The sequence below is a fragment of the Camarhynchus parvulus genome, chromosome 26 (assembly GCF_901933205.1).
Source record: "Camarhynchus parvulus chromosome 26, STF_HiC, whole genome shotgun sequence".
Classification (NCBI taxonomy): domain Eukaryota; kingdom Metazoa; phylum Chordata; class Aves; order Passeriformes; family Thraupidae; genus Camarhynchus; species Camarhynchus parvulus.
Window position 1 is genome coordinate 6540123 of NC_044596.1, and position 139416 is coordinate 6679538.

The 139416-nt window shown below is 49.9% G+C and overlaps 7 protein-coding genes across 10 annotated transcripts; 4 read left to right on the forward strand and 3 right to left on the reverse strand.

Moving 5' to 3' along the window:
* The first annotated feature begins 9033 nt into the window (after nucleotides 1–9033).
* WNT2B (Wnt family member 2B) lies at nucleotides 9034–24251 on the forward strand. The gene is made up of 5 exons (XM_030965652.1): nucleotides 9034–9331; nucleotides 19642–19862; nucleotides 21371–21648; nucleotides 22010–22274; nucleotides 23225–24251. The coding sequence occupies exons 1-5, from the start codon at nucleotides 9168–9170 to the stop codon at nucleotides 23452–23454; spliced, it is 1158 nt and encodes a 385-aa protein (XP_030821512.1). The 5' UTR covers nucleotides 9034–9167; the 3' UTR covers nucleotides 23455–24251.
* A 3944-nt stretch (nucleotides 24252–28195) lies between these two features.
* ST7L (suppression of tumorigenicity 7 like) lies at nucleotides 28196–52476 on the reverse strand. Of its 3 annotated transcripts, none has more exons than XM_030965600.1 (16): nucleotides 51794–52476; nucleotides 50420–50502; nucleotides 49325–49484; nucleotides 48782–48836; nucleotides 48142–48257; nucleotides 46199–46277; nucleotides 45592–45746; nucleotides 45372–45469; nucleotides 44844–44958; nucleotides 43027–43099; nucleotides 42233–42335; nucleotides 38991–39141; nucleotides 38759–38851; nucleotides 36034–36173; nucleotides 31591–31660; nucleotides 28196–31357 (listed from the first exon to the last, which is right to left on the reverse strand). In XM_030965600.1, exons 1-15 carry the CDS (start codon nucleotides 52176–52178, stop codon nucleotides 31607–31609), a joined length of 1860 nt encoding a protein of 619 aa, XP_030821460.1. In that variant the 5' UTR covers nucleotides 52179–52476; the 3' UTR covers nucleotides 28196–31357; nucleotides 31591–31606. The 3 variants fall into 3 exon arrangements, with proteins under 3 accessions (XP_030821460.1, XP_030821462.1, XP_030821461.1); XM_030965602.1 differs by having other exon boundaries at nucleotides 49325–49433; nucleotides 51794–51921; XM_030965601.1 differs by having other exon boundaries at nucleotides 28197–31357; nucleotides 51822–51954.
* On the forward strand, nucleotides 52329–62888 carry CAPZA1 (capping actin protein of muscle Z-line subunit alpha 1). The gene is made up of 10 exons (XM_030965603.1): nucleotides 52329–52619; nucleotides 55834–55897; nucleotides 56153–56204; nucleotides 57011–57074; nucleotides 58416–58622; nucleotides 59010–59089; nucleotides 59516–59594; nucleotides 60075–60146; nucleotides 60732–60794; nucleotides 61387–62888. The coding sequence occupies exons 1-10, from the start codon at nucleotides 52581–52583 to the stop codon at nucleotides 61525–61527; spliced, it is 861 nt and encodes a 286-aa protein (XP_030821463.1). The 5' UTR covers nucleotides 52329–52580; the 3' UTR covers nucleotides 61528–62888.
* Nucleotides 62889–63905: 1017 nt separating this feature from the next.
* On the forward strand, nucleotides 63906–70091 carry MOV10 (Mov10 RISC complex RNA helicase). The gene is made up of 22 exons (XM_030965885.1): nucleotides 63906–64039; nucleotides 64764–64857; nucleotides 64953–65086; nucleotides 65169–65407; nucleotides 65489–65729; nucleotides 65917–66039; nucleotides 66128–66281; nucleotides 66369–66523; nucleotides 66644–66820; nucleotides 66910–67057; nucleotides 67148–67309; nucleotides 67404–67507; nucleotides 67740–67837; nucleotides 67929–68048; nucleotides 68137–68239; nucleotides 68441–68564; nucleotides 68643–68834; nucleotides 68979–69053; nucleotides 69165–69290; nucleotides 69475–69563; nucleotides 69717–69838; nucleotides 69996–70091. Exons 1-21 carry the CDS (start codon nucleotides 63906–63908, stop codon nucleotides 69829–69831), a joined length of 2907 nt encoding a protein of 968 aa, XP_030821745.1. The 3' UTR covers nucleotides 69832–69838; nucleotides 69996–70091.
* A 778-nt stretch (nucleotides 70092–70869) lies between these two features.
* Nucleotides 70870–78973, reverse strand: RHOC (ras homolog family member C). 2 transcript variants are annotated; one of them, XM_030965613.1, is made up of 6 exons: nucleotides 78913–78973; nucleotides 77405–77629; nucleotides 72578–72735; nucleotides 72206–72326; nucleotides 71783–71913; nucleotides 70870–71634 (listed from the first exon to the last, which is right to left on the reverse strand). In XM_030965613.1, the coding sequence occupies exons 3-6, from the start codon at nucleotides 72731–72733 to the stop codon at nucleotides 71461–71463; spliced, it is 582 nt and encodes a 193-aa protein (XP_030821473.1). In that variant the 5' UTR covers nucleotides 72734–72735; nucleotides 77405–77629; nucleotides 78913–78973; the 3' UTR covers nucleotides 70870–71460. The 2 variants fall into 2 exon arrangements, with proteins under 2 accessions (XP_030821473.1, XP_030821472.1); XM_030965612.1 differs by having other exon boundaries at nucleotides 77365–77629.
* A 2724-nt stretch (nucleotides 78974–81697) lies between these two features.
* PPM1J (protein phosphatase, Mg2+/Mn2+ dependent 1J) lies at nucleotides 81698–89869 on the reverse strand. Its single transcript, XM_030965562.1, is given in 15 exon segments — nucleotides 81698–81845; nucleotides 82109–82260; nucleotides 82411–82518; nucleotides 82686–82749; nucleotides 82924–83042; nucleotides 84342–84426; nucleotides 86011–86123; nucleotides 86567–86890; nucleotides 87336–87462; nucleotides 88697–89037; nucleotides 89039–89135; nucleotides 89203–89409; nucleotides 89620–89690; nucleotides 89692–89724; nucleotides 89804–89869. Coding segments are annotated over 15 exon segments (2055 nt in total).
* Nucleotides 89870–94999: 5130 nt separating this feature from the next.
* Nucleotides 95000–108895, forward strand: TAFA3 (TAFA chemokine like family member 3). The gene is made up of 6 exons (XM_030965768.1): nucleotides 95000–95088; nucleotides 99278–99362; nucleotides 99630–99748; nucleotides 105071–105220; nucleotides 106163–106287; nucleotides 107616–108895. The coding sequence occupies exons 3-6, from the start codon at nucleotides 99631–99633 to the stop codon at nucleotides 107625–107627; spliced, it is 405 nt and encodes a 134-aa protein (XP_030821628.1). The 5' UTR covers nucleotides 95000–95088; nucleotides 99278–99362; nucleotide 99630; the 3' UTR covers nucleotides 107628–108895.
* Nucleotides 108896–139416: the final 30521 nt, after the last annotated feature.

Genomic DNA, 139416 nt, shown 5'->3' on the forward strand with positions numbered 1-139416 from the left:
CACATTTATCAGCTTTCCTTCAGGCTTTTAACCCCAGATTCACTGTCTCAGGTTATAGTGGAAAGTGATGAAATGGGCATTCCTGGAGCATCTGCTCAACAGGAGGGTTGTGGCCAAATTTAATCAAATGGCCAAAATGAACCCAGTGCAAGGCTGCTGCACAGCAAAACCTTCAGTTGCCCTGGCATCGTGGGCTTCCCGTGGATGTCCACACCCTCACAGCTGCCAGAAGAACCCACTCATTTTATTACCAGCTCTATCCACATATTCTTATTCGTCAGCACTGGATTTCTTTTATTTTTTCAGTGGAGAAATAGGCAAATCCACGTTATCAAAAAATATTTGCAACTAAAATGGCCTTTTCTGTAGCAGTCTTATTTTAAAGAGCATTCTCAACCCTGCAAGAAGCCAAGGCAGGCAGCAGTGACACCAACCCCACCGGGGTGTGTCCTGCCTGCAAGACCCAGCCACGGCAGGAGGGCAATAGTCCTGGAAATAAGGGGAAATCACACAAATGAAGGGAGGACGTGAGCAAAAATGGCATTTAAATCCTGGCAAATGTATAGATAATGAGTAAATTAACTCCCTGGCTGTGATCTATTGACCAGCAGAGCCCCAGAAGCGGACAAAGGGATCAAAGGCGGAATTCGCCCGCTCTCTGGCCGGGGTGCCGGGCTGCGTGCCCGCCGTGCCCGGGGGCCCGGGCTGCTCAGCAGAGTTCAAAGGAGCCCACACAGCCTCGCACAATTCCCGGGTTTGTGGGGTTTGCTTCCCGGGGGAGCGGAGCGGGGCTGGCAGCGGTGCCCCGGCCGGGGATAATGCCGCTCCCGCTGGCAGGATTAGCCATATAGCAGGACAGCTGAATCAGACGCTCAGCCCTTAACAGGATTACGCTCCCGGGGGCTCCAATGAAAATACAGACACCCGGCCCACGGGCAGCCCCCCTGCCCGCAGCGGCCCCCGCGGTGGGAGCCTCCAGGGCTGGGTAAAGTCGTGACAAAGCGTGGGGCTGAGCTCTCGTGGATCCGCAGCGAACGGGCTCAGCTTTCTGCCAGCCACAGGGGATCTACACAGGGAGCAGCTTTAAACTGAAAGAGCAAGATTTAGATTAGATGCTAGGAAGAAATTATTTGTGCAAAAATGCCCCTGGCACGTGTTTTCCAGAGAAACTGTGGGTGCCCCATCCCTGGAAGTGTCCAGGGTCCAGCTGGACAGGGCTCAGAGCAAGTTGGTCTAGTGGAAGGTGTCCCTGCCCACAGCAGGGCTTGGAAGGAGGTGAGCTTTAAGACCCCTTCCAACAGAAATCATTTGAAGATTTGTATGGTTCGGGCTCCTCGGTGTTCAAGCTGCCCCCGGCTTTGCAGCTGCCCCCAGAGCATCCCAGCGGGCAGGAGCAGGAGGCTCCCGGAATGGCTGGAGCTAATTCAGCATCCTGTGTCACCAGCAGAGCAGCACAGGCTGCCCTCACCCTGACCACAGCAGCCAGACTTGCTGAAACCCCCCTGAGCCACAGCTGAGGTGTCCCCTGGCAGCAGGGACAGCATGAGGCAGCGCTGGTGGAGCTGGGGTCCCACCCCAGTGTCAGCAGGAGTGAGCTGGGAGCACAGGGGCTGATCCTCTGGGATCTGCAGGGCAGATCTCCCACACTCCGCAGGGCACTGGGCAGGGAAGGGGTGTCCATCAGGACAGAGGGGGCAGGAGAGGAGCTGGAGAGTCTTCTCCACTGCCAGGGTTGAGGGCCCTGCTACCATGTGAGGGTCTTTCAATATTCTTCTTTTGGAAGGATCAAACCTTTCATTTCCATGGAAACACAAACCTTTAGGTGTCCAACCTCAGGGTCTTTGCATTCCTCCAGAGAGGCTGGATGCTTCTCAAGTCACACTCCTCACCACCAGGATTAACTGAATAACCAGGTCAAAAGCAGTCCCTGAATTCAGCTCAGCAAGGGGCCGCTCTCATTACATCTCTATTTCCTTGAAAAGTGGATTTGCACCAGACCAGACATTTTTAAGGTATGGGGAAGCACCAAGCTAAAGAGAGATGTACATTTTTCAGATTAACAATGATTTTCACCTGCTCCAGCCTGGAATCACCACAATAGCTCTTGACAGCAGCACACAGGTTATCAGAGCAAAGGCTGAAAGCACAGCTTGCTGCCCTGACTCCTTGTTGGATTTCTGAGAGGCTGGCAGCTGAAAAGCTGATCCAATTTATCCACAGTTCATTATCCAACATAGCATGACATTGGGACACTCACAGACATAATCCAGCTTCCTTCTGCCTTGCAAGATGTATTGACCAAAGGTAAGAAAACAGAGCATTAATAGCTCTCCACTGTGCAGCTGAATCCAGGCAGCAGCAACGAGATTCTTTGGGCTATTTCTATCCAATCTCACACAAGAGTAAATCAGAAGCTTCTACAGACTTTCATTAAATTTCTCCCCATTAATACCAACATAGCAGAGATCAGAATTTATCCTTTTTTATGTTTTTCTGATATTTTAAAAAATGCTAAAACTCTTCAGCTTCCAGCTGAGCTTAAGATAAAAGTTAACCTCTGAACCACAGCAGTATCTTTCATGTAAGGCACAATACAGAGAGGGCTTTTTACAGTAGGTTTCGCTCAGTAATGTGTGTTTCAGACTGTGCTTTCTCCCATCCTCACCTGACTGTGGGAGGCAGGGTACAAGGAACCACACAAGAGATTTCTGAAGGTGGCAAGAGGCACCGAGTGCCCATGGAATGAGACTGGCCAGGAGTGAGTGTGAACCTTGCTCCATTCCTGGAATTCTTCTAAGCCAGTCTGGACAAGGCATGGAGCACCCTGTTCCAGCGAAAGTGTCCCTGCCCATGGCAGGGGTCAGAACATGACGATCTCTGAGGTCCTTTCCAACCCAACCACTCTGAGATTCTGTGATCAGTAAGAGGAGAAAGAGGCCCTGTTCTCTACCCCCTGACCACCTGAACCACACCTGAGAGACCACATTTTATGCCTCCCAGCCCTAGCTGCTGCCCTGGCAAATGCCCCACGGCAGCGTGAGGGCTTTGTAATAACCTGTTATCTGATCTGAGCTCTCTGGCCTTTCCTCTCTGGCAGACAGTCCTTCAAACCCATTCAGGGATGATGAGTCACTGAAGAAGCACTTAAAATCCATCCTGGATGATAAGGTTAGAGCTATGTGTGGTGCATTTCCTGCCCTAGTTTGGAGTTATGCTCGGGCTTTCCACACTTCCTCACTTATTCCACTTTCTTTCTCCTTCCAAATCCCCCACCATGCTAAATTGAAAAACCTCAAGCAGTTCAGTGGAGATTCATCAGCACTCAGTGACCACACTGGGCTCCAACACGGAGCAGGCAGCAAGGTTGGATCAGGTTTGGGGAGGCACAGCGTGACCTCCTCAAAGGGCAGAAAACACCTGTGGAACTTTGACCAGGAGAGCTGCTGCGGTGATGCCACCAGCCCAGGAGCTGCTCCTCGCTGGGCTGAACAAAGCAAATAATCTCAGCCACTGTATGGCTCCTCTAGACCTTTCACCATCCTCGTGCCCCTCATTTGGACAGTCTCTAACAGCTTCATAACTTTCCTGTACTGTGGTGCTCAGATGTGCCCCCAGGACTTGAGGTGAGGCTGCATAAGCTCAGTGGGTCCCCTCTGCCCAGGTGGGTCCCCTCTGCCCAGGTGGGTCCCCTTTGCCCAGGTGGGTCCCCTTTGCCCAGGTGGGTCACCTCCGCGCAGAGAAGGTGACCCCAGTGCCCAGGAGCTGGGGGTGGGCTGATGACAGCAGCATTAAATCCTCATCTCTGCCGGGCACCCATCTGAGCCGTGTCCCTGGCTCACAGTGTTCCCCTCACTATCAGCAGCGTAGGATAAGAAATTTGCCTCACATCAGTGAAATGATTATTCTTAATACTCAGACACTGATCATATTCCTGAGGAAAAGGAAACATAAATCCCTCCCTGCACTGACAGCAGCAGCCCGCATCCCTAGATAGGAGCGAGCTAATTAAACCTGGTCACTCCAGCCAAAGCCCAGCCAGCGTGTTTGTGCAAGCTCTGCAGTCAAAGCATGTGAAGGATTTGGCCCAATTTCTCCATTTTCATTAATCACAGGAAAAATTCTCCACTTAGAAACAATGCTGGAGATATACCTGATAGGGCTTTTTTTCTCCCTTGGCCACTTCCCACTTGGAAACAGGGATGAAGTTCTGCCTTTGCAACATTTTGAAACCTGTTTCTGTTCCAATTCAGAATGACCCACCCCAAAGCTTTCCAGGTTATCTGTAAAATAAAACCTAGAGAAACTGATGGCTTGAAATGCTTCAAACTGATAAACTCAAAATATATTATTTTAACTGTAATTTTGGTTTGCGTTATAAAGCAAAGTGAAAATGTTAAAACCCACAGAAAATGGTTATAAAGCAGAAAATGTTTAAAACCACAGAACAAATAGCCTTTTGAAATGGGAAATGTTGTTTTGAAATTGAAGAAATAGAATGTTTTTGCCCTGGCGACCGCCTTCCCTTTCCTCCAAAGCTTGACAGAGTTTCACAAAACATTTCAAATTTGATGTGCTGTGTTTTGGGGGAACTGAACTGTGTCTGCTGGGAAGGGTAAGGAGAAACTCCAGGAGCAAAGAAAACAGCTGGAATCCAGACAAGGTGCCACGGTGGGATCAGTCCCTCCAGTTGGGCTCCAGGGCTGGTTTAGGTTTGATTTTGGTGCCCTGAGCCCCATTTCAGCTGCTCAGGAGTGTCATGGGGAGGCAGAGGTGTGCAGGGCAAGGCAGAGCTGCTCGGGGATGAGGAGCAGGCAGCCCGTGCTGCTCCACTCCTGTAAAAACCCACCCCAAACCCTTCCCAGGTTATAAATAAAGCAGCCACTGACCTGGGAGATTAATCAGTGGGCTGGTGTCTCTGCGTGATGTCACGGCGTGTTTTCCCACAGGCCTGTGGAGTGTCAGCCCGTCTGATGGGCCGATGGCAGCCGGGCTGGGCAGATTGATGGCCGCGCTCTCCCGCACGCAGGACTCACAGGGGCCTCTGCAGGATGATGGAAACCGGGGCTGCTCGGTGCACCGTGGGTATTTTTAGTGTTATTGCACCATTTCTGGCCCTCGGTGACTGCCATGGCTAGCACAGCTGGATTTGGGGTGATCCATCTGAGCCTGGGTGCTCGGGCACGTGGAGCTGCTCCAGCCTGTCGGTCTGAGGGGCAAGGAGGGGAGGGATGGAGCCAGGTCCGGGCTGATGCCACAGTATGGGATGGATCTCGTCATGGGAAACCAGTTCCCTCCAGTGCACCACACCTGGAAAAGCCTCGGGAAGGCACAAAAGCTCCTGGTTGGAAATCCAGGTCTGACATCAGGGTTTTAATGACACTATTTGACCTTTACTCCTGCTTGCATTTGAACCTACAGCCTGATCCCCTTCCCATGTCTGCCAGGCAGCAGCTGCTCAGCTCCAACCAGTGGGCACACGTGGGAGGGACAGTGTCCCCACAATGTCTGTGCCCAGATGGCAACAGAGGCCAAAGGGTTACCCACACCACATGGCTGCAAGGCCAGGCACTGCATGTCCACACAGCAATTCATCAATGAATCTGAGAAGGAACAGGGCAATTAACACTGGGAGCAGGGGATAGACTAACTAAGCACATGCTGTCACTCTGTTAACAGGGCTGCCTGTGCCTGTTTGTTTGGCTCCTGTTTCTATGGAGGTGGGGGCCATGTCGAAGGGTCAGCTCATTGCTCTGGTTATTTGTATCTACCCAAAATGCTTTCTTACCATCTCAGAGCCCGAGGAGATAGCCAGGGGCTCACTGGGGACTGCTCAGCCTTTGGGAGCTGTGTTTTTTGGGGGGATAAAAGAACACAGCCTTCCTACCACAGCCAGGTGCTGGAGGCACCAGGACCCAACACTCGCCTTTGCTGGACCAGGCGCAGCTCGCAGAGGGCCCTGGGCTCCCACGGCCCTCATGTCCTAGAGCTGTGCCTCAGCAAGGAACCCCTTACCCGCCCCAGAAAGGAGCCCCTACCCTGTCTGCTGACAGCTGGAACTGCTCCTGAGCATCCTCCTCGGCACAATCTGGGGAATGTGGGGGTCCAGGGGCAGCTCTGCCCGCTGCAGATACCCCAGCATGGAGCAGGACTGCCTGTCTCTAGCCCACCTCTTTCCTGGGGCTCCGCTGGTGCCACTGTACTGGGCAGTGACGATGTCCAGCCCTGTGTCCCCTGTACTGTGGCTGCAGAGGAAATGAGCTCGACAGAGGCTGCAGTCCCAGCAGCACACAGCCCCTCACCAGCCCCTTCTCTACAAGTCCAGGAGCTTGGTCAAGCTGCATTATCAACTCCAAAATAAGTTCCCAATAAATGTGTCAATAAGAGGTCTTTGTTCCCTCAGAAAAGGGCTTCCCATGAGGTGAGCCAGCCTGGCGCTGCGGGTTATCCCAGGACAGTGATTTTTCCCCCGGCTGTGATTATGCAAGGCTCGGAGTTATTCCTGGGGCTGCCACGTGAGAGGTGAGCTCCTGGCAGGGAGGCACAGCAGCAACCCCAGCGCCCCCTCCACTGGCACCCAGCACCTGTGCCTGCACAACGACAGCAGGAAGCCAGCCCAGGAGAGACAGCTGGAGAGGCAGGGGCAGGTGACATCCCTGCCTCCATCTCCAGCAAAGATGGAGCGACTTCTGCAGGGAAGGGGGGATCTGGTACCCACCCATGGCTTGCAAACCCTGTCTGATGGTGCCCTGAGCACACTGCAGGCTGGATGCTTCTGATGGAGCAGGGAATGCTACAGACCAGTCTTGCCCATGCATTTACTTACCCTGTTCTCCTCCTTAGGCATAACACTGACCATGGGCTGCTCCTGTGTCCCTCGCCACAGCTCTGTGTGTGACACTGGCCTTGCAGCAGCTGCCCAGCGCTCTGGCATGACCAGTCACCACCTTCAGCACCCAGAGTAAGTCTGTGGAATGACCGACCTGCTAAGAAAATAGAGAGCCCATTCCTTTGAAGTTAATGAATTGTGAAAGCCTTTGAAAGCAGAGCCTTGTTTATTTACTCACCACAGCTCATGTGGATGAAGCACCCAGTCACCCTGAGCACTGCTAATTTGAATGGAAGATCAAACATGAGGCTCTGCCCCGTTGGAGGAGTGAGAGCTGCCCTGGCCTCTTCACTGCCCAGTGCAGGGAGAGCCTCCTACAAACCCAGGGCAGGCCATGGGCTGTCAGGTGCGGTTTGTGGAGAGAAGCATCAAATAAGCCACGAGGCTGACAGAGAAATTCACAATCCTGGGTGCAAAGCTCTGGCACCCAGCCTGAGAATTTCACTTCAGAACCAAAATTCAGCTGCGATCCCTCCTCCCCTCCCAAGGCTGACACTGCTGCCTCTTGCTCTCATCCTGAGTTTCAGCCCCAGCCAGAGGTCTCTTGCTCAGCACCACATCCCAGCCAAGACCTGCACATCCACATGAACATCGTGCTTGTCACCTCCTGCCTTTCCCTCCCCATGAGAGCAGGACACTCAGGCTCCTGTCTTTGTGTAGAAACAACCCAGTAACAGAGAAAAGCCCACAAAACGGCCACAGCAGAGCATCCAGCATTCTGCCCACTGTGATGGATCTTCTAAACAAATTCACAGCCTTCCACAGTCTATAAATATCAGCCTTTTCAGTGCCACCACTCTGGGGATAAGCTGTAATGCAATATTCTGTGTGGGCACTCGGACAAAAGGACAGCATCCCACCAGCAGCAGCGCTTTCTGTCACTGCAGTTTTCTGAAGTATAATTGGATTATAACCATGTGTGAGCTTCTAGCCCCTGTTTCTCTCAGGCTGGGGAAGTCTCTCTGATCTGAACAACAGGAATAGGAAGGAAAGAGCAGAATGAGCTGAGCTGGCTCGTGGGGAGGGGGCAGCTGAGGGCTCTGGCAATGGGGAAAGAACTTTGGTGGATAATGGGGTTTACAATCCCAGTAATTAATCAGGTATATCACTAAAGTGATGACAATGAGAGGTGACCAAAATGCCTGCTCACCTCCATGGTGTGGAAGGACCAGCCAGGGAAGAGGGAACTGCCAGGAAAAGGTTGGTTTTCACCAGCTGTCAGTCACCAGTTTTAGGGTGATAAAGGAAGGAAAGCTGAGAGCCCAGGGCAGCTCATCCACGAGCTCTCCCTGTCCCACAGCCACAGGTGACAGGGGCACGTGGAGAAGGGAGTTCAAAGGGCTGTGTCTGAGCTTGGGCACTGATACCCGATGGTGGCTGTCGCTGTGGCCAGCACCATCCTGGGGAGTGTATCTGTGTCCCTGTCCCCAAACCGCTGCCTGCAGGTTCCCGGGCACCTGTGGGGTCCGCCCCGCCTCCGCCCCATGGCGGGGACCCTCCTGGCCGCCCCGCCAGCTCCCGGCAGGGCGACCTCGGTGCGCTGCCCGCTCCTGCCCGCACCGGGCGGGCGCAGCCGCCGGCGGAGCCCCGCGGGGCCCAGCAGTGACACCTGGTGGGGGCAGCGCGGGCGGAGCCGGCCCCGCATCCCCATCCCGCATCCCGCATCCCGCATCCCCCATCCCGCATCCCGCATCCCCATCCCGCATCCCGCTGAGCCCCTTCCCCGGGCGGGGCCCGACGGGCGGCCGCTTGCGGCGGCTCCCGGCGCATCCCGCGCGGGTGCGGGCGCGGCGGTGGGAGCGGCCCCGGTGCGGGGCTGCGGCGGGGGCAGGAGCCCGGAGGGGCTGTCCGACGTGCCCTCGGGGGAGGCGGGGGTCGGTCCGGCCGGAGCGGCGGCTCCGCGCCTCTGACTCTGCCCAATGAGAGCCCGCAGCACGGCGGGCGCCGGCAATATTTGGCCGCGGCCCCCGCGCTCCCATCCCCAGAGCGCCCTCGCCCTCCGCGCAAGGCCCTCCATGGCCCGGCCCGGCCCCGCCGCCCGCCCCGCGCCGCTCGGGGGGTGCGGGCCCCGCTGAGCGCCCCCAGCCCCGCGGGAGGGACCCCCCGCCCGCCGCCCCCCGCGGCAGCATGAGCCCGGGCGCGGGGACCCAGCCGGGGCTCGCTCAGCAGCGCGGAGCCGGCGGACGCGCCGCGGGGCCGTGACGGGCAGTGCCCCGAGGGGAGCGCGGGCAGGACCCCCTTCCCCGGTCATTTCTCCGTCTGGACCCTGCCCCGGAGAGATATGCTCAGCCCAAACCGCCTGGAAGCGTCTCCTGGGATTGCCGTGGCCCCCGGGCGTGCGGAGTGCGGAGCCTTCCCTCGGACGGCGGGCGCGGTCCCCCGGCTTTGCCTTCCCCTCGTCCTCCTCCTGCTCGCCCTGACGCCCCGCGCCGACTCCTCGTGGTGGTGAGTGAGTCCCCGCCACGGCGCCGCCGCCCCGACGGTCCCCGGGCACCGCGGGCGGGAGCGGGACGGGGATGGAGATGGAGACGGGGATGGAGATAGGGACGAGAACGGGAATGGCCGGGAACGGGGACAGGGCGGGGACGTGGATGGGGAAGGGGACGGGGAAGACCGACTAGGGGACGGGGCAGCGCCGGCGGGAGCGCAGCGAGCCCCGCAGCGCCCGACGTGCGGCCGTGGGAACCGGCGGGACCGGCCGGGCCGTGCGGGCTCCCCGCGGCTCCACCTGCGCGGCTCCGGCCGCGTCCCGGGCTCCCGGAGCGCAGCAGAGCGGCAGGCGGCGGCCGGACCGGAGCCGCCCCGGGGCCGGTAACGAGTCTTTCTCCCGGGCGCCGTCGCCGCAGCCGTCACGGGCACCCCGCGCCCCGAAAATGCCGCCGCTCCTTCCCTGGGGATGGGACTTGCCGCGGGGAGCCCCGGATCTGTCGGGGGCCGAACCCCGTGCCCTGTGCCGCCTCTGACAGCCTTCCCTCCCCGGGCACGGCGAGGAGGAGCAGAGGATGAGCCCCTCGGTACGGTTTGGGCAGGGGAAGCGGCAGCGGCTCGGATCCCCTGATCCACCCTGGCCCCGCCGGAGCTCCCGTCCCCGCGGGCTGCAGTTATTTACTCTGCTCCTGGGAAGCGAAGAAAGTTGATGTCCCCCTTCCTTTAGATAAGATGAGGCTTCGTAAGAGACAGAAATGACGCCATAACAAAAACCTTCTGGAAATTAGTCCCCTCCTGCCCCGGTTCGTGTAACAATGAAAATTCATCTACGCAGAATGACAGTAATTAGGAAAACAAGAATCGAGAAGTTTTCCAAGTGACCCTGTGCTGTTTCAGTAGTTCAGCAATACTGGAGAAAAAAAATAGTTGGCTGCAGTAAAGTTCTCAGTGTCCCCCACCCTATAAAAGTCCTCTCTAATCTTGTGGAAAACAATGTTTTCCATGCCAATCTCATCATCATTAACAGATCACGGTGGATGAGGCAAAACTTAATCAAATTCAACCCATCTGCCACTGAAAGAAAACGGTAGTTTCTGGAAATTCTCAGCTACCGTGGAGCACTCTGTAAGGGGCCGGGAGCACTTAATAGTCATGCAGATAGCACAAGTATTCCCGGTGTTCGAGAGCACGTCTGGGCATGTGGCGGCCCTGGCCGGGCTGGCATCCCTAGGAGAGCGATTCCAGGGTGAGAGGGGCTGGTGGGAAAGCTGTGGGGCTAGGAGGGAGTGGGAGATCAGGGGACAGGCTGCTCGGGCACCTTCTGGTAACCAAGCACAAAAGCAACTTCTTCAAGAGACCAGAAAATCCTTTGGAGGACAAATAGAAAGTAGAAAGAGCAAGGCTGTTCACAGCCATGCCCAGAGGAACTTTCCCGAAGCCTGGTCAGCTGAGGGGAACTGGAATCACTGGGAGAGAGAAAATGAGTCAGTGTTGGGGAGTCTCAGGTTGATACAAGCACTGACCTGGCTTCCAGTGCCAGCTCTGCCCCAACTCAGCAGGGCAGGTGAAGGCAGGATTGCTTTCTGTGGGCAAGGTGAGGCTGCTAAAATGTGAAAAGCTGAGGAGGGAAGGAAGGGACAGTGGAGAAGTTGGATTATTTCCATTATCACAGAGGCTGAGGAGTGGGTGCGTGGGATAACATGGCTGGGAAAAAAGGAGGAAGGAAGCAGTCACAGCATCATTGCCCACGGAAGGGCAGTTCTGGTAACACACGTGGATGCTGCCTGAAGGGTGAAAATTCCTTCTTTAGGAGGAGTGTTAAAACCACCCATTTCCGTGCTGTACCCCGCTGCCCCCCAGCACGGCTCGCCGCGGTCTGCCCTCATTCCAGGCGCGTGTCGCTTCCCAGCAAGCGGGAGGAAAACCAGCCACGTTTAAAGCTCAGTAGCTGTGGCTTGTTTGGAGGAAGCTAGATTTAGCTCCCACAGCAGTTTGTGTTCTCAGCTTGCAGGCTGATCCCGGCTGGCAGCTCGAGGGGAGAGGAGCGCAGGCAGCCCAGGGGAGCTGTGCTGGGAGCTGGGCAGCCCCACAGCCCCAGCCGGGCACCGCGCCTTTGGCCATTGTTACCAAACTGTACTGGTCCCAAGGACCTCAAATACATGACTTTTAAAACAAAAACAATTAGAAATGGAATATTTTAAACTCTTAAATGTTCACAGTTGAGCTTTCTCTTCTGGAAAGCAGAGCATTCCTAGGAAAAGCCTAAAGTGAACCGAGCGCTGTTGTGCTGGACGCGTCAGTCCTGATAAAATAGCGTGTTTAGATGAAATTGTGTTTTACTGAAAATGGTTTCAACCAGCTGTGGTTTGGGAAAAAACTTATTCAGTGATTTGCATAGGTTTCCAAGCACATCTTTAGCACCACTGATATTACAGTAAATACATTTGGTGGTGCATCATCCTTCCTTATTTTAATTATTATTGCCAAATTCTTCTAGGGATTCACACACAATAAACTTGGGGAACTAGAGGAAATGCTTCTCATTTTCAGAGTCAACTTTTTAAGTAGTTTTATAGGAAAAATTGGGTCTCCTCTGATCACAGTACATGGAAAGGAAATATCAACCAAATGTTTCTTCTAAACAACTGCAAATTATTAATTTTCAGTGACGTCAGGCATGGCCCAACTGCTTCACATAAACGCCAGGAACTGGTGAACTTTGGCATCCAAAAGAGTGGCTGTGTGTGTGTGCACGTGCTCAGAGCACAGCAGAGGGGACAGGTTGGGGACAGTGTGGTTTTGGCCTGTGTGGTTGTGGCTGGGCTCTGTGACTAACGGTGACAGCGGGGTGGCTGTGGCTGTGGCGGGCAGCACCCTTGCTCAAATGCTTCCAAACTCCAAAGTGTTACTTAGCAACAAAATACCAGCTGAAACACAGACAGAAATTAGGAAGGAATGCAACGGGAAAATCCCTAAATCCCGTTTACACTTGCGTGCGCTGGCAGGGAGAGCAGCATCGTCTGGGGGATGGCGCTGGCAGGGCTGTGCCCCGCACCGCCAGAGCCCGCCAGGCCCCGAAAGCGGCCCCCGAAATTCCTTGGGAAAGATTTGGGAGATTAGACAAATGTTGCTTATAAACATAAACTGTGCAATAAACAAACTTGTTGTAAATAACTAAGTAGAGTTTACTCGCCATTGAGAGCCCGGCGAGCTGTTCTGGTGTGGAAAGCCATTCTAAAATTAAAGGTTTGGTTAAAGAAAAATGTACACAAAGCCCTGCATACCCCCCTGCATCCCACCCTCGCACACACCCACTCTCCTGCAACCCACACAGACTCCCCCCAGCTCCCCAGCACACCAAATCCTTGTTAGCTAACTTGTTTATTGCTAACCACAGCCCTTGGAAACTACAAATATTTAATTTCATTTGGCATTGGAACAGATGGGAGGCATCAGGCTCCCAAAGAGATAAAACAAATCTGTGGAAGGAAGAGGATTGCAAGTTTGGGTGTGGGTTGGAGAGCATGTGGGAGCCTGGCAACCACATGGGGCTACCCATGGTGCTGTCAGGATACGGGGGCTCCAAGAGAGCTGCTGTGTCGTGAGGTGCGATGCACATATGGGGATTTTGAGGGATGACCAGTCCAGAGCCAGGCAGCCATCATGGTCCAGCTCCCTTCCTTGGCCAGGAAAGGAGGAGTGGGTTTATGGGCATGGAAAACATACCACGGGCACATCATGAAGCAGGAGTGCCCATGGCTCCCTCTGTGCCAGAGCAAGCCCTGGACGTGGCTCTGGCCAAGGGTTTGGCAAGGAGACCCCCACTGCAGATGGAGAAGGAGACATTCCCACCAGGATGGGCTGCTGGCTGTGCTCCCATCGGTGCTCTCCTCCAGGATTTGCCTGGGTTCCCACTGAGACACCAGTGCTACCCGTGCTCCAGATGCAGGATGGGCACAAGGAGTGATGGAAAAATGGAGCCACACGTATGTGTGGATACAGGATACAGGAGAGAGAGGCTCATTTAAGCAGGCATCATACTAAGGTGTGTGGGAGGGGAAATAGCATCAATAGGAATGTTTGAAATCAAGCCAAGGGAAAGACAGCTGCATGGAGGAGCTGCACAGCCCGCGTGTAACCCTCTGGGGGGTGCTGCTCCTCCCCTCCGTGCCAGCCTCAGCTGGGCAGACCCGCAGCAGCCCGGGGGCTTTGCTCGCACGGGGTCTGACAGGCTGTGTGGGCTCCAAGGGCTGTAGCTGTGATCCCATCCTGTGCCCTGCAGGAGCCTCTGCCACCAGTGCCAAGCAGCTCATCACCCTTTCAGTGTTGGCACCGCTGCAGGCACGATACAGAATAACAGAATCACAGAATGGTTGGACGGGACCTTAAAGCATCTAATTCCAGCCCCTTTGCCACGGGCAGGGACAGGGACAAAGCTGCAGGAGCTGAACTTGCCACCTCCAAGGGGAGAAGACGTGCAGCCCTCGGGACACGGAGATCTGCGGTGCTGTCAGTTTGTTGTTGCAGAGCTCTCTGCATGGCAATAAAAGCAGGAGGTCAGTGACCAGGAAGTCTTTATCCTGAGGCACTCCACAGCTCCGGCTGTCCAGGCAGCCATGCTGTGAAAAATAAATTTTAAAGTAATGGCAGACTGATGGAGAATGAACCCTGTGGCCTTTGCAGCAGTCCTGGTGTTCTTGGTTAGGGTGGATGGAACAGATGGGTTCTCTCAGTCTCTCTGAGCAGTTATAATAATCCTAACTGTGCTGCTCAGTCCATTTTTCATTAGGGTCACTTTCACCTATGGGAAATCTTTCTCAGAAAGAAACGCAGAAAGAAAAAAATCCTTCTGCTCTTCCAAACTCATTAGCTTTTGCTATTACCAAAAGTGATTTCAGCAGTGCCATGAGGAGATCTGTGCTGGGCCAGAGCCCATGGAATCACAGCTTCTTCTTGGAGCAGCTCACACCTAACACACAGGATGTGCCATGGAAAAGAGAATTGTGCATCCAGCTTTATCACCTGAGGCTGTCTTACCTCCCCACCTTTTAGCAAAACACTTTGAGATTTGGGGAGAAAAAAAATTGGTTCTTAAGGGTAAAGCATATTTTTAATGAGCAAATTATTTTGTATTCATGCACCAGCAACAATGTCCCTGAGGAACAGCTTTAACCTAGTGCTGACCAAAGTTTTCAGACCAAAGTTTTCAGGTTACTGTTATTCAAGATGCCAACAGCAAAATCTCACACATCCACCCAGGAGACAAGAGACTGCAGCACCCATCTGCTCCATCTCCCCAGGAGCACAGTGTTTCAGTCCTCCTCACAGAAAACTACATCGCAAAGATTGCACGGGGTGCAGGAAAGCCACAGAGAGGGGACTCTGAGCAGGATCTGAAGGCAGACAACTTTAAAAGAGGGATGCACAAGAAAGAGAAAGACGGTGCAGAAAATAAAAAATGTCCCCTGAGTGGCACTGCTAGTGGCTCAGCATTATGATATTAAAAATTATTGAAGTGAGACTAAGGCGCTCAACATGCAGAGTAGTGGCTGTAAGTGAGGAAATTAGGACTATTAATCACTCAAAGGCGTTAACAATTCCAGCAGGCCAGGATGGCCCTGTTCCCAGTGGGGCTTAATAAAATACTCAGGGTTTGTAATACTAAAATAATATCTCAGATGTTTATAGCACCTTGCAGCCCAAAGTGCTTGGCAGTTGGCTGTAAATTGTCTGCCACGGCAGGGAGAGCAGAGGAAGGAAGGTGCAGCATCCTTGGGAAGTATGCAAAGAACTCGAGGAGGTGAAATGCTGCCAGGCATGATGGAATTTGCTCTTCAGCAGGCAAAGAGGGATGTTGGATTTGATCCTATCTGCACAAGCTGTCTCCAATAGCTGCCTAGGGCTTTCCAGCCTCCCTCCAAAATACAGATTTCATGAGGATCCAGTGGGAAGGGAAGACACCAGAAGCCAGGGTAGTTACAGAGAAATGGGGAACTGAATCACTCTTCCCAGGGGATGGACTCCAACAGCCTCTGATGCCACCAAGAAGCCAAACCAAGTTCTCTTCTCAGCCTCAGACCTCTCAGCAGACCTCAGAGACTGTCCAGAACCCCTGGGAGCAGCTGGGGGTAAAGCTGTGACAGTGGTTTCAGTTAAGCTTAGCTTCTATTAATCTAATTTAAAACTGCACCTTTAATGGTATTGGTGCAACCCGCAATAGGAATTTATGACATTTCAAGCAGCTGTTTTAATTCAGAGCACTAAAATGTAGATTGGTCTGAGAATGGCAATTCCAAAGATTTCCCTATTAAAATCAAGTCATGTTCAAACAGGTTTTCCAGTGCGTTATGAAATGGTGAAAAATCAAGCCTTAGCAAAAGCAGTGTCTAGTATAAATTTCACTGGAAACTGAATTAGAGCACTCACTTTGCAGGAACACCTTGGTATTATGGAAGAGCAACAGGACAGTTTCCGATCCCATGTAATTTTATGAATTCTCATTAAATTGATTTCTTCATTTCAAAACCTCGTTTTCCAAGAGACACTTCCCAGCCGACCTCTGGGGAGGAGCTGTTCAGACTGTCACCTGAGCAGAGGCCAGAGGCGCCACAAGGGCCACGGGAGCTGAGGGTTGGTGTGGGAAGCGCAGGAGCCAGACACAGAGCCCAGCCTGGAGGGGCTAGCACAGCCTGCACGCCACCAGCTAAAGAGATGCGTCTGCCTCTGATTTGCATGTTTATCTTAGAAGCAATTTAGGTTTCTCCTTGTTTACAAGAGCCAAAGTCAGCAGACTCTCCACAAGAACAACAGCTTGGAGGCAGCACGTGACGGGAGGCTCCTGTTCCACTCGTGGATCTGGGATGTGCTCTGCATGCAGCTGCACCTCTGCATGCAGCCCTGCAGCTCGCAGGGAGGGGCAGGAGGCCTTCACCTCGCAGGCTGCAGAAGCACCTGCCCTTGGAAGATAAGGTCTCCATCCTCTGCTGGCGTTGCTGCCTCGTGAGCAGCAGGGAAGGGAGGGCGGGAGAGATGGCGCAGTTCCCGCAGCACGGCCCCACGCACCAGCTCCAGGGAAAATGGGAGATGCAACTCAGAAAAGCTCCCAGTTGCACGCTGATGGGCAGGAGGTGACCCTGCAGCACCGTGCAGCCCGGGGTGGTCAGAGGGATTGTGCCAGCCCCTCTGTACCCAAGCTGGGCAAACAGCTCTGCACTTGGCAAAGGGTGATGCCAGGGCTTCACACACCCTCAGGAGGCAGCAGCATATGGAATCCTGTTGGACAGGGTGGGGGATTGTTATCCCCACATGCACTTAATTATCCACTCCCTTCTTCCCTGCCTCCCAGCTCCTCCTCACTGCAAGCTGTCCAGCTCCTGCCTCTCTCCTCCCAAGCCTGAAGTCCAGGCCTGAGTAGCCTCCAGCATCAGGAGAAGTTATCTCTCACAGACTTTTCTGAACTCAGGGCTTGGGTTTTGTGGGTTTTTTCAGCTACAAAAATGCAGATTACCCCAGACTACAGCACTGCAGCAGTGTGCCACTTCCAGCACAGCTTCATTTGATTGAAAACGAAGTTCTGATAAGGCAGCTGGGGACTTCTCAGAACATCCATTGTCTTTCTCGCTGCAGTATTTTTAAAATGTCACAGATTTTGAGAAATAAAATTGGAAGGGATGCCTTTATCTATCCAAAACAAATGTTTGGGTTTTTTCCCTCCCAAAACTCTGCTTGGCAGAATTTTCTGCTGTTCCCTGTCTTGCTCCATTTCAAAGTAACTGAACTCTACTGGAGCATTTCTCACCAAGTGGAAGCTTTCGTCTTTGCCGAGACAACCGCAGCCTTTCCAGGTCATGGGAAGAATTTTCCCTTTAGTTGTGCATTAGATTTTAGTACATAAACTCTGATGGAGTCCTGTAGGTGCTGTGGTAAACGTGCTGCCACAGGCAAAGGGAGATGCAGCCACTGGCCCTTGTGGGATGCGCATGGTGAGCTGCTACTGCAGCAGTTGGTGCCCTGGCTCTGCTCTCCCTCCACTTTCTCCTGCTGATAATGTTTGCTCTGATCTGGGTATTTGGCAGGAGAATTAAGGAGAAGTAATTAGCTTCCAGTGTGAAAAAGGGAGTGCCTGGTGTTTATCTTGTCTGGAGGGTTTCCCTTGATCTCGGTCTCCCAGGGGATGATGTTAGTGCTTTATCCATCACTCTCCAGTCCGGGAGGCAGCTCTGCTGCCAGCTGCTGTGTCCCAGCCCACTCTCAGCCCACTGCTGGGACTGGAGACCAGTGCTCCAGCCCCACAAGGTCCCTGGTGAGGTGGCCCATCACAGAACATTTTACCTTTCCCAGCATCACTTTTCTCCAGCAAAGAGGAGTTTTGGCTACTTCTGAACTTCCATCGTGCAACCTGCTGCCTCCCAGCATCTCATCACTGCCTTGCCAGCACAGGCAGGGGTAAGACAGCCATCCCCATCCTTGCTGAGCACAATGAATTCAGGGCTGGGGAACTGACCATGCCTCTAGGAAGGAATTCTGCAGTCCCACTCGATGTCACAGTGCCACCATCCAGCTGGTGGGATGCTCCTCTGCCCTGCCCCCATGGAAGGAAGGGGCTGCTCTCAGTCTGGCATGAGCAAGGCACTGAAACATCCCCAGTCAGCAGTGCTCAAGGAGCTCCTGTTGGCTTTTCTTTTCTAAACAGCTTCTGCCACTCCCCTGTTCCTCTGCTTCAGGATGAAAGGCTGGTGAGCATGCTTGTGACAATAAAGCTCAGTGCCCCTTGGAGTTTGGGTTTGCAAAGCCATGGGGAGCTGGGTTTATTATCCTCAGCTCCAGCCCGGGATGACCTTGTGCTTCTGCCAGCATTTAAACAAAATATTTTAAAAGAGGGAGCAGATCCCATTGCTTTCTGTGCTTGCAGGGCTTTCCTGAGCCTGGGAGCTCTCTCTGGGGTGGATAGAACTGAGAGAACACGTCCAGAGACAGACAATGAAATATTGTCCAAGCTTATTGCTTTTTATTATTATTGAAGGAAGGGTTTGCTTCCAGTATGGGGGTTAGAAAAAGTCTGAATATCACCCAAACCTCATCCATTCCAGCCAGAATCCCAGCTCTGTGCTCTGCAGCAAAAATCATCCTCAAGCACAGGCAGCCAGAGGGGTGAGCGGGTGGTGCAGGCGGGAGCCGACTGGGATGGAAAATTCCACGTTGCTGCCATTGTCCGGGATGGGGAGAGCGCGGGGCAGAGCTCAGGTCCCTCCCCCGTGGCTGTGGAAAGTTGCCCATGGGCTCAGCCAGCCTCTGGCAGGCTGCTCTTTGTGCCTTGTCCGTCTGTCTGCTCCGAGTTCTGCTCTCTCCCCACGGCTGCGGGGAGGGGAGCAGGATACAGGTGGGATGCAGGCAAGATAGGAGCCACAGCAGAGTTCTGCCAGCTGTGGAGCTTCAGGGCACGAGAGTAAATGTCCAGGAGATGCACAGAGAGAAATCGACAGCTGGGGGATAACAGTGTGTGTGAGGAGCGCAGCACCAACTGGTGCAGCCTGCTCCTCTTCCTCCCTCACCTGCATATCCACAGGTGTCTGTGCCGTGGACATTCCTGACAAATGCAGGCAGGAGAAAGGGCAGAGGCTGCAGGAGCCACCCTGGGCTCAGCTGGGCTCCATCCTGCTGTGCTCAGCAGGGCTGGGTGACAGCACAGGTCTGGCATGTTGGGAAGAGGCTGGGAGGGAGGTTTTGCACATCAGCAAGTTTCTCTGCTGCTGCCCCAGGAGCTGACACAGGCCAGGTTTATGGGAGACATCCCATGACTCACAGCACTCAGAGCTGGCTGTCTGCTGGGGGAGATGGGCTCCACAGACTCCCTGCCCCTTCCTGCAGTGATGCACACACTGAGAAAAGCTCTGCTTGCTCCTGGCTCATGCAGCTAGGGATTACTTTATTAAACAAAAAAGACTCATTGGGGTCTGCAACTTTCTTCTGAGGGGTAGTGGAGGGGCAACTCTGATCTCTGCTCTCGGTGACCAGGGACAGGAACCAAGGCAATGTCTGGAGCTGTGTCAGGGGAGGTTTAGGCTGGATATCAGGAAAAGGTTCTTCCAGAAGGTGGTGGGGCACTGAACAGGCCCCCCAGTGCAGTGGTCATGGCCCTAAGGCTGCCAGAGCTCAAGAAGCATTTAGCCAATGCTCTCAGCCACAGGGTGGGATTTTGGGGGTGTCCTGTGCAGGACCAGGAGTTGGACTGGATGATCCTTGTGGGTCCCATCCCACTCAGGGTATTCAGTGATGCTGTGACTCCCCTGTGCAGGCAGGGCAGTACGTGGCACCGTTCTCTCCCGCAGGTACATCGGGGCACTGGGCGCGAGGGTGATCTGTGACAACATCCCCGGGCTGGTGAACAAGCAGCGACAGCTCTGCCAGAGGTACCCTGACATCATGCAGTCGGTTGGGGAGGGAGCCAAGGAGTGGATCCGGGAGTGCCAGCACCAATTCCGGCACCACCGCTGGAACTGCAGCACCCTGGACCGCGATCACACCGTCTTCGGCCGGGTCATGCTGAGAAGTAGGTCCTGCCTTGTCCCCTTCCCACCACCCTGAGACTTCTCTTCCTGGGAGAGTCTCTCCTCCCACTGGGCTGCCATGCCCGGTGGCTTGGATTACTCCCTGAGGAGAGCTTTGCCTTTCCTTGTAAATTAATCAAGCAGTAATGGGAGCAGAGCAGTGCATTTGGAATAGCTGCACCAGATGAGATGGAGCAGGGGGAGCACTGGGGGAGAAGGGGGAAGGAGGAGACACCTCCGGAGAACAGGCGCATATGTAAACAGTAATGGGATATATAAATATTTGGAGAGCGGGGTTGGCCAGGACTCAGAAATTCACGTGGGAACTGGCTGTTCCCTCGCATGGCAAGGGAGGCAAGGCACAGATGCAGCTCCAGTCCCTGCTTCAGGCTCTGAGGTGGAGGAGGACCATGGCTGTGGGGCAGGTGCCAGCCCTGCACAAAGGACTGGGCATGGCCCTGATGGGAGAGACCTTCCCCCTCCAGGTGAACACAAGGAGGGATGCACCCAGGAAAGGTACCCAAGGGACAAAGAGGAAAGGCACGATGGGGACAGGGGTGGGGTGGTTCCAGAGCAGGAGCAGCATCATGGGCTCCAGCTGCCCCGGCAGTGCTCTGGGAGCAAACAGGCCCTGGGAGCCAGCACAAGCCCCAGCACAGGCAGCAGTACTGCCGGACAGATGCTGCTGCATCCCATGACGTGCTGGGAGCATCCAGCCATGTGGCCTCCAAATCAAAAGCGGCTGGAAGAGTCTTTCCACTCACAGCTCGTATGGAGGACACGTGAGTGCCACAGAAGGAGCCGGTGAGTGGGGGGCTTACTCCTCACTGGCGGGGGGATGGAGCAGCTGCCCGTGGGGTGGGCAAGCAGCAGAGCCACAAGCCAGATGCCTGACCCAGCTGGAGGAAGGGGACTGGGATCCTGAATGAAGCTTTCACCCCGCCATGCTGCAGCCTGCTGCTCAGCCTCTCTGTTCCCATCACAGCACCTTTTCTCCTGCTCGCATCCTCTCCTGGCAAAGGATGGGGAATGATGAAAGCTCCTCGCCACAGCCCCATCCTGCGAGGCCCAAAGAGAGCTCTGCTGCCTTTGAAGTTGCTTTCAAAGGCTCTCAAAATGAAGACTAACATGGTTTTTATTTGCAGCTTCTTTTACAGCATTATAAAACCAGCTGTGAACTTGAACCAGAGACACAGAATAGCAGCAGCAAACTGTGCTGCGCGGGAGGAGCCGCGCCCGGCCCGAGGGAGGCAGGGAGGGAGGGCAGCCGCCCTGGCCCGAGGGTGCTGGCTGCTCTCACCACCCGTGGGCATGTACCCTGAGCACTGCAATCAGCCTGAAGGGCTCCAGGGCAGCCGAGGCCGGACACTGTGGTCAGCAGAGACAGCTGGGCTTGGCTTATCCACACACAGGATGGTGTCGCTCCCCAAGGCCCGGTTCTTCATGGGCTGCAGGCGCTTGGCACAGCCTGGCACGCTCACTCCCTGTTCCTGTCTCTCTCCCGTGGCAGGCAGCAGGGAGGCCGCCTTTGTCTACGCCATCTCCTCGGCCGGAGTGGTCTATGCCATCACACGGGCGTGCAGCCAGGGCGACCTCAAGGTCTGCAGCTGTGACCCGCTCAAGAGGGGCCGCTCCAAGGACGAGCGTGGGGAGTTCGACTGGGGCGGCTGCAGCGACAACATCAACTATGGCATCCGCTTTGCCAAAGCCTTTGTGGATGCCAAGGAGAAAAAGGTGAAGGATGCCCGGGCGCTGATGAACCTGCACAACAACCGCTGCGGGAGGATGGTGAGTGCAGCCCTGCAGCAGAGCCCAGAGCTCTGGGACTTTCCTGAGGGGACTGGGCAGCCAGAACAGCTTGGCCAGAGAAACGGGACCTTGGGCATCTTTGGAGGGCGGCTCCTGCTGTGGATAAGGCTGGATGCTGCCCTGCCTTGCCCTAGGGAATGGCAGGACCTCGCTCACCTTTGCCTCCTGTGTCCTTGCTGATGCTGGCATTAGTGACCCCCATACACAGCCCCTGTCTCCCATTAGGAGCTCCATCCCACACAGCCAGGGGCTGGTCAGCTGCACCAGCAATGAGTAGACACTGCTGCAGTATCTGATGCCCAGGGTGACCACTGGTCCTTACCCATCTCTGTTCCCACAGGCTGTGAAGCGCTTCCTGAAGCTGGAGTGCAAATGCCATGGGGTCAGCGGCTCCTGCACACTAAGGACTTGTTGGCTGGCAATGTCAGATTTTCGAAAAACAGGGGATTACCTAAGGAAGAAATACAATGGGGCCATCCAGGTGACAATGAATCAGGATGGCACTGGCTTCACCGTGGCCAACAAGAACTTCAGGAAGCCCACAAAAACAGATCTGGTGTATTTTGAGAACTCACCTGATTACTGCGTGATGGACAAGTCAGCAGGTAAAACCTGGAGCTCCAGTCATTACCCAAAAGCATCTCTTCCTCCCTTCCCAACAGGCCAGCAGCTCCCAGCTAGCCCAGCCTGGGGGCTCAGCTCCTCTGCTCAACCCCAGTCTTTGGAGAGGGGGCTACCCAGACCCAAGACTCCCCACAGCACTCCACACCTGCACAGGCAGGACTGCATTTGTCCAAAATCCCCAGGCTTTACACCAAGGCCCCAAACCCCTCAGGCTTCTGGTCATCACAGAAGTGGAGTGTATCCTCAGAGCCCATCTTCTGCAGAGCAAAGCTCCCTTGAACAGGCAACAAAGAGCCTGTTCCACGCACAGGCTGCTCCTCTGAACACAGCCCGAGGTTGAGATGAGAGCAGGGAAGAGGCATCAGGGCTGCTGGACTACAGCAGAGATGATCAATAGATTCTCAGCCTGGAGCATTCCCAGTTTAGTTCACAGCAGCCATGGGAGTTCAGTGGGGAGCACATGGTCCTGCTATGCTCAACCTAAGCAGAGAGGGCATTTTGAGCTTTGCCAGCTGCAAAACCTGGTTTGGTGGGCACAGACTGCTCCAGGGGTTCCCCAAGGCACAGAGGGGCTACAGATCCCCATCCCTGTCCCCTACTGCTCTTATGCTGTGGCAGCAGCAAACACAGGCTCTAGCAGTGGGCATGGGAAGGGGGCCATGCAGATTGCCATCGAAACTGAGAAGGTTTTGGGTTGAAAGGGATGTGAAAGACCATCTCATTCCAACTGTCCATCATAGGGGACATGAGAGACACCAAAGCTGCATTCCTGGCCAGGCTTGTGGCATCCCATGTCCATAAAGCAGTCGCACCCAAGGTCCCCACTGCCGATGGAGATGCCCAGTGTCACCAGTAACCCCTGGGGTGGGCGGGCGGGGAAGTGCTGGGACACAGGGAGAAGAGCAGCCTGACATGCTCTGTTCCCCCGCAGGCTCCCTGGGCACGGCGGGCCGGGTTTGCAGCAAGGCGTCGCGCGGCACGGATGGCTGCGAGGTGATGTGCTGCGGCCGCGGCTACGACACCACGCGCGTCACCCGCGTCACCAAGTGCGAGTGCAAGTTCCACTGGTGCTGCGCTGTGCGCTGCAAGGAGTGCGAGGACACTGTGGATGTGCACACGTGTAAAGCCCCCAAACGGGCCGAGTGGTTGGACCAGACCTGATGAGACACGAGCACTGAGGGAAGAAGCCACTGCCGCCCCCCCTTGCGATTTTTTTTAAACCCCTGTGCCCTGAGGGCCACAATGTTCTGGGAGCTGTAGTTCAACTGCATGGCTTTTATTTAATTAATTCTACAAAGCACTAAGGAAAGGACTACAGTTCCCAGGAGGTACTGTGGGCCCTTCGATGTGCTCAGCAAAACTAATCCCTGACCTAGCAGGAGGCTGCGAACCTTGCTTAAACTGTGAACCTGCAAAGGTTCTCTTGGCAAAGCGATGGTGCGACCAACAGAGACTCGGAGGACTGACTGTCAGGAGGTGATGGCTGAGGAATCCTGCACCTCCCCAGAGAATCTGTTACAGTAAAGCTTCACCAGTGAAAAACACTAGTTCAGAATAATCCACTCTTGCAAAAGCATTCTTGCTTTTTCTTTTTTGCAAGGCCAGAGGAAGGGTGTTGTGAATCCGTAAGACAGTTCCATGATACCTGTGTTTCCCTCAAGCAGACCTGACACATCACCAACCCCACTGAGCAAGAGTCACCTCTGCACGAGGCTTGTCCCTGTGTCCCCAGCACAGGGAACAAGTGGAGCTGTAACCTGGAACTGAACTCTGAAGAACTGCACAGAGACAAAGGCCACCTCTAGATGCTGGTGGACACATGGGGCTTGAGAGCAAATGAAACCTGTGAACTTACTGGTAGGTTCCGAAGTCAACCATACAACAGCATCTCTGTACAACTCACGTGTATGTTGTGTATACTGCTTATTATTTTAAGTCAAAATTAATTATAAACCTGTACCAGAAAATTATGTCCTTTACTTTTTGAATTCCAACTCACTCAGCTGAGCACATCCCCAGAGCAGGAAGCAGCCCACAGTGTTTCTCTTACCCGCTGTCTGCAGCTCCTGCTGTCCCAAAGCTACCTACAGAGTCGAGCATCCAAAGCCTCAGGGAATCCTTTCTCAGCAGGATCACACTTCAGGACATGTGGATGCCCCATCCCCAGAAGTGTTCAAGGCCAGGTTGGACAGGGCTTGGACCAACCTGGTCAAGTGCTGCCCATGGCAGGGGGTGGAACAAGAAAGGTTTTACAGTCCTGTACCACTCAAACCATTCCATGGTTCTATAGCACAGGGTCAGCAGGGGATGCTAGATAAACTTACAACTCTTTCCCATTAAAAAAACCCCAAACACTCAAAACATAATCAAGTAAAATTGAAGCTGATGAGAGGAGGGGAAGGCAGCTGCAGAGTTGCTGGTAGGTAAGTTACAGGGATCCACCTCTCATCTCTACAAATTTCCTCTTTCCTCCACCAATTTGAGCAAGCAGACATTACAAAAATGCTTTACTTAGCGAACAAATATTTTATAGTCTGCTCAAAAGATCCCAATCCACACAAACAAATGCAATGTATAACAGTTGAACCTGGAAACTAAACTGACCCAGGAAAAAAAGAAAAATTATCTTACTCATTGCAATTCCTGAGGCTGAGAGTGCTCCTGCAGTTCCCCCACCAGAGCCAGGCTGCACATTGCCCTAGGCATGCTGTGCCTCCTCCCTGAGCCAGAAAAATGGGGTTAATTTTCCTAATACTGCTCAGCATTGTGCTGATGGGCAAGGATGTTCCACACAGAGGAAGTTTTCATGGAAGGTCCAAACTTGTAACAATAAGAGAGGCCAAGTCAACGGGGACTTTCACCTGATTTTGCTGGGGTCTGCTTTATGGCAGCCAGAGGCCATGTCAGAGGTGTCTGAGGAGCTGGGGTTTTCTCTGGAAGGAGTGAGATGTGTGGGCAAGGGAGCTGAGCAGGCTACAAGAGCAAAGTCTGAAGGAAGGTCAAAGGAACAGGATGGGATTAAGGCAAAGAAGATTATTCTGGTCCTAAGCCACCCATCGGCTACTGCACCAAAAGCATCTTTGAACAGGGATTTTACTCAATGGCTCTAGGAAATAATAGTTTAAGTGGGGAGAGAAATCCACTTTAAAACCAGTTTTGATGGGGGAACTGCTCAAAGAATTAAAAGAGCTTGCCATGGGCTGGATTAAGCACCTTCCTCCACGCCAAACCCCTGAGAGTGCTCATGCAGAAAAAGGACCTTCAGCAGAGCTGCCGCAAAGCCACAGCCAAGCCAGAAGGTGACATTTTATTGGAGATCTTGAGAGAATTACAGGAATCCCATCTTCCCACTGCCTAAACTGTTTCTTACAGAATTAAAACAATTCCCTGACAGCACAAGAGGGTTGTGCAGCACCTTCCCTGCTCTTGCACTGGAGCTGGTGTTTACCCAGGAGACTTCTGGTCTCCCCCCAGGCCCTTCCAAGACCCTCTGAATTTCAGGGAGACAATTTTCCCATCCTGGCTGTACTGAGGAATGCTGGCAGGTGAGCAGGAGGTCTGAGGCAGGCCCAAGGCATCCCCAGCCAGTGCAGCATCCGCCAGCACAGGCTCATCAACCGGGAAGAGCCTCTAATTTATCTTCATTACTGCTCCACCTCCTCTCAATTTACGACAGACTTGAAAAAAATGCTGCCCCCTCAGCCATCAATCCAAGCCTCCCTCCCAGAGCAGGACACACTCCCTGGGCTGGGAGGGACCCAGTGCCTGGGGACCCGGGGTCAGCCGTCAACAAACACTTCTTCTTTTGCAGAGGACCCCGGGGGGTGTCTGTAGGAGATCTGTGGGCCAGCTTGATGAATGACACCTTAATCAATGGCTGCTGCCTAAATATACCCTCCTCTTGAATGCAGAGGTTCATATTTTAAAACAAAGAGGGAAATTCCTGAGGACAGGTTGTCTTTGGTTTATTGGCTTCCCCCCTTTCTGATTTCATCACAGAGATGCTGAAATTGGATGCCTCCAGTGCTCTGTAGAGTAACCACAGCTGAGACAGGAAACCTCCCTAGTCCTGCCAGGTCCACCTGTGCAGCTGCATTCCTCTCTCACAGCAGTAAATAAGAGGAGTAAAAATACTTGGAATCAAGTGCAAGTGCTACAGAAGTACCTGGAGAAGCAGTCATGGGACAGCCCACTGAGCTCAAGTCCACCTGACAGAAGAAGTGACAGTTTCTTCTGCAAAGGACTGTGCAAGGCTACACTCATTTATTAACAAGCAATTAGCAGAAAACCACAGAACTGGAACAGAAATACACCAGTCAGCCAGAGCAAACTCCTGATGCTTGTACAAGACAAGGTCCCACTCAGGAACACTCAGTCCCTCTCACAAACCCCTCTGAAGTAATCTGCCTAAAATGTGGAGGGAGCCTTTCATATAAGTTCATCTTCTAATTATCTTCCAGTCAAAAGCATGGCCGCACTCAAGGACAAGGTGTAGAATTAATTCCTTATGAGCTTCTGAATATATTACCTTCTCTGAAGCAGCTGGACAGGACACACAGGAGGAGGCAGAAGGCATTGGAAACATGGAATCATGCGCAGGGCCAGGAATTGGACTTGACATCCAAATGTTCCTTCTGGGTCTCTTCCACAGTCCAGGAGATTCTATGATTCTGATTTTCTCCACGTGGGTGAGAACAGGCCTTAGCCCAGGTGACACCACCATTTTTTGGGATGGAGGTAACAGCAAGATCTGTAAATTCTTGAGCTCAGCAATGCAGGTGAACACATTGCCAAGCTACATCCCAATCCCAATCCCAACACTCCCTTGTCTCCCCAGGGGCCTTTTCTGTTCTCCATTGGGTTCCTAAAGGCACAGAAGGCTTTGCTCAGGTACCTGTGACCAGTGTAATCCATGGGGGATTACAAACCTGCCATAACAGACCCAGCCCTCAGGGGCAGATTTATTGTGGCATTTGGACTAACATTCACACAGCCTGTCAAGGTCTGCGCAAGCTTTCACATCCCATATTCCCGACACCGAGTCACAGAGGGCTGCTCCAGCTAGCAGCAGGGGGGTCACTGCTCTGGAATCACAGCCAGTGAGTCAAGGCAGGAGAATGCAATAGTCACATACTGTGTCACTCTGTTTTATAACTGATGAAAGCCCACAGCCAAATTAGCAAAGAAATCAAGACGCTGTTAAGAGAAGGGTCCAGCCGATGAGGCCGCACTGTGATTGCACAACCCAAAGCATCCAGTAAAAGGAAAATGCTGCTGGCCAGAAAGAACCAAAGGAGGAAGATCCCAGTGGAGGAACACGCTCATCGTGGTGGATGCACCCTGAGTGATGCTGTCAGCAAGGGTGTGTTATCTCGCTCTCCCCAATGACCAGACTCACTGAAGATCCCACCAAAGAGCACAAAAGAGCAGTCGAGGCTGGAAATGAGGAAAATTCCAAGCACATGAGCAGCATCCCTGATCACGGCCTTGTCCCTCCAGTAAGGGCTGGGGCGTTCAGAGCACACCCTGCCAAGGAGGCTCCAGACAGGGAGGAGGCAACCAGGAGACAGAGCTGGAAACAAAGCTGCCTTTACTCTTTATGCACCTTTACTGTAAGATGGGTGAATTCAGAGCACAGGACACTGAACACAGAAGCCCGCTGTGATTGCTACTGTCATCCTGACTGATCTGTAGATATTTTTCCCAAAAGCAGGTGACAACAGCTCATACATCACTCACCTCTGCAGCCATCCTAATTAAATGCAGACAAGAGGAGTCTGTCTCTCTTAACAGCAGAACTGGGCAAGCTGGGCACTGCTCAGAAGCTGGTAGAGTAGGAATGCTGGAGAAGAAGTTCAGACTGGCTATCAGGAAAAGGTTCTTTCCCCAGAGGGTGGTCAGGCACTGAACAGGCTTGCCAGGGACTGGTCATGGCCCCTTGGCTGCCAGAGCTCCAGGAGCCTTTGGACAATGCTCTTCAGGCACAGGGTGGGATCATAGTGGTGTCCTGAGCAGAGACAGCAGCTGGACTTGATCTTTGCAGGTGCCTTCAGCTCTGGGTATTCCATGATTCCATGAACCCCACGGTGCCCTGTGCCAGGGGCACAGCACAGCTCACACGTGCTCCTGGCCTGTACAGCTGGGCCCATTCTGACACCTCAGCACAGCCTCACTGGCTCCCAAACACACGCCCCAAACATCAGTGCTTGGGAGGTGCTGCTCCCCTCACTGTCTCCCCTCTGAGCAGGGGGAAGGGCAATAGTAATTTATGTCTGGCCGAGCCCCATACATACATCTCCTTTCCCTAAGGGAGTCTGCTCTCATATTTAACCTCTTCATTCTGCTGGCACTGGAGTGGATGATGCAGCATGTGGAGAGGTGCAGGCACTTCCCTCTCCCCCTCCTCCTGGAATCTTCCTCTCACTTGTGGTCCTTGGGATTCACCCAACGTTTCTCAGGAAAAAAAAAAAAGAAGAAAAAAAAAAAAAGAGGACCTCTAGACAAGTATGCATTTAATAAGCAGTGAGACAAATAAGCTCCAGTTATCCCAGCAGAATTACAACACCAGAGAACAATTTTCTGCATTCCTCTGAAGGCCTGAAGGAACCCAATTGCCTGCTCTCAGGCTAAATAGGTACCAGACACCAAGTGCTCCATAAGCAAACAGAGCCCCCAAAGTGCAAAAATGAAATAAGTAAAAAGCTTCACATTACATATAAACCAGCCGTTTGCACCTTGTTATTAATGGTCTCAACTATGACCTTTACACCCTGCCTTGCTCAGAGTCATGGATCTATGAGGTTTGGCACCCTCACAACAATTCCAGGATGAGGAGCAGGGAATAAACTTGCCTAGCCAGGGCTGGAGAGATGCAGGAAGGGAACTGGCCTGTGACAAATCTGGATGGAGAACCACTCCAGGGCCATCTCTATTTGAATTTGTCCCCATAACCTCAGTGACCAAGGTGTCTGACAGCATGAAAAGTCCTCTGCCACAGACACACATGCACAAAAGCTACTAACAGGCATCTATTCCAAATTTCAAAAATGAAGGGCTCCCAGCATGGTAAATACCTATCAGAGATTACTCCCCAGAATTCTGATGTGATTTATAGCCCACATGAACTAGGGCTGCAATGAACAGACCTTGTTACCCTGAAATACTTATTAGTCTGAACTGCCTCACCTCCGCCACATAAAGCCTTGTGGAAAAGCTATTGCCATCCCAATGGCTGTAAAGTCACCACAGTCCTTGTTTCAAAGTTACATCACTATTCATCTTGTCCTAAGTAATAACTGTAATTTTGAATGTATATATACATACAGATGTATATGTGTACACACAGACACACAATTGATATGGTATTATTAAGGTATGGGTCAGGTGTCTGCTCCTAAGTGGCAAAGGAACACTTCCCAAAAACATGGACAATCCTGCACAGACAGCACTCCTTCCTAGGATTGCTGGCACTTCTAGAGACAGGAAGATTTTCATTACACAGCCTGCTGCCAGCTCTCCTTTCAGAACAAGCCCATCCCCTTTCTGTTACTGTTATGTCAAGGGAGGACAGTGAGAGAAAGCAGCTCTTGGGATGATACATGGGAGGCAGAGCTTCATTTATAACCCCACACAACTGCTGGAAAAGGTTCAACTTTAAAAAGCATTAGGCTGGTTACCTTATGGGCCCCTGCAGACCATGAAGTGAAATCACATGAACACAACAGGCCTATTAATCATCACAGTGATTCCAAGGTGAGAACAGCCCCAGTGACCAACTGGAAAAAAAGTTGAGAAAATTATATTCTAGTAGTTAGGTAACTCTAAAAACACTGGTAGTATCTTTCTGTAGGGCTTCCCTTTTGATTCCTTGATGAATTCGAACAGTTAACCTGGATTTAAGTCCAGTCAACAGAAATATACAGTGGAGAGCAAACAATGGCATTTCTACCTAAGCAAGTACGTTTTCCTTCAGAGTTATAAATAAACTACCTTCACACGAGATGCAGAGGTGACTTTCTGCTTCACAGAACTTGGTTTACAAGATAAAGAAAGATTTAAAAATAAGCAAAAAGAAAAATAATTAATTGTTCTTTTGCTCTAATGGGAGAGTGGAAATGGAAGTCACACCAATTACCTCAAACCACGTGGCTGCCACAGCCATCTTTTCACCTCTGCAGTAAACAAACCCTCAGGGCTGGTCTGCATGTGAAGCAAATCCTTTAAAGAGTTTTCCACATCTCCATTCTCTTCAAGTCCTCATAACAACACTGAACCTACTTTGGACTAACACCTGAAGGTTTAGGTCTCCCAACAGACTCCCCTGCAGATACCACAACACTGGGCAGTTTCAGAAGCCATCCTGTCTTTCAAAATGCCTTGTCTTGAAGAATAAAAGATGCACAGTTAAATCTAAATAAGTAATGTGAAATAGAGGAGTTTACCATCTCCTTGCGTAATGCAAGCTCATAAGATAAAGAAGAAACAAATCTTTGTTTGCACATTGTAATCTATATTTAACAGACACTTAAGAAGTCAACAAATTCAATGTATTAAGTAGCAACTTTTTAATAAAGAAAGCAGAACCATACTTTGCTGCTAACAAATATTTTGAAAAGGCTTATGAAATTAAATCTAAGCCAAGTATCTGGTGCATCTGCAGCTGAGAAGGAAGCATCAGTACTCCAAACACCTGCTCAGTTTGTGTATTCTCCTTTCTTAACAGAGGAAGTATGAGCTTCCAGTTGTCCAAGTGATTTAAAGAGCAATAAACTATTGCTCAACAAGAACTATTTTCTTAGATGATTACAGATTAAGGCCAAAGGAGAAATTCACATGTTAAGCACCATCAGCATGGAAGCCAGTCAAGGATATCAGTTTGAAGAGCCCACATTTCTTCCTTGGCTCCCACAACTGGGGGTCAGCCAACCACCAAGTGAGGCTCATAAGAATAAAATCAAACTATCATGGAAAATACACGTCAGTCACACCAGTCAGCTGATGCCAGGGGCTGGACAGCAGCAGGTCCCATAGTGAAGATGAAAGGTGAAAGAAGAGTCCCAAAGCACTGGAAGAAACAGAACACAACCATAAATTAGCTCAGTTTCCAAACCAACTTCCTTCTACAGACTCAAGGTATGAGCAAAAACCACCCTGTGTCTTGCCCTCAGGGCAACAGAATTCCAACCTCTTCACTGCTGATGCCATGAAACAGGCTTGTTGTAAACGTTAGACATTAATGAAGGCACACAGAAGAAGAAGAAGCCTCTGGAAGGCCCAGCTCCAGGCTCGTGCACTCACCCCTGGCGCAGGCCCTTCAGCTGGAGGCCAGAACACTGGGAGCACTCACTGGCCACAGCACCCGCAGCACCTGGGCAGAAACACGAGGGTTAGGATGGCATTCCTCCACACTACCACTGCCAGCTGCTCAGCACTGTGCCTTCAGGGCTCAACAGACCAGGGAGCAGAGGACAGTGGATTTTCAGAGAATCACAGAACTGTTTAGGTTGGAAGGGACCTTAAAGATCACCCAATTTTTTCAATATTCAGGCATAGATTATTTGCAGGTCACTGATCCAAATGGAACAGCCCATCCACCAAGACCAGCCTGTGCTTCCAGACGGGATCCATATTCTAGATGCCATCTAAACAGCTCCAGAAGTAAGATTAGGCTAAAACAAATCGTGCAAACTCCCCTGCACCTTCTCAACCCATCCCCCAGATATTCTGCTGGCACTCAGGTTATCCTTGTGCAAACCCTCATTTCATGAGTTAGCAACAACAGGGCTCATTTACTTTGAAAGTTTTACTTTGGCCCTCCTGGCTTCTATCATAACCTCAAATATTACATTAAAAAGGCTTTTAAAACATAACATTCACAGCAGTGTAGGTGCTTTTCCTTGCAGTGGGCTTCTTCCCTGCCTGTTAGCGTGTGGCACCCTCACATTAAGTGCATGAGTTAAGATGTAGATTAGCAAGGCAAAGAACCTTTGCCCTTGGCATCGACACTCAGCTCTGACAGGAAACTTCAGGCTTTTTTTTCCCTACCAAGTGTAGAACCACTCATTACACATTGGCAGGGAAGTGCACATCTCCAAACTATACACATTTTCTCTTAGATAAGCAAAAGACTCAAGTGTTTATAAATATGAAAAGTTCAGCAGCTGGCTAAAAAGTTAATTCTCCAGTCTCACTTAATGAGCTTTGGGGAAAGTTGTAGGGGGATTTGTTCTTAAAGTAAAGCAGAGTGTCACATAAAGCAGGACTTGCCAGACACGGCTCTGCTTTGCTCTATTTTCTGTCCCCAGATGGCTGCCACAGACAAAATAGCAAGGAATCCTCCAACAGGGAGCTAGGGAACAGCCAGAATGAAGAATGTTTTCTCCTAATCTTGCAATCATAAAAATTAGCCAATTTTTAATTTAAATCCCATGACTTCTTTCTTTGTTGTGAAAGTATCAAGCAACCCATATAAAACCACTTTGGAACAGGGACTGTCTTAGGATTTTGTCCAATTCCCTGAAAAATAAAGTTGTTTTCAGTAGGATACAGCAGGAACATTGCTGCACTATTTTTTCAGTACTTTAATAACAATTTACACTGGTCTATTCCAGTAATATAAAGTTCTGATGTAAAAAATGGGATTGATCTGCTTGGAATTGTCCAGAGAAGCTGTGGCTGCCCCATGCCTGGAAGTGCCCAAGGCCAGGCTGGATGGGCTTGGAGCACCCTGGGATAGTGGAAGGTGTCCCTGCCCCTGGGCAAGAGGTGGAACTGGATGGGCTTTAAGGTCCCTTCCCACCAAACCATTCTGTGACTCTGTGAAGGTATGTTCATTGTTTTCAGGAACTTTTGAGACCTTTTACAGTGCCTGCTATCACTCTGTATCACTGGTGTTCTTCTTGGTGTCTTTGTATTACAGAAGGAACTGTGCAACCTCACTTTTGCAAGATGATATACGTCCACTCAGTCTTCCATCTATGTAATGATTAAAAAATAAAAATTCATACTGAATGAAAAAACAATCAGAACCTTTTGTCTGCAATTTTGACAGAAGTTGTTTTATCTAGCAGCATATTTCAGCTTGTTCAGACAGTTCAGGTTATTGTCATTTGCATACCTTCCTCCCTTCTGTCACTTACTGCAGCTACTTCAGAAACAGAGCTGTCTGATGATCAAGAACAGTGATTCTCCAAGAGATCAGAAATCTGAGTGAAACAAACAGTGAGGCCCAGGGAGTACCTGCTGGTACTGCAGCCCCTGTGGATCTTCTGCCATGGCCTGTCCCACTGTCCTCACCAGCACCAACTCACACAGTTACCATGGAATCATAGAATAGTTTGGGTTGAAAGGGACCTTAAAGATCACCTAATTTCAGCACCTTGTCAAGGGCAGGGGCACCTTCCACCGTCTGAGGTTGCTCCAAGCCCCATCCAACCTGGCCTTGGACACTCCAGGGACTCGGCAGCCACAGGTGCTCTGGGCACCTTCATGGGCTCTCACTGCATCAGCAAACGCTCAAGGTTGTGCCAGCAGCAGTCCCCAGCACCTGCAGAGCCCCCGGGAGTGCAGGACAGCAGAAATCCCCGTGGCGCCGGCTCACAGCCGGGGCAGCCACAGCTTCTGCTGCCAGCGCTCCGGCCGCTGCTGGATCACACTGTATACACTGGAACTACTAAATGCTTCCTTGTGATTTTTGGCCACTTGGAATATTGTTAGCAATTTGCCAAGGTTTACCCTGTGATTTATTATAGAGGAAACAAACTCAAGCACTAACAAATGAAAATATGTAAACTCAGACTTTTCAAGTCCATAGAAAGGTATTCAACTTCTTAAACCCCGTCTGAGGCATTCAGCTTGCTGTGGATTCAACTGCTGGAAAAAGAGTTTGATTAAGAGGTAATGAAATGTAATCTAAGGAATCACTGCTTGGAGATTTACAGTGAAAAATTCCATATACACAATACTTTCCAATTGCCATTCCTAAAACTGTGTTCTAGGTTTCTGGAAATTCAAGAGTTGGAAACACATTTTGCATTGCTTTTATCTACAGCCAAAGCACTCCAGATATACCAGCTAGAACTTCATTATCTCAAATTATTATATTTAGTAAGTTAAAGAACAGTAAGATTAAAAATATTTGAAGTAATGAAATACATAGGAAAAAATAATTCTAAAAGCCTGAAGTACTGGAATTACTTGAAGATATAATGCTCAATATAACAAATAATAATTGCTTTATTAGAGTATGCTAAGTGGAAAGGCTGGTATCATTAAATACAAGATAATCTTCCATTTTTGGTATGAAAATTCAAGTAGATGCTACTACTACAGACCTCCAGAAGACAAGAGAGTATGTATAAAGTGTTAGCAGCCATCAAAGCACTATCTGTGGTAAAACTATTGAAGCAATCTATTAACTGAAACACAGAATCGCAGAATGGTTTGGGTTGGAAGGGACCTTTAAAGTCATCTAGTTGTAACACCCCTGTTTGTGAGCAATAAAAACAGAAATGTTACTTTGATGTTGAGTATCATTGTTTCTTACAAGTTCAAGAAACCCAGCAGAGAGAACTTCACCAAGCAATTCTTTGTTAGCATAACATTTGACCTTGTATCTCTTTGGAAATCATACAATTTTGCTAATGCAGCCCTCCCAGAATTAATCAAACAAATAGTTAGCCCCTAGTTACTATGAACCCAGCCAAATATGAGCAGCACTGAAATTTGTCACTGGCATGTCCAACTATGTTTTCCAGCATAAAGAGCAACACCACTGTGTGGAAATGAGGCCCCACTCTCCGACCTGCATGACTTGGACACTAGACTGGGCTCACCAGTAAAGCCAACACTCCTAGGAACAAAGTATTCTCAAAAAAGAAAGGCTTTCCTCCTGGGTCTCCATTACCTGTTGCATTAAACCAGCCAGGATGCAAATGTCTTTTACCCTTTATTTTGACTAGCAAAGCCAGAATAAATGATTCACTTAAGAGTTCAGAGCTCTTTATTTGCTACTCTGCTCTACTGCATGAGATCCACAGTTCAGTAAAGGCCGACCTTACTGCTTGGAGTAGTTTGAGAAGCTGGAGCTGGAAGCTGCCTATGCACTTTGTTTCTCAGCTTCCAGAATCCAGGGAAAGATGACAAGGTTACAGACAGCAGATGCTAACAAATAAGTAAGGAAAAGAAACCCTAAAAAGAGATATATAGCCACTGGCTGAGCTCCTGAAAGGTTAAGTGACAGCTAAACTCAGTTCTGAAGTCACCAGTTACTTTACCTGTTCTCATTCATTCCATTTACATCCTGCCGTGGGTTTTCAATGCTCACAGAGACCTGCTTCCTGCAGTTGAGTCTGCCTTTTACTCATTTTGCTCATAATCTCCAGCCAACAAATTTATTTTTGAGGCTCTCCTACTGTAGTTGTGCACTTCCACAAGGATAAAATCCATACTCACCACAGTGCTCTGTGGAAAAATTTCTCTGGTACTGAAATGCTGCTCTCTAACCATGACAGAGCAAATCAAAGCCATGGTATATAACAGTAATAGTTAGTCTCTTGTCAAAGTAAACATTTTGCCCAAATTTCAACATGTGTTTGTCACGACCAAGATTCTTATAAAAGCAGATAAAAAAATTTATGCTCCACAAGCATGAGATTGACTAGAGGCTACTTCACCCTGGACCTCAAAATTCCCCAAAACCCACAAGATACCTTAGCAAGCCCCATGATACACAGTACTTACAGCTTTTGCAAAAATGACCATCAGCTCAGGGAACTGGTGGGTTAGGAGGGCCAGCATGGCTGAAAAGGAACACAGGCCTGCTGTGAAATGGATGAAAAAGGGAAGTTCCTTCTGGGGGTAGACGGAAACTTCGTGAAATGCTGAAAGGAAGAAATGAAGAATGTTGACATTTGATAATCAAGAACTGCTTTCTGAATTATTTATGGCCTTGTAACTCATTTCTGAACTTTAAGAAGGAAAGACTCCTGCTGTACATCTTAGGTTCCAGTACTTCTTAAAAACTTTTCCCCTACATCACATGCTTGTTTTCATTATGAAGAGTCTTCACATATTTGTTTTCATTACTAATATTCTCTTCCCAGGCTTCTTTTTCACATGCACAGGCTTTATTTTTGAAGTATTTAATCAGGCTTAGTTTCTGGTACCTACTTTTCTAACAGGACAGAGGGAACACCAGTAAAGTTCACAAGCTGTCAAAATTACCCAAACCAACTAAACAGTTCAGGTGTTTTCAACTCTCTAGAGCTCTAATCCTGTTACCTGAAAAGAACAACACATCTCCACACCCCATAAGAAGCTGAGCAAATACAAAACAACCAGCATGCTGCATACACATGTATTTCCTAGTACTTCTTGAAGACTTCTGGTTGTAGACTACAGTAAATCTGTTCAGAGCAGCTGACAGAGCAGACCTCAAAGAAAACAGTGCCAGGACGGGGTTATAAATTCTGTACATAGCAGCTCCTTGCAATTTCCAATCTCTGGTAACAAAATCCAAAGCAGGTGATTAGCCAGGCTAAGGGTGGCATGTGGAGCTTTCAGCACTCACAACACTACTACTGGTCACTCGCTGAGGACTTGCTGGCTGAATTTGCAATTACTGGCTCTGGATACCTCCAGCTCTGATTTCTATCTAATGATTTGAGAAGATTTTTAAATGAAGAAAAAATAGTTTCTATAGACATAAGTAATCATAAAAGGACTGCCCTTCTTGACAAGCTGTTTTTAAAATCCAACAAAAACCTAAAATTGTAAATGAGCCTTTTTTCTTTTGTAAAATGAGAAAATACAATTGTATTCTTTCTTAAACTGAAGTCTGTGGAGGAAAAAGACACTTTACTCTCCCAGTTACTGCTTCTGAATGCTAACACATTAAAGCACCATTAGAAGAGTAAACCCAGCAAAAGTGTCTTCTGCTCTTGCAATTCATTAATGGCAAAGTGCTCAGGGTTTGTTGTGGTTTTAATGATATGATTTTGGAGCACAATTACATAGACTATTTGGAGATCCATGTCTAACATCCATCAGAGATGTTAATGGTACCCAGAGATTCATACCATATAGAAAGTCATTTCATTTCTAAAACATGGAGCAATATAATTTAGGAAAGTGTTTAAAAAATAGGAATTAATTCTTTTTGCAGTAGCTTTTCCTACACTGGGAAATTAAAACCAAATTCAAGATAGGTAAAGACAACTAAAGCTAATTCTATATGTTCACAGACATTTGAGAAGTGTTACTCATCAGACCAATCCAGGTTTTTTGAATCATTGATTTGGTCAACATTATTTTAAATAGATAATTTTTTTAAAAATTAAGTGTCAAGATTTCTCAAAGAAGTACTGCAATAAAAGTGTTAAGATGATTTTATTTATAGGTAGTTCTATATTTAAAACAAAACAGGAATGCGTGAGTGATCCTGTTGAAATATCTGCATGTGTTGGTGTTTAATTATGCTGGGAAGTCTACAATTTAGGGTTAGTTGCTAACCAAGGAATTCCTTGTGCAATATCCTGCATAAGTGAGAAATGAGTAATTTAAAGCAGTCTGGGGGCAAATTTAAATTACACATTTTAAATATAACTTCAGGCTTTTAAATAGAAACACGTCTGTGCAGTTTTCCTTTCCACAGCTGTGGTCTCTCTAGGGCTGCTGGTGCTTTTGCAGTAGCCCTTTCCAGTCCCAGGAGAATTGTTTCTTCAAGATATAGAAGTTCAACTCCCAAAGGAATTCAATTAAGATGTATAATTAACAGCTCAATTCTAATCTAAATTAATGCTATTTTCCTAAATATCATGAGTACAGGCAGTAATGATATAGTCTATTTGTAGAAAAAACATGTAGGCTCATCATTGCATAAAGTAACCTTGAAGCAAAGAGCAGTTGGATAAGACTTACTTTTCAGTATCAAATATTAGTATAAATCCATAGAAATACATGTAGGAAAAGTTCCAGGAGGCAGCCAGCAGGTCAATACACACCACTGAATTAATGACAGAAAGCAATCCATGTTCTATGAAGCTACAGATTACCCAAAGATTCTTTGTAAGATCACAGACAGGTTTTACTGGATACCCAATGCAGAACTGGAACCACGGACTGATTGCTTGCTACAACAGCAATCAAATCCATGAATTCTTTCAAAAGCAATTTTTAACAAATGGTCAACTTTGTTATTCTCAAGGCTGGCCAGACTCAGTCGCAATGTACCACACACAGATTTAATCTCTGAAGGACTTAGGTTATTACTGCATCAAGCTGACATTTACCACACACACAAGTCAAGCGCTTCAAGATCTGCTGGAAGGGACATCAACAAATAGCTGAATCCCCTTCACAGGAAGCTCAAACTAAAAAAATCACAGTAAGGTAAATACAAAATACCACAAACTGAACACGTCCTTAGCCTGTGTTTTATTATCATTACTGCTTAGAAACCACTTACTTGGCAACAGTTCTCTGTCTGCTGTTTCTGTGCAGCTCGGGTAGGGATAGAAAAGATGTCCTTTCTCTAATGGGTATGGGATCATCCTAAATGCTGCAAAAAGGGTGAGTGACATTAGATCTGAATCTGATCAGGCAACCAGCTTCTCACAAAGAGAACCAATCATGTCTGAGAGGGGTAAAGGCAGAGAGACTAGTCTACTGTACAGAAAAGAATAAAAGGAGATACTTACTGCCTTCCCATGTGCAGTGCAGCAGATTGAGAGCCCCTTCTATCCTCTTCCAGTGCTGGAGGTGAAAAAAAGCATATGCTACTGCCTCACTGTCCCCTCGCTTCAGAATGTGCTCTGGAGGCAGCACTAGGCTCTTCATCTCTAGTAAATACTGAAAGGAAAAATGGAAAGTACACCTGGTTACATGGAACGTTCCAAAACCTTTGATTGTGAACCACAATTGATCATTTTAGGCATAACTGAGTGCAGAAGGGGCCAGGGCCAGCTTCTGTCACACAGCAGCCAGGCTGCACTAAGTGAGAAATGAAAAGCAGCAAAACACACTGCCTGTGTATATGACTCTTAAATTAGGCTTTCACACACACAAAAAAAAAAAATCAAGAAAAAACATACAGCTTCAGTAAGACAAATAAAAATACATTCTTGTGGAACAGATATTAAGTATAATGCTGCAGGTGCAACACCAATGAGGGACAAATTTAGGCTGATAAAAAACCCCAAACCAGCAGTATTTTTGCTCATTACTTCATCACTAAAAGTTTCAATGTAGGTGGCTGAGGACTTGTGAGTTCTGAAGTATGAGCAGCAAACCTGAGAGTGTCAGCGTGCTAACTAAAAGAATAATAAACCAAACCCAGGAAAATCTTTCATGTGGTCTTACTGGGCTACCACAAAGTATCTTTAATTTCAGATTTTTTCAATTTCAGCCCTCTTCCTCCATCAGCAGAAAATATGATGCTCAGAGGGGTCAAAGAACACAAGGATTAATCATTTCCTATTTCTTTGCAACACAGAACATGCAATTTTTTTAACATACCACGTTTTCTCATGGTACATTAAGAAAGTCAGGTATTCATTTGAACTTAGCTTTTAAAAACAGATGACTATTTTTACAAGAATGAAATGACAATTTCAGCTCTAGTATTTACCTGTGAGCTGTCCTCTCCTACCATATAGTGTCTCATTCAATAACAGCCAAACTTAATCCACATCTTTGATCAATGTAGCTGGCAATTCCTTGTAGTGTCCCCCAAAGTGTAAGAATGCAGCTAACTCACCGATTTATTTCAGCAGATGCCACAAACTATGAGATTATTTACTAATCCAGTTTGAGGACTTAACTTTTCCCATTCAGACTCTTCAAGGAATGTAGGAGGGGTTGTGCCCCAGCCAAATAAAGCACATTTGCTGCCTGGCTAGGTTCTTCTCTCAGTGCCTTGGGCCTGCACTCTGGAGGGTAATATTCTTGCTAATCCTCTCTAATCCTCTTCAATTTTTTTTTTTTTAACACAGTAAAGGATCACTCACACAGCACTGCTGTGGGAAAATGGTCTCAAATATCTGACCCCTGACCCAGTCCTCATGCTCTCCACAGTGCCCAGTTTTCCATTATGCTAACTGGGAATATAAACCCAGCACTGGTGGTGAAGCTCCACTGCAAGTATTGCCACAACACACCAATGCTCTCCCTGAGCCCATGTTACCACATAAACAGAAAAATTCCAGTCTGGCAGGTTTTCACATCTATGTTTATGCATAAAACAGGGAAGGTGTCAGTACTGAAGGTGTCTCAGTACTGAACTGAAGGTTTTGAAGTCTTTATACACAATAAAAATCTCTAAGTTATTCAGAAGATGACTGCAAAAGACTGTTTCATAAAGTACCACAATGCAGTTAAAGATTTCTAATTTGAAATAGCTTAAGAGGACCACTTTTCTAGCTGGTTCTAACTTTCCAAACAAACCTCAACCTTATAAAAGCAGGACAAAGAGAAACAATTTATTCTCCTTATGCAAAATGTTATGAACAAAGACAATCACTTTCATCCAACATGTGAACAGAGGGATTTCCTGCTTTACATACTCATTTTTAGTCTGTGGGATAGAACAGAGTAGAAATTCAAAGATCAGATTTTCTTCTCCCTCTGTGACCCACTGGGCAAGTTGCTTCATTTCTCTGCCCTTATTCACTTGTTTGCTCTGACCATAAACATTTCAGAGTTCTAAACAGCCTGCACCAGTAAAATTCTGCTTTGTCATCTAACCAATTGGTGCCTCAAGGCAATGTTGTTGTAAAAAACCCATGAAGAATGGATAGATGTACAATTAGAAGAGAAAATCAAGTTACTGAAACCTGGAATCAGTTTCTGCATGTGTCTGCAGAGCTACAGACCATATTTTAACAACAGCCTGTTTGAAATTATCTCTAACTTCTTTAAAAAGGTATATGAGACTCCAGAAGCAACTGGAGGATACCCAAAACAAAAGAACTTTTAGATAATGATAATGCATTATAATCTTCTGCCCCTAAAGGCAGAGGCTAAAGAAAAATCTGTCTGAGACTGTCTGAAATGAACTTGCTACGCTCTTGATCAGTCATGCAAAGAAGCAGCAATTTCTCCCAGCAATTAGCTTCCTCAGTGCACATTCTATTGGATTGGACAGGCAGACAGAACGGAGCGGCCGGATCATTCCAGCCTCCCCAGCAGCAGCCACTGGGGCTCCATCATCATTTGCAGAGGATTAGACCCTGCACTGAGCCAGCCTCCTGCTTCAAGGTTCACACTGAAAGCATCCCTAGTACAGTAAAAAGCAATGCAAGACTCTATTTTCACCCAATGTTCTGTGCAATCTGTGTTTTGATGCCAGACATTAAATTACAGCCTGTGGTGATACAGACTCCTAATCTTGTTTACACGTGGATGAAGAAACTAAGTGACTGCAGATCTTTCAATAACCATGGAGCCATGGTTGGAAGCCCAGCAGAATAAAGGGGTTTGGAATAGTAGAGTGATTATTGTTTGGAGAACTTAATTTGGCTTTAGGGACTTGGAAGCAGGGTCCTGGAATGAGATATCTTTAAGGTCCCTTCCAACACAAACCATTCTGGGATTATTTTATGACTTTAAATATCTACATTTATATTTATTAATGTCCACCCTTATTGAGAGTGAAGGGCCTTCAGTAATACATTATTGGAATTTCCAATGAGTTAGGAAATTTGAAGTTTAAATTCTTGTGCAAAAAACCCTGTTTGAACATCAACCATTATTTTAAAAAAAAATCTGGCCATAAAATATTTATTATATAAATACTAATGTTTTTAACAACTCTATAGCAGTAGTTATAACCAAATTCAAGAAAATATGGGGCTAGAAAGGCTCCAGTAACAAAATTACATTATAATATGGTATTTTTCAGAACACATTACAAGTGGTTCAGTAGGAAATAAAATACTTTTACCTTTGGAACATGAGGGTTAAATTCCACAGCTCTGTGAATTGCTTCCACAGCATTAATTTCTGCTGTACTAAGTCCTCTCCTGGAGGCAGTTTCTGGGGAGAACCTGAAGGGAAAAACCAACCTTGAACAAAAGTAATAAATAATAAATGCTAACCAGGTGTTTATTTGCACTGCAAGCTTAGAGTTCATTAAAAATTGGCTGATTTATCAAGAAAGATAAACAAACCCCTCTAGGAGAAAAATGTTCATGTCAAGTCAGGTATCTTGACTGCTACCCATGACATATGACACATGAAAATTCATGTTGATCCTGACTTTCAGCTCCCTGTTACAGCATCACCTGCTGGGAGGTGGAGCTGGGCTCAGACCACGGTGACACGCCAGCATCAACTACCACAAATATCCAAAACACAAATCCCAAGCAAAACACTGAAAACAGAATTTACACAAAAGCACTTGGCCAATACCTGGGCTTGTGAAAAACATCCTCCCCTGTACTAACTTTATGGATGCTTAAAAGTAGTTTTCAATTGTATTTTATTACACACACGAATATATGTATATATAAATACACTCAACTTGCTCTCAGAAATGTAACTGCTACATAATTAGGCATAACCAGGGATGTAAAAAAGACTAAAAAATTTAAATAATCCTTTAATGGAAGCAAAGATTTCTTTACAGATTAGAAGTAATTTTAAAACATAAAGGATTTAGACCTTTTTCCTTCATATTTTACATCAGAACCCAAGATATAGGAACCAACCGTTATTTTCACACATGTCCTCGCTTACCTTTCTGAAACAGCTCTGGCTTTTAGCAGAGCTGCTGTGTAACATATTGCTGCTGATTTGGGAAGACTGATATCTGTGATAAAATAAAATAATTAAGCTGTAAGATTCTAAGGCAATACAAACATTTTAAACCCACATCCTTTGAGTTAAAGACTTTTCCTTGGGTATGGGAGACAATGAATTTGACATCTGGAACATTTTAGCTGTGATTAGAAACTTTGAATTTCTTTTTTCTGACAGTCACCAGTCAGTCTCAGATTGAAAACTCAAAGCTGTATTCAGGTGATAGTCACCTTTTGTTTCTAAATGTACCAACACACTGAAACTGAATCCAAAGAGAAATGTGCATCTAAATACACTCAAGAACAGAATGTACTTCCTGCATTAACCCACAAAGATTTAAAGTAAGCTCTGATCTTTACTTAATTTTGCAACTGTACATTAACACAGTTCTGTACAATACTGAGAGACTGACCAGAAGCTGACTCCAAAAAATTACGTTACAGACAGGTAGATGAATTTCAACAAAAACGCGATTTCCGTTCTTCTGCGGTTCCATGGGGGAAAATTCTGTTAGTTGTAGCTTTGTAGCATATCTGAAGCCAAGTTTGAGCTGACAATTACAGATTAGAAGGTTAGCACTCCACACTGCAAGTTTACTTTAAAAGCAGACAAAGTCTGGGGTCTAATTCCCAAGTACCACATTGTGTATAATCAGATGGTTCTTGCTTTTTTCGTAAATCCCATCCTGGGCCTGTCCATCACTTACTACAAGCCTGGCTGCTGTGTCAAGCCAAACACAGGGGTGCTGCAGGGAGTTTGAAGCTTGTACTCATTTTTCCAGATACTCAGAAAAAAATCAGCAATGCTTTCTTAATAAAGTGTCACAATTCCTGGTGTTAACAGAAGGAAGCACTGGGCAAAGTGCAAATGGTTTTCATAAATCAAAAACAATCCACCCAGAAGAGGATCAAGGAATGGGAGCAGGGTGCTAGGCTGGCCATGTACAAGTGGCACAGGATTTGGGAAAAAATATCATACTTTTGATTCCCTGAGGTGATAAAGAATTGACATTGAGAGAACTCAACAACTTCTGACAATAACTGTCATAAAATACTGCTATGTCCCTCCATTCCAAAGGTGATTTAAGGCCCTACTTTGACAGCAGCCTTTTGTACACTCATGAAGTGGGCACTATCCAGGTGGCAAAACTGACGGCAATCAAAAATAAGTATATACTTTATTAACATTTATTTAGACTTACACAATATGCAAAACCTACTAATCAAGACAGAAAGTGAACACAAGCTACAGCATTCGATGCACACCACTGATCTCTGGCAGCAGCATGTTTGCACACTGCTAATCTCTGACAAGCAACCTCAGTATTACAGAAGCACAAGGCCAAGCCTGGAAGATGACAAAAGGGAAAACTACCTTTTCCAGCTTATTTACATCAATTACTTATAGGGCTATGTGCCAGCTGAAAAAGGCTGATGAATTTAGGCATATCCAGGGATGTAGAAGAGATTAATTAAAATAATCCTTGAATTGAAGCAAGGATTTCTTTACAGATTAGCAGTAACTTAGAAACACAAAAAGTAATTCATATGCAATTTAGTTTGCCTAAATTTGACCTCAGCAGTCAAAAGGAGAACATGACCTGCACTCTGCAAGCACCTATTTGTTACTGATGAAGGGAGTCTGTTCACCTTGCTGAGATCATGGTCACTCCTGCCTGTGGACAGACATCCCCTGCCTACCTCACTTATTCTCTTACTCAAAAACACACACATTTTCCAACAGGCATCACTTACCATCATACTTGGCTAAAACTGCCTGGACATCTGCATAAGCCTGTAACTCCAGAAGGGCCTCTAGGAGGTTTTCATGGATATTCAGCATACTGAGAAGTGGAAACTCTTTCATCAACTGCAAATCAGTAAAGAGAAATAAATTACATGTAGAATTGCAGCTGAATCACTGAAATACTTAATAGAAATCAGTACAATAATCTAGGGCTTTTTAATGTCCTTTTGTCTCAGAGAGTTAGAGACTGGCATGAAAGCAGCATGAAAAGAACTGCATCATTTCATAAAATCACAGAATGGTTTGGGTGGGAAGCAATCAAAGCCCATCTCATTCCAGCCCCCTGCCATAGCAGAAGGGCAGGGACATCTCCTACAAGATCAGGTTACACATAGCCCCATTCAATCATGTGCAAACTCAGGGGGAAATAATTCAATGAGATTAATTATGATGCCTAGAAATGAACTTCAACCCATCAATTAGAACAATGTGATTGAAAACAATTGTTAACTCAGGGATTTTTTACTTTTACTTACATCTCTCATCATTTTTACTGCTTCTCGTATTCTTCCAAGTTTCCTGGCACACATAGCTAGTCTCCTTTTCACATAGACCAATACATTGGTGTCTCTTCCTGAGTACAAGGACAAAAAGTATTAGTCTATCAGTTTCAATCCTTACCTCTCCTAATTATAACTTTATTTTTACACTTCTGCTCACACAAACCCAGGAGTTCATGTGATTCAAAGTCCTTACTCAGCTGTGCTTCATGCTGGGGGCTCTGGGAATGGCAGTTCTGAGATTTTCTGTAAATCATTTCTCCTGCTTTCAGAGCCTGCTTGAAATATTTCTCAGCATCCACAATAGTTGTTGCTTCTTCCTCAGCCAGGAGGACATATGCAGTAGCACAACTGAAATAAAAGAAATAACAAGACAACATAGCAAAGCAGATGACAGTTGTGGGTGAAATTCTTTGGTTTATGCTACAGAGTATTTTTAATTCCCTTACAGGAGTGGCATCTGTGAATTCCAAATACAGTTCTACCAAGATACCATCCCTGAAATACATGATCTTATATCCAATCAAGACTACTCCATACGTGAATATGATTTCTCACTGGTTATTGCCACTAAAACAGTGATTTAAGGAAAAAAGCTGCACAAAAGATGTTTTTAGTAGAAGAGTTCAATATTTCAGGGCAATTTACAGCCCCATGTGCAATTCCCAGTCTGAAGAGTCCCCCTTAAGCATTCAGAACTTTGCTGTAAGTGAATTATTAGATTAAGAAACTGATAGTGTGCTCAGTATCCTTCCACTTAATCCTTCACACCAGAAATACAGCAACTGAATGTACAAACTTACTCATTGTTCAACTCCAGAGCTTGATACGCTGCTTTAATCCGGGCCTGCGGGTTCCTCTCTCGCCACGCTTTCTGCATAACTGTAGAAAACACATGGAAAGGCTGTGAGGGACATGGACACCTGTGAAAGACCTGGCAGCCAGCAGAGGCAACACTGGCTGCTTGGAGCCAGCTCTAATTCACATTCCCTTCCAGTCTGAAAATTCCTGTTTGCTGTATGATTGTTATAAGGAAGAAAAAACATGTGTTTGAGTTTCAGCCTGTTCCTACCACAAGCATCAAATTCTTGCAACAGCTCGTTACAGCTCAAATTTAGTTTAAGAAAGCAACACCACCAGGAAGATTCCTCACTGACCATTTCAGAACTCCTACATGGAGCACAGACACAGCTTACATAACCAAGCAGATGTAAAATTTCCAAATTGCTACAGATTTTTGGAAACGTTTCCCAAGACTTGTTGAAAGCTTGGCAGGAGCAATTGTTAAACACAGGTTCTTGCACAGACCTGCAAGGAACTTTAATTTAAGCTTTCAAACAGAACTTCAAAGGAAACAGTGATGGAGTAAGTGGTGTCTTGCACAGGTAGAGTTTTATACTTAAATATTAAGCAGCTGTGGCTGCCCCTGTATCCCTGGAAGTGTCCAAGGCTAGGCTGGACATTGGGGCTTGGAGCACCTGGGATAGTGGAAGGTGTCCCTGCCATGGCAGGGGGTGGAGCTGGATGAGCTTTAAGGTCCCTTCCAGCCCTAAATATTCTGGGATTCTGTTCCATGATTATTTTTTGACAACTGTCAGATCATGAAGGGTTAATAATTTATTTTTAAATTTACAAAGCACACTTGAGTGGTATCACAAGGCAAAGCCAATTCAAGATATACATTTATCAGCTAATTTGGTTTGGGAACAAGTAAAAAGGGTGAAATCTATTCAGAAGTGTCCTTTGAACTACAACTTGAATTCAAAATTATTTCAATGCAATGACTCTAAACCCATCCTACCATGCTTCCATTTGGTAGAACTGGAAAACACAAACTGAAAACCAACTTCTAGGAAAGCAACACATTCAGAGGTACCATTTTCTATACAGGATTATTAACTTTCACACTAAAAGCCAGTCCTGAAAGAACTCGAAAACCTTACATTCATGGAGTTCTATATCTGGCCTATCTCAAGGACGATAAGAAAACTGAAGAATCTATACATGTTTCTTTTGGAACAAAACCTCCTGCTGTCCAGCAAGAATAACGTGGAAAAATATTTGAGTTTTCTTTCGGAAACAAAATATTAGTCTTGGCTCAGCAAGCGAGACAATTCACTCCCTTTTCTGAAATAAAAACACATCTTTCATATCAAACATGTCACAGCCAGCTGACAAGGAACACCTCTGGAATGTGACAAATTGACAATAATTCACACCCACTCTGACAATAACCAGGTAAAGAACATTTTCCGCACTAAACATGTGGAACACAAGGAAAAAAAATCTGGAGACTGCACTATTCATTACTAAGGTTTAAATGAGACCACATTTTGGCTGTTGAGAATATAATCCAGGTTTGCAATATTGTGTTAATCATTTGAAATGTGTGAGATCTTTAAAAAATATCACGACTGTGACAGCACTAAAGTTGTAGAGAATGCACAACGTAAAACAACATCTTTCCACTAAATTTCACTAAACACTAAATTTCAAGGGGCTTGGAGCAGCCTGGTCTAGTGGAAGGTGTCCTTGCCCATGGCAGGGGGTGGAACTGGATGGGCTTTAAGGCCCCTCCCAACACTAACCACTCTATGATCCTCTACATCTATTAAACTTCTTTGGTAGTTGAGAAAGGCTGTAGTTTCATGAAATATTTGACAATAACTTGCACTACTTTCAAATTCACTAAAACCACACCCTTGACCCGGTCCAACACTTCCACACGTTACACACACATCAGTACCTGTGTCTGAAGGCCGGAGGGCATCCGTGTCACACGTGAAAAAGGTCTGATGATCTTGAGCAGACAAATTCATGTCATAGTAAGTAAGAGGTTCCTTCCCAGTCACCCACATGTATCTAAAACAACAGATTTCAGTAAGAAGCACTCCTAGCAATTAGCAATGCTAATATCAAGGTGATATCTAATGTGCCTAGTGCAGAAAATCTGTAATAAAAGACTAAAACTACTAACACAAAGTTTCAAGTACTACTGTTCAATAACCTGTAAAGTTCTAAACAACTTGGGAACTGGCTTCCTAGAAAGCAGCTTTTCCCATGAAGTAACACTAGGAGACTCACAATATAGTCTAATAAAAGAGAATTTAGATTGAGAATCACTGTCACAACCTCTGAATAAAGTTTTTTTTCCTATTTTACTCTCAAAAAGCCCTGATGTTACAGTAATATTTTTGTTCTTAACATTGAAACTGCTGAAGCTTGGCTGGGTGCCTTTAAAGCACAGGATTGGTATCAATCACCCCTATAATCTTGCAGGTCTCCAGCTGTCTCCTGACATTACCAGTGCAAGCTCTGTGAAGAAGTCATGTGCATGCCCCCGATTAAATTTAAAAATATGTAGTGGAAAGTAAGAAAATTAATACCTGCTATACTCTGCCCCTCTGAAAAGATTGAGAGGATTTCGCCACACTTTGCACTCTAAGGAATAACAAAATAAAAGTATTTTTTAAATTAAAAGCACAGGAAATATTACCTTGACATTATAATGCAGTAATGCAAATCAGTTGTGTTTTCAAAACCTGCTTTAATTTTATTATTAAGCAATCATCATCTTCATAAACTTCTGCTATTCCATAAATATTTTTGCTCCCCAGCATTGCTGGGGTACAAAAGCACAGAGTGAGAAGATTAAGCAACGCATGTACACTCATGCAACATTTATCTTTAGAACAGTAAATAACTAATGTTACTGAAACAGTTTTAGCTAAATGTATAACATTTTCTAAATCATATCTTCAACAATGAATAGTTTAGAGTGAAAAACCATTATTATTTAGTTTATTTTTAGCACTACTAACAAAACACTTCGCAAGATGTAGGATTTGTCCATTTTGTACAAGCATTTTAAAGCCATTAAAAGACACCTCAAAACTTAAGGAAAGCTCCTGGGACACATCAGGAATCACCTGGCATGTTCTGCCTGCTGGTCTCATTCTCCCCGGCCAAGAAGGCTGCTGGAGCTGGGGGGCTGCTCTCTGCACCCCCGATGAGGGGCCTCAAATGGCTCACAGAAACCTGCTCAATGAAAGATGTGCCATATTTTCGGAAGTGCCACCACTCAAACACCTGTCACAGGAGAAAAAAGCACCAGAAAGCTCCTTAAGTGACACCCTCCCAGCAAAGATGAGGGACGAAGAGCGTTCACAGCGAGTCCATCCCCTTGCCAATGATCAGGGATGGAACTTATCTCCACACAGAGTAACACCAATAATCTAGTTTGGCCTGCCCTGTCATGCAGGATCACCCACAGAACATGAAAGAGATTGGAAAAAAACCAGCATAATTTTAGTCAAATGTTATGTTCCTCCCTCCCAAAGTCATTAGGGTAACTCCGAAACCCTTTCAGAAGTAGCTGTATAGGGAAACTGTGAACAGAGGCAAAAAACCATTATACCTTCTTTTCTGGTGAGGATATTTCAAGCTGCAGCCCTACCTGCAGTACCAAATTTGTAGTATTCAACACAGGTGTATTTTTTTCATTTCACAAAAATAATCTACAAGAATAAAGGATAAAATGGCCCATTAAACTGAGATGTTCTGCTAACCAGAAAGAGAGAGGCTAACAAAGAGATAAGGCTAAGTTAACAGCAATGACAGTCACTTAGCAGAAATTCTGGGCCAAAAATATTACCATCTCTTTTTGAAGCTATTAAAATACCTGCATATCACAAGTCCTCAAGGACTACAGCAAACTGTCAGCCCTGGACCAGCCTGGGTCCTGTGCCTGGTCTGCTCTCTCTGGTGAGCAGTGACAGGTCCCAGGGAGCAGCTGGAGCTGTGCAGGGCAGGTAAATCATTCTAGTATTCCACACTTGTTATCTTCTCAGACTCATACAGTCCCAACATACAACACAACAAAAGAGCTGCAACAATACATCAGAGAAGTTCCTTCCCAGCACAAAGGCACCCTCTAGAGTCTGATATTCACTCCCTTTACCCCTCATAAAGTCATCTGAGAGGTGCGAAAGTTGTTAAAAAAAAAAAAGAAGTGGACTACTTACAAATATCAGTCCAGATATAAAAGATGAAGTTACTGTCAGGGCAAAGTAGAATTTTGGAGTCAAAGTGCTTAAGAACATGGTCACTGTTAAGAGAAACAAAACCAAAGACTTAATAAGTAGAACTGAAAAAGATAAATAGCTTGTCTATTAAAGAATGCCAAATATCATGCAAATGCATAGTACACTATAGCCCTAGCAGCTTTATAATGCTACACTGTTAGGGGAATCCTCACCACGTATTATTTTGTTTGTATCTACCTGTGACAGCCAATTCTTATATCCCACCAAAAAAAAAAACCACTGTACATTTCTAGACAGAGCATCTTATGGTTTTACCCATACAGTGGCTGGTGAAGCACAAGAAGCCTATTTAATACATTAATTCACTCTAAGACAAAATTATCCTGTTCTCATGCAAGTTTATATTCAGTGCTAACACACATTTTCCCACAGACCTCTTCCTCCTGCTATCAAGAGCAAAATGCAGAGAATGCAGTTATCCAGCGGTGCTCTGACCATGGTTTGGACTCAAACTGCACATCAGCCTTGTCACCTGCCACCAGAGCAGGCTGGACAGGGACAGGGCAGGGCTCCACCCTGACAGAGCCCCAGGTGGGAGCACGCGGCAGCACTGGGGCAGTGCCTCGGCTGCTTTCAGCTGCCCCAGCACTGCCCGGTCCTCGGCCGTGTCCCTAACCCTGGGGTTAGGTGACAAGCTCAGTGTGCCACCGAGTGCAGGTGGGATGCATGACCTGCCTGTAGGCAGAGCTGGGACAGACTCACAGAATCAGAATATCAATTAGTTTGGAAATGACCTTATTGAATCCAACCTGTGACCAATCCCCATCTTGCCAACAAGACCAGAGCACTGAGTGCCAGGTCCAGTTCTTCCCTTACCACGATGGGTGCGGACTCCACCACCTCCCTGGGCAGCCCATTCCAAAGCCTGACCACCCTTTTCATGAAGAAATTCCCCCTGATGTCCGACCTGAACTTCCCCTGGCACAGCTGGAGGTCCTGTCCTGTTCCCTGGAGCACAGCCCGACCCCCCGGCTGTCCCCTCCTGTCGGGAGTTGTGCAGAGCCACAATGGCCCCCCTGAGCCTCCTTTTCTCCAGGCTGAACCCCTTCCTCAGACGCTCTTGAGGCTCCAGACCCGTTTCCTTCTCTGGACAGACTCCAGCCCCTTAACGTTCCTCCTGAACGGGTCCCAGACGCGGGCACGGCAGGTGCGGAGCCGCCCGCCGGTGCGCGGCACAGCGGGACAGTCTCCGACTGGTGCCGCTGGACTGCCGACACAGCCCGGACACAGCTGGGGACTCCACGGGCAGGGCCTGCCTCCCCCCGGCGCGCCGTCCCCCCCTGCCGCCCTCACCGGCCGCCAGGCCGTCCCGGAGCCGCACCGGCACCCGCAGCACCGCGTACAGGAGACCGAGCCCGGCGGCCGCGGCCAGGAGCCCGCGGGCCCAGGGTGTCGCAGCCCGCCGCCGCAGCTGCTCCCAGCGCCGGAACGCCGAGGCCGCCCCGGGGCACGGCGGCCCCCGGCCGCTCGCACCGCCGCCGCTGCCGCTGCCCTCCGCCATCACCGCTGGCGGGGCACGCCGGGACAGGGGCGGGACAGCACCGGGGCGGGGCTCCGCCAGCGCGGGCAGCCCGTTCCCAGACCCCGTCGCTGCTGCTGCAGGGCGAAACGCGGACCGATCGTCTCCCACACCACAGCCGGGATGCCCGGAGGCTCCGGGGCGCGGCAGGTCCGCCATCGCCGTGCTCCCGGGAGTGAAAAACCTGCCCGTTCCTGCGATGGTGCCAGCACGGCGTCTGCCCGCAGCTAATATGGCGGCAGTCGCGCTTCCGGTCTGCGGCTCCCGGCCGTCTCAGCCCACGGGGCACGCCGGGATGACCAGGGCGGGGCTCGCGTGGGCAGCCTGTTCGTCGAGTCGATCACCACTGCTCCTCCCAAGCATATCCCACACGATGACGGGGAGCCCCGGCGGCTCCGGGAGGCGGCGGTTCTGTCAGCCGGTACCGCGAGAAGCCACCCGTTTCTACGATGGCAGCCGCGCGGCGTCTGCCCGCAGTTAAGATGGGGCCACCAGCGCGTTCGGTCCGCCGCCCGGCGCTCCCAGCATGCACTGCGTGGGGCCGGGCACACAGCTGCCAAGATGGCGGACCTGGAGGAGCGGGTGTCGGATGAGGAGAAGGTAAAGGAAGGGGATGGCCGCCTCTCCGCTGTGGGTCTGCGCCGCTGCCCCCGGGAGAGCACTAGATGGGGAGCGGCGGGCAAGCTCGCCTAGAGCCGGTGTACCGGCCTGCGAGTGCTTCGGGGTGGGCGGGCTCCCGAGACCACCGGGCCGTCGCCGCCCGGCTGAAGGACCGGCTATTCCTTACCAGCACTTTGCCTTCCGAATTCCTCATTGCCTTCCGAGTTCCTCATTGCCTTTCGATTTCATTATTGCCTCGATGCAGCTGATGCGTCTCGGCCAGTCGTTTAGGATGAAAATGAACATAGTCTCAACCTAAACCAGGGGAGGTGTAGGTTGGACATCAGGAGGAGCTTCTTAACAGAAAAGGCAATTAGACATCGGCAGGGGCTGCCCGGGGATGTGGTGGTGTCCCCATCCCTGGTCAAGGAAGGACTGGACGTGGCACCCAGTGCTCTGGTCTTTTTGACAAGGTGGGAGACAGTCACAGCTGGATTGCTTGGTGATCTTGAAGGTCTTTCCCAACCAAAATGATTTTGTGAAAATGTATTTTCTTCACTACTTTTCCCAACTCAGCAAAGTAACCAGCGTGTCTGTAAAGTGCTTTGCGATCTCCTCACTTCCTAAACACCCTCTGTGTTGTTGCATTTTCTGCTCACCCCAGCTGCTGACAAGGACTGCGATGTAGATCCTGAGAATTATACTGGATAGAAAGACTAAGTCAGAGCAAATAGAGCCGTAATTATTTTAGGAAAGGGGGAGATGAGCAGTTTGTTCTTCTTGTGTAGGAATGTGGAGAAAGTTACATACTGCAAGTTCTCTGCTAGGTAATACACTGTTGTCTGTGCACAGTAGTTTAAAAATGCACTGTTACTCTTCCTTACATCATACAAATCTTACAGTTAATGCTGGCCTTGTTTCTTAACATTCTGGAGGAGTTGTTCAGGTTCATGGATCTTCAGGGATCCTATAAGTCCAGCTGTTGCTTTCATTTTTCCCTTAAACTGCAATTTCAGGTTCATTTCAGTGGCATCATTTGTGAAACAAGCAGGGCTTCAGAGATGCAGTTCACCTATCAGTCAGTATTTTAGGTGATGTTGTTTGAAATAAGTATTCCAGAGCAGAATTGATATAGGCCTTTAGAACATACAATTTCAATTAACTCACACAGGCAGAGAAGGATAACCTCAAGGGAGGATCTGAAAGAGAAACATGCAGCAAGGAATTACTGTAGCATGTGACTATTCCGATGCGCCTAGAACTTTATATATGTTATTTTTTTAATTTTGAGTTTAGCGGTACTTTAAAGTAAAGCAAAAAACCCAAATACGTCAATTGAGCAACAGAATTAATTCCTTCCATCCTCCAAGCTTCACTCTTTTATTTTCTTTGGGCATATTTCAGGTAAGAGATTAATTTCTCAGACGGGCTGGGAGAGCTGGGGGTGTCCAGTCCAGAGAAGAGAAGGCTCCAGGGAGACTTTAGATCCCCTTCCAGCACCTAAAGGGGCACCAAGAGAGCTGGGGATGGACTGGGGATAAGGCCTGGAGTGACAGGACACAGGGAATGGGCCCCACTGCCAGAGGGCATGGATGGATGGGAGATTGGGAATTAGGAATTGTTCCCTGGCAGGGTGGGCAGGCCCTGGATCCCTGGCAGTGCCCAAGGCCAGGCTGGACACTGGGGCTGGGAGCACCTGGGACAGTGGGAGGTGTCCCTGCCATGGCAGGGGGGACACTGGAGGAGCTTTAAGGTCCTTTCCAACCCAACCAGTCTGTGATTCTGTGATTTTCTTGTAAGTTCCTCTGAAATCTCCTGTTTTGCTCAAGTTCATTCTGCTGCTGTTTTGCCAGTTTAAACTAACAGCTGAGCAGCTTCCCTTCCTCTCAGACACTTTCCCCATTTTAGAAGCAGGAAGTTGATGCTGCAGAGCTGAAATGACACCTGAAATGGCCCCAGGGGCCAGGAAATGGGGCAGATTGCAGAAAGTCCTATTTTGGTGTTTCTGCAGAGGAGCATCCTGACACCGCCCTCCAATCAACCGGCTCCGAAAACCAACAACCATTCAAGTGCTTGACATTTCAAATTAATCACTCCCCAGCCTGTTTCCTGCTCGCCTGATTTCAATAGTTTGGCTGAAATGTCTTCTATTTTATTGATCAATTACACAAGATACTGTCTTTTTAATGTTTTCTTTGTATTGCTTAATTTCTTCAGGCACTAATAATATATATCTATTTTTCAAAATCATTGCTAATTTGGAAGATAGTCTATTTTTATCTGAAGCTCAGTCCAGTTAAGGCAGAGTGTTACTTGATCCTGGAATAAGGCAATTACCTTTTGTTTGGAAAGATATTTATTTCTTTTCGTGGCTTGCTTAAAATAATTATGTGACAAACAATACAAACAATTTCTAATTAAAACAGGGAAGACTGTTGAGAGAAGTGAGTTATTTCCAGCTCTGGTGATAACTCAGGTGAAGCAGTTACATATATATACACAATTCTTTGTTTTACTGCTCAGAATGAAAAGTAGAAAGTAATCAGGGTTCTAATGAACAATTCTTTAGTCACTTTCAATAAATGTCTTGTTAGACCAGAAAGGCTCATTGGTCAGCTTTGTTAACTGGAAATGTTAGCTGTCAGAGGAAATGGGACGTTTTTATTATTCTAAGGGAGAGGTTTAATTTTGTGGCATTTCCTTTTTCATTTCTTGCAAGATCTTTCTATTCCCTTTGGTCCGGCAAAAGCTATTAAAGATTTTATAATGAAAACCATAAACTCTTACCAATTCCAACAGAACCAATACTTGGACCACCTAAATTCTAACTGTGCAAGACATGTATATTGGATTTTGGAACACATTGCAGTTTTATTACACTTTTAGAAGAGACAGTTTTTTTTTTTTTTCCAGATTCAGAGTTTCTGGACATTGAAATTTGGCTTTCTCAGTTATTGATGCCTTCCTTCATCATCACGTGCCTTCATAGAAACCCAGAATGGTTTGGGTTGAAAGGGACCTTGAAGATCGCCCTGTCCGGCCTTGCTTTGATCAGTCTTACAAGACTATTTCTACCTTGACAATGCATGCCTAGATTCCTCCCTAAATCTGCCACCTTCTGTCACTTCAAGGTGGTTTTGTTGGTGAATGGTTCAATATGTGTGAACTCAGTAAGTTATCTTTTGTCTTTAATTACTTTTCTACTTCATTGTAGGTGCGTATAGCTGCAAAATTCATCACTCATGCTCCCCCTGGAGAGTTCAATGAAGTATTCAATGGTAAGCAATTGAGGAAAAAATGATCTGTGGTGTTTTCTTCATGTTTTATCTATTATAAGAATCTAAGGCTGTGTCACACCATACTGCTTTTAAGGTTAAGTGGCCTGGGAAAGCATGCAGTTCTTCTGTACTATTTCTGCCTAATGAAATTATTTCATCTTTTAATGTTTTTATGTGTACAGTTGAAAATAAAGTGCATAAAGAGAAACGTTTGATAAAAAATCCAGTAACACACCTGGGCCCTTTCTTCTCCAGATGTCCGGTTATTGCTTAACAATGACAATCTTCTCAGGGAAGGAGCAGCACAGTAAGTACTGAGATTTCAAACACAAGTCAAATTACCATTAGAGATCCTTCTGTTTTCTTATACCCGACATTCTGTGACAAAGAAAACCATTTGCTGCATTCAGAGCAATCTTATGTAATTCATTAGCCCACCTAATAAAATACATAATGAAAGGTGTGGATGATTCTTTTTAAAAGCCCTAAATGGGAATTTGTGCTGTATAAAACTGACAGGAAGGCATTCTGCCAAAAAGTTTAACTCTGCAGCAGCAGAAATGTCTGATCATGTTGAATCATCTGATTTATAAAGTTAGTGAAGCATGAAATACTGATTAATCCATAGCCTAAGTTTAGAAAAATAACTGCCCTCAATAAAAATTTGTTGTTTACTTCCACAGCTTCATCAGAAGGTGCTTAAAGATTACACATACAGGCTTTTTGATGCTAAGATATATTTCAAGCTAGGTGACATGACAGTCAGCAAGTCTTTGCATAAGAAAATTGTTGTAAATATTTGTCTACTCATTTATTTACCTTGCTGCTGTCTAAATTGTAGCTGGGGTGTTCCTGTTTTACCTTGGCTTGCTCACATTTCCCCAGGCTGTCTCCTGTTCTACTTTTGAACTCTGTATTTTCCTGGCCATCACTAAACAAACATGCTTTTAGACCTGGAGTTTATAGCTATCTACAGTAAAAGGTACTGGAAAATCCTGTAACAGTGCTTGTGTGTATTGTTTGCCCAATTAAGTTGATGTTTGCTGCAATATAATCCTTGAGTCAGAATAAATGTGCACGTGCAGCTAAAGTTCACGTTCCTTTGCTCCACAGTGCATTTGCACAGTACAACATGGATCAGTTCACCCCGGTGAAGATAGAAGGGTACGAGGATCAGGTAAGAGGAAACCTTGTACACTCCGGGTTGTATTACTGCACTGTCAAAAAGCAATAAAAATGTTGTTTCATCAGGGTGTTGGCTCACAAGCCAACATCACCATCAGCTGACTCACTCATTCTGCTCACAAGGTACCACTCCTCCTCCTTCCCCCACATTTCAATATGACAAACTTTCTTTGATAAGAACAAAGATATAACCAAGATATAACCAAGATATTCTCTTTAAGTTCTGTGTTGTACTACTTAGCAAATCCAGTTCATTGTTCCTTAAAGCTCCATGCTGAAGTCACTGGAATTTTACTTAAGAGTATGAGTGATTAAAGATTACTGTCTATTTAAAGCTCACTTAAAAATCCTTGTGTTGATACTTGCTTACAGTTCCTACTGACAATTGATAATAGATTCTTAATAGTTTGTTTGGTTTATTTTCTGCAATTTTAATCCATTCCCAGCTACCCTAAAAAACAAACTTATCTTTATTTATACCAAATCATTGATTTGGTGTAGTGATTATACCTAATACTATCCAGTCTGTGCCAGCAAAACAAGTTATTTCAGGGTTTTTTTTAATTCTTTTTTTTTAGAACAAACAGCAAGTCGTAGAGAAGCCAGAAAGCTGCCTGACCATCTGCTCTGTTCTCTGAGCCAAGCTCTGACCCAGCTTTTCTAGTGTCCCAGATATGTTTATGGGAGTATGGGAGGCATATATTAAGGGGGCTGTTCATAGAAATAGCTTTGATGAGAAAGTTACAGTACAACCTGAAAAAAACCAAAAGAAAACCAAAAACCCACCCCAAAAAAGTCAATATTTGGGAAGCCAGAGAATTAAGGTGAAAAAGAAAAAAGAAGAGAATGTGCAATGCTGCTTTGTAGTCTACTTTAGTTGGTGTATTTTAGAAGTAGTCACATCTATGTACCCTTCTTGCCCAGAAGTAGAGCTATTGCAAAACACGGAGCATGGCAATAAATGGTAGATTTCAGAGTAGAAGTCTCTGTTTCCTTTAGAAACAAAGAAGGAATACAGCTAAAATAATTTTAAAGGCAAAGCAACCTGCTTCTATTGTAAGGATACCCAATTTAAAGCCAAATATATACATTATTATAGTTCAGTCTTTTCTGGGACAGAAATCTAAGTGCAGTATTACTGTGGAGAGCAGAGAGTTACCTTTAGCCTCACAACAGCTACTAATTATTAATATCGAAAATTCTTTATTTTCTTTATGTGACTTTAAAGCTCAATGAAAGAACCTATTGTAACACTGATATGCAAGTAGGGAAAAATGCAAAATAACACATCTATATCAGTCTAAATGTATCATCATTTCAACTTCTATTCCAGGTCTTAATCACAGAACATGGTGATCTGGGCAATGGCAGATTTTTAGACCCAAGAAACAAGCTTTCTTTTAAGTTTGATCACTTAAGGAAAGAAGCAAGTGATCCCCAGCCCGAGGACACAGAATCGGCTTTAAAACAATGGAGAGATGCCTGTGACAGTGCATTGAGAGCCTACGTCAAAGATCATTACCCCAATGGCTTCTGCACTGTTGAGTATCCATCTTGTTTCCCTGAAAGTGTATTGCTCTGAGTCACTCAGTCCCAGAGCACTGTGCTGGGCAGAGCTGTTGGAATTCTCCATCCTCACTAGCATTTTGGCTAACTTTGGAATGACATTTCTAAAGAGGGTGCAACTATCTTGGCATGCACACAGAGGTAAAGATGAATTAGACCTTTTTCATAGGGATGACTGCCAAGCACCTTCACACCTACCCATAATAAGATGCCTGCCAGGGGAGGTGTTGGACAATGTAACTTGTGGTGCATGTTCCCAGTGAGGTACCACCAGAGCAGCCTGCACCCTGCTGCCAAGAACAGAGATTAAAAATGGCTTTCCCTAGATCTTGGGCCTTTTTAACTCTTTTTCTAAATACAGGTTTATGGTAAATCTATAGATGGACAGCAGACAATTATTGCCTGTATTGAGAGCCACCAGTTTCAGCCCAAAAACTTCTGGTAAGACTATTTCAACATAGTGTGTTTTCTTCCTTTGCCTGGTTCCTCAAACCAACCCATCCTCTAGCTCTGACATGGTCTGAAGGACAGGGAGTTTTGGGCTTCCCAAGAAGTTCTTTTCCTTCTGTAGTCTGTTTTCCTTGCAGCCCCCTTGGCACTTATCAAAACTCTTCCTGTGACCTCTCCAGAGGAAAAGGCATTATCAGAGCTGGATAGATACTCCTTTACATCTCTGGAGCTTCTTTGTATTGAAGCTGCATTATATTCAGCTGGGCTGTAGAAATTTAGTTCCATGCCATCTAAAGCACTAAATCCCATGTGGTATTGGTGATAAGACAACATCAGAAGCAACTTGGTCATTAATTTCATTCTTTTTGCTGTCAGAGGTTCTTGGAAATAGTTTTTTCATGCTTTGATTGCTTCTAGGAACGGGCGTTGGAGATCAGAATGGAAGTTTACCATCACACCACCAACAGCTCAAGTGGCTGCAGTGCTCAAAATCCAGGTGAGTTATTTTTTCTGGCAGTAACAGGAGGAGCTACATTGTGCTTGTCTTACACAAATGCATTTGGCTCAGAGTGAGATGCTGAACTGCAGCAGAGATGTCCTTCTCAAGTCAGGATGTTATTAAACTAAACAATTCAAGAAAGTAATTCTTAAATCTAGCATTGTAGTAATAGTCTCAGATCTGGCCTGAGCATTACCCTATAGACCTCCACTTCGCTTCACTTTATAGGGCTAAAACCTCTACCTTGAGTCTTTTATAATTGCTCTTATCTCAGCTCTAGGCATTTACTGATTAACATAATCTTGAACAGTCTTGACAAAGAATGAAACCTTTTAGAAAATCCATCCTGCTTTTAGTCTCATGTAAGCAGAGAAGATGGGCATGATGCTCTGTTGTGCCATTTTAGTAGCATTTGGGGACTCAGGAGTTCTGGAGGGAGTGGTCATAATAAAACCTGCATTCGGTCTTTTTGTCCAGGTCCATTACTATGAAGATGGCAATGTCCAGCTGGTTAGTCACAAAGACATTCAGGACTCTGTACAGGTGTCAGTAAGTATGCGAAAAGATCTTTATGATAAGCAACTGTTTTCATTCCTTTAACAGCTCACGAAGCATGCTGCTATGACTGCATTCTCTTGACTTTAAAGTAATTTTAGGGTGAACAGTCAGTGTGGTGTTTAGAGTCACATAGGAATCCCAGATTCCCAACTGCTTAAAATTCAGTCTTGTTAGAAAGTCTCTATTGGGAAGCTTCTCTTGGTAGTTAGGGTTAAAAAGGACAGAATATGCTTTTCTATCTCTGTCCAAGGGAAAGAAACAGTAAGAGACATATGCTAAGGCAAATTAAGAAATCCTCTAGTTTGGTAGAGGGAGCAACAGCTGCAAAGTGACTCATTTTACCATGAAGGTCCAGTTCCATTTTGCTCACTAGGGTGCAGCTCTGTTCCAGTTTTGGAGCGCAAGCTCTACCCAGTATGTAGTAAGTGAAAGGAACCCAGCTACAACGACAAGGCACAAGCTGATGATGTTTCCTACTTCCTACTCAGCCTATCATTTGAGAAGAAATCTGTTGTGTAGCTTATGTAAGTTATGTAAGTTGCTCTTAAACATGCAAACTTTTTTTTTCCTTTGCAGAGTGATGTCCAAACTGCTAAGGAATTTATTAAGATCATAGAAAATGCAGAAAACGAGTACCAGGTAAGATCAGTGGTAGTTAAATAAAACATAGAATCATATCAGTCTCCATTTGCAGTTAATAGAAACATGGAAAACTGACCTCTCATTCTGTTCCTAGCTGAATCTGGTATTGCCTGTAAGAATTACTTAGAAAAGGGTAGCAGTATTTGTTTAAAAAATATAGTTATAAAGCTGTAAAGTTACAAAGCTGTGTTGTAATTAACTATCAGGTTTGCTGTACGTTTTTTTTAAAGGGTTACAAATGATACCTGGAACAAGCATGGGAGGGGGAGTGGGTGAGTCAATGTATTTTCCTCTGTGACAGTTAAAAATTCTGAGGAGGAAACTTGTGCAACAGCTTTTGCATTGTCCCAGCCTCTGTGCAAGTAGACTGGAAAGAGATAAGTCAGTGAAAGACCTAAGGAGATGCTGCTACATTACAGGGAAGGTGAATAAAAAGCCTTTGACTTGCACATACACTGATGACTGCTTTATTCATTTAGTTAATAGTGTGCCTTACACCTTACAGAAAGGAGTTTGTGGCTTTAACACTAAGTTGAGCTTTCTCATATTGTTTTATGTGTGCCCTAACCAAATGTGCTTGCCCTTGCAGACAGCAATCAGTGAAAACTACCAAACTATGTCAGACACCACTTTCAAAGCCTTACGCCGGCAGCTGCCCGTCACCCGCACCAAGATTGACTGGAACAAAATCCTCAGCTACAAGATTGGCAAAGAAATGCAGAATGCTTAATACAGAAACAAGGAGGTGTATGAAACAGTCGTGTGCAAAAAAACAAATATGGTCCTATGCCAAGTGATGGTTTTTAAACCAGAGCAGCATTTTTTAGGGCTTTCAAAGTTAACAGGTTTTCTAGCCTGAGAGGGAACCGTGGAACAAATAGTTGTCTTTGTGTTTTGTGTTTCCTGCCACATAAACTTCCTGTTGTAGCTGCATTTAATAGGTCATTTAAATTCAGCCATCCATGGCTCAGAAGTATAGCTGTTTTCAGTCACTGGCTGGAAAACTTCCTAGCTGGAAAAGCCCTATTATTACCCCAGGAGAGGGTACAGAGAGTTCCCTTCACCTGTATCCAGCACTCCAGGTATCCAGTAAATTTGTCAAACCTGCCAAGAGCTCACGGCGCTGCAAGACACAGTAAGTGCTAGACAGTGAGTCCTCGTGTATCCTTATTCCTAACCTCCACAAAGCAGATGCCTGCAGGCTTAGATTTTGCTGTAGAAAATGAGTTTACAGGATCCTTTACAGAATTCCCTACCGACCCAGCTCTTCCAGGGACGTAACTTTTTTTTAATCTGAAGATTTGAGCCATGTTCCCTAAAAGTGAACATTTTTCTTCTCCCCGCCCTCGTGTACATACGGTTACCAGACATCTGCATTTTTACAGAACTACAAGATGAGTCACTGCTGATCCACAAGGGCTGGATGGTGATTAAAAATGCAAATGTCTACAAAATAATAGGTATGTTGTGCTTTAATGCTTTGTGGCAGGTTCATAGATTTGTATCGCAGGTGTATGGATGGATAGTGTACAAAATAAATAAACTTGCACCAAAGTGAAAGAAAAAATCCTTTCCATTTGTCTCAGTTGTGGACAGTTTATTGTCATGCTTAGAGGGGATTTTGGAATGAATCTCTTCTACATGCTTGCTCTGCATTACTATTTTCCCCCTCTAACATCAAACCTAGCAGTCATAACAGTTTCTCTGAAGGGGAGGATGAAGAGATAGACATATGCCTTTCTCAGATCTTGGAACATAGATTACCAAGTGAACCTCCTTTGGTGAACTCCCTTTGCTTTGTTTGCACTTGGTTATCACTGGGCGCCTTGCAGGTTCTGGTTTTTAAACTGGCTCATGTCTTCTTGTTTTTAAATACACAAAGGAAAAAGGGTTGGGAAGAGAGGGGTGGGGCTGCGTGTGCATTACACTTCAGGTTTTGCACAGTAACGCTGCAAAATAAGTGTTTATCCTTTGTGAGTTTTAACTAAATAAAATATATTTGTATTTGCTGCTGAGACTGACAGTGCATCCCTCAGGCATCCTCTGTATCAAATAGTCTAGTGCAAATACACCAGTCTTTGTTTAAAGCCATTTGTGTCTGTTCTTTCATGGTCTCACTCCTTTTAATTCCTAAGTCTAGGAAATGGCATCACCATCCCGGAAAGTGTTCAAAAATGTGAATGTGGCACTTGAGGACCTGCTTTAGTGATGATCATAGTGGTGGTGCTGGGTTGATGGTTGGACTTTAATGATCTCAAAGGTCTTTTCCAATCTTAACAGTTCCGTGACTAAGGCAGGGATGGTATCAGTCCAAATGCCCTGGTATATAGACAGGGGAACTGGAGGGCTGAGCTTCCAAACTAAAATAGAAACAATCACAGAGCTTTATTGCAGCTCCTCACCCTGGGAAAAAGGCAGCAAGGAGGTCATTCCACTCACTCTCAGTGTCTTACTTTAACCTACTTCAGACACTCCTGGTTGAATCCTACACATCCGGTTTGTATCCTGGTTGTATCCTAAAAGCAGGGCTTTTCGGAGGGTTTGCACAGCTCTGCAGGAGCTGCTCACGGGCAGTTTAAGAGGCTCCTGCCTGTGCAGCACCCAGGGGAGATGAAAGGTTGTATGGGCCTCAGGTGCTGTGGGCTGCGGCCCTGGACCATCCAGGAAATCGCTGCAGCAATTCCAAGAACGTGAAGCCGAAGCAGGGCGCAAGATAAGGCTCTGCACACAACACAGCTTTTATCTGCCTCAAGGCTAGTCTTCTGCTCCTTGGGCACACCGGGAGCAGTTCGCCGCCAGTGCTCCAGCCTTAGGAGCGTTTCTATCTCTCTGTCCTTCTCCAAATCTTTAGCTAATCATCCTGCAGACTGCCTTGTTCCGTGCCTGCCTCCGGGCCCTTCTCCCCCCCGCTGCTGCCCCGGGCTGTCCCCTGCCAGCCCGATCCGCCCCAGCCGGGCGGGCCCGCGGCCCCACGGCCTCTTTCGCTTTCGTTTCTCCCTGCGCGACGAGCCCTGGCTCAGCCCAGCCCAGCCCAGCCCAGCCTGGCTTAACCTGGCACTCCCGGACGCGGCACCATCTCGGCACGGCACGGCTCGGCTCGGCTCGACCATGCCGCGGTTCAGCGTGGCGGAGGCCAGTCTCTGGGGGTGTCAATTCGTGCAGTTCCTGCAGGACACGGGCCGGGAGCAGGCGAGCCTGCGGGAAACGCTGCGGACCATCTACAACCAGGAGTTCCGCAGCAGGTGAGAGCCCTCGGCCAGACCCGGGCGACATCACCTGGGACAGACCCGGGCCAGCATCTCCCAACCCCCGGGCCAGCATCCCCAGTGCCTGGCCAGCGTCACTGGTCCCCAGCAGCACCACTGGGAGCCCCAAACTCACCTGTCTCACCAAAGCCCTGCTGGGATGATCCCCAGCTCCATGGGCCCCCAGCAACTGCCTGGGGATGGCCTTGGACACCCACTGCCCACCATACTCCCCCACCTCACCCTGCTGACACCAATCACACTGGCCCTTATGCAAAGTCACTGTTAATCATTGGCAAAGCCAGGGCTCGGTGCACTGGTGGGACTGGGAGGAGGTACCTGGGGAGTCATCGCTGCTGGGAGCACAGTGGCTGTACCTTAGCAGAGCCACCACCGGTGCCAGCTCAGCTCCTGAGCACTGGCAGGGGCAGGGGCTGCGTGGCTGTCAGGGCCAGGCAGTGATGCAGTGGGACAGCTGGAATGGCTGTGGCATAGCTGGGACAGCAACGGCACAGCTGGAGCAGCCAGCAGGGATGTAAGATTTGCACAGGCCAGTGAGAAGCCCTTCTTCCTCTCCTGGAGCAGAGGGGACCTGCTGAGAACCCCCTCACTGCAGCCTCAGTGTCCTGCTTCATCTTTCCACTTGCCTCACCCCAGCTGCCTGAGCCCGTGGCAGCCGAGCCGCACTCTCCCACACAAACCGTCTCCCTTATCTCTGCAGGACTGAGGCAAAGACGCCCAATTTTTCCTGCATGTTGTTTGCACTGAGGACAACCCACCAGGTTCAGGTGCGCGGAGAGGTGGTGAAATTCAAGGTGAGTTTATGCTGGGGCACTGCCCACCAGGACTGGCCCCTCAGGAGCCCCCTGAAGAATCCCAGGGCCACACTGATTCTGGCTGCTCCTTGCAGGTGAAGAGGCATGTGGTGGTGGCAGACCAGTACTGGCGACCCAGGAGGAATGCACAGACATCCGTGTCCACGTCTGCCTCAGGACAGCAGCTCAGCTCCACTCCACAAATGCCCCAGCGCTATGCCAAGCAGTGGTATGACCAGCAGCACCCCACCTTGGCATGTCCCTTGGATCCCCCACCCCGGCTGGGAAAGCCTGACCCTCCCTCCCCACAGGGCTGAGCTCATTCGTGGGAAGCACGGGGTGGAGATCACCTCAGACTATGACCAGGGCAACGGGAATATCCGCTTCCCAGTGGTGCCGGGTGAGTCCCGGACAGTCACTGTCCTGGTGCAGAACCGTGGGACAGAGGTGGTGACACTGCAGCGGTTCCAGGCACAGCAGCAGGCACGGGAGCTCTCCTTCACTGATGAGCAAGGGGCAGCGCAGGGCCAGTCCCTGCTGCTACACCCAGGTAGGGTCCATCCCATCCCCTGCCCCGTGCCCTGCCCAGCACAGAGGATGCAGGACCCAGTCTCACCCCTTCACCCTGCAGGTGGGATGTACCCCATCCAGGTGCGGTGCCTCACCACCTGCAATGGGCACTTCAGTGCTGTGGTGTCCTTCGAGTTCACCAAGGAGCCAGACGAGTCCTTCAGCATCTCATGCTACGTCGCTGCCATTGCTGAGAGCCAGCTGGCCAAGGACCTGGGGCCCTCAGCACCTTTCCAGCCCTACGAGGCCAGCCTCCAGCGCCATGTCACAGTCATCACCGAGGATGGCATCCCCCCTGACAGGTATGTGATGAGCTCACCTGCTACCATCCTGAGCAGAGGGGCCCAGCCTGTTCTCCAGCCAGGACAAGGATCAGCTCCTTGACTGCCTGGCACCACAGGACAGTGCTTCAACCCTGCTCCATGGCTGGTGACAGTGAGGTTGGGGACACCATCTAGTCCCTGAAGCACTACTGTCCCCTCCACCCAGCTCCCTGAAAAACGAACTGGAGAGGGAAATCCCTCTGGGCACCTACCAGTATCCAAAGAGCCTCAAGGACACAATCCTGCTTGGACCCAACACCAGTGCCAGCTCCAGCTGGGCTGCCATGCGGTGAGTGCCAAGGGCTGAGAGCAATGCTGAGGTGTTCCTTGAGTGCCAAGCTGTCTCTGGGACACAATGACATTGCTGCTGCCCTCAGCTCGCTGCTGGAAGCACCTCTGCAGGCTGAGAACTACTACCAGAAATTCCAGCTGCTGCTGCACCTGGAGGAGATTCAGATGGAGGTGGACATCCGTCGCTACGACATGCAGGACGTGACCATGGTGCAGGAGAGGGCACTGCTGATTCTCGATGTGCGTGGGGGCTGAGGGACAGGAGGGGTGCTGGCACAACACTGGCACTCCCAGAGTGCCTGGCATCACACTGGCCCTTTGGCACAGGTGCCTGGCGTGGCTGAGAACCGCCCATCCCTGCTGAGAGGGGACCACCTGTTTGCCCACCTGAGCAGCGAGCGGGACCACTCCCCGCTCATCCGCTACAAGGGCTACGTGCACAGCGTGGAGCTGGACAGGGTCAGGCTGGGCTTCTCCTCCAAGTGAGTGGTGTCTGGTCCCAGCAGCCTTTCTCAGAGATGCCAAAGGCCAGGAGTGGGTCGGAAAGGGCCAGGAGGGAATGGGAGAATGCCCCGTGCCCTGCTCACACCATTCCTTCCCAGGCTGCAGAAGAAGTTTGTGAAGAACTTGAAGTTCGATGTGACCTTCACCTTCAGCCGGCTGCCACTGCAGGTGCAGCACCGGGCTGCAGTGCTGGCCATACGCCGGGGCTTGTCCAGCCTCCTCTTCCCCTCCGCCTCCTGCCGCAAATCCCTCTTCTCAGGGCCCTTCCAGCCGCGGTGAGTCCCAGTTCTGCAGGGTGGGAGGGTCTGAGGGGTGAGGGGATGGAGGCGATGGGGCTTGGGCAGCGCAGCCTCTGCTCTCACAGGTGGTTTAACTGCAAGCTGGAGACCAACGAGGAGCAGTGCAAAGCTGTGACCCACATCGTGATGGGGGTGTCCCGGCCAGCCCCATACCTCATCTTTGGCCCCCCTGGTACTGGCAAGACGGTCACTATGGTGGAGGCCATCAAGCAGGTGGGTGGCCAGTGCCCAAATCCAGCCCTGAGCATTGCTACCCATTCTCATCCATGGGGCTCAATGCTGTCACCTCCTCTTCCCACGTAGGTGTGGACATGCTTCAAGGATGCCCATATCTTGGCCTGTGCCCCCTCCAACAGTGCTGCAGACCTGCTGTGCCATTGCATCATCAAGGACATTGCCCCTCAGAATGTCTACAGGCTCATTGCCAGCTCCAGGAGCTACAGGGAAGTGCCCACTGATATCAGGGTAGGTCCCTGCCCCTCCACCCTGAAATCCTGACAGCACATCTGGGCTGGCATCCCCCAGGATAATGGGACCTCACCCAATGCCTGTGCTCCAGCCCTGCTGCAACTGGGATGATGAGCAGAGCAGCTACGTGTACCCAAGCAAGGAGAGACTGAGGCACTACCGGATTATCATCACCACACTGGTGACAGCAGGAAGGTCAGAGGAGCTGGGATTGTCCCCAGCATCTGTGGCAGGGGGAGCCAGGGCTGCCTTGCAGCCAGGCTGTGAAGGCAGTCCCTCTGGGACTCAGCCGGGAGGGGTTGGAGCAGGGCAGGCAGCAGGGGGGGAAATCCCTCCTCTGTGGGAGGATGAGGGTGAAGGGTAGGAGGGGAAGGATGGTCAGGTGGGGCAGGGTGCTAAGAACAGCCTCATTGCATCTCTCCTCCAGGCTGGTGTCAGCCAATTTCCCCCCTGGGTTTTTCTCCCACGTGTTCATCGACGAGTGTGGCCACGCGGTAGAGCCGGAGAGCGTCATCGCCATCGCGGGTGAGCAGTGCCCGCCTGCTGCCTCAAGGGCCAGCTTCTCTGCACGGCCTGAGGTCCCTCCCATTCCCCGCTGAGCTCTCCCTGTTCCCAGGGCTCCTGGCTCCCATGCATGAGGAGACCAACCCCAATGGGGGGCAGCTGGTGCTGGCAGGAGACCCCAAGCAGCTGGGCCCCGTCCTGACCTCACCACTGGCAATCCAGTATGGTCTGGGTGAGTAGGGAGAGGAGTGGGAGTGCTGCGGGCACCCCACAGGGGCTGAGTGGCCTTGTGGGGAGCCACAGGATATCACTGGGCACAGGCACCTCGCTGCTGGAGAGGCTGATGCTGCACAACCCCTTGTACCAGAAGTCGAGTGGAGGATATGACCCACAGTTCATCACCAAACTGCTCTGGAACTACAGGTGGGGACAGGGATAGTGCAGGAAGGGGTCAAGCCAGGCAGGGATTGGTGAGCATGGCACTCCAGGATCTGTCCCCCAGAGCCTCACAGTGCCCCAGCTGGTGTGGGAGATGGGAGTGCACCTGCTGTCCTGGGTGCACGGTGCCTGAGACGGCTCTGGACCCACATGGCACCCACCCTGGCATGGTCCTGCCTCTCCCAGGTCCCACGAGGCCATTCTCAGGATCCCCAACGAGCTCTTCTATGACAATGAGCTGAAGGTGTGCAGGAGCAACGGGCTTGACATCCAGAATCTCTTTTGTACCTGGGAGGAGCTTCCCAAAAAAGTGAGAGGCACAGGAGGGACTGACCCAGGGGGTTCCTGAGGCACAGGCAGAGCAGAGCCAAATGTTCTCCATCCCCAGGGCTTCCCCATCATCTTCCACGGGGTTTGTGGGGAAGACCAGAGAGAGGCCAAGAGTCCCTCATTCTTCAACACAGCTGAAATTGAGGTCCTGGTCCACTACCTCAAGAAGCTGCTGCAGAGCCAGGGCAGGGGAAGCTGCCCCAGTGTGTCCCCCAGGGAAATCGGCATCATCTCTCCCTACAGGAAGCAGGTGAGGAACACAGCTCTGCAGGCAGGGCAGAGGCAGAGCAGAGACCTCCCAAGGGACAGGGAGCACTGGGATGGATGGGCAGCCCCAGGGCTGGCACAAGGATGGCCCTGTGGAGGCTGGATTTTGCCATACTCCTCCACTCAGGTAGAGAAGATCCGGAAAGCCATCACCTCCCTGGATCCCGATCTGCAGAAGCTGCCGGACATCAGCCAGTTGAAGGTAGGTCCTGGGCATGGAGCAGAGAGGAGCACACCATGCCACAGGAAGAAGGAGCGCTGACAGCCCCAGCCCAGGGGTGCTCCTGGCCCTCACCTGTTGTCCCTGCCCCAGGTGGGCTCTGTGGAAGAGTTCCAGGGCCAGGAGCGGCAGGTGATCCTCATCTCCACCGTGCGCAGCAGCAGCACGTACCTCCAGTTCGACCAGACCTTCAGGCTGGGCTTCCTCAAGAACCCCAAGGTACCGCCTAGCCCCAAGCAGACCCCTCTTCCTTGGCATCCCCCTCTTCCCTGTGGTTCTCACAGGCAGGTAGAGCAGAGCTGCTCTGGGTGCTCATGCCACCAGAGCTGCCTGCACCCAGCTGGGGCTGCGGGACGATGAGAGGTGTTGCAGCTGGTAAAGCCCTCTTGCTTGTCCTCTTCAGAGGCTTAATGTGGCCATCACCAGGGCCAAGGCTCTGTTGATCGTGGTGGGTAATCCTACTGTGCTCAGCAAGGACCACCACTGGCTCAGGTGAGCTGCTCCTGTGCTCCTGGCCCCTGCCACTGCCCACCAGCACCTGCCCTTTCCTGCTGCCAGCCCGTGGTGCCTGGCCGTGCCCACTGCCACGGAACAGCAGGGCCGGTGCCGCCTCGTGCCCATGCTCCCCTTGCTCTGCACCTACAGGTTCCTCAGGTACTGCAAGGAACAGGGTGGCTACACTGGATACCCCTACGAGGATGAGGGCACAGCTGAGGACGGGCTCGCCAACGACCTCCAGGCACTGCAGCTCAGTGTTTAGCACCCAGGTGAGCAGAGCTGGCAGCATGGCCAGGGTAACAGCTGGGGCACTGGGAGGCTTCTCCTGCCCCAAATGCAGCAGGACTTAAACCAGGTTTTTGCTTAGGGCTTGCCTGTCTCCATCTCAGAGTCAGGAGCCAGCTCTGCCATGAGGTTTCTCTGCAGGAGATGCACCTGGGAAGGGAGGAGAAGCCCCATGAAGGTGCATCCCCCTCTGCCTGTCCCAAGCCTGCAGCAGCTCCTGCTTTTTCTGTCTCAGTCCCGGGGTGCTCTGTGCATCCCTGTGGAGATGGGGCTGAACTCACAGGACCAGAAGGTGCTGCCAGCCTTTGCTGCCAGCCACGAAGCCCACACCAGCACCAGACTGGGACAACTCTCCATTTTAATAATTTTTTTATATGGCTGTGGCAAAACTTTTCTCTGTGACTGGTCTCACCATTCAGTGAAAGGCTTAAGCCTGGAGGCTCTGGCCTCCAAAGAGCATCACTGGGTGCACAGGGGAGCTCACTGCTGCTGTGACGGGTGACTGGGGAAGGCCGGAACCTGGTCTGGGACAGGTTGGCTCAGCTCTCCACTGGGCAGCTGCCTGGCCTGAGAGCTGGCATGGCTGTGCAGACACTCTATTTCCCTTGAATAAATGTTTAAAGAAAAGCAGTGTACTGTTGAGTCCTAGGTGGGCCTTGCTTACACAGACAGGGCTTCAGAGCAGCATCAGGCTCACTGCAGCCCTGCCCTGACCTGCTCCAGAGGAAGGATGGCTCCAGCAGTGATAGCAGTGCCCATCACGCAGGGACTGGGTACAGCTGGGAAGCTCCTGCCTGGCCCTTCCCATGTAAACTGCTTCCTGGCTCTTTTGCAAGTACAGGGCAGTGAGCCCTGATCCTCCAGCAGCAGCTAAAGCAACAGGGGCTGGGGGCCAGGCAAGTCCCCACCCTCAGCACACGGCCCTGAGCCCAGGCAGGAGCCTGGAGCACTGAGAAGCACAAAGGAGAGCCAGAAGAATGCCACACAAGCGAAGTTACAATTACTAAAATACCAGTTTGCTTTTATTCTCCCAATTATGCAGTTGGTTTAGCGCTGCCAAGCCCACAGCCGAGGCAGACTCGGAGGCGGCGATGCCGGCAGAGCTGGGCACAGGTCCCAGGAGGAGAGCTGCTGGCAGCAGCTGAGCCCAGCTCTGCTCAGACAGGGCTGAAACTGCCCGGGCAGGTCTGTAACACTGCTGTGTGCTGCCTGCACGCCCAGGGAGAGCAGGCACAGCACACCACAGGCCTGGCACACCCCACACGTGAGCTGTGACCGGCACCTCCTGCTTCTGTGGCACCTGCCCAGAGCTGGGGAAAGAGAGGGAATACCCCAGCAATGCCCGTGGGAAAGGCAAAACCAGGGAGCTCAGTACAAAACGGGGCGACATGCGGAGCAACACGAGCACCGGCCCACGGAGAGCAGCAGGTGCTGAAGGCACTGGCCCCTCATGGCCCTGGAATGTCACAGGGACACCCTGTGAGCGTGGGTGGCAGTCTGGTGCAAAGGGTTCGGGGCAGGTAGTGGCACCACGAGGTGCTGCTGGGGCTGGGTGCCAGCAGTGCCCCCGGGCAGGGCAGGCAGGTGCTGCTGCCAGCAGGGCTGCTCACAGCAGCGGGCAGCCTCTGCGCTTCTTGTTCTTGCGCACCTGCAGCCCAGCTCGGGTGGCCATCTCAAACACCTCCCGCACCCCCTCCTTCGTCTTGGCCGAGCACTCGAGGTAGCCAAAGGCGTTGATCCTGTTGGCCATGTCCCTCCCCTCCTCTGGCTTCACCGGCTCCTAGGAAGCAGTAAAAACAGGGTTTGGAAACATTGCAACTGCAATGTTTCCACATACACAACTGCCCTTGGGGCATGCAGCCCTTCCAGCCAGGATCTGGTGTGGGCAGAAGTGTCTTGCTGGCTTGGGGACCTGGGGCTGTCCCCACCTGCTTCATCTTGGCCAGCTCCCGGCGCGTGTGCTCGTCGTTGCGCAGGTCCTTCTTGTTCCCCACCAGGATGATGGGCACGTTGGGGCAGAAGTGCTTCACCTCCGGCGTCCACTTCTCAGGGATGTTCTCTACAACAGGCACACGTGGAATCCTATGAGCTGAGGGGCTGCTGCCCCACAACCTCCTCACAGAAACCAGCCCCAAGCTTTTCCCGTTGGAGCAGGGAGAGCTCGCCCCACAGAACCTCCCTCTCCCACCACCTCTGCCCAGCCTGCAAGCTGCCAGCATTTCCCTGCAGTGCACACGAGGCTGGGGGATGAAGAGAAGGCTCTGGCATCCTCGAGGGGCAGCCTGGGGGCTTCCCAGACCCCAGGGGGTTCAGTAGCAGCACCGAGTCCTGTGGGACTCCCTGGTCCCTACCGAGGCTATCGGGGCTGTCGATGGAGAAGCACATGAGGATGACGTCTGTGTCCGGGTACGAGAGGGGCCGCAGCCTGTCATAGTCCTCCTGCCCCGCCGTGTCCCACAGGGCCAGCTCAACCTACAGGGGACAAGGACACGGCTCAGTGGCTCTGCAGGCCATGAGTGACAGATTTATCTTCCACAGGTAGAGCTGTGCTCTTCCTCAGACTGGGCCAGGCTCAGGGTGCCCCAGAAATGCCAGAGCCATGGGCTCCTCTGTGCGCTGCAGGTGCATCCGAGCACGCAGAGCAACACCAGCAGCAGCACTGGGCAGTGGCACTGCCAGCAGGGGACATGGAGCAAGGGAACAGGAATGACAACGGCCCTTACCTGCTTGCCATCCACCTCTATGTCAGCAATGTAGTTCTCAAACACCGTGGGCACATAGACCTCGGGGAATTGGTCTTTGCTGAACACGATCAGCAGACATGTCTTCCCACAGGCACCATCTCCCACGATCACCAGCTTCTTCCTGATGGCTGCCATCGCTGTGGGGACACAAGCAGGTGAGCAGGACAGAGCAGCACAGGCACTTCATGCTCCTGGCCCCCCAAACTCCTGTGCACAACAGCCTGGGAGATACAGACACAAGCGCCTGGGCACATCCCACTGTGAGTGGCCAGTGACTGACAGGACAGCAGGTCCCAACGCTCTGCAGACACCCCTCCAGCTCCCACACACATCACTCATGGGCACCACAAGAACTGGCCTGACTGGAACCATTCACACCAGCACTGCTGCTGTGGCTGGGAGAGCCATTCCAGCTGTGGTCAGTGCTGGTGGCTGCACGCAGGGACCTTGTGGGAGGTGACAAACCACTCTGCCTTCCCCAGACATCCAACCCTCCCTGGGTTTGCTGCGCTACCACCCAGGTAACCAGGATTTTAGACAATCTCAGAGTTCCATGCACATGCTGGGTTTATTTTAAATTATAAATTCTTCAGGGTAGAAACTGTGCTTCAGATTTCACCCCAGCATGCTCACCAGACCCTAAATAATCTGATCAGCAGCTGGAACACACCAAGCCAAGCTCCTGGAGGTCTGGACAAGCAGGACCTCTGTGCCTGGCACCTGGCACAGTCTGGCCTCATCCCAGCCTGTCTGAAAAAGGAGCCTTTGCCATGGAACCAAGAGAGCTGACACTGGCACTGGCAGGGGGAGAAGCTGCCAGTCACCACTCAGCAAACAGAGCTGAAACCCCACACAAAGCAAGCAGCATTCTGCCCCACGGGAAAAGGATGCAGTTCTGCAAGGAAAACTATGCCTTTGCATCCCTCACTTTCAAAAGGGGTTTACAGCTGAGCCTGGGAACCGGCCAGGACAATGCCACAAAATGCCTGGCACAGCATCTGAACGAGGCATGAGAAAATCAGCCATAGCGGGATCACATCCCTCCCAACCTTGTGACCAAAACCTCTTTTCCATCCCCAGATTCCCAGTACAAAGAGCCTGTCCTCCTCCTCACATGCCTTCAGCACATCACCAGCTCCCTGTCCCTGCAGAGATCCTGGGAATGACACAGGCTGACATGGCAGGGTTTAATCCCTGAAAATTCACACGGCTCTGGGGGAAATTACAGGTGACCAAGAAACCTCTCCTGAAGGCAGGGATGTTCCATGCTTTCCCCCTCAGCCCTATCCCTCTCCAAACCCTCTGCCCAGGCAGCAGGGTGGGAAGGAGCCATTCATGCTGGAAGCACACAGTTCCCAGGAAAGAACCCCCTGGGAAGGACACACACACCAATGCTGAGGCATTGAGCTGCAAGCCCTGGGAGTGGATCATGCTGGATCACTCCAGGATCACCTTGGGAAGGCCAGAACATCACAAGCCTGGCCTTTAACCAGGGCTATCATACAGAGCCTTACCAAAGGCCAGGAATCTGTCCCTGGCCCAGTGATCCTACCCTCACCCTGTGCCAACAGAAGAGGGAGGAAAAGGGTAAAGCAGGAGTCTGGCTGCATCATAATTAGCTGCAAGTAAAGGATTAGGAAATGAGCCTGAATGGCTGACTGGCATTCCAAAGGCAGGCTGCAGACCTGCTTGTCTCATCCGTGTGCCTGGCAGGTCACCCCTGTCACACAAAGCCCGGGGAACCACCCCAGTTTCACAACTCACGCTGCCCAATGGTTCGGGCAAAAGAGAGAGAGTTTTCACCCATCCCAGACCAGACCCTGCTGTAGCCAAGATGAGCTTTAAGGATCTTTGTAGGTTCCAAGCATTATGGCTCATAAGCTGAGGCAGGAATGGTTCATGGCTGCTGAGTGCTCTGGAGCTGTTAATAAAAATACAAAGCTGGCACTTGTAAGGTGAGAAGAGTGAAAATCAAGAGCTGCATCCAGGAGATGGGACATTCCTCAGCTGGGATCCTCGGTGTCAGGCACACATCCCAGTGGAGCAGCATGTCTACAGGAAGGTGAGCACATTTGTGCAACACTGAAGTCAGAGAAAAAAGGAAAAAGGTGCTCCAAAGGGTCCCTATAAGGAACCAGGGGCACTCCCAGGGAGGCAAGCGCTGAGAATGGGGGGGAGACACTCCTGCCCCTATTCCTCAGGCCCTGCTGCTCCTGTCTGCCCAGCTGGGCCAGGCAAACCCACAGTCCCACAGAATCATCAAGGCTCCAAGATGTACAAGTCCAACTCTTGTTGCAAACCATCCTTCCTGTCTGACCAAAGGCTCATCCTCTCTCCAGCAGCATGTCCACACCACAGAAAACAGAGAGCTCAGGGAGAAAAAAGCCTGTTTACTTGGACACAAACTTCTTTGCCGACAGCAAAACATGATATGCTGCTTTGTGACTCCCTATCTCCAAGAGGAAAGGCAGTTTGGGCCGTGCCAGTATCTAACCCACAGCACAGGCAGCCGACAACATCTGCAGCGTGAGGAGCAGGAGATACCCAAGGACACAAACAGCCAGATGGACAGCAGGATCTGTCGGCGCCCAGCCTGCAGGCATTGGGTTGGAAGCAAAGCCAGCCAGCGTGGCCCTGCTCCTGCCCCAGTGCAGCCCTGAGAGGGGCACAGCAGCTGCCCCGGGCTGAGCACAGTCCCCCACCCAGGGCTCCTTCCCACGGCTCCAGTCCTGACCCGGCGCGGTGCCCAGTGGTGACTCAGAGGGCAGAGGCTGTCCCCACCCAAAATCTCAGCACAATTCATTCCATTACTCAGGAGAGCCATCCAGAAATAGCCCATTACTAATCCAGAGCTGGTGTGCAGAGGCGAGCAGGGCAAGGAGGCTGGAAGAGCTGTGAGCCTGAGGGGTCAGCTGGGTGCCCCAGTCCTGCCCTGGACCCAGCATCTGGCACAGCACCAGTACCAGATGCCAGCAGCTCTCTCTTCCAGGAGAGATGAGCTTCTTTGCCAGGGGATGCTCTTGTTGCTCAGCAGGATGAGGCTAGACCCTGGGATGAGGATTCTGTTTGCACTGTTGCCAAATTATGAGCAGACAAAAAGAGGGGAAAACATGAAGACAATTTCATGAAGACAAAGAGGACAATCCCAAGTACAAATGCAGAAGAATTAAGTAGGAGCAGCCCTGCGAGGAAGGACTTGGGGGTGCTGGTGGATGAGAAGCTCAACATGACACAGCAACGCCCCCGTGTGCAGGGCTGATCCCCCAGCGCGGGCAGCAAGGGAGGGGGGAGCCAAGCACCCCAATACACAGCCAGCACTGCCCAACCATGCTGGCAACCCACACTGGCAGCTCCTGGGTGTGAGCAGCACCCGCAGGGCCCCGCTGGAGATGCCTCCTGCTCATCCATGGAGAAAACAAAAGGGAGCAGCAGCTGTGTGCCAGCATTTCCCACTGCCAAGCCCCACAGGGCTCCCGTGCCCATCCCTGCACCTGCTGCTGCAGCCAGGCTGGGCCCCCATAGGGACAGCAGTGGGTTTAATCTGCGCCACCACTGCCAGCACCAGCCAAATCCTGAGCAGGCATCTCCTCCAGCTCACCAAAAACCTGCAACACGACCCCAGATTGCTCTGTTCTACTTTCCAAGCAACTGTTCTAAAGCCATCACCATAAAATCAGCCAGGCTCCAGGGCAGCCCTTGTGTTGCTGGTCTCTCACAGCTTTGTGCCTCAAAATGTGCAGTTCCTGCTGAGCAGGATATAGGGAATTCCTCTGGCAGCAGGATGTGTCCATCATCCAGGGTCTGCTAAGGGGACTCAGGAATTGCAGAGAAAGATGTTAATGCTTTGAAGGGCTCCAACCAGGGACAGAAATCTTTCTATGAACCTCCTTGGCCAGACTCGACTTCCTAGAGGTAACAGAGGGGTTTTGTTCTACAGCAGAAATTCCCAAGCACTGCTGAGGGCCCCACCCTGGTCAGACCGGTCACACCAGGGATCACAGCCCTGGCCAGAGGCACAGCTCTGAATTCTGGGCAGGGCTGGGGGGAGAGAGCTGTGCTGGGAGCAGCCCCTTGGCAGGGACACCCCCACAGGATACCCCCAGTGCTGTGGGGCAGTTCCACTGCAGAAATGCCTTTAGCAGTTTGGACTCACTGGTACAATGATAAAACAAGTAAACTTCCAAATTAAAGCCCCACAGGAATGCCCACTGTGGGGAATTTCACTTGCTGAGACACCCAAGCCATGGCCAAGGTAGTACAGGACAAGTGTCTCAGCCACTGCTGCAAGCACCAGAGGGACTCTTACTAGAGAATCATGGAATCATTAAGGTTGAAAGGCAGAAAAAATTTCCAAAAAGGGCTGGAAGCAAACAGTGATGCTAAGGGGAAGTGCAATGGGCAGGGCAGTGTGGGCTCCTGGATATAGACCTGCTATAGATATAGACCTGCTAAATCCAAAACAAGTGATTGTCAAAATAGGAGCTCAACCCAGTGCTCAAGTTTAGACCTCACTCATTTTTTTGGACATATTCTTTGGGCACAGCCAAGCAGGCTGGGCTTAACACACACTCCAGTGGCAAAGGGCAACTGTGCAGATCCAGACCCGGAGCAGAGTGACCAGGCTGGCTCATTTTCATTGCTAAATCCCACAAAAGACATCCACAAGCAAAACACAGAAAGGAACTTGGAACAGCAGAATTTGAAAGCCTAAACAAAGCTCAAACCACAAGTGTTTGAGCACTGAGGGAGAAGCTGCCTGCCCTTACCTCCTTTTCCAAAGGACATCATGCCATGTTCTTATTTTACCTCCTGCAGTAGTGACAGCCTTCCCAGCCTCACGGTAGCCAAGTGTCTTGCTGAAAGCTCCAAATGACACGCCACAATCTCAGCAGATGCCTGTGCTTGGGCAACGCCTGCCTGCCCCAGCGCCGATCAACAATTGCTAACACAACTGCTTCTTTTCATGTCAATGCACCTCTCCAGTGCAAACGGCAAGGTGGGAGCTGAGCCTGGGTAAATGCTCCTGAGAACCTGTTGGAAGACAGTGACTTGGCTTATTTTCCACTTACACGTTTCCCCAGAGAAGCTGTAGCTGTCAGGAGCCTGGATGCAAGGGAAAATCGACAAAATCTCATGCAGTCTGTACCTGAGCTGAGGAGGAGGAGCTGGACATAAACTGAAACTGTTTGGACACCAAAAGCACTTGGCAAAATAGAAACAAAATGCAACTGGCCCCCATGACACACAGCCAGGCAATCCTCCAGCTCCAGTCTCCAGTGTCCCCTGGAACCCTTTCCCAGGGATGTCAGCCTGGGGCGCTCAGCCAGGCCCCAGCTGCAGCCCCCCAGGAGGATGCAGCCCAGGGATCACACAGGGATCCCAGTCCCGTTCTCCTGGGCTGGGTTTAGGTCCCAGCCCCCCAGGAGGATGCAGCCCAGGGGTCTCACTCCCGTTCTCCCGGGACTGCTGAGAGGCTGGGGCTGAGTTTAGGGAGGCTGGCGGCCACTGAAGGACTTGGCTGCCAGACTGCTAGCACTGGAAAAGGCCACGCAGTCATGCTTTTGGAATGCTCCCCTGCTCCTAAGACATTACACAATTATTTCCCCTCCCCACAAACCCCCCTAATATAAATGTTTAAGAATGAGCTCAGCAGTAAGGAAAGGGAACTTTTTTTCCCTCTTTCTGAAGAAAATACAGAGTGGCCACTCCATGGGCAAGGCTGTACATGGGGACACTGCTGGAGTGGGGTTGTGGGGAGGGATGTGGGATGGGGCAGCAGCCCCCAGGCTCTCACCCCATGTCAGACACTGCCTGGGAAACAGCTGCAAGTTGGGACCCACAGTCCAAGGCCACCCTCAAGGAATGACAACCTGCCCTGACTGAGGCACAGCTGACCCATCCCTCACCACACCCAGGGACCCCCACCCCACCCTAGGCACACCCACCCCACCCTGTCCCGCTGCACCCCACCCAGCAGCCCTACCGGGCCACCCACCCTCTGCCCCATTGCCCCACCCCTGCACCGACCCCACCTTTGAGCCCACACCTCACCAGAATCGGTAACCCCACATCCCACTGGTAACCCCAGATCTCAATCTCTCTAAACCCCACGAGTACACCCTGATCCCAGCTCCCCCAAGCCCACCCGTAACCACAAAGCCCTGTTTCTCCAGACTCCGCCAGTAACTCAGACCCTATCACAACCGGTAATGCAGACCTCAGTTCCCCCAGACCCCCGCTCCGGCCCCACTCCTTACCAGCACCCCCCACCCCGCCAGTATCCCCTCCCCGCTCGGCTCCCCCAGACCCCGCACCTCTCTGCGCCGCTGCCCCGTCCCGCTCCGGCTCCCGCTCCCGCTCCGGCTCCGTCCCCGCGCGGCTCCGGGCACCGCCCCGGCCGGGGCCGCCCGCCGAGGGCGGAGCGGGGCCGTGCCGAGCCGAGTGGGGCCGTGCCGTGATGGGCTGTGCCGAGCCGTGCGGGGCCGAGCCGAGCCGAGCCCTTTCCAGCGCTGCCCCTGCCCGGCTCTGGGACCCGGAGCCCCCCGGTGTTTCCCCCGGAGCCCGCGGGCGTTCCCCCCGCCCCGAGGGCGTTTTGCCCGTTCAGGTTCCCGAGGCCAAGTGGGGAGGGGGCGACCCCAGCTGCCGGAGGGGCTGAGCTGCTGCCCTCAACCCCCCGTGCCAGGTAGGACCGGCAGCAAAGCCCGCTGCCCGCCGCGACAGACGCAGGTGGCCGAGGGACACGCCTTGTCCCCAGGGTCCCGTCCCAGGGCACTGGCAGAGCGGGGCTGTGCCCGCATGAGGGTGACCCCGGTGCCCTGGTGGGCTGCGGGAGGGACCCCAGGCGGCTGCTCCCCCCGACATCCAGCTGCAGGGCACAGCTCCCGTCCCTCCGCCAGGGAAAGGCAGCCCCAGGAGCCTGGCCCAGACCCAGGCTCATAAACCGCTGCTATTTTAAGGGCTTGCAGACTATTTTTCTTTATTTATCAAGCCCCAGGCCAGGAGTTGGTTCCAAAGGAAATGTTTCCTTAGTAAAAAAGGGAACCACAGAGGAAGCTTTAAATGCAGCAGCCACTGCCTCCTTGTCTTATCCAACAGCTGGGCAGTGACCTGGAAAAGCAGAGCCAGTTCTCAGCCACCAGCATGAAAAGGAATGTGCCAGGGGAACAGGGCTGGGCAAGCAAGTGTGAAGGGAGCATCAGGAGTATCAGGGGGACCAGGTGGCCCCCGGAGGGACATGGGGATGTTTCCAGCAGGCAGGCCACCCTTGAGGCAGAAGCAGCTGCTGCATGAACTCCCGGGGATGGACAGTCAGCCTGCCCCACTGCCTCCCCCACAGCCAGGAAAACCACTGACCTTTTCTCCCTCCCCTTCCGTGTGTGGTGCTCCTGTTCCCACAGCACTGGCCATTCTGCTGCCTCCCGGCCAGACCCAGGGGTCCGGGTCCCCCTGAGCACCGTGCTGACACTGGCAGCACACCAGTGGCTCCCGCTGCCCGCTGGATGGACACTGCATGGGCTCTGAGAAGTGCCAGGGGCAGATGGACAGCAGCACACATGGCTCTGCCTGTTTGCCTGCCACATACATTAATCAGAGCTAATTGGCTTTTGGGTAAGTCGTCTTTGCAGGAGCTCTGCAAAGAAAGACTTTGAAGTAGGACTGCGAGTGGCAAAATCTTTATTTAAACACACAGTGCTACACAAGGACAGGCTCCCGGCCCCAGCACCACTCCCTGCAGCATGGGTGCCAACAAGTTCAAATCTCGTGTGTAACTTTCACTTTCCATTGTGTGCACCCAGTTTATTTACATCTCACTGGTTACAGGACACAAACAACATTCACTAGAGGTGACACTTGGCAAGAGCTGGCTGCACCCAGTGACAGGATGGTGCCATGGCGCCTTTCCCAAACAAGGGACCATGGCCCAGCTCTCCCCATCCCCACAGGGCCAGGATGGGACAATCCCTCACAGTTCAGGACTCTGCAGAGGTCTGGGAAATGAATGCTCCAGGTTAGAGACGTGTGTGATGCAAAAATCTGATGCAGAGATCAACTGCTCAGCTCCCCTCTGCACCAGTTCTGAGACCATTAAGGAAAACATGGGAGCTGTCTTTCCCTGCCCTGGTCACACCAAGCTGCTTTTACTGTGGGTTCCCAGCCCTGGGCTAAGCAGATCCAGTGCAGTTAAGCTGTTAAGCTGACCTGAATAGGGCTGCTCTGTGTGAGGCTGCTAACTCAGAACCACTCCAAAATATACACATACATTCATAGGCTCCCCACACCAAGAAAGGGTTCAGACATTTTCCAGCTCAGCTCTGCAGTTAATAAATAATTGGCTCCAGAAGCACTGCAGTGACCCAAGGCATGAGAGGATGGGGGTAGAACCTGTGGCACAGCCAGTGCTGGTGCAATTGCTTATCCCTGCTCAGGGCTCTGGGTGCATGGCAGAGCTTGGTCACTGCTCCAATCTCCCAGCCTGGAGACTGAGGCAAAGTCCTTGACAGAATGAAGGTGTGAGGGGTGTGAAAATTGGGAGCACAAGGCTGGGATGGCCATTGTGGGGCCACAACTGGACTTGTGCCAGGCTTAGCACTGCCCAGCTGCCTGTGGGGCTTTACTCCCAGTCACATCCCACCTAAGCCCCAGCTCCCACCTCCAGCAGCAGCTTCAGGGTCACTGGTCAGAGCATCCCAGGGCAGGAGTCCGGGGGTGACTGCAGCAGGTATGAGTGCCCCAGCAGCCCCATGGCTGTCACACAGGGCTGCAGCCAGCACAGCCATGGCAAGAGGCAAAGGACGTGCTGAGGAGCCAAGGGGCCTTCGGATTTTTCACAGCATTGAGAAAGTAGCAGCATAAAAACATCCCTCAACCCCAGTGTTCACACTCTATCCAAGGCCTTTCCATCTCCACCTGGGACTGGGATGCAAGCACGTGGAGGGGGATGCTCTGGACAGGAGCACAGACTGAGGCTCCAGGTTTCTTGCTCTTCTTGCAGTTGGCTCAAAAAACAAGTGCTTAGAGGAGGTGTGGCCCTGAGCCTCAGTGTCCCACTGCATGGTGTCTCCATCCAGGCAAGGTGAGCTGCCCCAGGCTCATTCAGCATCACGCGTAGTTGCCAGGGCCACCCAGGGGGATCACAAAAACAGAGATGTCATCACCAGAGCCCAGCTTGTCATTGGCCAGGCGCCAGCCATGCTCCTTCAGCACCCCCCGTGAGCGCACCACCAGCTCCTGGGCCACCATGGTGTACCTGGAGGCACAGCAGAGCACGGCTCAGCAGTGACCCCAGACCCCTGATGCAGCATCCTGGCAAGAAGGGACAAGCCAGAGCAGCTAGAGCTGCAGGAAGGGGTCCCATGGAGAGATCCAGGCTCAGATATGCACATCCAGGGGAGCAATGCACTCTGTGGAGCCCAGAGTGATGTGTGGCCACAGCACTGCTCCAAGGAGCCAGGCCAAGGGGAGGTGGTGGAGTGCACGGCATGCCCAGCCCCCTGCCCACCTGCAGCTCACCTGCACGGGTCGTTGGGCTCATAGCTGGTCAGCACCTCCATCACCACACCAGCCACCTCCTTGTCGTTGGTGACATCCCAGAGCCCATCGGTGCCCAGCACCAGGACATCGTCAGGGCAGTGCTCGTACTGCGTGAGGTCATAAACCCTGACCTGGCAGCAACAGGGCAAGACACGAGGGTGAGAGGCGGAGGGGCGGGGGAGGCTCCTGCTGCCCTGGGTATCTCGTGGATCTGGGCCTGCCACGTGGCTCTGGCCACTGCAGGGGCCCCTGGGTGGGAAGCTGCTGGCAGCCAGGCTTACCTCTGGGAAGCAGGACAGGAAAGGCTTGATGTGGATGTTGGAGCTGAACACCTTGAGGTCATGGTCTCCCAGGCCTCTCGTGACCCCAATCGTGGCCATCATCCGAGCCTGGAGAAGGGTGGAATCAAAAGAGAACTTTAGGCAGCTTTATCTCCAGTTCCATTCCCAGCGGAGAATTGATGATGACAGCACTACCAAAAATGGGCTGAAATCCCCCAAAACAATGAGAGCAGGCAGGAAACAACCCCTGCCAAGCTTCTACCACAGTACTTTACCTTTTTGCCTTCCCCAAAGATAAGTGGAAACTTCAGGTCATCCTCTTCTATCTTTTTGTAAGCCCTGGTTAAAATAAGCCAGAGACAAGGTGTCAGCAGGTGAAGCTTCCAGCACCTCCTCTGACCACCTGGGACCTGGGTGCCCAGTGCAGCAGAGCCCCCTGCCCATGGGAGGGGATGCCAGAGATGAGCAGCCACCACAGCAGGACCCCAGTGCCACTGGTGGGTTGGGGGTTACCAGCCATTCATGTTCTGGTCCCTGTAGAGCATCTTCTTCCCCAGCTCCTTGGGCTGGATCCTGCGGGGGAACTCCAGGTGGGTGAACTCCTTCCCCAGCAGCTCGGGCCTTAGCAGCGCCTGCAGGAAGGAGTGAGTGTTGGCTCAGCCACAGGGCTGGGAGAGCAGATCTGTGGATCCAGCCCTGCCCAGAGCAGGATCCACCATCCACTGGGACCTCGGCTACAACATCCCATGGTGGGATAACCTCAGCTGCTCTGGAGCCACTTGAATGGGTGCTGGTAAACCAGCTTCAAACCACCCACCTGTGCTAAGCCAGAGGGGAAACTGGAGCTGAGGACAGCCATGCCAGCACTCAGCAAGAAGGTGAAGCTTTTGCATAGAGAGTTTTGGGAAAGAAAGGTCTCCAAAAGGGATCCAATAATCAAACCCCAGCGAATTCCAGGAGAAGCTGGAATTTGCCCAGAAGGAGTCATAGCTGCAAAGCTCCCAGGATCCCAGGGTCAGTGCAGGGCATGGCACTCACCCCAGGAAAAGAGTGATGGGTCTTTTCTGAAACAGAGTCCCAGCTGTGACCGTGACAAGGGACAAGCAGCAGCACAGAGCCCTACCCAGGGCAGCCCCAAGCCCTCATGGAGCAGGAAGTGCTGGAAAATGCTGAAGGGTAAAGAAAAGCAGGAAAAGAAGAGGAGATCCCTTGGGAAGATGCGATGGCAGGGGGTGGGGGCAGAGGCATGGAGACCCCCAGCCCACTCTGGGGGAGCCCTGACCACAGCCTCAGCATCACGTGGCAGAGCAGCCTGTCCCCAGGCTGTGCCCTGCCCCTTGCAGCCAGCTGGGGAGGATTCTGATCACAGCAGTTCCCTCCTCTCGGTCATTCAAAAATAGATTCCAGAAAAAACGCCTCAGTGTTTTTCCAAGTACATTGCAAGCCAGGAAATTTCATCCAGCAAGACCTTCTCCAACACAAACTCCTCCTTCCCTGTGCTGCCCTCAGAGAGGTCTTTATAACCTTAAAGAGTCTCCCTGGGTGGCACCAGGGGGTTCATCCAGGAGAGGGACAGGGAGCTTTCAGGGCCAAAGACAGAAACCCTTTGGCACACATCAGCTGTGACTCTCCAGGGAGCAGACAGGGAAGAAAGTAGGACTGAGCAGCAGCACTGCAGCTCCTCTGACACAGCAAACCAGGGCTCTGCCAGCCACAAGATGCCCCCATGCCAGCTCCTTGCATCCCAGGGCCTCTTCCCATCCCAGGAAGCAGCCTGGGATGGACAGGTGCCAGCAGCAGGTCCCAGCCATGGGGCTGCCCTCGGCTGCAGACCCCCACCATGGCAGCAGTCCAGCAGGCAGCACAGGGGACTGGGAAGAGGCCAGGAGGAGTTTCAGCAGGAATGAGGTTAGAAGAAAGATCTTTCTTACTAAAAACTGCAGCCTCTGCCTCTCTGTCTCTGGAGTAAACTCCCTGGACATTGGAATGATTTCCCCATTACGGATGATAATGGCCCTGCAATGAAACATGGAAGGATGAGATTAGAGAGAAGGAGACTTGGCTGAGGAGCTGAGCCTGGCTCTCCAGGGCTGATTCCCAGGAGTGGTGCAACCCCTTCCCCTCTGCTGCCCCCCCTTTCCCAGCCTGAGGAGGGGGCTGCTTCCTGAATTCATTGTTCCCCCTGGGCAGGGCATGGCATCTCTCCCTCCTGTGCAGGAGAGGGGCAGGGAGGAAGGGGAAATGGGAGAGAAACATGGGGCAGAGGGGAATGAAGCAGACCAAATAAAAGGGCAGAATATGGTTAGAAAAGGAGCAGCACAAAGGCTCCCTTCAGAGGGGAGCTGCACACAGCAGGGGCAGAAATTGCCTGCAGGAGGAGACAGGTACATGTGCCCATCTCACACCAGCACTGCCACTTGCTGCTCTTACAGTTTAATGTCTCAAGAAAACATAAAGGTCTGATTATGAGATGTTTCTGCATGTCATGGTGGGCCCAAGGATCTCCAACACTGGTGGCTGTGAGTCTCCTCCAATGATGTAGGGCCAGGCTGGGCTCAGCTCTGGCAGTGTCTGATGCCTGAGAAGGCAGCACAGGCTGTTCCCCAGAGGCACAGTCACAACCTCAGGACTCCGTGCATGCTGACATCCTGCATGGCTGGTGCCTGGCTGCTGCTGCCATGGAGGGGGACCTGCACCCAGAACAAGGGATCTCCTCCTCTGTCCCAGAGCTTGAAGCACATCCAGCCTCAGAAAATTGACCAGAGCCTGTATTTGCTGGTCTGACATTGCTGAGGACAAGATAACCTGCAGTAAATACCCAGAGCAACTGTAGCTGCCCCATTCTTGGAAACGTTCAAGGCCAGGTCAGACAGGGCTTGGGACAACCTGGTCTAGTGGAAGGTGTCTGAAATGGCAGGGGGTGCAACAAGATGAGCTTTAAGGTCCCTTCCTACCCAAACCATTCTTTGATCCAATGATAAATACAGGGCAGTTCAAACCAGCTTCACCTGCAGTGCCACCTTTAGTGTCAGGTAGACCTGCCCTTCTGCCATTGCGTGGGGCTGTGAGCACACTCAGGTGCAGTTAGAGTAACCCACCCTGGAAATACACACAGCAATTAAAGTGCTTGGGCTCCAAGCTCCCACTGCACACAGATTTGTGTCCTTCTCCTGAAACAGGTCACTGGTATGAAGAGTACTCTAAAATGACTTCTTGCACATTTTTGAAAGCTTTGGTGAGTGCAATTTTCAGTCTCCAACCTGCAGCCCAGGCCAGCGCCAGCAGCAGGGGCCAGGGTGTCCAGAGCCATCTGGGTAGCAGAGATGTTGTTAGGAAAGAAGACAGCACATCCCAGATTTTGGGAGGCAGTTCCACAGCCCTATCTGTGTACCTGGCAAACACAGAGATCACAGCAGAGCGCATTGTCCCCGGGGCATGGAGCAGGCAGGGGATGACTCTGCCCAGTTCTGCCACCTCCACCCTCTCCTAGACAGGGATGGAGCTGGGAGTTCCTCACCAGCATCCCTCCAGCACCACCCCACTCTCCTGGGCTGTCCCCAGGCCCTGAGCAAAGCTGAGGGCTGCCCTGTGGGGCTGTACCTGCTGTCACCAGCGTTGGCCACGTAGAACTTGCCCATGAGGTAGATGGCAGCCAGGGCACAGCAGCCCCCGGGCAGGTGCTGGGACGCCCGCTCCCGCTCGATCTGCTCGTCCTGGGGACACAGAGAGGGTAGGGGGCAGCCCCAGAGAGCACCTGATACCACAGCTCCAGCTGGGAAGCAGTGACCAGCCAGGGCACCTTTCCCCACACTGCCACGGAGTGGCTGTAGGGCTTGTGGGGCAGCCAGGGATGTGGCTTCAATGGGGCAGGGAAGAGCAACACAGGAGGGGAGCAGCTGGGCCTCCTGGGACAAAGTGTAGGGGAGCCTTCTGCACCACACAGGCCCCGAGCCCAAAGCCTCTGCATTCTGAAAGCTCAAAATGCAGAGTATCACAGAGCCCTCTCTGAGACCACCATGCTTGGAGCCCTCCCTGCAGTGCCCTCCTTGCTGCAGAGCTGCCTTTTACCAGTGGGGTCAAGCTGATGCAGACACAGACAGCAAAGAGGGGCTCTCAGGGGATGCTCTAGATGATCCCACAGGCAGAGGACTCTCACCATGTGCTTGAAGGCATTCTCAATGGCACCGATCACCAGGCTCTCATGGGACACTGCTTTCTCCAGGTGAAACCGTGGCGCAGCATCGTTCGGGACCTCCCCATGGTCCTCTGCATTGGACATCTGGTTTGGGTCCGCAGAACCAGTCTGTGTGTCGTGTGGGAGGCAGATGGGAGGTGGGGAGGGGTCCTGCAGGATCTCCACGAGCTCCCGGAGCTGCTCACAGATGTGCAGGTGCAGCCTCTTGGATGCCATGACAGCAGCACCACTGCCTGCATGGCCATCAAACAATGCCCAGTAGTGGAAATAAAAACCTTTCCTGCCCTGCAGGGAGAAGAGGGAAAGCTAAACGAGGCTGCAAGGAAGCAGATGGCACGGGCAATTCAGAGCAGCTGGGGCTACCAGCTGAGGACAGTGACACGAGTCTCAGAGGTCTCAGTGCAGGCAGGAGCAGTGTGGGCAGCTGACCAAGGGTGCCTGGACACAGCTGAGCCCTGGCTGGAGCCCAGCCCTGTGTCAGACACCTCGTGCCCTCAGAGGCACCACAGTGCCAGCACAGCAGCCACCTCTGCAGCCCACCAGGGCATGTGGGCCACGGCCCTGCCTGGGCCAGCCCTGGTGTAGTCACACGGGGATGGAGTATGGGAGGAGAAGGGCCACGAACCAAGGGAATCCCCAGTGCGCACACATTGCCAGGTGTCCCATCTGATGCCCTGCTGCTGGGCATCTTCCCTATAGTGTCCCTGCTTGTGAACCACCAGGCTCTCACCCCATCCAGCTCCCCGCTGCTTTCCCTGGACGACAGGCAGCCCCTCGGGCTGGGCCTCTGCTCCACAAACACCACCTCACAGCACGCCTGGTCCTCATTGTGCTGGCTCTTCCCTGCATTTATCACCCTGCCAGGAGCAAAAAAGGTGTAAAGACCCTTTCTTTCACATCATGTTCCAGCAAATGCCATCCCACAGCACCTCTTCCCCCCACCCCCAGCCCTCCACTCATGTCCCCGTGCCCCCAGAGATGCCAGGGATGCCCTGCACTGGTGCTCCTATCCTGTCCCAGGTGTCTCAGACCAGTTGTGTGGGTTCACCTGGGGCCAGGAGCAGCACCAAGTCCCACCCACAGCTGGGTCCAGGGGGGAGCAGTTGTCCACACACCTACCAGGGGAGGTGACCAGAAATAAACTGGGTTTGCTGAAGGTCCCTAGCACTGCCCCAGGCAGAATAATTGCCCCAAAACCTGTGCCAGCCTCAGATATACACCCCTGGGACACACAGAGAGTATCACAGCCTCATCCATGTCCCATGACCTCCTGGGGCGAGCAGGGGGCTCAGGGAAGGAGGGGAGAAGGTGATAGTGATGAGACCGGCAGAAATTTTGCAAAAATATTCACAGTGACTTTTCCCAGCCTGTGCTGACACAGCAGATTTCAGGTCTAGATTGCAGAACCTGCTCACAGGAAGATGTAAACACAGCAGGGTGATTTTTCTTTGGGCAGACTTCCCAAGTGGTTTGCAGAAAGAACTCTTGGGACACCAAAAAAGAGACTTTTTCACTCTGGGTCCTCCTACCCCACTATCTCCAGGGGAAAATCACTATCTCATCAGGCTCTGTAGGATATCAGGAAGATCAGCTTGAGGAAGGGATTGCGGGAGTGGGCTGACAGCAGCAAGCAGCAAAAGCCTTCAAAGTCTGACCTTCCCTCCCGCTTTCAGTTAGGGCTGAAACTCGCAGCTAGTGAAAGAAGAAGACAGTCAGGTCCTTGAAGGGGAAGTCTCAAGTAGTCTCACTCCCAAGAAATCCCCAGCTCCCTGCTCCCTACGAGTCCTGCCAGAGGCGCCGCAGCTTTCTCGCCCTCGGCACCCATCGGTGACAGCGGGTGTTGTGCAGAAAGCGCAGAAAACAAAACGGACAGAAGAACCTAAACCCCTCGGGGATCGGTACGAGCACAGCCCCGGGCTGACGCGCTCCCATCATGGGCACCCACAGCGCCCGCTCCTCGCTGCTGCTGCTGGAAGAGGGACAGCCGCAGCTCACCGCCCGCCGCGACCCACTTTCGTGCCCGAGCTTCCGTGCCGAGCGCTGCCATCCCGCCCTCCCCAGGCTGCACACGCCGCTCTCGGCCCCGCTCACTCTGCGTATCCCGTGCTCCAGGGCAGCCGGCGGCGCCCGTCGCGGGGGCTCTGCACCGCCCGCCCCGTGTGGTCGTCGGCGCGGCGCAGCTCCTCGGGAGTCAGCTGCAGGAAGGCCGGCCGGCAGAACGCGGCTGGCGGCGGCGATCCCCGGGCGGCCCCGGCCCCGCCGCCCCGGGGTTCTGCGGGGGACTGCGCGCCCGGCCCCGCGCCCAGCCCCGCCGCCAGCTGCGCCACGGCAGCGCGCACCCGCAGCAGCATCCCGAGCCGAGCCGAGCCGAGCGGAGCCAAGCCGAGCCGGGCCGGGCCGGGCCGGGCCGAGCCGAGCCCGCCGCCCCGCCCCGCCTCCCCCCCGCCGCGGTACGGGGGGGGGAAGCAGGCGCGGCAGCTCAGCGCCGCAGCGGGTACGCGCATCTTCCGCAGCCGGCGGGGAACGAGCCCTCCCGGCTAATGAACCCCGCCGTTATCCCGCCGCCAGTGGGGAACGAGCCCTCCCGGGTAATGAACCCCGCCGTTATCCCACCGCCAGTGGGGAACGAGCCCTCCCGGGTAATGAACCCCGCCGTTATCCCACCGCCAGTGGGGAACGAGCCCTCCCGGGTAATGAACCCCGCCGTTATCCCGCAGCCGGCGGGGAACGAGCCCTCCCGGGTAATGAACCCCGCCGTTATCCCGCAGCCCGGCGGGGAACGAGCCCTCCCGGGTAATGAACCCCGCCGTTATCCCGCAGCCGGCGGGGAACGAGCCCTCCCGGGTAATGAACCCCGCCGTTATCCCGCAGCCGGCGGGGAACGAGCCCTCCCGGGTAATGAACCCCGCCGTTATCCCGCAGCCGGCGGGGAACGAGCCCTCCCGGGTAATGAACCCCGCCGTTATCCCGCAGCCCGGCGGAGGTGGAGGTCGAGCTCTCCGGCGAAGGACCCGGCACCCAGCCGGGAGCCCCGGGGACACGAGCCATCCCGGCGTAGGAAATGCTCTGGGAAAGTCTTTTCCCGGCTGGAGGTGGGGCTGCGCGGGGACAGGCTGGCCCTGTTCACGCGTTTTGCCTACAGGTGAGTTTCCTAACTGGATCGTCCCAAGATTCCAACGGAGCCACCTACTCCGGGACAACGTCCCCGTCCAGCGCCAGGCGCTGTGTCACCCCTGTCGCGCTCATCAGCCCACGCACGGCCATCCCGGGCTATTAATAACCCGCAACCTGCGGAGCAGCAGGGACGCACCGTGAGAGGGCTGAAAGCTGAGCCTCTCCCTCCCTTTCACCCAGGATGCTGCGCTCCAGCGTGAGCAGGATGCGGATTTAGCTGATGCAGAACAACACATCCTCCCTGGCTGGGAGGGGAAGAGTCTCCAGTTTAAACACCATCGCTTGCACAGCCTGACCTTAGCAGCTCCCTGCCTCCTGTGACAGCAAAAAACAATGATGAAAAAAACCAATACTTGCCTACTGTAAAGGAAAATTGAGGCTGTTTCTTAAAATTCGTGTGCTCCAGTGCCTCAGTTTCACAGAGGAACCACTGATTCCTGTCAACACGGGGCTTTTGTATTGTAAGTTACAAACAGAAGCAGCACTGAGAAGCCCTCCAGGCTTTAGCCATCTTCAGCCAGAGATCTTCAAACTGTACCAGATTATTAGGATCACAGTACAGAAGTGACTCAGTGGAACCTGTATTCCCACCTTCTAATCCCAAGATTTAAGGTCTTCAGTACACTTTCAAGCTCTTTCAGTACCCTTCAGGACCTGATCTAGTGGGCAGCATCCCTGTCCACGGAGGGGGGTTGGAACTAGGTTATCTTTAAGGTCCCTTCTGGGGGGGTTAAGGACCCTTCTGGGTCTTTAAGGTCCCTTCCAAACCAACCCTTCCAGCCTGAGGCCAACACCCCTCCAGTTCCTCTCCAGCATTCATGGCTCCTCTCCTCAGCTCCTGATGCCTTCCTCTCACAGCATTCCTGTCCAGCTGCTGGTCATGCATGGGGTGCTCTTAGATATTGAGTGCAAAATCACCATGTTATTAAGGCTGAAAATCACTGGATTCTGCAGGGAATGTGTCTCCTCGCTGTGGGACTGCCAATCTGCCCCATACTGCGGAGTCACCAGGATGCTTTCCTTGGAAAGAATGAATTGGCAGTTTCCAGACTGACTTCTGTGACCCTGCTTGGTATTTGTTGTTTCTGTTATGTTGAGCACAGCATGGAAAGAATGGTCTGACAAATAAACACGTTCCTGCAGGAATGCTCCCTGAAACAATGCCATGTTAAAGACTGTTTTCCAAGAAAGAGGGCTCCATTTCCCCCTATTCATCCTGCCAGACAGATCCACGTAAAGTTTTCTCCTTATCTGCAGGCCGATGTTCCTCTTCACAAGGCTGCCTGGCACAAGGCCTGGGGATGCAGATGTTGTAGACTGAGTCAGACTAATGCCAATAAACAGCCACTTCAGGTGCCAGCAGCTCTGCCCTTCGCTCTTCCCATCCCTCTGGGGGACCTGCCTGGGATGTTCATGCTTTCCTGTCTCCCCATCTTACCAAAGTTACCCCTGAGCATGGGGGTGTCAGGTCCTCACCTTCCCTGGACACAGCTTTAGGTGGAGCGCTCCAGCATGCTGCCATGATAAACATTGAATTAAAAAACAGTAACACAGGAATTGGTCTTAAATTATGGTATTTTAGTTAATTTCTCATGCAACTGCTTAGCATCAAAAAAGCCTTTCTAAGTTTCATCTTTCATCTATGTTGCTGAGCCCCAGAGGAGGTAGGATGGAGCCAGGGATATTTCTTTGTGAAAGAATGACATGTTGGTTGCATTTAAGCCAGAACAGAAGTAAATTAAACATCTAGATCATAAAAGTACCAGAGGATGTTTTAAAACAGGCTCTTTGCTGCACTGCATTAGTTGACTGTAGAGCCTGTGTAATGAGTAATATATTAATTTATAATTAGCATAGTACAGTGAAACTCAGCAAATAGCTCTGTGCACTCTGGATAATTCATCAACAGAAGAAGTGGTTCTTAATGGTTTCCAAGGTTTGTATGTCCCCTGTAATTGGGAAGTTCAGCATTTATTGTTATTTCTTTGAAGGGATAATTTGATTGCAACCACACATCTTTATTCCCTGTCTGTTTCTGCTGGAGTGCAGAGAAGCCTTTGGAGCGCTGCTGCTCTGGGTATCTCTGTGACCTCTCTGCAGGTGAGTACATCATTGTTTTGCAGAGCAGATGACCTGGATTTGGTGCAGATTCTCAGAGGGTTTTACCCTTTTCCCTCCTGCAAAGGGGAGGGGGGAAGGGGGCACATTAACCTCCTTGGGTCACTTGGCTTTTCTCCCTCTGCAGCTCCAAAATCTTCCATACAATTTTCATATCTCTCAAGGGATCTTCATTCACAATTCTGCTCTCAAAGCCTTCAGGAGCCTCCTGGTCTCATTTAATATTACCTGACAGTAGAAATACAGAAGAAGAATAATAAATCTATAACAGTAACACTCTCTGGAATTTACGGAGCCTTTGGGGAACTTACTTTTTAATTTGGAAGCTCAGACCCACATTTCAGAGGATGCAGGGAGCAGGACCTCTCCCTGCTTTTGCAGCAGTGCCCAGGCTTCCCAGAGATCCTCTCCCTGGACTGCTGTTTTGACAGGCTGGGAATCTGCACTGAAATCCCCTGTTGTCAGCAAAACCTTTTGAAAAGGGAACAAAATCCTCAGATGCTGGTACTCGGTGCTGAGACAGCCTGGAGGCACTGGGGCCTCATCAGATGAAGGAAATAAATAAACTTAAGCTGAATTAAGACCATAACTCTTAATTCAACTGATCCACTGAAAATAGGGTGTGATAAATCTTCCCCAGGAATAAAATGTCAGGAGTTCTGCTTTTTCCAGCTTTAATAAAAAAATTTGTACCCTTCTGCCTATCAGCAGCTGCAGATAAGGTGATTGCACTGAGCATTTGAAGTGCATCTGCCTTTGCATGACCATTTGCCCCTAGCCCTTCTTGTAGCCCAAGCCCCAATCCATGGTTTTTGTCCTGAAAAAGAAAAAAAAAGCTGGTTGCTCACCTGGAAGGTACAGAAGGATTCCAGACATGTGACAGGTTTCTTACATGGGAGCAGGATTTATCACTAAGGATACATCAGGAAATGTTGCTAGGGTTTTCTTGGGCAGTTCCTTTCCTTTCCAAACTTGGCTTGTTATGGATACTGGAAACTTGGGCGCCCTCATCCAGTAAAGTACTGGGCTCCTTGGAGAGTCACAGCCCGGGAAGAAAGCAGGCTGAAGGCTGCTGCTGGACACTCAATAAGAAGTCAGGATGATGATGAGAAGGAATTTCTGTGTTCACTTCCAGCTGAATTTAAATTAAACTAGTTTTACTGAAGTCTTAATTACTCCCCTGCATTTAAATGCTGTGATCTGGAAAGCAACAAGTTTATATTTCTGTATAACACATCAATAAAGAGCTAGAGTTTTGTATGCTTCCTTATTAAATAATCTGGCCTAATTTAATTGGAATTGGGCTAGTGTGGAAAATAGCTCTGATTTAATTTGCTCTTGATTGTTCCACTAAAACTTTGTGATCTGAAAGTAGTGTGTTTGTATTTACTTATCGCAGCACTAGAGACGTGCATTGGCAGGCTCTCGATCAAATTACCTGATGAATATAAACAGCAGATTTAATTTAGTTTCATATTGATTTTTGTCATTATTATTAAAACCCTCTGATCTGAAGAATGAGATGCTTGTATTTCCTTAATATCTTATTACTGGGGTTTGGGTTAATCTTGTAGAGCTTTTTCTTTTGAGTAACCAAGTCTAACTAATTGGAATTTAACATATGGCAATTTTGACTCTATAAAGGGGGAAAAGGAACTCAATTTCCTAGGGCAAAATAGCAAAGTAACCTAATCTTGTCAGGGGCTGGGGTACTCTCCCCTGGATACCTGTGTGCACTTTGGGGGTGGTGGGTCCCCTCAGGGCCTCTGCCTTGCCATCTGTCTGGTTCCCTGAGGAGCTGCCAGGGGTCCCCACGTGGCGCTGGGCAGGGGCCCACAGCAGTGCCCTTTCCAAGGGCTGGTTTCTGGGGAAGGGAGAGGGCATGCACAAAGGCTTTGGGATCCCATGGAAGGCAAATGGCTGGGAGATTTGCAAACTGCCCATATGTGAGTTGTCTGAAGAGCTGCTGCTCACCTGTAACTCAGCTTGGCCTTGGAAATGATTCCATGCTTCCAGCTGAGCGGGAGGGTGGAAGGTCCAGGCGTAAGCAGTGAGCTGTCTTCAGAAACCAAAGGCTTTCATTGATGTGCAAATAGCTTTGAGCAAAGCAACAAAAATGAGTGCATGGAACTTCAGCCTCTCATTGCAGCTGTGCTGAGGTTGCAGGTCTAACTCTTGGCAACAACTGTGAAAATTCAACCTTTGCCCTTGCTGTTTGTTGGTGTTCTAAAGCCTGTTGCTGCCTGTTGCGGGAGGAGCCACGCAAGCTCTGCTCTGGGGGCACCAGGAGAGGGTTTCTGGACAAGCATGGAGCTGCCTTGGGGAAAGAACTGGCCCAGGCTGGTGCTGTGGTCCCAGGTATTGGAATCCCCTGTGTCAGCGGGAGTCTCCTGCAGAGCCCGATCCAGGCTGGCGATGCTATTTCAGTTCCAGGAAAGCTGAGTTTTCGTGGTTTGACACCAAAGACAGGCTCACATTTTGAGGAGAAGAGGACTGCAGGAGTGGGTCCATCTGTCTGTCTGTCCATCCCCACACCATCCAGTATACCTCTGTGCTCACGGATCCATCACACCTTTTTTGGCAGGGAAAATTAGTTTTTGGGTAAATTAGGTCTGACCAGGCTCATCCTTTGAGAAGGAGAATGCCAGGGCCAGTTATCAAGCCGTCTGTCTGTCCGTCTGTCCATCCCTGGACCGTTCCATATCCCTCGGAGCTCGCGGGGCCATCACCCCCTCTTTGTTTTTGGGGGGGGGGGGAGGGGAAAGGGGTTGTGTGTGTAAATTATTTTTCCCGTTAATTGTCTCTGCCTGTTCCTCCTCCCCGACAGCCTTGACGGGCACCGGGGCTGACCGGGGCGGGGCAGCGCCCTGGCGGGCGGGGGCGGCGCGAGCGGCTCGGTGCGCAGCCGGTGCCGGTGCCAGCCCGGGATCGCGGGCCGGTCCCCGGGCGGCAGCAGCAGCAGCAGCAGGCGGCGCTGCGCACCTTCCCGCCGGCACCGGCTCCGCCGGGCTCCGCTCGGCTCCGCGCCCGCCGCCCCCGCCCAGCCCCGCGCCGCCGCCGCCGCCGCCCGGCGATGCCCGCGGCCCCCGGCGGCTGCGGCCCGCGGAGGCGGCGCTGACCCGGCGGAGCGGAGCGGAGCGGCCCCCGGCATGGGCAGCGTCGGCCCCCGCCCGCCCCGAGGCCACCGGCAGGTACGTGCGGAAAGTTTGGCGGGGGAACGAGACGGCGGCCCCGGGCCGCTCCCGCCGCGGTGCCTAGCGCCGGCCCGGCGCCGCTCCGAGGGGACGCTGAGCCCCACCGGGGGCCGGGGAGCCGGGTCGGGAGCCGCCGGGATCGGCGTGCCGCTGGCGCCGGGATGCCGGTCCAGGGCTCCGCCGTGGGGTCCAGCGCTCCCGGCTCCGCCCGGCCGCCGTGCGTCGCTTCACGGTCTCCGCGCGTCCCGGTGCCCCGCCGCCCGCCGGGGCTCCCCGGGGCCGGTGCGGGGCTCGGGAGGGCCCCTGCAGTGAGTTTAACGGGGCCGGCTCTGCCCTGCGCCCCGTTACCGGTGGCTCCGACAGCAGCGGCGGCCGCGGTCCCTGCGGGCTATGGGGGGATTCGGAGCCGGTGGGGCCCGGTCCGACCCCAGCTCGGGGAGTGGGCTCGTCACGGATGCTGTTTTGCCAGCGCTGCGAAGCTACCCGCCTTTCTGGGAGGCAAAGCACTGCTGGAGAGATCCCAGATTCTGCAGCCAAGGATGCTCCGTTGCTCTGGAAGGGCAGTGGCACTGAGAACCAGCTGCCTCGTGGGGTGGCTCGAGGGGCACAGGATGGGCACAGGTCAGATGGCCCCATCACCACGAGCAGAGGCTCGGGGGCTCACAGCAGAGCATGAGCTGTACCAGTCCCATTCTGGAGTCATGAGTTTGTCCATGCTGTGGGCGCCAAGGCAGGGAAGCAGCAATCTCCTCCTCGTGCTCATGAGCCATCCCTTTTGCTGCAGAGGGCTTGGGGGGATGCTCATTAGCCTCGTTAGCACCGTGGGACACTGGACCCTGGCTGGAGGACGCAGTTCCACATGTGGCTTTAACGGAGGAGGAGGAAAACGTCCGTAGCTCCTGTGACAGCCGGAGTGGTCGCGTTCTGGGAGGGCAGCAGGGAGCTGTTCCTGTAGTGTGTCTGTCCTGGAGAACCTGGATGAAGCTCCCGTGTGTATGATGGCCCATGCCCACATGTGCCTACAGGGAGGGACGTGGACCCTCACAGAGGACCCATCATCTCTTGACACTCTGGTTGCAACTGAGATTGATAGTCTGAGTGATTGGGGAATTTGACAGTTCTTTCAGATCCCAGCTCAGACCCAAAAGGCAAAAGCAGCTAAAAAATGTTAGTGAAAAAAATCTACAAAATTCCAAGTAGCACATAACAGAAAGGAGAATACCAAGATCTTCAATCAAAATTAAGTGTTTTGACATGCCAGAACACCACTCTTCATTTCACTGACATTCCAGGCTGAAAAATCTCAAGTCAGACCAAACATTTGTAGTTGTAATCTCACGACATTGGAGGTTGATAACTGTCAAAACAGCAATTTCTTTGGAGCTGTGTTTTCTAATGGGAGTTTGGGCATGAGTGGGAGCTCTGAGTGCCTCTGCCAGCATGGAGCACTGGGATGCACTGTGTCCTCCTGCTCCCCTGAACCACTTATGCTCTCCTGGCCACCAGCGTGGCTCCTGCTCAGCTCAGTGGTTTCCCTTTGGAGCGTGGCATGGACAGTGTGGATTGCATTATTGATAACACTGTAATTTATTTATGCTTCCTTGGCTATAGCAAGGGCTTTAGCTCAGCCTTTCTGTGCTAAATATACTTTGCACTGGGAGCATGTTGCTGTCCTCTGTGGGATGGAGTGGCCAGTGGAGTGCTTGGTTTTTGGTCCAGCTGAGAGGTTTAGGAATGTCTCCTGGAAACTCACGTGGCCTGGAGGGTCCCATGGGCATGAGCTGGGGATGGGCTCCTCCAGAAGGACTCTGGTGTGTGCTGTGGGGCTCAGGCCTGGTGCCTGGGCATTGGGCTGCGCTACCTGCATGGAGCAGGAGCTGGAGCTGGAGCAGCAGCCAGGAAACCAGGGTCTCGTGATGGGGACCTGGCTGCTCTGCTGGAAGGTGCATGGGATGTTTGTTGGCACTGGGGGACTCACTGTTGTAAAAATTGCACTAGCGTTGTGTCTGCTGTCCTCACATCTGGGCTGCCAGCTGTGCCCCATCATGGGCCAAGACAGCTGGGACATAGCTCCTGCTGTGTGCGGCATGGCTGGGCAGGGGTGGCCCCAGGTGTGGGGCACGTGCCCCACTCCCTGCTGGGTGCAGTGCTGTGGCATTCACGGCCTCTGGATTCAGGTGAAGGACTGAGCAGCTCTGAGAGAGCTGTTTGCTTTGTCATTGCGCAAATAGTGCATGCTTTAAGCTGACATCCGTATTTACACAGTGGGCTGTCACGTCTCCAAAGGGACTCCAGCAGTACCAGCTGTTGTATGATCCCCCTCTGAGAAGCCTCATGCACAGCATATTGTGCCAGAACATCAGAGATCACCTACATATGGGTTTACGGGAGAGAGTCTTACAGTCCCACCAGATCACCTCGAGGAGCAATGGTGTTCTTGCACATTGAGCCACACTGGATTCTTCCTGGCAATGGAGGGGCTGGAGCAGGGGCAGCCCCTCATCACCCTCTGGGCAGGGATGGAGTCAGGACAGCAAGTGGGATGCTGCCAGACACTTCAGTCTGTTCCTGGCCAAGCCGACCATCCCGCAGCATTAATTATAAGTGTTTCCTTACCTCTAAATTCTTTTTTAGCACAAAATATGTGGTTTTGTCAATATACCTTTGGTTTCTTCCTGTGCAAATGTCAACACTTTTGATGACATTTTCTGATTTTTGTTTTCCAGATGGGAGAATCAAAGTGCAAAGTATCACTTTAAATCACCAATTCGGAATGAAGCATTTTTCATTTTGAAATGCCAGTTTAAAACAGGAAAATTCATTTTTAAATGCTTCCAAACAAGAAATGTCCTTTTTACCACTTCAAATCATTTCATTTTGATTAAAAATGTCAGCATACTCTGTCCTGGCTCTTCATTAGAGGAGTCTGTGGTTTCACTGTCTCATGGTCCAGAGCAGATAGAAATTTCAAACATGGTTGAAAATTGAAGATTTCTTCTCTGAGAGGTGTGGGTTTGTCCAGTGCACTGCCTGTGGAGGGGACTGTGGGTGCAAGGTTGGCACAGGGCAGGGGTACCCCTGGCACCTGCTGCTGGTCCAGGCAGCACTCCCCAGCCTCAGTGTCATCACCACTTTTCTTTGTGGGGTCTTGTTAGTAAGTTATGATCCAGTGCTAAAATTTTATGGGGGACATAGTTGTTTGCTGGACCTGGTGAGACCCCAGCAGGTGATAATGGAGGCTGGGAGGTCACCATGCCACCTGGCAGCTGCCAAGCAGTTACATGGCTGTTGGTGCTGCTGCCTGTGGAGTGCCAGAGCTGTTCCCATCTGAAGGGCTGTAAATAGTGAAGAGAACATGTTTAAAGAACCCAGCAGTAAAATACAAAACCTTTTGGGATTAACATTTTTCTCTAGGGGCTTCAGATGATGTAAAACTTGGCTTCTTCCCAGCGTGTGCTGCATGGAGTGGGAGTGGTGCCAGTGTGGTGCCAAGAGAGATTCTCAGTGTGTCCAGGGGTAGCTGATGCAGTTTTGAGTGTGTGGTTGCATGAATTTGGTGTCTGTGCTGGAAGGAGGAGCAGCCCCAGAGGAAGGTGATGCCTGGGAGAGCAGACTGCAGGTCCTGGAGCTGCCATGGGCTCTGTGTATCTGACTGGCAATCTGCTGCAATTCCTGCTTCCTGTGGGTGCTGGCCCCAGAACATCCAGCGGGATCAGCCCATCCTCCTGTTTGTCAGCAAGTGGTTTACAAGTGCCAAGCCTTGGGCATCACTGCAAGGGACCTCAGTGGCACAAGGACAGTAACAGCACGTAACCACGCGCAGAAAAGGCAGAACCTGAAATGACTCGCTGCTGATCTGCTCTGGCTCTTCCCACACACACTGCCTGTGCATTTAGTGTTTGTCATCTGCTTTAATGACCTACTATAAAGGACCTGATTTTGTGCTCTCAGCAGTAAAAATCAGGAGCAGCTCTGCAGGTCCTGCTGTTCAAAGGGGTGAGCAGTGTTATGGGCTGAGCTCCTGGAGAAGTTTCAGTGGTGTGATGGACACACGCTCATGCACCTGAGAGGGTGTGTCCTGAAGTGGGGCTGGTGAAATTCCCAGGTGTCCCCAGCCACTCCCAGGGACACAGTGGCTCATGCTGATGGCAGGTATCGCTGCCCATGTCCTTCTTTCTCCTTTCAGATGTGCTGATGTCTGCTCCTTGCAAAGACCTGACCCACCTGAGGTTGGCAGATGCACAGATGTGACCGTGAATCACCAGTAAAAGGTAACCATCACTCACTTGTACTGCTGCTGGTGGGATCTCTTTCTGTCCTGCTGAGATGGCCTATGCTGCTGATGAAGTCTGAGGTCATCTGAGGGTGGTGGGTGAATCCCTTCATCTCCCAGGGCCATGTGCCCACAGCCAGACACCCCAGTCCTCACAACGTTCAGGAGTCATACCACTGCGTGCAGGAGCATTGGTGAGTGGATCTCCACCTCCCAGCCCTCCTCAGTCCCTCTTCCTCCACATATCTCTTCTTGTTTTCGGTAGAATGAGTGAGAGAGATATACAGAGCCTGAGCAAATGGGTTTTCGTGCTCAGTCTCTGCCTTACCACGCTGTGGGGACGTCTGACGCTGGCCTCCACGCATCAGCACAGAAGCCATTCAGGTAGGGGAGCAAGACCCTTGCTGCATGTGTCACATGCTTGTGCCATCATCTGGGTCCCCATGACAATGGCAGTACTTTGGGGTCTTCATAGGATGCCTGAGGTGGGGGTTACGTGGGGATGAGCGGCTTGGTGAAGTTCTGTCTCACATTTCTTGGTGAGGGAGGAGGAGTTTCAGGCTGTGGTGCACACCTGGAGCAGGTGGGCATCTCTGGGGACCAAATGGTGACAGCCTCAGGGAGCTCAGTGTCCATCCCTTTCCTGGGGTCTGGGCAGCAAGGATGAGCATGCCAAATGTGTGGGGCAGCATCCAGCAAACAGACACCAAGAGGCACAACACAGTGCCACTGTGGCAGCTGTTGGATTGGCGTTTGGAGTGTCCACATGTGCAGGAAACTCCTGGGACTGCTCCTTCTAGATGGGTGGGAACACGCAGCCATAGCAGCTGCTGCTTGGACTTAGAAGTTGTGAATACTCATTATGGGGCATTTAAAACCAGTGGCTTGGTGAGCTTGGATGGTCTAAGGAGTTAAAGAAGGAATTTCTTCATGTCTGTAGCAAAATCTGAGACACATATAATGATCCATATGTTCATCTGATACATCTATGTGAACCCATTGTTGCAGTAATTCGTGCTCTGTGGGCAGTGGATGTAAATCCACCCAAGTTGCTATGAGTATCACAAACCCCACTTGTTATGTGGTGGACACTCTCCATCCTACTCTCCACTTATTAGAAATAAAAATTTGTATCGCCCTGGTTGCAGAGATCATCTAGGAAGATGGAACAAGTGTAAAGTAATGTAGAACTGATAGTCTTGGTGGAAAACATCATTGTGGCTCTGACATGTTCATTTGTTATTCCCAGCTGTGAATTTGAGATTTCCTCTCTGAGCATTGGAGTGCTGGTTTGTGGCATGGATGTGATTTTTTTGGAGGGGTTATGTGAACCCATGGTTGAAGTTTGTGTCTGGAGAAGAGAAGCATCTGAGAAGTTGTGCTTAGCCCTTTGTGCCCATCCTCCCTTGTACAGGAGCCTGATGAGCCAGGGGGGGACCTGGTGGTCCAGGGCTGGGGGCTCCTTGGAGCATGGTAGGAGGACGTATGGGGAGGTGGATGCTGGTGCCGCTGGTGGTACTGGTGTTACTGGTGTTAGTGGCAGAGCTGTGCACCTGGCAGCACAGGCAAACACTTGGATCCCAGGGCACCTGCTGTCGGCTTCATATGCCTCTGCTTGGAAAGGGCATTTAGGGGTTAATTTGAAACCATTCACGCTCTTGATTGACCCCACACCTAACCCTGTCCTATTTCTGTCATTTTTGCCTGACAGTTAAAGCAGTTCTAATCCTGTAATCCCCACCCGCATTGCTTAAAACCAAAACACATCTTCCAGAGTGCCTCCCTCACCCAATCAGTCAGCAGCTACCTGCCCTTCCCTCTTCCTAACCCTGGATACCCCATCCTTGGAAGTGTCCAAAGTCAGGCTGGACAGGGCTCTGAGCAACCTGGTTTAGTGGAAGGTGGCTCTGGTAGTGGCAGGCAGTGGAGCAAGATGAGCTTTAAGCTTCTTTCCAACCTAAACCATTCTGTGATTCTAACTGGGAGAAAACTCTCCACTTTTTTTCTGGGATGACTTTTTGGCACTGAATCAGATCTACCAGGGATATGGCCACTGCTGGCAGCTTAAATGCTCACTCAGCCTGCCCAATCCCAGTGCCAGAGAGCCCTGCTCCTCCATGGTATCGATTTGTAGGGAGCTGCTTCTTTGAATTGTGTTTATTCACAGGTAAAACCACCTAAAAATGATCAGTAGCAGAGGAAGGTCTTTAATTGTGACCTCAAACTTAAAAATTTCTTGAAGAGAGAGCCCACATGCAAACCCTCTCTTTGCTGTCCAGGGACACGTCTGACTGTGGCAAGCAGGTCTGATAATAGAATTGTAGAATATCTCAAGTTGGAAGAGATCCATAAGGATCATTAAGTCCAACTCCTGGCCCTGCACACAAATCATACCACGTGCCTGAGATCCCTTGTGCCCACCCCGCACATGGAGATGCTGCTTTGTCCGAGCAAAGTGCTTCTTCCTGTAGAATGTGGTTGGATTTAAGGGGCCACATGTATCAAACACGTTGTTTGGAAACAGAATAGGAGACTCCTTGGTGAAGAATAATTCACCAGCAGTTTAACCCCCTGTGTAACACAGTGAGGTCTTCATGTTGAGCAAGGCTGGAATGTCTGGATCCAACTCCCACAAAGGTGGCCCCAGCACCTTCTAAAGCTGATAATCAAAGGGCTGTCTTTGCCTTTATGCTCATCACTCAACCTGAAGCGGAAGTAAAAAAGCATTTAAGTCAGCTGGGATTTTTTCTTTTGGGAAATGAGGTTCTCTTGGCATTGCCTGACACTTACATGCATCCAACTTCTCTTCATTTTGTAGCTCTCCACCAGCAAGAGTATTTTACACTGAACATGTGGGGTTGTGCCCACGCTCCCTGAGATACTCAAAATGTGTAATTTCGGGTTATGCCATAAAAACCCCATGTTCTGCTGCTCATTTAAAGGTCAATCAGAGTAGGACAGCATTTTCATTTTATTTTTGCTTGCAGCATTCAAAAGCTGTTTGCTCTTACAATTCTTCATGGTTCCATGAGATAAGCTGTGTCTTTTAAAAACGGGTTCCAGTGGGGAAATACCAGTTAAATGGGAGGGAGAAGCATGCCAGAAGCTCTGCAACTTATCCCAGGCTCTCGGGAGGTTTCCTGCTGTCGGTGTTAAACACACCATCCATCTGATACGCATTTTGTTCCAAGTTTCCTGCTGCTCAGCAAAAGGAGAAGCAGCTGCAGGGAGCTCTGGAGCCCGCTGCTCGCACTGCACGTGGGCTCAGCCTCTCTGCTCTCGCTTCCCAGGCATGGGACATGAAAACCCCGAGTGGCAGGGGTGGGAAAACAAGTGAGTCTGGTGTATAGGAGCTGAGGTGCATTTTGGCAGCTGGGATGGCCCCTACCTGGCTCCCCATGGGCTCAAATGCATGGCCTGGGAAGGGGATGCAGTGTGCTGCTGCCAGGGCTGGAGCTGGTACCTGGAGGGGGCAAATTTCCAGCGGCATCATGTCCTAGGGCAGGGCAGGGTGCCAGATAGTCGGAAGAAAATGCAATGGAGAATGGTTTAAACTGGAAGGAGACAGGTTTTGGTTAGATATTCAGAAGAAATTCTTCTCTGTGAGGGTGGTGAGGCCCTGGCTCAGAATAGAGTCCTGGAAGTGTTCAAGCCTGGGCTGGATGGGGCTTGCAGTAGCCTAGCCTAGTAGAAGGTGTCCCTGCCCATGGCAGGGCGTGGAATAAGATGATTGCTAAGGTCCTTTCCAACCCTAACCAGGCTCTGATTCTACAGTTCTAAGACCTTCAGGCAAATGGAAGTATTTTGTGGCCTGAGAGCGGGATGAGTCCTGGGGCTGTGTGCTGCTTCTTCAGCTCTGCCATCAGTAGGGCCCTTGCTGTGAGGCTGTGTGTGCCCTAAAGGGGCTGGGGGGCTGTGCCAGGGGCTGGGGGGCTGTGTGTGCCCTAAAGGGGCTGGGGGGCTGTGCCAGGGCAATGGGGTACCTGCCCCACACAGGTAGCTCTTCCCGGGCAAGGACTCTGAGCACTGCAGTGCCCCACACTCAGCTGGCTGCCGTAAGGCAGAGGGAGTCAAATTTCTCTTTATCTCTGAGCTGCACCTTTCCGAGCAAATTAAAAGGGCTTTGACACGTTAGCAAACTGCTATTGCATGGTTGTAATGACCGATTTCTCAGTTCTGCCTGGCTCTCCCTCGGCTGAACCTTTTAAAATTAGCTGGAAATGAGCAGCCGGAGAGCAGGACTGCAAGGGAGCAGAGGGGTTGCCTGGGCAGCCCTCCCGGGAAGAGCTCTGCTAATGAAGCTTTTCTGAAAATTAGTCAAAACCCTAACTACGTGTGAACACTGAGACTCGAGGGTGTAAAATTCCCTGGTGAGGTGCACGGGGTGGAAGAGTGACTCCTTGTGGTCCTGGACCACAGTGTGAAAGGAATGTGGGCTCATAGGCAGCCCAAGCCAAGGGTCTCTACTTCCTCCTCAGATTATTTGAAAAATCCCATGAAGCATAAAGAAAAGGCAAAACAGTCATGTTTGTTCTGCAAAGGGTTGCTTTCCTTTTCACTTTCACCGGAGTCTACCATTTCTGTATACAAAAAGAATAGAATTCATTATTAAAGCTGAATTACTATGGCATCTCAAGCAGAAGATAAAATTTGTGGCCAGAGATATTATTACAAAATATTCCATATAATAATGGTGTAATTATTATGGACAGAAATGAAAGTAAGGGTTCATTAAAAGAAAATGACCATGAAATAGCAATAAATGTAGTGAATTAAAGTCCTGGTGATTGTGCAGCCCGTCCTGCCCGTGTGCGGTGGTGCTGGGCACAGGGTGTGTCCCGGAGCAGCTCCTCACATCCTCTGTCCCCAGTGACCCACAGGACCCAGGACATGCCCATGTGTGTCTCTACACTGCTGCTCCAATGCTCATTAAGCAGGAGCTGCAGGCATCTCTGGGGTCGTGGGAATGAAGTCTCTCAACCCTTTTTGGCTGATTTGTATTGTGCTTGTGTGGGCCATTACCCAGCTGGAGCACTGATTTGAGATGCTGACCAGCTCTAAACTCTGATCCCAGAGGTGATCAGCCAACACGGTAGTTTTCTATTTTCCTTAATATTTTAATGGCACTGGGAGGGGGAGCAGCAGAGCAGCTTGAATTGCTGATGAACACCATGACATTTCTCTGCTGCTGCAGGGTGGAAACCTGATCCTTCTCCAGGCAGTGGGTGGGTGATGGCAAGGTGGAGGCACTGACTGTAGCTGTGGTCGGAAGGGATGGTGCTCTGCTTGAAGCCAAAAGCAGCACAATGCACCATCCCCTCTTGTAGCAAAGTGCATCTCATTATCAGCTGCAATTAGCTAACGTGCTTGTTAGTTTCAATAAAGCTCTTGGCTTGGCCGTGGCAAGAGGGGATGCATTTTGGAGGGTACAATGGGTGTGAGGGCTATTAGGAGCAGGAGCTGAGATATAAGAGATGTGGAGCAGGAACCACCACTTTTCCTTACACGTGGGCTGGGAAGATGCTGTGCCCAGACACCAGCTGTATGTCACCAGCAGCCCCAGGGGTGATTCCAGAGCCGGGACACAGCTGTACATACCAGGCTCTCGTGGGCCTTGGTCCCAGCTCACAGCAGCAGTGCTGCCCAGGGCAGTGGGCAGGGGATGGCCTGAGCTCTCTGGGTCTCACGGGGCTGTTTCTCCTGCAGTGCACGTGGAGCCCGGCACATGCGAGGTCATCGCGGCTCACCGGTGCTGCAACAAGAACAAGATCGAGGAGCGCTCCCAGACAGTGAAGTGCTCCTGCTTCCCAGGGCAGGTGGCAGGGACAACACGGGCAGCTCCCTCCTGCGTGGACGGTGAGTACCCACGGTGCAACCCCTTTCTTTTCAATCCCTGACCTCATCTTCATGGGTTAAACAGGTGTGGGGTCTTCATGTCCCTGGCATTAGCAGAGGAGACCTGCCCTGGGATCCTACAGCAGAGCAGTGGGGAAGGGGGCACATTTTGGGGACGCTCTCTCATTGGACACTCACTGAGTTGGTGTGGCTATGATACTCCACTCTGTGCAGCCCTGGGCTATGTGCTGTGGGGGAGTTACTGGGGTTCCAGCATCACTGTGCTGGGGTCAGGTCTGCAGCACTGATCCCTGCACATCTCCTCACCCTGCTGCCACAGGATTCCAGCCATGCAACACCTTTTCCTGTGAGGAGCACCAAGCATATAACCTGTATGTTTTATTGAATGCCATTATGTACCATGACCAAGGAGCCATCAGGAGCACCACCAGCCCCTGCCAGCATGGTATTGATTTGCTTGACAGCCAGTGGCCTGTGACTGCAGTTCTGTGCAACACCAAGTAATGCCAGAATAAATTGTTAGGGAAGGCTCTTGTTGTCCCCAGCTGCTCAGGTCATATTGTTCCCAAATATAAGAGAGCCCACTCTGGTTGCCCAGACTGGAGCCATGAATCACAAGACCCTAATAGAGCAGAGTGGTAGGAGACAATCCCTTTGCTCTGTAAGTGGAGCCTGAAACAGGTTCTTGAACAGCGCTGCTCTCCCTGGGAGTGAGGACATTGGGCTTTTTTTTCCTTGGGTAGTGAGAGAAAACTGGGTGTTCTGGAGGCAGGTGGAGCAGCTGGGCCAGGTGAGGCCAGGCAGGTGAGGAGCAGCTCCTTGTCCAGGGCTCCTCAATGTGAGCTGTGCTGGAGAGAGGGGCTGGTGTCACCGAAAGGTGGGCAGAGCTGGTCCTCCATGCCCTGTGCTGCAGCCTGGCTGCTGATCCCCTCCTCTCCCCAGCCTCCATCGTGCTGCAGAAGTGGTGGTGCCAGATGGAGCCGTGTCTGGACGGGGAGGAATGCAAAGTGCTGCCTGACCTGTCAGGATGGAGCTGCAGCAGTGGCAACAAAGTGAAGACGACCAAGGTACGTCCCTGCCAGGTGATGGGGGGAACCCAGGTGTGCCTTCCCGAGCCTGGGGCAAGCAAGCAACACCCAGGAGAGCACCCACAGCTCCGTGGGGAAGGAGAGAGCTCCAGCTCCTTCAGGGCACACACTGATAAGGACTCACTGGAGCAGAGCAGAGGGTCTGGGCTGTGCACTTGTCACTGGTGCTGGAGGGGCTGGCAGGCATACCACAACCCTGAGTTCATCCCAGCTCTTTTCCAATTGATCATTCTTGCTGGAAGGCTTGGTGTTGGATGGCTCAGCCCCTCCTAGGTGTGCTTGTGTAACATCCCAGGGCTCCCAGGGTGTCCAGGTTGCTCCCCAGCACTACCCACTGCTCTGGGGCCACAGGTTGCCCTTCCCAACCCAGTGGCACAGCCCTGAATCTGCCCCTGTTCCCTGTCTGAGGCAATCATTTATGACAGAGCACTACACGATTATTATTTTCACAGCTTGCTGAATACCCCAAAGAACAAGGTGTAATTAAAATTTTATCAAACTCATTAGTAACTACATATATGCCATGGTTAATCAGTTGCATAATTTTGTAATCATTGTTCATACTGTTGAGTGTAATTATTCCTTATGCTTTCGTTTTCCTCGCCCCACATCCCCCACCACAAAATTATCGTATTAAGCAATGTCAGGATTTTTTTCATTGCTGCTATTATTTTTGTGCACAGAAAGCACTTTCGTGCTGAAGTGTTTTTATGGACATCCAAAATGGTTCCTCCAGCCCTGAGCATCCATCACTGACCAGTACCTACAGCATTACATTGAACTGGTTGTCTTTTTCCCCTCTTAGTGTTGTTTGGTTGGTTTCCCCCAGCAACTAACGTAGCACAAAGCCTCTGCTCTGGCTTTGCTGTCTTAAATTCTCGCGGGGACCATTCCCATCTGGAATGGGAGTAGGACTTGGGAGCTTCTGCTCTCCTGCCTCATCCAGCAGACCCCTCCATGGCCAACCTCCTTTTGGGTGCTGTGCCCCTCCTTAGGGAGGCAGCAGTTTGGGAACACAGACCTGTGTTTTCAAAAGGACTTCTGGTAACTTTGGATGACTTTAGTGACTTTGGAATGGTGCCAAAGGGCTGGATTTGCATTTCAGTCCCCTGTGCAGACACACCTCAGTGGGAGCTGCAGCCAGAGCACAAAAATCACAAACCATCCTTAAGGTGACATTTGGATGGCCACTCCATTAAATGAAAGTAAAGAGGCAATCTTATTTGCACCTCTTGAGGCTCTTTGCTGATAATTCATGGATGGGGAATCAGCTGGATGCATTGGATAATTTCTCCTCTCCTCCACAGGTCACTCGATAGCCCCCGTGCAGCATGGCACGGGCTGAGCAGCCTTGCCGCGGGTCCTGGTGCTCCCGTGGGCAGCAGGATGTGACCCTGCAGAGGGGGGCTGCTGCAGGGCTGCCAGGCTGCACCCGTCAGCAGGACTGTGACAGCTGCTGGATCAGAGCATCCTCTGTGCCCCAGCTTCCCTGGAGGCTGTAGGCAGGGATCCCAGTGCAGCTGCCAGCATCCCGTCACTCCACGGTTTCCTCCTCCTGGTGGACACATTCACCAACCAAGAAATGGGCTCGTTTTCTAATCCTCCTAAATAAAATACTCCCACTATGTAAGACCTGTTGACAATGCAGAGACAGACAGGCAGCAGGCCCCCAAAATGGGCTTTAATCTGAATAGCTGAAATCATTGCTGTGAGTCGCCCTTCCCCCTGAGATGCTGAATCCAGGTTGCATTGGAATCGGGAAATCAGTGGTTATGTGAAACCCTTCCCCATGCGGCTCCTAGCCCTGGGGTTCCTAGGAGCAGCTACTGGGCTGCAGTCTGATCCTGAGTCACTGAGGGCTGTTCTGCCCTTGGAGCCTGGCCTTTCCCTGCCCCAGCGCTATGACCACAGGCAGCAGATGTGGCAGTGTAGTCAGAGGGTGTCTGACACCCTGCTGGCTCCCAGGGATGGTGAGATGTCTCCATGGTGCATGCTGCTGGTTTCTCCTTCCTCAGTAATTGCATTATTCAGGTTGCAAATTTAGTGTTTTCCACCATGCAAATCCCAGGCACTGAATTTCTGCTTGTGTTTGCAATTGAATTTCAGACTTGTGCGAGGCGACCTCTCTGTCTGCAGTTCTGGGGTGTCTGGGGCATCAGACAGGGCCTCAGTGCAAGCTAGATTTTGTTGTAGTAACCCAAAATAAAGAAAAATGTACCACCTTCTGGCCCTGAGCTCATGACCTTCTCCAGGACACACTGTTTCCTGTGGTGTGGCAACTCAAGGTGGGGGACAGCGTGAGCTCTGTGCCCCCAATGTCAGAGGTGCTGGGGACCCTGGGGCTGTGGGACCAGCACCTCTGGCCCTGCTCTGGGACCCTGCAGGGGATGTGCTGGTGCAGGAGGGGCTGGAGATGGTGTGCGGACCATGGCAGTGAGGGGGTCCCTGCTGTGTTTGCTGCCACCTGCCTCCTGCCCTGGCTCCCACCACAGGACTCATTATTGAGATGTTTTTGTAATGGGGTATGTAATACCCTCTCCAGATGTGATGTAAATACCAGACTGTGAAATAATAAATTCATTTTAATCTCTGCAAAAGATCTTTTCACTTATCAGCAAAGGGAGGCTCTGGGAGTTCTTCTCATGCTGCTGAATCCAAGGTGAAGGGGCTGGGGACTCTGCCCTGGCCATTCCAGTCCATTCCAGCTTGTTCAATGACGGCTTTGGAGGAGAGCTGAAAGCCTGTTGTGGCCAGCAAAGGCTGAGTAGCTCATAGTGATCCTAAAGAAAAGTGCATTAATTTCTACAGGGTGCTTTGCTTAGAGCTTCTCTTATCCTGTTGCTTCCCCTTTGTGTGGCAGCTCCCACTGCTGCAGCGCTGTGCCCCCGAAGATGCTCCCCCTGCCAAAGGCCAGACTGGGATTTCAAAGGTTCCCACCTGGAGTCCTGTGCCCTCTGAGAACCTAGGCTGTCAAATGCAGAGTGGGAATCTGTTATTTCCAGTAGGAAACACCAGGCTGTAGATGGGAACTTCCCTGCTTGGCTGAGCATTTTCATAGCTGGCTCATAATGTGAAGGATCCACTCTGCGGAAGTGTTGAGCTTGACACCTACATTGATATAAAAACATTTTATTGTCTGCATAATAGGCACCCTTGAAGCTTATTTTTCACTTACTGCAGCCCACAGTTTAGTGAGGAATAGCCCCTTGGTGTCTCTGCTGAGTGCTGACCTCGCTGCTATCACACCATCAGAGTACACAAATACTGCAAATTGCTGCTCCTCTCTGGCAGGTAAATGTGTTTCCAAGGAAAACACTGCAGCCTGCAGGACTGCTGCTGTTACCCCAGGTTCCTGAGCAGCCAAGGAGGGATGCTGCTGCCACAACTTCTGGCCCTCTGCCCTTCTTCCACTCACTGTATTTGCAGTGGTTTCCTTTGGCCAAGCAGACAAACAGTCCTAGCAGGAGCAATAAACCAAGGAGGAGGGTGATGGTGAGGGGAACATCTCTGGGCTGAGACAAGGACTTTGATGCCCCATCTCTTCACTGCCTCAGTGGGACAATGCCACCTGCACGGTCCCCAGCAGACACCCTGATCCCTTCTCTTTCCATGTGACCACACTGCTGGTCCCTGAAGGACAAATCTGCAGGGGGATAGAATATAAGAAAATAAAGATAGTATAGAAAGTAATCTTACCCCTAAGGAGTTGCAGCTGGGCCCATTATCAAAGACTGGGAACAGGCCTGACTTTAACAGGCCACAGCTGAACCAATGAGAAGAAGAGTGCCATAAAAGAGTGGGTTGGCTGGTTGAGAAAGGGACTGGAGTCAGCTGGCTGCTTTGGGAAGAAGAGTCAGTGCTTGGGGGAGCTGCCCATGGGAAAACACCAAGAAGGTATGAAGCTTTTGTGATAAGGAGACAACAGCATGGAACCCCTGCAACAAGATGACAACATAAATCAACCCCTGCAGCTGCATCAGCAGCTTGGACACCCTCTCATGCCAGGGTCCCTGATCCACCCTGCCCAAGTCCCCATCGTGGTGGGAAAGTCTTGTGCCAAGTTCTGACTGGAGCTTGCACAGACAAGATTTGAAGTTGCCCAAGGGGTGATTAGTCAGAGGAAACTGTGACAGTTAATGTACTTTCAATATCATCTCCCTGGGTATTATAATTACACCCCATTCAATTAGTCTTCAGGGGAAAAAAAGTCTTTTGTATTAAGATTTGGTGGAGAATTATTAGAGAGTGAATTAAAAGACAAGGATTCCATTTTACCTACAAATACTAAAAGCATAATGCATAAAATACCCCCAAATTACAAGCTGACTAAATGTAGAGCTGTGCTAGGAGGTGAAATGAAAGGTAAAATGAAACCCTTTGAGCAGTACAAGGTGCAGTATTCTCAAAGAAATAAGATGGAAACATAATTAACCACCCAGCATTATGCTGAAAGATGGCAAATTGAAATGGGAGACAAAATTAGGTGAAATTGCAGAGCAGGCTCATTTATTTCTGCTTTATAAATCAGTGCTACCTGTCAGCAGTGATGCCAAGCTATTCCAGAACAGGAGCTTTCCCAGGGAGGATGTTCACAGGGACCTCACCTTGTCCATGTTGGGGTTGCTGTGCTCTCCTGGATGGTGAACTCTGTGTCACTGTGGGAGCAGGTGATGTCTCCAAGGGTCACATCTTTGGTGCCCTTTCCTTCACCCAGCCATGGTGCATTCAGGCCACACCTGGTCTGTCCTCTTCCCCAAAAGCAGTTTCCCTTTCCCTGATGCTTTGCTGCTCTAACTAGTGCCATCCTTGTGACTTTTGCAAGTGCTGCTCCTATGGCATCTCACAGGGAACCTACTATCAGTGGCCTCTTGCACTGGTGAGTGCAAGTCCAGTTTAGGGCTGGAGGAAAATTTTCTTTAACTGAGCTAAATTTCCTCCTCTCAGCCTTAATTGGCTCCCATACCCTATAACCTCTGCCCCCTCCACTCTCCTGCCATGGCTCTGCTTGCTCCTCTCTGCCCATTTGCTTTATTGCTGCTTTTCAATTAATTCAAACAAGAAAAGAATTGTCTTTTCCAGAAGTAGAAAGATTTTTGTTAGGATCACCTCAGCCATGCAAAAACATCCCTGTGCATCTCCTGTGCTGTGCTCAGGAATGGAGAAACCTGGAACTGGTTTATCAGATGAGGAGCAGAACCTGTCTCATCCAGCCTACAGGATTCACAGAGGTGGCAGGTGCCTGTGGCTGTTCTGGCACTACTGTATTTGGACATGAGCACATGGGTCAGGTTTTTTTCTACTTTGCCAATACCTTTCACTAAGAACACTATTTTTTTCTCCCCTCTGGCTTGTTTGCAAGTACATATATCCCTGTTTTAGGGATGTGAACCAAGTGGCTTCAGCACCCAGACATGCTGCCCCATCCCTCCTGCCCTCAGGACAGAAGCCAACAGCAGCCACAGCCCCACCGCCAGGATGTGGGGACATGTGGCCATAGGGACATGGGGCCGTGGGCACCTTCCCCACTGCCTTGCATGCCATGGGACTCCATTAGAATCACTAAGATAAAAATACAACAGCACAGTCTTTTCTCTGGTTAATACACTGTGATGGGGCTGTTGGAAGCATTAGATGGCTCTTCCAAAAATGCATCCTCATGTTTTATTCAACTGTGCATTTGTGAAGATGTTCTTAAGGGAATGAATAAAATATTCATTTAGATGCTCCTGTGCAATAAAGGCAGTCAGGGCAGAAACCATGCTGCTGGGTCGGGGCAGAGCTGGCCCTGCTGCAGGCAGCCTGACTCCTGCCACACCCCAGGAGGATCCCTGGAGATCACAGAATCTCCTGAGGTGGAAGGGACCCACAAGGATCATTGTGTTCAGCTGCTGGCCCTGCACAGGTCATCCCCTAGAACCCCACCGTGAAGGGCTGCACGGACATGGGTTCATCCTGGGCAGGCTCTGCTTGCCGCCTGGATCAGGGATTAAATAGAGGCTCATTTTTATAAAGGGATTTCTGGCCTTGTTTTCCTGCTGGGGCAGCTGCAGTGGCCACAGCAGAAAAAGAGCCATTGGCTGGGCCGGAGCAGAGAGGGAGAATGCAATTTAATTTGTGCATTTCCCAGCTTGTTAATCTCCTGACTTACTGCTGGTATTTGATTTCCGTAGCATTGCTTCATAATAAAGGGATTAGCCTGGACCCTAGGTCTGCTCTGATGCTCATCTACTAGGGATTAGAGAGAAATTTTGCAGTTAGGTTCATGGGTCAAATAGGTAGAAATGAAAATATGTGTATGGTTTTGTTGACATTTGCAGGAGCATTCAGTCTGTAATCTAGCACTGGCTCTCCTGACCCATTCAGCATCCCCTGCTTCCTGATCCTCTTGTGTCCTGTTTCACAGGGTTCCCAATACCCTGGGCCCTGCCTCACAGGGGTCCCAATCCCCTCCTCCTCGTGACAGGACAGTTTCAATCCCCTCTTCCCTGACTCATGGGCATCTCAGTCCCCTGTTCCCAGTCTCACAGGGGTCCCAGTCCTCTGCTGTTTGGCCCAGAGCCCCAGAGTCAGGAGCCTCAGCATCTCTTCCTCATCAGGGTGATGGATGCTGTGGTGGCAACCAGCAGTACCTCCAGCTGCCAGTGCTGGGCATGGTCAGGAAGTGCCTTAGGCAGTGTGTAAAATCCCTGTGAATTGTGGTTTGATTTTTTCCTGTGCACGTCTGTGGCACCAGAGGTTAATATATTACCAGGCTGACCTGGATATGAGCAAGTCAGACATCCTAATAAATGCATGTTAACTGAAAACACAGACAAATTATCACATGCTCCATTTCCTTCTAATGGTGTTCTTTTCTCTGCTCTCAGCTTCCCCATGTGTGCCAGGAGCCAGCTGCCCCTGGAGTCCTGTGGAGTAGGACTGGCCACCTCCCTTGTGTCACCTTCTCTGCAATGCTCCCAGCCCAGCCTGGTCCTCTGAGACATCAGGAGTGAGATCTTACAGGCAGAGAGAAGCAAAATTGATTTATGATCCAGTGCACAGAGCCAGGATTAAGTAATGATCCAATTAAACACTCCTGGATGTATTCCTATTAGTGAGCTCTAAGTCAATCAATTATTTAAATACAATAATACTTAAATACACTGGGAATCCTGTGATTATTACAGGGGCTGAGACCATGTGCATTAACAGCAAAATAAATATTGTGGATACTCAGTTCTGTAAGGGCTTTTTTTCCCTAGGAGCTGTGAAAACTGTGCAGGAACTGCTGTGGCCACTTACTCCAGTGTGAGCTGTTTCTGCACCTTCACCTCTCCTGCTAGCACCTATTTCCATTTGAGACCTCATCTGGAAAGCTGATGCCTGGAGCAAAGAATCCCAGGACTCTTAAATGCAGCAAGGTTATTAATTAATATTTTAACTGCTCTGCTGGAATAAATTTAGCTTTAATGAAGTAAAATTAAGCCAGTGGCCTGGTGCAAAATGAGCACAAGGATGGAGCTTATGTCATATTGTAGTGTCCCAGTGGTGAGTTTTTAAAGGGAAGCTGCATTTCAGGCAGAGCTCTGGCTGTCAGATGGTTTTCCCTGTATCACTTCCAAATGTAGTACAGCTGCCTTGGAGCCAGGAGCTGGAGATGTGCCGCCAGATGTTGGGAATTAAAGAGAACAAGCAAATCTGTGTCTTAAAAAAGAAGCCACTGTTATTTGGGATGGAGCCATGGGACTTGACATCAGGTTCCCTCTTCTATTAATCAGTATTTGTGTTGGGTTTAATTAGCTTTGATTGCAGTTTACAGATGTAAATGTGTCTCTCATGGCACCTCCCTCACCCCCTGGGAATATGAAATGAGTGTTTAGTGTAGCAGCATTGGAGCGATGCACAGGAAGGAAAACAAACAGAAGAGCTTCATGTGCAGCCTCAGAGTTTCTGGTGATCTCCATCTCAGTCTGTGGTAATAAATGGAAAAGGGAGAAGACCCCCAACAAGAGAAGAGCAAGGAGGAAGGAGCCCCATCTTGATGCTCCTAGAAAGCAGTGTCTGATGCTCTGAGGAAAGGTCCCTGTGCCAGTGTGGAGTCTGCAGGAGTTATGCACCAAGTTGTGCTCCACAGGAGGAACCACAGCTGCGAGGAGGAGCTGTGCCATGCACAGCCCAGCAGTGACCCTGAGGACACTTTGCATTAAGCTGCGGGGTCTCATGTCTGTCAGATGAAGAAAGAATTCCTTGCCAGGAGGTTAATGTGTTTGATTCACCCCCCACAGCAATATGATTGTCCTTATTAGTGTTTGCCGTTTTATAGTTTAATTAAGGTCACCCAGTGGGCCTGTAAATGACATCTTAATTAATAGCCTGCAATATCTGTCAGCACCAGTCAGGCTTACTGTGGGTACCTCGGGAGGAGAGTGAGAAGGGGAACATGAGGCACACCTGGAGCTCTCCCACTGCACAGAGGTCAGTGCTGATTCCAGAGCGCTCCTGGGTGTGACAGGAGCAGCGCAGCTCTGCCTGGGTGCTGCGTGTCCCCAAGGAAGGTGCTGTTTGATACTGGTATCCCAGATTTACACTGTGACGTTTACTCCCAAACCATGAGACAGAGCAGAGGCCACCTCACCAGCCCGTAAATCAGGATGTGTGTGATCTAAAACCTGCTTGTGACTCAGCGATGTACTCAGATCCATCTCTCGTGATTTACAACTCAGCTTGGTGACTTATTTCGAGTCAGTCAAGTTCAGAGGCAACCTATAACTCAGACTCATCACACATTCATCAGTGACACAGGACTTGGATAACTTGAGGATAACTTCAGAATTAATTGTGTTACTTATGAAGTTGCTGACATGACTAATCAATTGCCACATGGCAAATAAATCAGCAAGACACCTGAGAAATTCTTCATCCTTTTTTTTTCGGTTAGAAACTTCACATGCCTTATAAGTCAGATATTGTAACAGTTTGTTTTACATCAAACCCATACTTGGAAGATGGCCTATTGGGGAGAATATATATTTATGGAATATTGGTCCTGAACTGGTTAAAGGAGTTAAAGAAAATGCAAGGGCAGTGGGTTGAACATTTTATTTTACAATCATTATCTGTGTGCAAGAAATGAACTAAGAACTTGCCACAGTCATGGCTCAGTGTTTTGGGTCAGTGCAGGGCATGGTGCTGTGTCAGGAGCAGAGGTGTGAGCCATCCCCTCTATCCCACAGTCTCCACCGTCCCCATCCCAGGGTGAGCTCCTGCTTTACCCCTGGGCTCTCCCTGAGCTGGGAAGATGTGCATGGAGTTGACCTTCAGATCGGATCAGGTTGGCTGAGGCTTGGAGCAACCTGGCCTAGTGGAAGGTGTCCCTGCCCAGGACAGGGGATGGAACCAGATGAGTTTTTAGGCCCCTTCCAACCTGAACTATTCTGTGAGATTCTGTGATGCTTCCCAGGTTGCACACAAAACATCCTTTCTCTGGGAGCTCAGCAGTGCTGCTGTCATCTTGTCAGCCTCCTGCTCGCCAAGAGTAGCAGATCTGCTCTTAATGATAATAATCAATACATTCAATGAAGAATCAGATTTTATTTAATGTGCAATTCACTTAGAGTCTGACACCTCTAGATTTATTAAAGCAGTTCTTGTACATTGCCTTGGTACTGATTGATTCCTTGAAATGCATTTTAGTGGGGATTTAAAATCCCAACAAGATAGACATTTTCTATATCCTGCATTTAAACTGCTACAAATGCAACATGTTCTTATCAGTAGGTGTCCCTTTAGAATACAGAATCACCTCACTTTTGTTCTATATATAAAATACATGGAAGAGATTATTCAGAACATATTTAAAGGATGGGTTTTTTAATGAATCTGTAGGCAATTTACCATAAATTACAGATGGAAATATAAAATCTAATCAAACTAGTTGTATAAGCAAAGCCATATGTGCAAGAGTTCTGCTTCTGGGGGAAAAAATTGGAGATTATTTGAATATGTAGATTTTTAAAGTATTTCCTTAAGAAACTCAGCCTGCACAAAGTGTTGCTGCTCATAGATTGGGAAAAATTGCCAGTAAATATTTATATTAGCAGCTTCAGATAGAAAACCAAAACTCCGGGCAGAAGATCTAAGGTTTCCTACCAGATGCAGCTCTGAGACTTGCTGGTTTCTTGCTTCTCTCCCCAGTGGAGTGGGATTTTTTTTGGATGACTCTGCCTGGCTTTTTGTGGAGGGATCCCCTGAAACCCAGGGACAGCACATTTTCAAAAGCATTTTTCAAAGACCTTTAGACCCACAAGAACTTGTCACCCTAACTGTGGGCCTTAAACTCAATTTCCCTGTGTGAAGGGCTTGGTGAGTGGTCATTGCCTCCCCTTTCGAAAGCCCCAGCTGAGAAACACTAGGAAACTGTTGCTGCTGCTGCCACCCAAGCCTGGTTCAAGCCCTTGGGAGATGGTCTGGAAGTGGTGGGATGCAGAAAGACTTGATTGCCCCAATCTTCCTGATGATCCAAGAGCTGGCATGCAGCCCATGCCTGCACAGCCATTGGACACAGTCATGGAACAGGCAGAGATGGAAGAGCATATGCAATTTTGCTAGTTTTAGAACCATCGAATGGTTTGGCTTGGAAAGGACCTTAAAGATCTTCATAGCAGATGATTAAAACTGTTTTTAACCTACTGGTAAAGAAACCAATATTGGTGCCAATAGGCCAAAAGACATCCCTAGCTTTACTCTCTCTTGTATCCTCTCTTTCTTGTCTCATCTGCAGCTGGAATTGATTAATGTGATGCAAATATTGACAGCAAACTTCAGCTCCTGAGTTTGCCGGGTGCTAGCATGGGGTCATTGGCTGCTGAGTCCCATTTTCTGCTGGCAGCCGAGGCAGAGTGGCTGTCCCTGGTCACAGTGAACAGCTTGGCTTTCTGAGGGGGGAATAAAGCTCTGATGAGAACTTAAAAAGCCCAGCAGCCTGACTCTGTGGTGATGTGCTACTCAGTTTCTATGGGAACAGGCTGAGCGGGTTGATTGGAAGCCCACATATCGGAGAGGCAAGAGAAGGAGGGAGTGGGGCTGCGGATGCAGAGATTAATTGGTGTGACTCAGGCTGGGCTTTTATATAATTTGCAGCATCCCAAAAGGTGCCTGGGCACTGGAGTTGGAATGCAGTGAGGAGGTGTTCACAGGAGAACAATCTCATCGCTTGTTGAAATGATTGTAGCACCTACTCAAAAAAAGAAAAAAAAAAGAGGAAATGGGTGGTTTCTTTTTGTCCACTAGTTTCTAAATCACCTTTAACTTAGAATCATGGAATCATTAAGGTTGGAAAAGTCCTCTAGGGTCATTGAGTCCAGCATTAACCCAGCTCTGCCAGGTACACCACTAAACCATGTCCCTCAACATCACATCTACATGGTTTTTGAACATTTTCAGGAATAGTGATTCCACGACTTCCCTGGTCAGCCTGTTCCAAGGCTTGACTACCTTTCCAGCAAAGAAATTTTCCCTGATAGCCAATTTAAACCTTACTCATAAAGGTCACTGCTCAGGCCTGAGGAGCACCTGCTGCTGGTGGGAAGGGAAGAGGCTGTTCCTTCCCTTGCCCTTGCTCGGCTTGATCTCACCAATATTCACAGGTTAAAAATGGAATTTTTTTTCCATTTGAGAGATTATTACCAGCTATGGAAAGGAACAAAAGAAGCCATAAGATTGCCAAGCTTCAATCCTGACAGTGTATCACACACCACAAACCACCAGTCTCTCCTAAAAATGATCCCTGAGTTAAAAACCTCCCTTCTGTCAGCCTGGAGCTTGGACACACCTCAGCCCCTTTTTGGGCACATGCTGGCACATACCCTTTAGGAAGGCAAAGCTGCTGGCAGATTCCACGTCCACAACTCTCAGAGCCCCTTTGGTATGTTTGGATGCATTTTTCAGGATGGTTCATGAGCCGGGAGAGCAGTGGAATAATTGTAGAGCAAGTATAATATGTTCCACTTCAGCCATTTAGAAATAACAAGTAGAGCTACATGCTTGCTTGAAAAAAAAACACATTTGGAAACCAAAATTAGTTGCAAAGCTGAAAGATAAAGTCTGTTGTAAGCACTTGTAAGAAAGAGTTTAAGAAAAGGATTAAAAGGGATTAGTTGAGCCTCTGAGACAGAGAAGCTCCATCAGTAAATCTGATTATCAGCTCTGCATAGCACTCAGTGATTTAATACACCAAAAGGCTGATGCTGGAAATAAGGCGGATTTGGAGAGGCAGGCTCCCATCCCTGCCATGTCATGGAGGGTGGAGGCCACATGTGGCCAGCACTGAATGGGGTGACAGTCCCAAAATTCTCTCCATGGGATGGGGACTGCCTGGGATCAGAGCATGGTGCTCCCCTCCTGCCCACTGAAGGACATGTTATGCCACCAGGTCCTGGGCAAGAGCCTGAACCAGCATTATCATCAAATCATGGAATGGCTCGCAATAGAAGGGCTTTTAAAGCTCACTCAGTTCTACCCCCCTGCCATGGGCAGAGTCACTTCCCACAGCCCAGGTTTCTCCAAGCCCTGTCCAGCCTGGCCTTGGGCACTTCCAGAGATGAGGAGTTAGCTGGCAGATAGATGAGGTTTTCATCCTCTTCCTAATGAATGATGCTCAATGCAAATCAGGAGCTGTTACTCATGTGTCAGTGGCTGTTGAATTATTCATCGGTGAGAAAATCACCAGGGACCAGGCAAAGGAAAGTGCAATAAGCAGTTAACTGCTTTCATTGGTGCTGCCTGCCTCCTGTTAATCCACTTCCATGTAATCAGTAATTTTTCCAAGGTATGCCTTTGGCTCTGGGAGGGAGCACAATGCAAAAGCCATGCTATGCACAGGGTACCTTCTGCTGGTGCTCTCTAGAGAGTGCAAGAAGATTTTTGATTGTCGCTGTCTGTCTTTGGCTCCTTGGTTTGTTCCTCCTCAGAGCTGGAGGATGTCCAGTGAGTCCAGCCCTGCCCTACCATCAGCACTGCTCCCTGCAAGTCTTTGTGGAAACTCATCAAACCTTAGAAGGAGGAGAAGTAGAGTGGATTTCTTCTCCACTGTTCTTGGAAGGGTTTTACAGCCTAGACCCAGCCTGCTACAAGCTCAGAAACCATTTTGTAATTTCCAGCCTAAATTTATTCCTCAGCTCATACCTCCTTATGCCCCTGTTAACAGCATTCTCCACCAGCCCCTCTCGCTGGGGACAGCCTGACAGAGTTCAGATGCACAATGAGGACATTTCCAACCCAGACAGACCCCTGCAGGTGGGTCCCCCGGGTCCCCTCTCTGCCCCCTCCTTGCAGTGCCTGGCCTCAGGAGCATCCCCATCCCCCGGAGTCCCTCCTGCCCAGCCAGTCCGGGGACTCCTGGAAGGTGAAATGGACCCTTGGGTTCAGGCTGATCCACACAGGCTCACCCATTTGGGGTCTCTAGTCACTGCATGTGTCATTATTTTCCTTTCCACAAAGATAAAATCTTCTAATGAGCTGGTTAAACATTGAAAACAGTCTTTCATTAAATTTACATACAAAAAAAATTGGTTGCAATTACAACAATTAGCTTGCCATGGAAATTGGGTGTGTGGAGAGGATAAAAATGTTCCTGCAAGAAAAGGACCAAAAATTCACATTCATACTTACCAAAATAATCTCCTTTAATTTGTCACTTTGACTTCAGTCCTGTATTTTAATGTGTGCTTTACACCCCAAGGGTTTAGCTCACTTGTTGAATGATGCCACATATGCATATACTTGCTGGACAAAAAATAATTGGTGTTTCAGAAATTGTCTTCAGTCCCCAGAGCAGCCCATCTGTGTTTGAAGCCTCTTGCACTCACAGACTGGCCTCAGTGCAGTGAAACTTTACTTAGAAGTTACATTTCATTCAGAACAACTGTAGCCTGAACAAAATTACTCTTACAAAATGCAAATGAGCTGCAGTTCCTTTTCATTTTCCGTCTTTAACAGCATTTATTCTGTCACTGGTGGATTTATGGCATTTGGCTTCAGGTTTTAATTGCTGTTTGCGTGCACAGCAGTGCCACAGCCAAGCACTAAATGTGTATTTCCATTTTACATCCAAATCCAAGCCACTGCACAAAAATTATCAGTGTGTGTGTTTTCATATCAGCTCCATCATAATTTGCCCTTAGAGCTGCTGAGGAGAAGGGATGAAGTATATTTTTTTATTTTGAACTCTTTGTAAAACACCCAATGAAGCAGAAAGGAAACCAATCCCACAGCAGAGGCCACATCGGATGCAGGGTTTCTATGTGACTTTGGGACTGGAAGGAAATGTAATAAAACTTGTGTTATTCCTGTTTTGGGATGAGGTGAAGAGCTGGAGTGGTGCAGGGATGTGTCCCTGGTTTGGCTGGTGCCACCAAGCCTTGGGGACAGTGTGGTGGCCCTGGAAACCCTGTCACCCCTTCAGTGTGTCACCCACCCCCCAGGTAGAGGTGTCTTTCATTTTCAGGTCACACATCACCCAGGTACCTTTCTTCCCTTTGTTTTTCTTTCTTTTTCCCCCCTTTTTCTTATTCCCTGGTTGATCAATTATTTAATACATTTCATCCCAGTGCAGAGCTCCCTGAAGTGAGTTGTTTTAAATTAAGTACATTTCTCTTTGAATCAACTGGAGTCCCTGAGAAATTTTTAGCTCTGCAAATGAGTTCATTAGAATTTTGGAAGTGTACCTGAATCTCTTCTCTGTGTTTTTTCTTTATTTTTATCATTTCAAATCTCATTCCACTTTGTTCCATGTTCAATCTTTTCCCTACAGCAGTGCCCTATGCTCTGACTGATCAGAATAATTTCAAAAGGAGAGAATTAAAGGGCCCAAAATGAAATTTCCTTAGAGAATTTATGTGGGTTAACTGTCTGTATCTTATTGTGCTGCCTTGTTTGGAAACCTTCTAGCAACCATCCATTATAGTTATAAGGCTGAGTGATGACTACAGCTATAATGAAAAAAAAAAAGGGAAAGAAAAGTGTTTTCTATGAATAATAGCATCAGGGTATTCAAAACACTTGGCTGCACACTTTTCAGGCAGCAGGTGCTGAAAAATGCATTTCTTCCTTAATAACCTTTAAATCCCTTGTATGATGTGGGTTTTCTCTAATCCTCTAAATATGTTCGGAGGAGACAACAAAAATACGTACATGACAGATTGTGGCTCCCAGGGTGGAAACCACCTCTTCATCTCCCCATAGACACAGAAAAAGCTCTTGTTCCAGCTGTGGTACAGGACCAGCTCTGGACCTCCACAGACACAGGTACACCTGTGTGTGGGCAGAGGCTCTGGGAGTGCCTGCACCTGTCCTGTGCCAGGAGCTGCCCCAGACGCGCTGGCAGGGCTGCCCAGAGCTCTGGGGTGAGAGCAGGGCTGAGTGCAAGGGCACAGGAGCAGGGGGAGCCAGCCCGGGGGCACTGGGGGACACAGCAGAGCCCAGCTGGGGTTACAGCTCTGTGCACCCCCAGATCAAGAGAGCTGTTTGGCAGCAAAGACATTTATTTGCAGCCCCAGCTCCACAGCATGGACGTTCATTTTTTTCCCTCTTTTCCACCTGGGGAGAGTCTGCTCCATTGCAGGCTGCCCAGGGGAAGAGATGAGGGGTGACTGCAGAGCTGGGGTCCCCCTGCCCTCAGTCTACACCTGTGAGCCACTCCAACAGGTAATGGGCACGGACAGGCTCAGTAAAATGATGTAGCTGGGAAATCACTGTGCAAGTCCTGGGATGATGACAGTGAGTTTTCTCTGTCCCTCAAGCAGATGAGGGCAGCACTGGATTTTACAGGTTTTAATGCCAAGGCTGTCAAAAACCAGAGGCTTTCACACCGTCTGTGCCCAGCAGTGCCAGGTGATCTCCATGCATCAAGGTGCCTGTTCCTACCTTGCTGTGGCTCTTGGCAAGAGATTTTGGTTTTGTTCATACCCCACCAGCTCCTGGGGGCACCCCTCTGCCATCCCTGCTCTGCCAAGGGAGTGAGCTCCTCACAAGGGTGGTACAGGTCTGTTATCACAGGAATCAGCTCTTCAAAGGACAATTTTCACTTGCTTAAAACTTCTGTTGAAACAAGATATATAATTTGCATCTGTATCTGATCCTTTATAATGCAAATATACAGAACTTCAAACACCAGCCGGCTGCCACTCCACAGGGCTGAACACCCTAACCTTGTTCTGGAAGTGACATGTTTACATGTTTACATAAGGGTAAAAAATTTGGTCCATCAGGATACCTTTAACCACCAGTGCATTATGACCATTCCTATTTCCCTGCTGTGCTGGTTAGAGCAGGGATGCTGTCCCCTTTCCCTGGAGGAAATGCTTATTCTCAACCTCTTCTGAAGAATGTCACTTTCTAAGCCTTTAGTTGTCTCACCCTCCCAGGCTCTTCACCTTTGCTGTTCTGTGTTGCCAGGGGAGGCAGCTGCATTGCCAAGTCATAAAGGATGTGTAACAACCGAGGTGACAATATACATTCCTAAGCCTAAATCAGCAACGAAATAAGTTGGTACAAAAGCCCTTTCCTGGGATTTTCTGAGGAGCCTCCAGGCAAGCCTCGGGCAGCCTGGTCAGATGTGGAACAGCAAGGGAAGAGCAGTCACAGAATCACAAAGTGGATTGGGTTGGAAGGGACCTTAAAGCTCATCTTGTTCCATCCCTGCCATGGGCAGGGACACCTTCCACTAGACCAGGTTGCCCCAAACTCCATCCAGCCTGGCCTTGAACCCTTCCAGGGATGGGGCATAAGTGCTGCAAATGCAAATGTGCTCTAAACACATTGGAGAATTCGGGAGAAAATTAACAAAAAGGGGGAAAAGTCAGGAAAATAATCCTCAGTGGTGCAGTGAGAACAAGAGCTGGTAGGGCAGGAGACTCTAAGGGAACTGTCTCTGAATGGAGCACACACTAACCTGCAGGATCAGGTCCCAAAGCCCTGCCAGGTCAGGGGAGGTGTGAGCCCTGTGCCACTAATAGTGCTGAGCTACAGCCCATGAGCCAAGGAGGAGACTGTTTGTTCCACTGTCTGCTTTTGTGTCACATTTCAAGGGAAATTTTTTCCAGGAATTTACTCCTGGTTTTTACAGGACGCCAGAAGCCACACAGTCTGAAGCTGTGTTTTTCCTTTTCCCTCACTCAAGGAAAACCAAGGGTTAGGAAAAGCCTAGCCAAGCACATTTACGCTGAACGCCCCCCTGCAGATCCCAAACAAAAGCTGCAAAAATGCCATGAATAAATTTCTTCCTGTTTGGCTTCGGTTCCAGTGTTAAATGGACCATTCAGTGCCCTGGTGGCCCAGCAGGGAGGGTGCTTTGGGTCTGCTGAGCAAAGGGAGCTCAGTCTGCCTCTGCTGTGCTGTTATTTCATTTTTACCATGACTAGCCTAAAGACCCAAAAATCACAGATAAGCCTGAGCGAGCTCTTGTTAAAGCCACCAGGAAAATAACCAGCCCAGCCCAGGGACCCCACAGAGCCTGGGAATTGCTTCTGACACTCCACTGCCTCCAGCCACCAAGGACAAGCAGCTTTTGATCCACCAACGCTCAAAACCAAACTGTCCAATTGGAAATTTCCAACAGGCTCATTTATTTTAAACAGAATAATTTGCAGTTTGCTCAGAATTTTAAAGCCAAGCTCTTTCTGTGCTTATTTTCTGAATGTTCTGTTTAGATGAAAGACCTGCCTCCTCTGCTCAACAGCAGCTCTGGGCTTACTGCTGCAGCTTTCTTGACAGGAAGAATATCCAAAAATCAGAAAAAATATCCTAAATACCTCCAAATGGAGTCACACCTCTACCCTTGGTTCTGGTGGATGTGTGACTGCCCCACAAGACCAGAGGAGAATGAAGCCATTGGAATTAAAAGGCAACTGTTTGGGCTGTCTCATCTCTGCCTCATAATGCTACCAAAATAAGAAGGGGATGAGCAAGAGCCTTTTCTCAGTGATCATTTGGTTCATTTTGAGGCCCCAGCAGGTTCTGTGTGTTGGGAAGGTTCACCCATTGCCACGATAGGCATGAGCCCTGGTTCTTGGACACTGAGGGTTGATCTCACCCCACAGGAGCCTCCTGCGCCCCTGGGGCCTTTCTCTCTGGAACAGGGCATTCTTATTTTGGAAGTAGCCATAGGCTCACGGTACAGGATCAGTCCTTTCAGGAACGGACCAAAAGGAAGTTTAAAAAGGAAGAAGGAAGCATGCTGGAATCACTACAAGGAGCCAGAATTGTCTGGAAAATCCCACCTGGCTGAAGAGCCATCCCTGTGCTGCCTAAGAGCTGCCTGTGCAGCCCTGCTTGGGAACAGGGTGTCTCACCCTCCACTTCTGGTGGGAGCACCTCAGGACAGGGTACAACCATCCCATGGAGCCAGCTGTGCCTCTGCTTATTTCCAGGTGTGAGACTGGCTGCTGGTCCCAGCAGGTGGGAATCAGAACCTCCTGGTCCCTGCAGTCTGTGAAGGCACACGTTTCATTTATCATTTTAACCATTAAAAGTAGTGTTTTTCTTCAAATACAGTCTTATAAACCATTCGTTTTTATTTGCTCCTTCCTTGAAGGTGAGTTTAATACCATTCATACATTTTCATTTATAAATTTGTCAGTAATAAGAGAGTTGGCACATGGGAGAAAGTAACTGCATAATTGCAGCTTACACGCTTGTCTTACTGAAAAACTGCTGGCTCAGGCACCGGCCGTGCCGGGCATCATGCATGAAATTGCAAATAGAATTTAATTTGCCCTTGTATCCTGTAGGATCAGCTTAAAATGATTAATGCAGGAGAAAATGTTGTCAAGATTTTATTCATTACAATCTCCAAGGACTGCAATGCAAAGCCATCATGTATAACATGACAATGTGTAATATGCAGCTTTCTGAACTGCTTTCCTGTGGCAAACAATCACATTTCTGCTCCTTAATTCCAGTGCTGAGGTAAGCAGGATTCATCCCATGCATGTTCTTGTGATCTCCTGGACAGGTGGAAATGTAATTTGTTTAAATTTAGGACATAGCTGATGTCTGAAGCAGCTCTGGAGCAGGAGGTAGTGCAGGCTCTGGAGGCTGTTGGACCCGCAGGAGGGTGATGTGGCCTGTTGCATCACAGCTGGGAACAGATCAAGCTCTGAGACAGGGAGACTCCAAACATTTTGAGTTTAGGTGTCTCGGTCCTCTCTGAGCTCAGCTGTCTCTCACCCTTCTCCTTCCCTCCACTGGGTGCACAAGCAGGGGCTGGCCAAGCCTGGTGTCATCATCAGCATGGAAACACTGCTGAAGGGCAGGAAGGTGAAGCAGGAAAAACAGTGGAAAACCTCACAGCTAAATTGAAAAGGATAGCCAAGACAGAATGGAGAGACCGCAGAAACGGCTCAGTCTTAAAAATAGGCCTCTGAAGAGACAGATGTTCTTCCCCTGAAACTTCTCTTTCCACTGCTGATGAGTACCCAGTAAGAAAAATCCCTTCTGCTCTATAGCCACTGACTAATTGGCTTAACACAGAGAGACAAATTATTGGACTGTTCTCTTTTTAGTGGTGGGCTTGTGAGGAGGTTATGGCTTAGAAATTGTTCTCATCAGAATTCTAATTGAGGAATGAAATATGGGTTGTGATTATGTTATTGAAATGGATTGCCTGGTAATTCTATTAATACAACAGAATTACCGTGGATCCCATGTAAACTGCAGCTGGGAGCATTCCTGCCTCAGAGGAGTAGTCCCTCCTGTCTCTGAGTTAATCACTGCTTTGTTAGAATGAGAAATGGCTCTTCCAGTCCCCTGAGTCAGAGACAAACATCCTTTTCCCTTGGCCTGAAATCCATTTTACCTTCTGATTTCTTGTTGGCTGATCCAAACTGGCTCTTGAAACAAAAGCAACAGGAGCCCTGCCCTTTCCCCCTGCCTGTCATTCCAGGGCTGATCTCAGGTCCCTCCTGGGTCAGGGATGGGCTCCCTGAAGCTGCCAGTTAGGGAATACTCCTGCAGCAGGCTGTGTTGCTGTAATTGCAGAAGCTGCTTGGCTAATTAGGTGTTCAGAGTATGGCACCGACACCTCAGGCTCAGACCTCCAGCCCACACTTTGCTGCCTGTGCTGAGGCAGGGACAGAGCTGTGCTGAGACTGGCAGAGGAGCACCGCTGCTCACACAGACCTCCCCCGTCCCCAGAGCAGGTAGTTCATCCTAAAACCACATTTTTAGTGGAAGAACAGGGTGCGCACCAGGGAGCTGAAATTAGGTAATTAGACGGTTGCAGTGAAAGTCAGTGTAAGTGTAAGATCATCAGGATGCTGGGCACCCACTGATGGCTCCACACAGCTCTGAGTGCAAGGCCCTGGCCCAGGGTGCCCAGAACAGCTGTGGCTGCCCCTGGATCCCCAGAAGTTTCCAAGGCCAGGTTGGAGGACAGGGCTTCGAGCAACCTGGGACAGTGAAAGGTGTCCCTGCCTGTAATAGGGGAGCTGGAAGGAGATGAGCTTTAAGGTTGTTTCCAACCCAAACTATTCTGGGATTCTATGATTTGGCAAGGTGGGTGTCCTTGTCCAGCCTGCACCTGCCAGTGTGAGCACATTTAAAAGACACCTCAGTCTGACAGGTTCCACTTTTGCATTAATTTAGAAAAGTGCTGCAAGTAGTAATTGTGCCTAACCCCTTTGCAAACCTTATGTCAGATTTTTGTAATTAATTATTAGCAAAGAGAAACATTGGGCTTTCAGAAGCCGGCTGGGCCTCCTGGCGGGAGCACATGGACTAATACCTTATTGGTTTATCTGCCAGTTAAAATGAGACAAATCAATGTAAATTTCATTGTATTACAACAATATTGATTCTCTATTAAACAGCAGACAAGGCAGGTTATGGCTTTAGGAAAGCTATTAGGAGTTAAAGAACGTTTTTTCTTGAGAATAAACAGGAAACTAGTGTTTAATACTGCAGAGTCAAAGAAGGAGGAAGGTGTAGGGGAGGTTAAGGGGAGTGAAGGGGCACAGTCGAGCCAAGAAATGGCATGAATGTCTTAGGAGAAACCAGTGCAGTAATGGACACCCCCTGGATGCGGATGAGGGTGCTCCAGTCCCTTCCAGCCCCACAGAGAGGGATCAATGCTCACATCCCAGTGAGTGCCAGCCACTCTGCCGCTCACCTCAGTTTCCAGTCAGTTATCAAGGCAGAGCACCTGTGTCAGTGCAGCAGAAAATCCCTAAGAAATTCCATCATGGAGAAAACCTCCCACAGCCAGGAAGCCAGGCAGATGCCTTCATTCATAACATGCCTTCTCCAAAGGGTTAAACCAAGAGCAGCCGCAGGCCCGGGATTAAGATAAATAATTTTTAACTGAATCAATACTGATAACACAACTGAAGCTGGGAGCTTATTGACTCCTGGAGTCACTTTCAATGGTTCTTTACCCAGCAAACTCCACACCATCTCTCACCCATGTGAGTGCCTGGCACAGGCAGCAAATTCCCTCATACCACAGAAACTTGTCTGCACCACAGGACAATAAAATGAGGAATTAGAAGTAGTAATTTCCACCCTTAATTACCAATGACAAAGTAAAAATCAACTCAAACTCCTGTAAAGGAGTATGCAAAGGAAAAACATTTTGATTCCCTCAATCAAATACTTAAGTCTATTTACTGTGTACAGTAAATACAGTATATGCCAACAAAATAACCTTTTGGATACTATCTACTGAGTGACACAGTGGCAGGATGAAGGCTGGGATGTTGACATAGTGCCACCAGGATCAGCCCCAGGATGGGGTTATTGTCAGTGTGGAAAATGGGAGGTGAACTGACGCAGCAGAACCAAGAGCAACTCCACTCAGAAAGGTAAAATTAGTTTTAACCTGGTGACATTTTCTTTGCAAGCAAGTTCATAGTTGGGTTAAGAACATGACTTGGACATGCCCCAGGTCTGCAGCCCCATGGCTGGCTCAAAACCATGTGAATTATGAGAGGAAGGAGGGAGGTTCCTGTGGGGTGAAGAGGGCAGAGCACCCCATAGGGCTTTAGCTCAATCTACTCTGCAAGGAAGTGGATGAAGATTTCGCATAACAGGGACCACAGCCAAAAATTCTGTGTTACACTGAGCTGCAGCCCAGCACTATGCCAGAACATTCTGCAGCAGCCCAAAGGACCTCAGATTGAAATAATCCAATTTAGGGAAACCGAAAGTATGAATCACAAAACACCAGCTACAGCATCCAGGTAGGAATGAATGGGAGCAGTTGACTGGGTGACAAAACCAGCCTGGCAGGAGCTGGAATAGGATGCTAATAAAGCTGTCGTCTTTATCAATTTACAAAAATGTAGTTATAAAAGCTGGGCTTCAAGGCAAATATGGGCACTCGGTGGGAGGTAGTTTGAGCTGAGCCTTCTCTGTGCACAGCCAGAGCTCTGAGGGATCAGAGGATGGTGCTGCTCCCCTCTGTCCCTTGGTCCCTGCTCAGATTCCTGCTGGTCAGCTCAGGTCTCTCTGCTGGTGATGCTTTTGAAGCACCAGGGAACTGGGCTGATTAAGCCTCTTCCTGGGGTGACAACAGAAGATCAGGTAGGAGTTCAGAGCCACCAGCTTCGGGAAGCAGCACTGAGCTTCCTCCTTTACATCAGATGCTCTAGACCTGGCCTTTGGCAAACCATATCTTGGGTACAGCATTCCTCATTCTGTTTCCATCTCCTGCTGTAATTTGTTACCAAATTCTTACCCCTCCTTCAGCTTCAATCAGTTGTTTTACATACAATGCATGGTCCTGCACACAGGTTCTGTAAGTGAACATGCTGACACTCCAGTGTAGATGAAAGTGAAAAATTGATGTCGCATTCCTGGCTTCATTTCACTGTGGCACAATTCATTGGTGCCATCTGTCTTAGTCCTTTTTAAATGGCAGCTCTTCTTGAGATGATTGACAAGTGAATAGATTTTCTGCCACAAAGTTTTGAGGTCAATCAATCACTTATGTGTATTAATTACAAAGATCTTGAAGCTGCAGTGGGCAATTTTTTTACTTCAATGAGCTACACACACAGAGTTGCTTGAACTTATTTTTAAACAGCTTATTTCTCACTGTTGGTCAAAACTCTGGGCTGACAGATTCAAAAAAAAAGGGACTTGCAGCTCCTGAAAGCAAACTTTATTATTTCAGCAGACAGCACTGCTGGGCTATATCAGTGATGGCACAGCAGGAATCTGAGGGCACAGAAAGCCACATCTTCCTCCAGGTAAGGAAAAAAACCCAGTTGCTTAGGCAATTAAAGGTTTTATAACTCTTTCTGCAAGAGAAGGAATATATAGAATCCTGGAATGATTTGGAAGGAAAGGGTCTTTAAACTCATCTCATTCCAACCACTGCCACTAGATCAGGTTGCTCCAAGCCTCCTCCAAGCTGGCCCTGAACACTTCCAGGAATACTGTGGAAGAAATGAAACCTATCCAATCCCTGCCCAAATTCTGCTGTTTCTTACAGAAAATTAGTAGCATCCTGGCTGACGGGATGCTGCCCAAACTCCACAGGAAATAGCAATGTAATAATGTTGCCTCATGTTGTATGGATTTGTAGTGCTGCTCTGCACAGTTAAACAGATAATGTTTCTCACCTAGAGACACCTGCAGCCTTACAGCCAGAGCAAAGATTCTTTATACGCATAATATTTTTTCTATACAGAGTTGCTGACACGTGAAATAGGAAATGCAGGAGATAAGGTAGACTGTGTATATCTTACATACATAAATTCTAGTTTGTGTATCAGTTTAACTTTATAAAGGGTTTGAGCTTCTGAGCACATAAAGGGACAATTTAAGCAGGTGTATGTTCCATGAATGTTGAAATTTTCCTGGATTTCATACAGCAAAATTCTATCAGTATTTCAGGCTACTTCAAATGCAGGTGGTTGGAGGAAGTTTTTTTGTAAGAACAGGCTTTAAAAGAAACTGGTTTTATATCCTCTATTATATGAATTGAATCTAGCTACAATCTGATGGTGAGAAAACATCTAACAACCTCTGTGTGTTATAACAAGCACTAGAAAAGAAAGGAGCTGGTTATTTTGGGAGGTTCTGCACTGGCTTAGCTAATTGCAGCCTCTGCAAATGCTGAATTGTGTGAAATTTTTACACACATTTTGGGGAACATTCAGAATGCTCGATTTTCTCCAGAATGAGGTATTAACAATTTTGTAAAATCCCACAGCTGCAGCAGCGAAAGTATTGTAATACCCACCTTGGAAATGAGCACAGGGTAATTAACACCCGCACGGAGCCTCAGATACAATGGAGGCTTCCAGATAAACAGCTCAGAGGAGAAAGGGAAAAGCTCTGGTAGCAGTTCCAGGGTGATGTGCAGCCCCCCAGCACTGGGGTGAAGGGATGTCTCTGCAGCACCTGGCTCGGGACACCCTGTCCCCGATATGGGGACACAGATACACTCGGCTGGGGACGGCCGTGTTTGGCCAAAGGCTGGATTTGATATCTTGGAGATCCTTCAGCCTTGCTGACAATGATTCTGTGATTCTCCCCTGGGAAATGGAGAGTGGGTCTGGCCTTTCTCGCCCGAGCCAGCCCCGGATGAGCCCTGGAGAGCATTTCCTCCAAGCTCGCCAGGAAGTGTCTCAGCTCTTCCGAGCAAACACTGGCAGCACTTCCTCAGCTCCTGCTTCAGTGCTCAGAGAGACAGAGAGAGAAGTGTCCATTCCCCAGGAGCTGTGAGCTGCTGGATGCCATTGCCCCACCTCTGAGCACCATTTTAACCCACATGCAAAGGAAAATCTTGAGACTTGAGCTCTATGCTGTTGGACACATGAAGACTTTAGTGCATGAGAGGGACTTGTAAATGATGCAATTGTAATAATTTGTATGTAAGACAGCTCATCCTTCACCTACCAATTTAATGCAGCCAATCGCAATTCCCAGTCTCTTTCTAGGGGAATAGCTTGAAGGAAAATCCGAGGCTGCAACCCACCTGTGCTTGTAAGTTTCTATTTATTGCAAAATAATTTTCCATTGCTGTTTTCTAAACTGCTTTGACAGAAACAAAGCGGTGCATTGGAGTGCTGGCTTCCCTCGGCAGTAGCCATGTGGAATTGCAGGTTTGACCTCATTTCATCCTCTGAGTATTTAGAGATTGCTTTCATGCCCAGGAACCATAGGAGAAGAATATAGATTCCTTCCAGAGTGCATTGAACTTGGAAACAGTAAGTGACCTCTGAAGCTGAATTCTATAACCACAAAAATAAAAAATTTCTTTCTTTAGGAATGAAAGAAACAGGTTTAAGATCAACATCAAGACAACAGCTGCTCAACTAAAAATATCCAATAAAGTGGAAATAGAAAAGCTGTTTCCAAATTATATATTTTTGAAAAAAAATCATTATTTCTGTAATTCCCTCATGCTTTCCATATCTATGTTACTATCTAACAGCAGGGGCTGCAGAAGTGAAAGTATGTGAGTCTGTCCTGGTGTCCCCTTGCAAACACACAGGCACAGGGAAGCTATGCCAGGACTGTTACTAGATCCTATTCCAGGAAAAAATGGGCAAATTTCCACTTACATAATGTGATGCCCAAAGTGCATTTTCACAGAATGGGAGGGAAAGAACAGAGCAACTTCCAGCTGTTGGTCTGCTGGAACATCTTTTTTAGAGGCCCAAGTAGAGACTGCTTCCCCTTAAGGGTGTTGTCACAGCTTTCCATGAGGAACAGGAAGCTGTCACAGCAACAGAAGTGCAACCAACATTTTGCCACTTCTGTGGCACTCTGTGCCATCTCCAACCCACTCAGTGGGTTTCAAAGGGCTTCTCAAACACTTTACATCAGACCATAAATGTGTATCCATTAGTTACCCACCCACAGCATCCAGGGGAGTGGAAGAAATTCCTGAGGCTAACAGGGAAAAAATAAATCTCGCCATTTGGAAGGTGATAGCACAGATGTAACAACTGCACATGTCTAGATAAAAATAGATGAATACTGCAGAGGCCAAATTGTCTTTTTGACAGATGATATGAAGATAGGGTCATAAAAACGCTCTCTCCATAACTGCACCCCCCTTGATTTATATTCGGAATAGTGCCAGGAGTCATTATGGGTTTAAACACAGCATTTTGCTGCCATGTGCTGTGATGTTTCCAGCCAGATTAGGAGACAGCACATGGATATGGCTCATTATGCTGTCATTTCCCAGGATAGGCGTGAGGAGTTTGCACACCTTGGCACCAGCATCATGACCCTGTGGGAGTGATGGCCTCAGGGACTATCACAGGTCAGGGGCCACTCTCCTCCTTTGGCTGCAGCAGCAGCAGGAAGGGACACTGGGAATCCTGAAAAGCTGCATTTTGTTTTGTAGCCATGATCTTACATCCCAGCCTGCAGGAATGCATGGAAACCCCTGTTCTGCCGTGTTTTGCAAACACAAACCTTTGGTGCTGCAATGGCTCTTTGCTGCAGGGCAGTTTGGAGTAGTGAGTTAATTAATTTAGGGAGGTGATGTGATATCCAGCATGCACAAGGGGCTCATGCCAAGCTCTCCACAACCCCATTTAGCACCTGACATCCCTGTGGCACATCCCAGCATGGTAACCAGTAACTACCACCCAGTGGAGCAAACCAGACCCTTCCTGGTTCCATCTGAGCCATAAGCACATTAAGCAGAAATTGCCTGGAAATACCTAAATGAACATGAAATAAAGCTGAATGAAATCCAGAGCCAGCTGCAAAGCTCTGAGTGCTGACCAGCCTCCCAAAATTCGGAACAGTTGCTGCTGTATGGGAGAGGACCTGGAGTGTCACACCCACTTAGCCCCTGACTGAGACACGGACTCCCATTAGAGGTGATTGCTCATGCCTGGTGGTGCTCATGCTCCTCTGCTCCTGGTCAGACCAGTGACTGCTGCAGCTTCAGAGGCGTTTGGTGCAGAAGCAGCTCCCATGGGTCTTAATGAAGGGCTCCCTAATAAAGGCTTTAATTGCCTGGTAAGAGGAAGGGCAACCCCCTGAGTTGGAGCATCTCTAAGATTAAAGGCTGCTCCCAGTCTTTCTCCCACTGCTTCTCCTTTTGACTTCAGATTTAACTCTCTTAACACTTTATTTCTTAATTTCTCTTCCCCTTTGGCAGTCATGCAAAATAAATGGGAAGGAGAGAAAGCCCAATATCAAAGAGAAAGAGAAAAATTATTATCTTTAAAAACTTAAATTTCTTTTTTTTTTTTCTTTCTAAATAATATGGGCAAGAAACTTCAGAATAACCCAGCAAGAAAAAAAATCAGTCTTTAGGTGCCTTGGGAGTTTGGAAAGCGGAGTGGCTGAAAGAAGTTGTTCCCTGTGAGGGTGAGGAGGCACAGGGAAGCTGTGGCTGCCCCTGGATCCCTGGGAGTGTCCAAGGCCAGGCTGGATGGGGCTTGGAGCAGCCTGGGACAGCAGAAGGTGTTCCTGCCATGGTGAGGGGGGAAGGAGGTGAATTTAATGTACCTCACAGCCCAAACCATTCCAGGATTCTAGGGCAGCTTCCCAGATCCCATCCAGTGGACAGTGAGCCTGGCCCTGCCTGTGCTGGGGTCCCCTCATCCCAGTCACTCTGCTTTGGTGATGGAGTGCGCCAAAGCATTCCCTGTACAGAGAGGGAATGGTGCTTTTGATGACTGATTGATGAATGATTGAGAATGATTCTCTGTCAGGAACTTCAATCAGTTGTCCCCAGACACGCTAATTAATTTGTTCTGAGTGGAAATAAGTGTCTCTAGACTTCCTTTGTCATTTTCAATCTCTCTTTAACTCCCATCTGTTTCCTTCGTGGTTTGTGAACTAAAAAAGAAAGAGGAAAAAATGCAAAGGAGTTGATTTGAATTTTACTTATCAAATGCTGTTACTGAAGTGGGGCCCTAAGGATCCCACAGAAAGGTTGCACATGCCTCTGCTGAAGTCTAAACAGCTGTGGGAAATACCCTTTTGCTGTAAATGCTGCATGGAAGTCATTAATAAACTGCAGTTTCACTAGGTATTGCCAGATGTTGACTCTGAGAGCAGCAGGAGGTCAGCAGCCTGCTGAGGCAGCAGTGCCAGGGGAGGAATGAGCCACACTGAGCCTCTGTCTGCAGCAGAGGGCTCCTGAGGAGACAGGGACCCCATCCCTGACAAGCACAGCCTTGGAGCTGTTCCAACTGCTGCCCTGCCCTGTGTGAGGGCTTGGCACAAGCATGGTGCCTGGAAAGGTTGGGAATGCTTTTTTCCTTCTCTTTGTGCCCTCCTCCTCCTTCTCCAGTGTGCTGCACAGTTCCAGGAACAGCTGCTGCCCCAGACCCCAGCCCAATGCATGAGGAATCACCTTGGGAAAAAACCTCCAGGATGGTCAAGACCAAGCTGTGCCCGATCCCCACCTGCCAACCAGCCCAGAGCACTGGTGCCACATCCAGTCATTCATTCCTTGGACACCTCCTGTGCTGGGGGCTTCATCACCTCCCTGGGCAACCCGTTCCAATGCTTAACAACTCTTTCAGTCAAGAAATTATTCCTAATATCCAACTTGACCCTCCCCAGACACAGCTTGAGGCCATTTGCCCTCGTCCTGTCCCTGTTCCCCGGAGCAGAGCCCAAACCCCCCTGGCTGCCCTCTCGTGTCAGGGAGTTGTGGAGAGCCACAAGACCCCCCTGAGCCTCCTTTTCTCCAAGCTAAAGAGCCCCAGCCCCCTTGATTGCTCATCATAGAACCTCCCCTCCATTCTACCCTGTTCTCTTTCCCTTCTCTGGACACACTCAGCACCTGAGTGGGAAGGGCAGGAGTCTGGTGGTGGTGTCAGGGTGATCCTGTCACTCCAGGTTGCTGCTGAAACCTGGAGCAGGGTCCTCTCCCTTTGCAAGCTGCCGCAGCAGCCTCCTTCAGTGCAACAGTAGCATAGTGATGATTATTTTGAAGACCTTGTTACAGAGAGATTAATTCTTGTTCCTGGTTTCTGTTTCAAACCGGGCATTTCAACTGCACCAGCAGGAAGCAAGCAGTGATTAATTGTCTCAGGTCTTTGATTTGAAGTAAGGAAAAGCTCATCAAAGCTAATTTTTAGGTGTGGAAATGCTTTCCCAGCACACAATCAGATACTCCAGAGCCAGCCAGTAGGAGGTCTTAGGAGAAACGTTATCCAGTGGAGGGAGAGTGCTGGGATTTGTGCCCAGCTCACCCCATCCAGTGCCACCAGGACACACGTGGTGGTGTCACCGCCAGGCTGGCACCACCAGGCTTGGTGGTGCTGCTGGATGCTCCCCCCAGCTCTGTGCCTCTGCCAGAGTGAGCTGTTCCTGGAATGGAAAACATCCCACGGATGATGGCTGAGGCACGGTGGGTACCAGAGACCAGCAAAAGCTGCTGCCATGTCCTGCCCCTGCTCGAAGGCTCTCTCCGAGGCAGTGAGACTCTGGGAAATGCTGACTCCTACACATGGGATCCAGTGAAAGGCAACCCCATGCTTGGAAAGCCAGTGACATGCTTTTGCCCAGGATACTCTGTTAATACCCAGGAATAACTGAATCTGCTGAGGTGCTGAAGCTCGAGGTCACCTCTGATGGCTCCGTCACCAGCATTGCCCACAAGAGGACACATTTGAGGGGCACAGGGATGGGTGCTCCACTCCCCAGCCCACCCTGGGGATTATCCAGGGTCACCCCAGCTGCAGGTGGGGCCTGCAGGTAGGAGCAGGCATGGGCAGGATGGTCACAACATCTCAGCTCTGCAGAATGAGGCTCTTTTCCCTCCTCTGCAGAGGATAAAGTCAGTTACAAAGGAGCCAAGACAATTCAGCTGGAAGTGAGCAGGTTGTTATACCTGGCAGTTGATTTTCATAGCTTTTTTTTATGGTGCATTAACAGAGTAACAAACCCTGTTACCGTTTCATAAACATGATTTCGGACTGAACACCCTTGTTTCAGGGCTGGCTCCTGTTCAAAGAGCAGGACAGCCAGCTGAGTGCTGACTCAAGAAGCTGGGAAGTGGTCTGAAAGTAAAAAGAGAACCATAAATGAAGCAAAAAGCTCTTGCCTAGGTTTGGGCTTTCTCACAGCTCGATGTTCTAGTTCAATGCCCCAGCTGAACACCTTGATTTTGGGGCACAGGGGAGGATGCTGCTCCCGATGTGACCACCTGCTCACCATGACCTTCTGTGTGCTTTTATTGGAAAATGAATTTATTCTCCATATAATTAGAGAAAGAAAATAGTTTTGACCTCAGCTTCATACTTCTCAGCTTAATGTGTATGATTGCTTTGCCAGCCATTTATTACTGTCAGCATTTCCAGTCGGGGCAGTGGGGAGCAGTGATGGGAGGGCAGGGGGATGGGAGGCTGGGCATGTGCAATAATAAAAAGCTGTTTACAGTTGCATTTTAATCATAGATACACACCTGGGGTGCAGAAAATCCCACTGGCCTCAGTCACTGAAGGTTCACAGGGGTGCTGGAGGGGAAAAACATTGCTGCATCCCCTGCCTTGCCCTTGGTCTGCCTGCTGCAAGCTTCTCTCCTTCCAGAGGTGCTCCAAGGCAGGTACATCCAAGACTAATGAATTATTGATCAGCAGATAATAGGAGTATTTCTAATGGCTGAATTGCTTATTGATCCGCTTCACACACAGAGAGTGGGAGGACTGAACATTCACCATGTGCTATTGCCACTGCACCCTTGTCTAATTAACACCCCTCTGGGGTGTGTGCTGGAGAGGAGCTTGTGCCCAAGACTAGGACTGGGAGTCTGTAAATCCATCCGGGTTTAAGTAACATTAACAATGAAGGAAAACCCAGCAGCTTTAGGTAATCATTGAGAGGAGAGGAAGAGGGGAACTCGCTGTGATGGACAGGCAAAGCCTCGTAATTCCCTGACACCACAACAGCTGGCATTCACTGTGCATCCCAACAGGATGAAATGAGAACCAGCCACTGCTTGGAACTCCATGCTATTTGCAAAGTACAAAGGAGTTCTCACTCTTGGATATATGGAAATCAGACAGGTAGAAGAAACAAGGGCTTAATGCTGCCTGATAGTATAAAGTGTTATGTGGAAATGGATTTTTTTTCAAGTTCTTAACTGGCCTTTGTCCTTTAACCTTGTGAGACAGAACAGGTATCTAAACTGGCATTAGAATTTGTATTTCAAAGTAATATGTGCAAAAATACTCCTAGTTTTTAGCCTTCCAATTTCAGCAATTTCAGGGTGAAGGAGACATGGCAATAATCCAGCATGTGCCAAACCTGCTGGAGGGCCAAAGCAGGAAAGAAGTTCTTCTGTTCTTATTAATGTGCCGTGGCATTTTAAATTAGAAAATATTAATGTCGAAATAATAGGAATGTGCTTGGGTAATTCTTCATTCCCTTCAGTAAGAATGAGAGGGCTAAGGGAGAGCTGCTGCCAGAGGAGTTTCCACTGCCCCATGTTAATCCTCCCCTGAGTAGGCGGGTGGCTGGGCAAGCTGTGCAGAGGCAGAGACACATTCTTGCCTCAGGAGGGCTCTAGATGGGACTTCTGAAAATGAGGAGCCTTCCTGACAGCCCCATGGAGACCTCCATGCTCCAGGCAGAGGGTCTGTTCCTGCCCTGGGACCCCCAGTACGCCCCCAGCTAAGCCATGGCATCACTGACAAAGCTACCTTTTTCCTCTTTTATTTATAACTGTCATTCCTCTTTCTGCTGACTTTCTGATGGCACCACTCCAATTTAATTAAGTAAATAAATAAATTGATTAATTTCGATGCCACAGACTCTCCTGAGTCCTGACACATCTCCTGGCTGCAGGCTGGGCAGGGGACAATAATCTCCCCCTGGTGCCACCCAGTGCCAGGCTGCATCCCCCTGTGTCAGCACAGATCCATGGACACCCACGTGCTCTCATGGTATCACCAGGACAGGGTAATGGAAAGAGGAGTTCAGGACATCCCTCATCCAGTGGCCATCCAATATTCCAGGCTCCAGAAGTTGGGCTGTGAGGACAGGAGCAAAAAAAGTCAGTTTGATTTTCTGGACACAAAAAAAAACCTGAGCAGCATTTTTTTTTCCATTTTGTTTTGATCCAGAGCTTTTTTGAAAAATACAGTTCAGAGGACAATATGGAATAACTGTGTTAGTATCTGATTATCTTTGCTGTTGACTCAGTGCTCCCAGACAGTTTGACATGGTATAGGCTTTTTCTTTAAAGTGTTATTTCCAAGCAGCCAAGAAATAGCACAGGATTTCAGATGGAAACTTGTCTTACTTGGGATGTTTCTGAGAGGAATTGAGACAAACAGGTATATGGAGATGCAGCTAATTAAACTGAGATTTGTGCAGAGAAGAGAAAAAAAAGGTGCCTTATCTGGTGGGAAGGGTAGAGCAGAGGAACTGAGGACACCCAGTTTCTAATCTCCAGCCTTCCCTAATGTGTTGTGTAGCCTGGGGCAAGTCACTTAATTGCCTTTTGTGCGACATATATTCATTCTCAGTAAGGACTAGGCATAATAGGACAAGAGCTGGAACCTTTCTCTACCCTGCTTTGCTTATGTCTTGAGCCAGGACAGGAGTCACTGGGTGTGTTCAGTTTGGCCTTCCAAGCCTCATCTATGCAAACCTATCATGAGAAGACATGTGATGACGGTGGAGAAGTCGTTGGCAGAAGCACTGCAGCCACTTTTCCTTTCCTCCTCAGTTTCCTGCAGCAGCTGTACCTCTCCAGCACCAACCCATAACCTGGAGCTGTCTCTGTCACTGCTCTTTCTTCTCCATGCTCCTCCTCCGTCCCTCCCCACACTCCTCTTGTCCTCACACCCACCCCCGGGTCCTCCTCAGCCGTGGCTGTGCCTTTCCACGTCCCCTGGCACAGTATCCAGGCTGTTGTGGTCCTGAGCAATTCTACGAGGGCAGAAAGGCCATTCTGCAGCCCCTGGTAGGAGGTCAGCCCCTGCCCACTCCTTCCCCCTTACTGGGATCCACTAGGTACAGCCAAGGAGTTGGGGGCTAATAAAAGGAGCAATGAAGACTTGGAATTACCAAGTCCCAGTGGAGTGGGCGCTGGCACCTTTTCAAACTGATTTAAAACAGGAACTCCCTTTAATCCTCCTCCCTTATCTCATTCCCCACCTCACTGATTCCTCATCAAACAGTTTAAATTAA

Excerpts from the sequence above, each read along its gene's own strand:
- ST7L (XM_030965600.1), bottom strand. The coding sequence starts at position 52,178 with ATGGCGGACCTGCCGCGCCCCGGAGCCTCCGGGCATCCCGGCTGTGGT. Across the intron at positions 48,837-49,324 it reads CAGCAGGCAGAACATGCCAG|AGTGCAAAGTGTGGCGAAAT; the intron begins GTGATTCCTGAT and ends GTTATTCCTTAG. Across the intron at positions 45,470-45,591 it reads CCAGCATGAAGCACAGCTGA|GAAGAGACACCAATGTATTG; the intron begins GTAAGGACTTTG and ends CCTTGTACTCAG.
- MOV10 (XM_030965885.1), top strand. The coding sequence starts at position 63,906 with ATGCCGCGGTTCAGCGTGGCGGAGGCCAGTCTCTGGGGGTGTCAATTC. Across the intron at positions 64,858-64,952 it reads GAGAGGTGGTGAAATTCAAG|GTGAAGAGGCATGTGGTGGT; the intron begins GTGAGTTTATGC and ends TGCTCCTTGCAG. Across the intron at positions 68,565-68,642 it reads GGGAGGAGCTTCCCAAAAAA|GGCTTCCCCATCATCTTCCA; the intron begins GTGAGAGGCACA and ends CTCCATCCCCAG.
- CAPZA1 (XM_030965603.1), top strand. The coding sequence starts at position 52,581 with ATGGCGGACCTGGAGGAGCGGGTGTCGGATGAGGAGAAG. Across the intron at positions 59,595-60,074 it reads CTGCAGTGCTCAAAATCCAG|GTCCATTACTATGAAGATGG; the intron begins GTGAGTTATTTT and ends CTTTTTGTCCAG. Across the intron at positions 60,795-61,386 it reads ATGCAGAAAACGAGTACCAG|ACAGCAATCAGTGAAAACTA; the intron begins GTAAGATCAGTG and ends TTGCCCTTGCAG.
- TAFA3 (XM_030965768.1), top strand. The coding sequence starts at position 99,631 with ATGAGTGAGAGAGATATACAGAGCCTGAGCAAATGGGTTTTCGTGCTC. Across the intron at positions 99,749-105,070 it reads TCAGCACAGAAGCCATTCAG|TGCACGTGGAGCCCGGCACA; the intron begins GTAGGGGAGCAA and ends TTTCTCCTGCAG. Across the intron at positions 105,221-106,162 it reads AGCTCCCTCCTGCGTGGACG|CCTCCATCGTGCTGCAGAAG; the intron begins GTGAGTACCCAC and ends TCCTCTCCCCAG.
- WNT2B (XM_030965652.1), top strand. The coding sequence starts at position 9,168 with ATGCTCAGCCCAAACCGCCTGGAAGCGTCTCCTGGGATTGCCGTGGCC. Across the intron at positions 9,332-19,641 it reads CGCGCCGACTCCTCGTGGTG|GTACATCGGGGCACTGGGCG; the intron begins GTGAGTGAGTCC and ends TCTCTCCCGCAG. Across the intron at positions 19,863-21,370 it reads CGGCCGGGTCATGCTGAGAA|GCAGCAGGGAGGCCGCCTTT; the intron begins GTAGGTCCTGCC and ends CTCCCGTGGCAG.
- RHOC (XM_030965612.1), bottom strand. The coding sequence starts at position 77,386 with ATGATGTCCTTTGGAAAAGGAG. Across the intron at positions 72,736-77,364 it reads GATGTCCTTTGGAAAAGGAG|CGATGGCAGCCATCAGGAAG; the intron begins GTAAGGGCAGGC and ends GTGTCCCCACAG. Across the intron at positions 71,635-71,782 it reads AGCTGGCCAAGATGAAGCAG|GAGCCGGTGAAGCCAGAGGA; the intron begins GTGGGGACAGCC and ends ACTGCTTCCTAG.